Source organism: Rhipicephalus microplus, chromosome 1 (assembly GCF_043290135.1).
Source record: "Rhipicephalus microplus isolate Deutch F79 chromosome 1, USDA_Rmic, whole genome shotgun sequence".
NCBI classification, from domain to species: Eukaryota; Metazoa; Arthropoda; class Arachnida; order Ixodida; family Ixodidae; genus Rhipicephalus; species Rhipicephalus microplus.
The window spans coordinates 116,840,580-116,970,605 of NC_134700.1; the positions used below are offsets into that span (position 1 = coordinate 116,840,580).

The following is a 130,026-nucleotide window of genomic DNA, read 5'->3' on the forward strand; positions in this document are numbered from 1 at the left end:
GCTATGCTACAAGTAAAGGGACATGGATGCTGACTGATTTCATAATCGTAGAAACATCCTGAGAAATATGTCTATCATTACAAGCTCCAGAAATTTATATACATGCTCTAATGTACTAGTATCGGCCTTAAATGAAACTTGAACAGCGGCAAACATTCCTGGTGGTATAGTACGCACCATCCAGTTATCGCCATGGACAGGCACGCATATAGGCTCAGTCCTGCTGAGGCAGGTAACTGTGATAACTGGACGGCATGCAGTACACCACTGCATATGCTTGACGCTGTTTGGATTTCATTCGACACCAATAGTACATGCATGCATATCAATGAAATTCCACATCATTTAGAACGAATGGTAATCAAGACAGATTGCTGGAGAATGTCTCGGGAATTCGGCTTGCAGATCAGGTTGTGCTCTTCAGCAATGCCGGCAACAAATCGCAGACATTGACTGACAACCTAAGCCAAGGCGCAATAAGTGTTAAACGTGCAGACCGGTAATTTTAGAAGTCCCGATGAAAGAACAAGAGTTCCCGGTCTGCAACTAGATCCTAGCATTCATAGAGGAGCACGCATGCTGCCCAAGTAATATGACTGACACAGGAGCCTGCCCCCCATGAAAAGGAAGTTCACGAGGGATTAAGAATGGGCTGCTGAAACAATTGCAGTCCCTAAACAGGAAAATGTACAGCTGCTCAAGTATTGAAACGAGACATCAAATTTTTTTAGCACAACACCGGTATGTGCAACTCGAGGCAACCATGCCATTCAGGAACAAATTTGGTCTACGAACACAATATTGGCTCTGATCTACGTGTTCAAGTTAAAGTTACCCAGATGTGAGCCGAACTGAAGGGGGTGAAAACAAAAGTACCGGTGTTATTTAGCTCCAGAGAGAGAGAGATTAAAATAAGGGAAAGGCAGGGAGGTTAACCAGAAATTGGAGCACCTGATTTGCTACCCTGCACTAAGGAAAGGGGGAATTGTGCAGTTTGAATCTGTCAGCAATCTATAACCACTTAATGCTGCCAGTAACAATATAATAGAGAGGAAACCTACAAAATAGTAAAGAAACTAAGAACCACTCAGTCTGCAGTCTGTGCTAAAGCAGAAAAATTCATGGAATAGTACAAGTGCCCTGCGACACTTTTTGAGTACGATCTGAAAATGCTGCCGGTCAGTAGTTCAGGCTCCTTGAACATGAGCCAAGTGCTACAGTGCAGCAGGTAACAGGCAATTCACAATTCCTTCACAGAGACCGTGAAAATAGACCCGTTTGGCAATTGTGAAGCTGACTTTTCTGCGATGTAGTTATCGCAACATCGGATGGCTGGTCACTTTAGCAATCAGTGTGTTCTAGCGCAGCTCACTTGAACTATGATGTGAAAAATGTTAACTAGGCTCTCTTGACATTCACTCGCATGATAGACGTGCACCAGCCCGTGCAACTAGGTCGTCATCTCCACTTGGAAGCGCAAAATTATTTGGGTGAGTGCGCAGCCCAGGGAAGTTCACTTGCAGATTATGAAAAGGGTGTATACATATCACGCATTCATGTATTGGCAAATTATGTAATCGATGAGGAGGACATGACCGTGCCCCGCCGCTGTGGCCTAGTGGCTAAGGTACTCGGCTGCTGACCCGCAGGGCGCGGGTTCGAATCCCGGCTGTGGCGGCTGCATTTCCGATGGAGCCGGAAATGTTGTAGGCCCGTGTGCTCAGATTTGGGCGCACGTTAAAGAACCCCAGGTGGTCTAAATTTCCGGAGCCCTCCACTACGGCGTCTCTGATAATCATATAGTGGTTTTGGGACGTTAAACCCCACATATTATCATCATCATCATCGAGGACATGACCGTGGGCCGATTCGAGTATTCTTGCGCTGCATGTCAGAGCAGAGCTCTTTTACAGTGCTCTAAAATTACGTGATCTTATCAAAAGTGAGCCAATGCTCTCAAACAAGCAAGGAGAAAGTTCTCAAGGTGACCATGCACTTGCATCACCCTTCCCCCTGCATAGTTTTCATCGCGATTGTTGAGACATGCTTCAGCAGCGAGTTCATGCACCTTGATGGCTCACTTTATTTATTTATTTATTTATTTATTTCAGACATACTGCCAATCCCGAACGGGGATTTTCGCAGGAAGGGCATACGCAAAATAAAAATATACATGAGTGTTCAATTTACAGATAACAATATGGTGAGTTGACAAGAAAATTGCATGTAAAATTTAACAAACAAACCTGGAAAGTAAAAAAAAAACATTCATCAAAGGTTGCTAAGATGCGACATGAAAAAGAAGTCATAATCATAAAGGAAGGGTATACATAAGTAATGTGTGAGTTGCTCATTACAGGATGAAAATGATATCACATAAAGCAATATAGTAAGGTTAGTACTATACAAAGAGTTCACGTTTGAGAAACACATAAGTGGTTTTCAATAAGTGACAGGAAGTTATCTTTGTTATTACAGGTAGTTATGTATGTAGGCGGACTATTCTGTAATTTGATGGCTTGTGCAAAAAACAAGAATTCAATACAGTCAGTTTTGAACAAGTATTCTTCAAGAAATTGGAGGTGCTTATGATGAGAGGGCCTAGTTTCTGGGTGAGATAGGTATTTTTTCCTATCAATACGAAGCTTATTTTTAAAAATCTGGAACAGCATTTTTTGGGGGGCAATTTCGGCATGGTAACTGAGCGTCAGTATTCCTGATTCTTGCATTAATGCAGATGAGGAGTGAGATGTACGGTATTTATTGAAAATAAACCTGATTGGCTTTCCTTTTCACATTTTCTAGTTTATTAAGTTTTTCATAGATGGGAACCAAACGAGGTTAGAGTACTCAAGCACTGGTCTAACAAAATGTTATAGGCAGGTAGCTTCGTAGCGTGCGGTACTGAATTAAGGCGCCTCTCCTGAAAAAAAAATTCTTTTTATTGCAGATGATGTTGCATGGTTTATGTGTGCCTCCCATTTCAGGTCATTAGATATGATTAATCCAAGATACCTGTGTTCCGTAACATGAGTTAGGTGAGTGTCCCCGATAGTATAGGAAAATTCAGATTTAATGTTTTCCTGCTTATTCGGAGCAAAGCTGATTTATCCAAGTTTAATGTCATCTGCCATTTCATACGCCATCGGGATACTGATTTTTAGATCATTTTCAAGGGTCACGTGGTCGCCAGAACAGTTAATTTCTTTATATATTATACAGTCATTGGCAAAAAGCCGTATGTTTGTATTGAAAGATGCAGGTAGGTAATTTATAAATATGAGAAATAAAATGGGGGCCAAGACACTGTCCTGAGGTATGTGGGATGTAACTTCGGTTATTTAAGATTTTCGGTGATTAATTTCAACAAATTGTGTTCGATTTGATAGTTAAGTACTGATCTAGTTATTAACTGCCCCTTTATGTAATACTGCTTCGACTTTTATTGTTAGTTTTTTATGTGACCCCTGGTCAAATGCCTTTGAGAAGTCGAGGAGTATGAGATCTGTCTGTTTTTGATTGTCAACGGCTTGTGCTATTTCGTGTACTAATTCAGTTAACTGAGTTACTGTAGAAAGGTCTTCGCTAAAACTATGTTGGAATGGTGATAAAGTGTTTTTCTTCGACATAAGTAGTAATGTGTTTAAGGGTGATGTGTCCAAGCAACTTGCATGTTGTGCTGGTCAGCGAAACAGGACGCAAGTTGGAAGCATCAATTTTGTTACCTCCTTTGAAAACAGGCATTACTTTAGCAGTTTTCCATTTGCTTGGAAGAGCACAAGTTGTTAATGATTTCCCAAATATTAGGAATAAATATTTTGCCATCCATTCAGCATACCGTCTTAAAATTCATTAGGTATGTCATCAGGTCTGGCTTTCTTTTTACAGTCCAATTTCAACAATGAATTAAGGATTCCTGTTTTGTTTAAGGAAATGTCATCTATTCTATCCGAATTGTGGGAGTAAATATGGCGAGGGATCCCATCGTCATCAGTGAAAATTGACTTAAAGTAGTTGTTCATTAAGTTGGCTTTTTCTTTAATTCCTTATTGAGACATGGAATCCTCTTCTTGGCTTTTAGGGCTAAGATAATTCCAAAACATTTAGGGTGAATTTTTAGAAAGTTCGTTAGGGTATTAGAGAGATAAAACGATTTTCCGGCCTTTATTTTCGATTTCACAAAAGTGATAGCTGAAGTGAGCGATAAGCGAGTTTCATGGTTTGGTTTCTTTTTTAACATTTTTCTGAGTCGTTTTGCTTTGCATTTGGCGTGTATAGTTTCATGGTTTATTCAAGGGTTGTGCTTTTTTGTTTCTTTTTATTTTACTAGGTATGAAATTATTTATAAAAAAGAATACAATAGTTTTGAATCTCTGTCATAGTAATTTTATGTCTAATCCAGGATTATTAGCTATCTCTTCAAAAGAATAATATTCGCAGGAAATATAAGTGACTATTCTAGAATCATCGGTGCCCCTCCGCTGTGGTCTAGTGGCTAAGGTACTCGGCAGCTGCATTTCCGATGGAGGCGGAAATGTTGTAGGCCCGTATGCTCAGATTTGGGTGCACGTTAAAGAACCCCAGGTGGTCAAATTTTCTGGAGCCCTCCACTACGGCGTCTCTCATAATCATATGGTGGTTTTGGGACATTAAACCCCACATATAAATCAATGGAATCATCGGCATTTTTGAAATCAAGATAAGTGACAAGCGACTTGGAAGGTGTTACAGGTCCATGAACTGGGATCGAACAAGCCACTACATGGTAATTTTGTCACGTCGCTATATATGGCAATATGATATACCATCTAGTAGTTCGACATGGACTATATCTGGAGGAACATGATACGTCAAGAAAACTAGGTCAAGTATGTTTACAGAATTGCTTGTACACGAGTAGCTTGTTTCACGATTTGATGCGTATTGAGGGCCAACATGATGTCAAAAGTTATATCAGACGAGGTGCAGTGATGTTGCAATGTGTGCCAGTTGATATCTGGTAGATAATTGCCTACCAAGATTAGTCTGGTTCCAATAGCAAAGCGGCAAAGGTAGGTGCATAATGATGTTAAAACTTCACTGCTTGATGAAAGACTTCAATACACGCAGCCGACAACGACATGGCAGGATACAAAGTGTATTTTGCAAAAGATAGCTTCAACCCCTTCAACATCCGGAAGGGGCGTGAAAGGGATATCTTTGTTTATTAGGATAGCTACGCCTCTGCCATGTGTATTTCCATCTTTGCGTAAAAGTGCGCAGTTTGGCGGCGTTATCTCGAAGTCTTTAAGATCACTCGTTAGCCATGTTTCTGTTAAGGCGACAAAGTCTGGTTTAAAACTAAGTAAAAAGGATTCCAACCAGTTTAGTTTTTGTTGGATGCTGCGCGCATGTATATTAGCAAACTTTATTTCTTGCCTGGGGGTGTTGTTACGAGGATGCATGGTCCACATTTCTGCTTCGGCGTTTTTTTTTTTATGGGAACTGCAGAAAGCCGGTTGAATGCAATTCGAATCCTCATCCCAGCTAAATAAATCATTGTTGATTTTTAGTTTGTCAAATACCAGAGAAACCTTATCGCCAGTTGCTCTTTTTATTTTAGCTGCATTCCATATATGTCGCCCGATTTCGCGAACCCGAGGTAAAAAGTCCTGTCCAATCGCAAACGACGATTCCTTAAGTTTGGAGCAATTTTGCAGAATTTTATTTTTGTCACGGAAATCTAGGAGTTTCAATATCACAGGTCGCATCTTGTTTGTGGCTGTTTTACCTAATCTATGAATTCATTCTATGGCCACCGGCTCCAGTTTAGGACCGTTTTAAAGGATTTTTTTGTTGATTTCAGCATCAAAATCTTTTTGATTGCCTTCGCCGTCCTCTGGGAATCCGTAGACAATTAAGTTTGACCATCTAGAAAGGCTGTCTAACTCGTCTAACTTGCGTTCCATAGCTGTAATAGATTCTTGCAGTCTACTGAAAAGGTTCGTACAACAGGCAATTTTTCCTTCAAGAACTGTCACTTGATCTAGTTTATCTTCAATGAAAGCGAGTCGGGGATTTTTTTATTTCTTTAATGTCTTCACCGAGCTGCTGGATTTGCTTCGAAAGCTGGGATAAGTCAGGTCTCGGGTTAGTTTCTACATCCCTAGAATGCAATAACAACCTTGACAGGAAAGACGACTTTTCACAGATTATTTCACACAATAGCCATGGGCACGGCAGCAGGATCAAGCAAGGGTTCTTTGAGCGGATACATGTATCGTAACGTTTGCTTACCTGAACGGTGAAGACAGATTAGTATGCTTCATATCGACACAGCTGCTATGCCCTATGACCCATGGAAAATGGCATCTGCTTTTTAGGATCCACAGGAAGGTTTCCTGCAGCGCCGCCAGTGATCTTTGTTATTTGTCATTCTGTTCTCACACAGGCTGGCAGTCCTTTTTATTGATTCACGATGCATTCATTTTCCAACTTGTTTCTTTTTGTTGCCTTTCTTTTATTATGAACTATGCATGCTGTTCGATGCATCACGCCAGCTATGTTGCGTTTCCCGTTATGCATGAGGGGTCACCAAAAATTAACTGAAATAGCAGTGTGCTGGGTAGTGCCGTCATAGCGCATATTTTTCTAGTTGGGTGAGCGCTGCACAACTCTCGTCGAGTTGACAGCATCCAGAGGCTCCTACCGGGGAGGTTTTCTCTGGGCACAGTGTTTCTTTGGGGAAATCAGTTTCACATGCACCACATTTCTGTCACGGCCGACTGAAGCGAAAAACTCGTGGCCCTTACTGTGTTTCTTGCTCTGAACAGTTGCCTCACAAAGTGCTCAAATGTCAAGCACCGCTCACGAGGATGTTGCTATGGGAAAAACTCCCGGGTATGTGCACTTTTCTCGTTATAGAAAAAGCAAGAAATGTCCACACATAGCAAGTCTAGTTTTGGGTGCCCGTCAATTTAACGAATGAACAAAAATGTTGGGAAAATTTTGCGCACATCAGCTTGAGAGCAGTGGATAGACCACTGAAGAGCTTCAAAATTACGTGGTATATCTCGTAGCTCAGTTCAGTGAATTTTCATAGAAGATCTGAGGATGAAAAGAGAATTATTTGCCCTTAATTGCAAGGAACGAACAAAAATATCGCCGAGTTAAAAGCATGCTCCGTCTTGAAAGAATCGCTCCAGAGCGAGTGAATCTTTCTTTCCAGGGTTGTCAGAAGTGATGAGGCATAGCGCTACTTTTACGATGCCAAAAAGAAATAACAGCCACGCACTATTCAAGTGAATCTGCCACTACGAAAAAGAAATGCATGAAACTGATTTCACGAAAAGAGAATATCACTGTATCTAGGGGAAACGTTCCCAAAAGAAGAGCTATTACAGTAATGCAATTAAGCCACTTTAACAGTAAACAATATTATATATGTATTTTTTATATACCATTATAATAATTATGAGCATGATCACTATGTGGAAATTTGACAGCATATAAAAAGCATTAATTTATGTACATTCATGCACAGACATTGCTTGTGACACATACAAAAAGATAAAAAACACAAAAATTAAGCACACCACAAAATCTGCATCAAAGGAACTTTATTCAGCAGTAAATATAATTGCAGACCAAAGGCTTACATCGCTTTAAAGACTACACCCGTGCGTGCCATCCTTCACACTTGTAAATGATGTTGCCATTTTCACGAGTAGTCAAATGTAAATTTCATAAAACCTAGATAATTCAATAAGAAAAGATAGCTTTATACAATCAAAAAAGAAATAAAACTAGCTTGTCAATTATAACTGAAAATGACAAAATGTGGAGCTTTGCTCAAATTTTGAGGCAAATAAGGTGGTGTCACCAGAACTCGGTGCATAACATAGACCGGGATACCTTCTGCTGTGAAAACTTGACAACGCAACAAACACAACAAACAAATAATTCCACATTTTTGGCCCGCTGATATAGCAGCTGTTGTCAATGAAAGTGAAATTGTTGAAACGGTTTTAGCCACAGTCTTCGGAAAATTCCTGCACATACTACGATGAAACATTTCACGTACAGAGAAAATGTCTGTTTCTGATTGCTTTGGATGACTGACATTTCGTTTCAGTACAATATTGTGTGCACGTAAGCGATTCAGCTATGAGCAGTTCAATATTATGTATGCTTGGGCACTCGATCATACTAATTATTGTGTAAAGACACGTTATCTACAAACCAGCGAGTTCCAAGCTGATACGCAATAAACACTAGATAACTATAATAAGGTATGTGTTGTACTGTTTGGTGTATAAGTTCTGCAATTCACACTAATAAGTCCCTTTCAATGACACAGTTAACTGTATCGCTCCTTTTTAGCAGTTCCTCTGTGACTAGAAGTAATACTACTTCTGCATCACGCTGCAACGAGAGACGGCCTAGGTAACCAGCTGCAGCAGCACATTTTTGATGAAATACGATGTAAAATGAACTATTTAGACAGAATATTGTATTTCCAGTTCCCAAAGCTGTGACTCTAAACTAATCTCTGTCACAAAGAAAAAAATGTGTGTAAAATTAAATGTCTGCAGTCAACTCAAGAAGCTCATTCTGGGTGATTCTTTCAGACAAATGACTAGCTTGAATGGGGATCTCTGAATGCTGCGACAGGGGTGTTCATTCACGACGCTGGACAGGCCTGCTGGGATAGTAATACATCTGCTGGGCGGGCGTCAGCTGCCACTCCGAACCGTGCAGCTCGATCACTTCAAGCAGGATCCCGCGCACGCGCACCGTCGTTCCATCTTCGAGGAAGGCGTCGCGCACGCGAGTCATCAGCTTGTACATCAGGTGTGGGTGCATGCGCTGAATGGCTTTGCCAGCGGCTGCCATGCCCAATCTCAGACACTCCATCTGTGGGTGGCAGTAGGAATGAACTAAATAAACATGGAAAGGGTTCCAAGCACAAAGACACACGTGGCAATATCGGGACGAAGCAAGAACTGAGCTGCAAATCGCTTTTTATGGAGATGAGAATTCATTAGAGCTTTATTTTTTTTAACATTATTGTGTGGAAACACTACAGTTGCAATAAACATAAAGTTAGTAGGGAAAAAATACCGAAAAAACATCTTTTTTTAATTTTAAAATGCATGATCATGCCCCAAAAGCAGCTAGATTTGATTAAGTCAGTTAAATCAGAACTTAGTTTTGCTATAGACCCTTTCATAGGAAAAAAAGAACGCCGCCATGCTGGGATGTGCACAGGAGTACAAAAACGTATGTCACAACCTGGGCAGTGCTTTTTTTTTTTTGGAGGGGGGCACACTTCTTTAGAGCAGCCCAGAAAGAACTATGGCGGCAGGTCTGTGAAACGGTGTATACTGATACCATGATATGAGAAAAATAATTTAGGAGTTCACACTCTCCACCCACAAAGAGAATTAAAATTGAGGACAATGCGGCGAGCGATTGAAAGAAAATTGATAGGTGTAACCTTAAAGAGACAGGAAGAGAGCAGGATGGGTCCAGTAAGAAACGGGGCTTAAGGATATAATAGTTGAAAAAATCAAGAAGAGCAAATGGACATGGACCAGGCATGTAGTGCGTAGGCAGGATCACTGTGGGTAATTAAGGGTAACTTACTGGATTCCAAGAGAAGGCAAACATGCATAGGGGAGGCAGTAGGCAGATAACATTAAGAAGTTCACAGCTATAACGTGGCAGCAGAAAGCACAGGACCGGGTTGATTGGCGGAATATGGGAAAGGTTATTGCCCTGCTGTGGACTTAGTTAGGCTGATGATAATAATGACTTTCCACCCAACACGACGAAGAATGCGTTCTACCACAGTAAATGCACCGACTGCAGCCTGTGATGTGGGGGTCTTTAGGAGCCGAGTGCAACAAGGCAGATGCAGATTTTTAGTACCCCAGATTGGGCCAATTGGTGCATTATGGTGCATTACGAAGAAAAGGGGCAACACAGGCAACAGAATGAGAGCTCATTCTGTTCCCCATCTTTGCTGTCGTCGCTTTTCTTCATGCTCAAACTGAGCCGTGGGGCGGAGTGTCAAAAACTAAACGATTTTTCTCACTCTGTGATAGAAACCCAACCTTCAGCAACATATACAGTGTTTCTTTCAAGAAATCCAGATTTTCCCTTCAAAAACTACAATAGTCGGGCACTTTGCCGTCTTCGAAGAAAATTTCTAGGCTGAGGCAGAAAGAGTTTGCCACTGATTATATCACTCAAAAATGAATAATAAAGAAAAATATCTCAAATAACTTTTTTATTATCAATACAGTGATAGAAGTCCCTTTTTACTTTTGGACAACAGATTGGAGCAGAAAAAGTACTGTTTTGGAGCAGCCTTTGGTGTTTTTGGAGCAGAAAAAAAATGCTAGTATATAGCAACTATTCTCGTTTTAGGGAGCAGATAATAAATTTGCCATACATTAATTGAAGTTCAGAGCATTGTCAAAGCACCTCACAAATATTAATATCTCTTATGAAATGTATTCAGTAGACAACAATCAATATAAATTTCCTGTAGCAATGAATGACAGGTTGTCACAAATATGCTGCGGAATGAGCTACAATTTAAAGTACTAGCATTTGTGGCATATACCGAATCAAAACGAAAAATTTGAGCGCCGCATTTTAGATGTAACCACAGTTTCATATAAATGTTGCCAAATAAGCAGTAAATAATCGGTATGAGATAAAAGTAATCCTCACATTTTCACATTTCACCACATCACCCTGCGTGTCTAGCCGATAAAAAAAAAAGTAAAAACCAGCCAAATGAGCTATATGCTTAATATGTTAATTTTTGTCCCACAAATGAGATGACAGCCGATAATGCTGTACACAAGTAACACACTGGGATGATACGCAGATTCTTTTCGGTTTCTTTAGGAGTTATGAGCTGGTTAAACAGCAAAAGCTTGTCGTTCTCATTCTTTCAGTACCATTTCTGAGTGAGTTTGAAGCAATTACTAACAAAAATTACTGTTTGGAGCAGCATGGAGCTACAATTTTCTTTTGGAGCAGTTAGGAGCAATTGCAGCAGCACTTCCATCACTGTCAATACTAAGGTGGTTGTTTATATGGCTAATTTGTCCTACATCACCAGTTATGGCTAGCCCAGTTTCTGAATATCAGAAGTATTGCGCGTAGTTTCAGGGATCCATCGTCGAATTTCCAGACTGTGATGAGGGAGAAACCTAGGCTGAACGCACCGGGTGTTCATGTGTAACCGGAATGATGACGCATCGTGAGAAAAACATTGTGTCATTCTAGCAGAGCATGCTGACCAATAGTCCTTCGCGCATGATGTGCACCAGTTATCTGATTATTCAAAATTTGAATTCCCGAAAGGTGCAACACTCGAATATTAGGGCTTTTCATATCTCATACTCGCGATGGCCGGTTCCCGGTATTCTAGCATGGTACCAGCTGTGGTGTATACCCCTCACGCGAGAAGATAAATTAGCTTTATGAGCGCTGGAATGTAGATGACATCTGCGCGATGGTCAAAGTGCATAAGTACAAGTTCACACGAAACAGAGCCAGATTGCCTTCACGTCTCGCTGCTGTTACCCTAAGGGAAGTTAGCCATAAGGAGCACAAGGACTGCCTTCGGCGCACCCGGTGCGTTCAGTTTCAGTTTACTTTGCATTGCGGTCTAGAAATTCGATAATGGATCTCTGAAACTATGCTCAATATTTTTGATTTCAAAAAACTGAGCTGGCCATAACTTGTAATGTAGAATAACAGAGTGGTTAACTCAATGAATGCGAATAGTAAATATAATTGAAAATGAATTAAAATTGAAACTATTTGAATAACTTTCAAATAGTAATGCAGCCATTTTTAAAACGTAGAATTGAAAAATATTTTATTTGGAACAAACACTACCAAAAATCATTACAATTAACATTAACCGACAAAAAACATTACAGTTATGTAAACTAAGTTAAGCTTATATAAGCAATGACACCCTACGAAATATTTTGCTATGGCACAATGAAATACAGCGGTTACTTCAGAATTCGAGATGGTCTTTTGTCACTACATTTTGAATTAAACTGAGACATAAAAATTCAACTGTTTCTGATGAACTAATGTCACGAATCTCATGACAAGCATGTTGCAGATTGAAAATGCCTTCACTTTAAAATGACACTGGAGCTTCTAGAAGAATCACCTTCATCTGTATTAGTACAGCATCAATAGTCTTGTAAGAGCTTATGCTGCATGTTTCTTGGTAGTTCAATAATTTAAACAAGAAATATGTGCTCCTTCAATTTTGCAATATAATGTTTTTTAGGAGTCTCTCCATAAGCGTTGATAATCTGAAATGTATTAAGTATTGGGTACTTCGAATACCATAGAATGCAGAGTGAGTGGCCTCTCTATTTTTGGTGTACTTAAAATATGCAACAATAACTTTGGCAAACGGCCTCGTTCTCCTGCCATTTTCAATGAGTCATTCAATGGTTTGATTCGCCAGATGAGGGTAAGTATCAACAATGAACGCATGTCTATTCAATATAGCAATTCACTAGAACCATATGTGTGTAATCTCTATATTTAGTGGCTCTTCTTTCCCCTACATTGAATTTTGATATGTGGCCAAACTAGGGCCTTCCTCCGAATCTTGCAAGATTACCTTTCACTGTAGGGAAGAGGGGGGACACTTGCTTCAAATTTTACACAATTTTTAAAATATTCAAGCACAGAATTAAATAGAAGCTACTGTAAAATCTCCTGAATTTGACCATATTAATTTAGAATTTTGGTTAATTTGGCCACGGCGTCTGGTTCCAATTAATATGTACATTGTTCTACGACTGAAAACTAATTCGGACAGATTAAGCCATGCTCCGGTTCATTCGAACTCCCGACCGCAGTCGGACGAGAAGCAACAGTGGATTTTGCCGGCCAAATCGCCAGTGCGCCTAAACAACTTCGTGATCGGACTTTAGCCTCCGAAATTCGTAACTTCCTTCATGGGTAGGAGTTAGCTATGCATCTCAGAGGCACCCCCCCCTCAAAAAAAAAAAAATCCCAAATGGCGCTGGTTTACAACCAAAATGAAAGGCAGTGCATCACTGCTGTCATCAGCAACAGGCAACCGACGGATTTGCCTCTCCTTTTTTCTTGTGCATCTAACACGTGTGAGTGATGGCTGAGTGGGATTGTTCACCTGTACTGTGTCGTTGCTTTTAAACGATATATCTTTGTGCGTGATCAGTGCCATCTGCAGCCTTATTGTTTGTTTGTTTTGAAAAGTTTGTGGGCTTTCTTTATTTCATTTTTGTCACTGTGCTTTCACTGTTTTTTATCACCAAGCTCGTTCTTTACTTCGTGTGCACATGCATCACCACTGCCCAAGCAACACCAGGATGGCTCCCCTGCGCCTCCTGCGACCCTAGTCGCACCAGTTCCTGCAGCGAAAAGGGGGAAGTACGAAGCAATAGATTTGGCTGCGAAGGTGAAAATACTGAAGGCATTGCAAGTGGGAACATCTTGAAAAGAAGTCATGGAGAAGTTTAACGTGAATAAAAGCAGGCTGAGCAGTTACGTTGAAAACAAAGACCAAATTATGCAAGTGTATGATGGCAAAGATAAGAGGAAGAGGCTTCGAATGGCAGCACACCCCAAGCTAGAAGAAGCGCTGTTGCGCTGGATTGCCGTTTTGCGCTATGCGCGTTTGCCTTTCAGCAGCCCCCTTATCTGCGCACAAGCAAAGAAGTTTGGACTGACCGTGAACATTGAATTTTTCAATGTGTCAAAAGGGTGGTTCGATCGCTTCAAAAAGCGACGCGGACTGGTGTTCCACAACGTGTGTAGTGAAAGAGGTGCCGTTGACGAAAGTGTTGTGCAGGACTAAGGAACTTGACTATACACGCGCCTTTCTATGTACGAACCGTCCAACATTTTCAAAGCTAATAAGACAGCACCATTCTTTAAGGCTCTGTCTGACAAGACAATCGCTCTTAAGGGGGACCAGTGTGTCGGCACAAATGTAACTAAAGAGCGTGTGACGATTCTCCTCGCTGCTAACATAACCGGCACAGAGGAGCTGCCGCTGCTGGTCATAGGCAAGGCTGCGAAGATGAGATGTTTTTATAATATTAAGCTGCTGCCTGTTGGCTACCGGTTTAATAGAAAGGCTTGGATGACTGCCAAACTTTTTTCAAACCTGGCTGCTTCAACTCGACTTCCGCTTTGCGGCCAAGGCTCGGAAGGTGTTCTTTGTACTGGACAATTGTAGAGCGCACATGAAGGTGTTCGGTCTCAACAACATTGAACTGCTATTCCTGCCTCCGAACACAACCGCTTTCCTACAGCCGATGGGTCAAGGAATCATTTGTGAAAAGCCGCTATTGACGGAAGGTACTCGCGCGGATGTCTCTCTGCATGGAGACAGGGAAGCAGTATGAAGTAAGCCTACTAAACGCAATCCACATGCTCACATACGTGTGGAACAACACACCACCTCAAGTAGTCGCCAACCGGTTTAGGCATAGCGGCTTCGTGCATTACGCTGCTGACCCAGGTGTGGTGGCCGACGAAGAAACAGGCTAAACACAAGACGGCCGCTATGTAAGCATCATGCCAGCTGATGTGCTCTTCGAAGATTACGTCGCAATTGACAGCAGTGTTGCCGTGGCCGGCACAGTGACTAACATCGATATCATCGTCGAAGTCTTGTATGGCGAACGGGAATTGGCTGATGAAGATTCAAGTGATGCAGACGAGCATACACGCCACACAATATCGGAGGTTGCGTATGTGTTGGTCGTTTTAGAGGACATATATATGGTTTCCTCAGACAGTAAGTGCGGACAAAGCCACCTGCAGGAACTTCGCAAAATTGTGACTACTTCGCACATTGCCTCCGTGAAGCAAACCGCAATCACAGACTTTTTTAAAATAAAAGTTGGACGATGTGATGGACAGTTTTTAATTAATTTGTTTATACTCACGATAGTTCGCACCCTTGGTTAATTCGGACATTCTCGTTGGTCTTGCGCAGTCCAAATCAACAGGGCTTTGCTGTATGCCATTCGTTAATAGAAATTTTTGGATACAGTTAAACCTGCTTAGGACGAACCTCCATATAGGGAATTCCTAAATATAAACAAGTTTTTCGTTTCCCCCTTGCTACTCCATATAAGCACATGTATTTGTAACCTCTATGTAACAAAGTAAGATGAGGAGACATCTTCGATAAAACAAGTTCTCGCCACGGACAATCTAACATTTTGTCACCTTGGCACAAGCATCTTCTGCACTTGTACAGCTGCTGACGAAGCATGACGTGGCGGCAGTGCGCTCATGGCTCCGGCAATTCGCAGGCGAAAGCGAGCACTCAGTATTGCGCACAGGTGTGCGCGAGATGGGCAGGCAGGCCTGTACCTTCACAAGCCGGCGTTGCCGCCGTTTTCGCTGCCGCGGCGCATGTGTGGATGTGCCTACCCTCCTCCTCCTTTACAAAAATAAAAGAAAGAAAGAAAACTACTTTTGCATTGGCAGTGCCACGCTTTTGGTAAGCGTAACGTACACATGTGGGACCACGCTGTTTATGGAGGGCGCTTTACCGAATAGTTTTCCACGGTATCCGCGTCGTTCGCTCTCCGTTTTCAATGCCGTGCGTGGTTGCATGGTGTGGCCACCGACGAAGTTCACCTTTGCTCCTTTTTAAGATTGTTCTTTAATGTAGACAACCATGTCCTTACTACTGAGGAGATGTCAGATTAGGCGGTTATCGAAACCCTTTCAGACCACACTGATAACAGCAGACCTTTAGAGGTCGACTTGTCACGCGCTTCCATCTTGCACCGCGTTGCAAGTTCGCAACAGCGTAGCCATCGTTATTAGCTGATTAGCTCAGACAACATCATGACGGTGTATTGAATAAAATGCCATCAATGCAATAGCAATAAATTGTAATGTTATACGAAGTAAGGCTGGCATCCTACTCTTTTGAATCCGCTATCGCGGAACTCCAAGACGTTAGAGTGAGCTACTACAGCCGCTCCAGAGAAAAGTGCTTTTTTCACAGTCTCTTCGCGTTGAAAGCACACTGATGCTTGCCGAGATAACACGCGTGCCAGCAATTGCGCCCTTAAAATCAAAGTTCGCCGCTGCTACTCGCCCCCTCAGCGCGTTCTTTTGTTTGTTCAAGACATCTAGTTTCCTTTCTGTTTGAGCATTCGACGGCAGTTCTAACACATGGGGGATGTTATCATGTGCCCTCCAGGCGAAAGAAATGGGCCACCTCATTTGATCTCTGCTGTGATTCCAGGAATTAGTAACCATCTTGCTGTTGTTGCTCAAATCCAAAAAGGAAAAGTGTGTGGGAAGTTACCTATGAGCAGGAGGATCTACTTTTACGAAAAGGGCAACTACGATGCTATTTCTGTAAAACTTCGTAATTTGTTCCCTGTTTTCGAGTGCCTTCTTTAGAAGGGTAATGTGCATAATACGTGGTACGAATTGAAGACTATATTATTTCAGTTAACAAATGCATATATCTCTAATTTTGATTCTTCACAGCTAAAAAAGCACAAACAGCCATGAATAACAGCACCCATATTAAAACTTATCAACAAAAGGTAGAGGGCGCTTTGCACTTATCAAGAAAAGGAAATCAGTAACTCACTTAGAAAAACTAAAGTCGATCATCCACGTATATAAGCTAAAGATAGAAAAAGCTAAAGATGATTACTTCACTGAGCTGGGCAGCGAAATGAAATCAAATCCTAAAATGTTTTGAAAGTACTTAAAACAGTGTGGTTCAGGGTACTTTGGAATACAGGAGTTGAATTATAATGGCGAGCCAATTACGGATGACGGAGATAAAGCTACATGTCTAAACAACTTCTTCCACTTGGTATTCTTACCCAAACACAGCTGTGATTATCAACCAACGATTATGAGCATTCCGTTTATGCTTCCTATTAAGCTTAGTGTTAATGGAATTGAATTGTTGCAGGACATTGATGAGAGTAAATATAGAGGTTCAGATGGAATTTCTACGTGCGTACTCAAGCGTTGTGCGAGGCCAATTTCTATGTACTTTTTTGCAACTTTTGGAAAATCTTTAGAGACAGCAGGTAGCCTACCACAAGACTGGAAAACTGCGCACGTGGTATCGATACATAAGGGTGGTTAAAAAAAATTGTTGGTAACTATAGACCAATTTCGCTTACGTCTATTCCGTGTAAAATACTCAAACATATTTTATACAAAGAAATAAATCATTTGAACAAGCATAAGGTTCTAATCAACGAGCAGCACAGATTTCACAAAGGGCTGTCTTGCACAACACAATTGGTAGAATTTTATAAAGATGTAATATTGGGTGTAGATACTGTAGGACAAGTTGACGGTGTGTTCCTGGATTTTCGGAAAGCCTTCGACGCGGTGTCACATTCACTCCTACTGTTTAAACTTGCCACTCTGAACATTGATAAGACTGTTAAAATGCATCGAATGATATCTTTCTCAAAGAAGACAAACCGTACTATTATGGAAAATGCTCCGAGTATGCAGATGTTACCTCAGGGGTCCCACAGGGCTTTGTTTTGGGTCCGCTATTGTTTTTAATTTATGTCAACAATATCTCTGCAGGAATTTCATCTTCTATACGGTTGTTTGCAGATGACTGTGTTGTGTAGAAGAAAATTTTCGATCCCGGTGATGTAACAGAACTTTAGAAAGACTTATCACTGATTCATAGCTGGTGTATGAAATGGAAAATGAATTTGAATATAACAAAGTGTGTACATATTTCATTGACTAAAAGATGAAACCATTTCAGTCGTGGTATCATCTCAACAATGTACAGTTGAAACAAGATTGTACATATAAGTATCTAGGTGTGCTACTATCATCTGAGTGTTCATGGAGGCCCCAGGTGGGCACTCTCGTAGTGAAAGCTGGTAAGGCCTTAATTTTATTCAAAGAAACCTACAATGTTTGCATGTGAATTTGAAATGCATGGCATACACTACTTGTATTAGACCTATCTTGGAATACCATTGTATCGTGTGAGACCCCCCTGAGGTAACCTTCATTGAACAAATTCAGAATCGTGGTGCTAGGTTCGTCAAGGGACGATACGGAAGGTGGAAGAGCTGCACTGCAATGAAGTCTGAGCTAGGATGGGAATGTCTTTCTGACCGCCGCCATGAACAGAGATTGAAATATCTTTATTTGATTCACAATAATAAAACTGGAACTAATAGAGACATTTAAATACTCAAACCTCATTACATATCAAAACCTTTTGATCATAGTTGCAAGATTCTGGAATACCAAGCTAAAACGAACATGTATGCCAATTCATTTTTTCTAGAACAATTAAACAGGGAATAAGCTAACTGTAAAACAAGCACATAGTGCGAATAAAGATGTGTTTTATTCAATGCTGTGTGCTATAATCCCATGCTGTAAGCTGAATGAAGATGTATTCATGTGTGAAAATAACTGTATTACATGTGTGAACGAAGGTGTATTCAGTTATTGATGTATTTTGTGTGCGTACAATGATGTACGTCATTGATTGATGTAACCCCCCTCCGCTATAATGCCCTCAGGTGCTGCGAGGTATTTCATGAATAAATAATAAAGAATAACTAGCACACGCGTGCTTTTGTAAAACTTACGATGCACAGGGGCATGTAATCTCTTCGGACTTGTTACAGAACATGGCGGCGACGGCAAAAATCCACCAAGAGTGTCCGTGTAATTGCTGTCGCAATGATAGCACAGTTTCTTAACACTAAATAAGTGCTTTAGGTTAGCTCTGCCTTCATTTCCGCTTGTGTTTAATTTGTGCTTTTATATTTCGAATTTTCTTACAGAACCTGAATATAACAAAATGCTCCTTATAACGAATTTTTATGGGAATCAGTCAATCTCGTTATATCCAGGTTAAACTGTATTCACACAATGCTCTCTACAACCTCAACTTGCCTCAGCGATGCTTCCCAGTGATGGAGGGCGCAAGATGATCTGGAAGCAGCTGCTAAGCAGACAGGCCAGCCGGCATACCGCATCCCTCCCGGATTTGTGAAGCATCTTGTTATCACCAGTAACGATGGCATCGGCGGCTTCGGCGCCAGAAGTTTCAAATGCTTGCAGGAGCTTGGCCACAAAGGTGACGTAGGGTGCCCATCGCATTGGCATGTGCTCCGCATCCAGGGGGCCCATCAGCTCTGACCGAGAGCCAAATAGCTCGTTGCAGGAGCTCAGCAGGCTCTCGATGAAGAACCTACTCTCCACCATCTTCTGCAGGTATCATATGAAGGGGCACAAGGTTGGGCGAGCCGGTAACAAAACAGCACAAATGACAACGACCAAGTGTGCCTCGATGCGCTCGTTTGCACTCTAGTGCCCACTCACTCACTTTGCGCTCTCAGACGGCACTAACCGATTACAGCTTTGTTTATGGCACATTGTTGCTACGCACGATGTCTTGTCAAGGCATTGTTGATTTGTCTGCCAGGTAGGTTCCTACCTTCTAACTTTTTCATAAGCTGGCATAGTGGAAAAGTGCTTTGCACTGTTTTGTAACTCTGGTTACAAGACTTGCAAAGAAAAGTGCTTGCTTTTTAAATACCTGGCACAGAAAGCTGTGCTTGCACCTACTTATCAATAGCTCAAACTGACAACAGCGCAGTATTCTTCACTTCATCATAACCGATATTTTGTTATATGAAGGTTCATTATATCAAGGTATGAGTATAAATGCTTTCATTTTTTGATCCCCTGAGGGTGTATTTAAGAATTCTCGGCAACATTTCTTCGCTGATTCGCAAGTGTTTAAGGTTGTCATTATTTTTTTTTTTTTCAAGTTTGTGGCATAAATTTAGCTATGGTACCACGGATTAAGCCCACTGGTCACACAGAGAACTGCAGAGCTGTACGTAAAAAGAAAGGGATGTCCAAGATCCCCACTCCCTCATCGAAGTTTACGAAGGAGCTGGAGTTGCTGCCTGCAAATGGTAGAACAAGGCAATTACCAAAGAAATCTCTTTGCAGAAAGTTACCGCCCGCTCTGCATTCTCGAAGCTTCTCGATGCTGCTTGGCAGATGAGACACGCGAGCCCCTGAATTTTCTTCTCACTGAGTGCGTTGGGGTCTGTGCAAGAGGGAAAAAAAACCAGGTCAGAAATCGAGTCACTGCAACAGTTCTCTGAGAAGAAATATCATGCATACAAAGGCCTGCCTAAAAAGTTATTTACAGTACAAGAATACTGTAGTATTGGCTATATTGGTACGGTATGATAATGAGTGCAATTCAGCACAACCGACAAAAGGGTACAGAAGAGAGGACACCGAGCGCTGAACTTCAGCGCTCAGTGTCTTTTCTTCTGGCCCCTCCTGTCGGTTGCGCTGGTTTTCACTTATTACAGCACAATTCTTGCACAATGCACTATGTTGCTTATGCTTGCAGCGAGGCTCTTAAATAGTGCTACAAGAAAAAAAATAAACGAAAAACATGGTTGATCCTTCTATCATAGGAATCGGTAAAACATGAAAGCAAAATGTGTCCTTATAGAAGTAGTTCAATATGTACTGTACATTATTATAAGAGAGCTTGTGCAATGTCTATTGGTGTTTGACAGCTACGGCACCACATAACGTGGATGCATCTACATTGACGCTTAGTAAAACAAATACATCCCGATGACTAAGGTACCCTTGTGGTCATAGATGTTTATGGTAGCTATAGTAGTTAACGGTGAGAGCGGAACCAGAAAAAAGCGACATGACAGCCAGAACAGGGTGACTGATTGCACACCAAACTTGGGCTAAGATAGCCCACTCACGGCATGTTAGAGTTAATGAACACCACTGCATGACCAGAGGGAAATGCAACGCGCGTCAGGTCTTCTCTCTGGCCGGCAGTGATTATTCGTTGGACGAGCATAAGTGCATAATGCAGAGCTACATCCAGGGTTTACAGGTGCATTCCGGAAGTGGCAGAGCTATGTTTCGTATGAGTGGATGCTATGAGCGACGTTGACACTTGAGATAGGAAGCACCTGGGGGTTTGTTAAGGTATTGACCAAACTGCACTTCTATCGAAAATGCGTCAAATGGAAAAGATCCTTAAAAACGACAGATTGAAGGAACTAATCATGGATTCCATGGTCATGATGCGTTGCTGCATTGTACCATGAACACTGCGAGAGGATACTGGTAGATATAAAATGTGTACTTTTCAAAGCGTGCAAAGTATGTGACTGTGGCGCAGTGGATAGCGTGATAGGTTCAACTTCCAATGACGGAACTTTTTAAGACAAATGTGTTTCATGCCAGATTTTACCACAGCTCCGCTGACATACTTCTGTCATGGAAGTGACGGTGAAAAGCACATACTAAGAGATTGCGAAGAAAAAAAACCAGATGGTAACCATCTGTCACGTGGAATTGAACCAGCAACCCTCGATTCTCAGCACGCAGTGCTAACCCCTACGCCACAGAGCGTACATTGTCTGGTATGTTAACGGCAAGCAATTTAAATACAACAATTGTTTGGCTGTCCTGAGAGCTTTAAACTTTAGCGCGTTTTCGTTTTCAGTGGCGTGATGAACTATCTTGTATAACTATCTTGTATAACTATCTTGTATAACTATCTTGTATATAGAACAATTGCTAAATGCGGTAAATTTACATTGAAAATACATAGCAAAAGTTACTGCGACAACAAAGGAAAACTGCAATGACAACCGATATATCAAACTCCATGTGCCTCAAAAGTGCCCCAGCAAGTTGGCTTTCCCTCGTGGTGACGGGAGAAACTGCCAGCGCCACCCCAGAAAAAGTGATTTAAGCCCAGCTGTGCACGGGCGGACACACCCTTGCAAAATATTGTGTTATGCTTACGGTGCTCACAGTCAACCAGAGGTCGTCGTGCTTTCTTCAAGGCGCGGATGCGGTACAAGTGAGCCCCCTTTTTTTTCTTTATATTTGTGTAACTGCTGCTGCCTCTTTTCCTCAAGTCCTCATCCAGGGGGGTCTGTGCTCTTGCCTGTTGGCGCTCTGTGAACTATTTAGGGGTGAAGCTCCAGAAGGCGTGGGTCTGTCCGTCCCTTGTATGTTTATATGTATGTATATATGTATGTATGTATGTACGTGACCGCCAGCCTACAGTTCCACATTTGCCAACTGCCCACTGCTTCGTCCTTGCATGCAAACATCCCACTATGCCCCATCGCTGATCCACCACTTCACCGACCATAAAACAATTACTGTTGAGAAGTAATCAATATGAAATGCAAGATGGTCGTGTACTTCTATCCAGGTGCATGTAAAAAAACCATAGATTGACCCACTGTCTCCATTGCTTGTTTTTACGTGACCGCCTATAGTTCCACCTTTGCAAACTGCCCACTACTTCGTCCTTGCAAACATTCCACTACGCCCCATGATCGATCCACCACTTCACCTACCATAAAACTGGTTTAATGAAGAGGGAATGGAAGCGACGTATAGCTACCACTTACAAATAATAAAATTTTTTTGCATAAATATATAGTGTTCCTCACATCTTTGACGAAGTAGTGGGCAATATTCGTGAATGGTTCACGGTTTAGCGATGAAGCCCTCCAGCGCTTCGCCCCACTCATTATCATTCACTTCGTGGATATGCTGCGATTTTTTGGTGCGCTTTCATTACTTGTGCAAAGAGGCAGAATTTGCCTTTTGCCGCGAAATTCGAAATCATAAATCGAGCGCAATGAGAAGTTGGACGTCGCCGCCGCGTACCAGATTTTAAGGAGCACCTCCAGTACTATTCTGAAGAACAGGGCAGACATCAGGGCCAAGTCGGACGAAAGGCCACGTGCCCGTGGTGCCCGACGTGTGCGCCCTGCTGTGTAAGAAAATGTGGAAATGGCCGTTTACAAGTGGTTTGTGGACGTTCGGTCGCAAAACATCCCGATATCTGGCTCTACAGTCGAACCTTGCTTTCTTGCTTGGCAGGAACCATTTCCTAGGCGGTTCCGGCTGGTTACAATGGTTCAAAGAATGGAATGACTTAGTTGGCAAAACAGTTATGCGTGAAAGCAGAGCTGTGGACCTGGACAGTGCAGAAAAATGGCTCGAGGAAAACTGGCGAGATATCATTTCCTTGTGACGACACCCTGATTTCTGATGACAGCACTGAAGACACCGCAGGTGTTTCCGCCGAAAATTCGAGTGAGCTGGCAAAGTTCCCGGGTGCTATCGAGGGATCGACATAGGACGAGTTTGTCAGTGCGCACGATGATGTCGCCATCATGGGCCAGCCACACAAAGAGGATTACGTTGCAAACGTTGTGCTGACCACGAGTCAACGCGACTGCAATGAGGAGATTGACGATGGCTTGTTGCCTACATCCTCCAAAGTGATTAGTGCATTTGCGTTGGTCCGGTGCTATTGTGTGAATATGGAAGGTTGCGACCTCAGCTGCTCCTACTCGTTGGACAACATGGAGGCATGTGCACTGCCTCAGGCAGCGAAGCCATTGAAACAGAAAAAAGTCCAGGGCTATTTTAATCCCAAAGTAGGGCACACGAATAAGCCTTCTCTTATTGGATGTGCCTTTGCATAATCAAATCCTATATCGGGCCTATATCTAATTATGCCATATATCGAACTACTAAACACTTTTTGGCGAGTTCGATATACGATGCTATGGCGAGTTCGATCATTATTATAAAGACTAATAGAACCTTTCTGGCAGAGGTCTCCTAATGTTGCAATGAAACATAAACTTGTTTGAGTGTGATGATAAACCATAGACTCTGCTTAACTCTGCTCACTCACCATGCAACGCCTCCTGAACGATGCTGTCCAACTCAGAGCTGCACTCTCGTGGAGTGGGCGAGAAACCCTGGACCTGTGAAAAAAAAAGTAACTTGCTAACGCAATAATTGACAAATAAAACAGAGGTGTGATGCTTCTCACCAATACACCTCACTGGCAGGCGATAACCAGAGCAAACAGGAAAAGAGAGAGTGTCTGTTCATAGTCAGGTTTTCTCTTGAATTCTGGATCAATTTTGATGAAACTCGGCAAGTTTCTATATAGTAATTTTCTGCTGATTTGAAATATACAATTACTTTTCTGGTATAATGTGTTGTTCATAAAATGCAAAAAATGTATTTCGTGGGCCTTATGGAAAGGAATATTTCTTTTTCTTTCCGACTGCGAGAGTTATAGAGTAAATCAAAGTGACGAAAATTTCGAATCAATACTTTATCCACTGCAAGTGCGACTGAAATGAATGTTTGAAACCCATAAAACGAAAAATTCTGAAATGTTGAAAATTCGTAGATGAAATCCCAGCCTAAAATTTACCCACTGGCAAATAAAATGTTCAATACACCGCAACTTTTGTTATAATGGGTTTACAACACCCATTTTTGTTGTACTACACACAGTTCTGATTCTTAATTGTAGTGACATGCTGTTTTACTCATTAACTCTCTTGGTTTAAAGAAAATCATGCTCCCCAAAAGGTCCATGAAATATTTCATAATTTAAAGGAGCACTGACATCAAATTTATTTATGCCAAGATTTTTGAGTCAGCGAGTAGCTATAGACCCCGTAGCAGCGATTCGCAACCTAAAATGCAACAGAGGGATGAATAACTATCACTTTTATTGATTTATATTACTGGGATCTAGCACTATTCAAAAACGGCCGGCAATCCCGCCATGTTTAGCGTTGGGAGCACCAGCAGTGGCGCTACCCCGCGCTCACCTCTAGATCACGCTACAGCTGACCACTTCTCTACAGAGAAGAGTGACGTCAGGCTCAGCTGCTCCGCAAACATTTCGTCTGCTAGGCGGACACATTCAGTCATGCCTTGTCACCTGCATTGCTGTCGTCGGCGTACAAATTGCCAACTCGGGTTCAATACAATAGTCTGGAGCTTGGAATCCCCGCGATTCTTGATGTCGTGAATTATTTTTGCTTCGACCGACCTTTTGAAGAACAGGGATTCCGAAATGGACACCGTTCCAAGCTGCACTGCAGAGGTGCCCGAAGATGCACGCTTCAGCCATGTTCGCTCGTGTGTCTCAGTTAACTATATTGGTGTGTTTTGGCATGCAAAGCATTCAGATATACGCAGAGGGGTCAATGTAATATAGCTATCACGAATGAGCATCAGCGGAGAAATAGAATACGTTTCCTGCTTGTCAAGTTCTTTTTTGCGCCTCCAAATGGCCCCACCTATGCAGCCTCTCACGGTTGACACGGTATTACCACTCTTACGTGGACTAAAAGTCTACAGATGAACTAAAATTCAACAATACCTGCATGTTACTTCTTAGCGATGATACCTCACTACACGCTCTTCCACTTTTGATAGCTTGTGGTCGTGTTGATGTGTAACACATACGTGATATGAAAAGACATCCTCATTGCACTTTTTCCGTGCTTCGAACTAGGCGACTGGAACTCGCGATTCCCCGACATGCTGACCGACAAGCACACGTTTAATCATGCTCTTTTCTTTCGCCATTCTTTTAAAGATGGTTTTCGTCTTGATAGTTTCACGAAATCATTCAAACCGGTGAGATGAAGATCAGAAGCGACGAGCCACAGCCGGGCTAGACTGCACCTGCGCGCGCCAGCCCGGCCCTAGCCCGGTTGCGGACAAGCGAGTGCGTTTCTGCACTTAGGAGCCAGTCGGCGCCATGATCAGAACACTCGGATCGTACACGTCATCGCTACTAGGGCATCGTCACTCAGTATGGTATTTGTGGAATGTATCACACCAAACACGTAGCAGGGCAGTCTATTTTTCATTTTTTCTCCTTAGCTCTTTTCTACGCTGTTTGAAATTAAATTAAAATAACTTCCACGCGATGGATGCCGTTCAAATTTGGCCAAGAAGACCTATGCATACCAAGCGATCGAATGATGGACACATCTCGATCTTGAAATTTGATGTCAGTGCTCCTTTAAAAACTACACACTGTACTGGAAAAAATAATTGCATAGTATTTGAAATTGGAACTGGCACACAATTGTACATAAGCTCACCATGTTTCATTTAATTTAATTAGGAATAAAAACCTTTATTAAGAGCAGTATCCCCCACAGCTTAGTTGCTTTTATGATTCCACCAATAGTGACTACATTCAAAAAGTTACTTCGGTAATAGGATTCACAGACATTATCTTTCAATTTCCCTTGTGTATACTGAAACTTTGAAATACAACCCCGTGAGGGGGCCCTTGGAGAGAACACATTGAAAAATCCAGCTACTTCACTGGTATTAGTAACTTATAAATTCTTTTAACAGCAGGAAAAAAGAACTACCTAATGCACCAGAAGAGGCTTGATGAGCCATATAACAAAGGGCAATGAGTGATCGCTACACTGCATAAAGAGAACTTGTTGTTGGGCTAGTTGGTAGAGCATTTCGAAAAGTTAATTAGAGCGCGAAAACTTGACACGTACACTCACACACGCACACACCCATGCAACCACACGAGATGACGTCACAACCACACGAGATGACATGCGCAACCAGGTGCGCATGTCATCTCGTGTGGTTGTGACGCACGATTTTCTGAAACGAGGATTCTGGGCAGAAGCGCAAGTAAAACTGCACGTGAAGTGTTAGAAGCCTTTTTCATTAGAAAAAAATAAAGATCACTGTGTAAGCGCCCCTTCAATTTCGTTGTTATCAAGCAAACTTCAGTTTATCGCTCTAAGGCTATGACATTGATTAACTGTACGTTTTGATAATGTATGCTGTTTAGCCTTTTTTGGTGTGTGTGTGCACAATGGGTCCTGTATATATTCAAACCTTCGAGCTATGAATAAATCAGTTGGAAGTGAGCGCTGTGTGTTTGATGCATGGGTGTGTGCATGTGTGAGTGTACGTGTCAAGTTTTTGCGCTCTAATTAACTTTTCGAAACACTGCATAAAGATTGCCAAACTAGCTCAATATGATGTCCTATGGTCTCTATGACCAGAACACAGCAGCTTGGGCTACCAGTACCTCTTTTACGTGGGTTATTAAGTGCATTCAAATGAGTGCATTCTGCAGCCATTGTCACATGCCGCTGCAGCGGAGGAAGATTTAATGATGCTTGCGGCATAATGCGCTCACCAGCAAATGTATTCAAGAAACTCGCTCCACTGTGTGAGAGAGTGGGGCTTCAGCGGCGTAATACAGCCGACGGCACTGACAGCCTCGAGTTGGTCGTATTTCCGAAGCATCATTTTTATTATTAGGAATAATGTTATGTATGAAAGGGTACCTCAACCAGCTTCGATTTAGAGCACGGTTTCTCAAAGTGCGTTCTGTAGACTCCTTCTTTGGTATTTATGTGAACCGCTGATAAGTTTTTCCTGTATTCACTGTTTCTGCCATCTCTGTGCTGTCTCTGCCTTCTCAGTTTTGCATTTTTCGACGTTTTAGTGGGCTTCCTGGAGTTTAAGCATGCATCGACTTGCCCAATGAGCGACACTCTTGAAATTTTGCCCTGTTCTTCACTCGCTCGGTCACTCGGCGAACCCAGGGTGCAATCAGATTGAGGAACCTCTATAAGGGTGCCCGAGTGCTAATTGGCCCATCTCAGTTAAGTCAGTGTATAACAGAAACAGCTTGTAACCAGCCAGACTCCGAAAACAGGCCGTGTGATTAAGCTATGGCACTCGAAGGGGCCTTATATTACCCCCATGCGCATTCCTCCTGTCTAAAAATAGGTGGTGAAAATGAGACAAGGGGCATGCTGCAACTATTTGCAACATTGTATGCTTGTGATCAGGCATTTGCAACGCTATTCTATCTGAAAAATAAGCGCAGGAATCTGCCGAATTCAGCAGCCAACATGCGGCTGTCCTAGTGTAACTGAGCCTCATATCTATTTGTCAATGCAGTGAAAACTAGTCAAGTGGCACGTCAGTGCGTGAATCTTTCAATACCCTTGCCTTCAAATGTATTGCAAATGAATGTAGTGTGAACCGAATAAAAATTGTTACATGAAAGAGAAAGAGGGGTGGAGGTTTCTTGGTATTTAATGGAGATTAGCAGGCCTTCCTACAAACAACATGCTCTAGAACCCCTGATTTGAGAATAAACAAGTTCACAGTGTCATCACAATCAACAATGCCAAAACGTGTCAGCACTGCATGCCACCTACATGCACAAAACCAAAAAAAAAAAACAATTTGGAGCTTTCTAGTGGCAGTCCAACTAGTTCAAGATTCAACGTAGATTTAGGAGCAGAAAGGAGAGAGCTCTTTTGGAACAGACAGAATAGTGTTTGGGATCGCTTGGAGCCACACATCGATGAGTCTGCAACTTTCAGCAGCATTTATTCTGCTAATGCGTAGATGTACTAAGCTCAATGCGTGAACGATAGCCGCAAGTGGCAGGCTTTAGAGTGCCATGCCCTTCTAGATCTCAAAATGGTTAGGTTCAGTAGTCCCTACAAATCACTTCACTCCTCAAGTCCTCGTCCATCAATATCACTTCACAGGATGCAGCGGTGCCAGGGGGCTCACAAACAGGGTTCCGCACAAGGGACAGTGCTTAAAATTAATTTGACTATATACCGTTTCTTTCCCGTGAATTTACAGAGTCTACTGTTTTAAGGAAAGATTTTTGCGTTGCACATTGCATTCACCAAAGCCACCGTAAGTGGCATCAGCAATTTGGTATTCTGTGAACAGCAAAGCAACTCGTGAGACTGCGGCGCTCTAGACTAGCGGTGCGCACGTGGTGGTTGTGCCCTATATGCTTGAAAGTGCAGTTAGCACATGGGTGAGAACCGAACCAACATTTAAGGCTGGCAGCCACTTTTGTGGACTTATTGTGGCAGCTGACAGAGATAGTTTCGGTTAAAACAGTGTTTTATAGCACGAGATGTTAGTGAAGTCGTACGTTTCGTGCAACTCGCAGCACGTCGGTGTCTGTACGGCTCAATTTCTGTGCACGCTGGTTCAGCAGCATGTTTTTTTTTCTACGCCACAACAAAAACCCACGATGAATGCTTCGATGCACACGAGCAGCAGTGCCACTATTTCGTATCTAATAAGTCCAAGGTTTCTCTGCTTTAAGCAGCGAAACCTAAATGCCTTGGCATCCCTTCTTGTGCTTTGGAGAATCTATTTGAATGTACGAAGGGTACTTCAACAGAAACTACTGAGGGGAGTATTTTTGGTTTTCCGCCCACGGTGCTAACCGTTGACAAGAACTGGAATGGTCTGACCATGCTAAAAAGCTTCGCAGAGCCATGTTGGCCTCGCCATAGTTTTCTTTGTTTTCAGCTGACTAGCAGAGCGAGCGGTAGGCTTTACCCGATTTCGGTGGCACATGCCTGTTTAAGATGGTTTCGTAATACAAGATACAAGAAACCATTCGCTAAACAGCGTCTGTTTGAAAACTCATTGTGGATAGTTTTTCAGTAGTCACACCGTAAACAGATGTAAGGAAGGAAACTTGCTTGTCTCATTAATTTCCTCACATATTTCTATGTTTTGTGCGCACCGAGAAACTTTTCATAATGAATTCCTACTAACTCGCCCAATTTTCTATACCTTTACACAAAAAAAGAGACGATTCCCGAAATTGCAAGAGCTGCACAACCAACCTCGCAGTGGTTCGGTCCTGTCTTCGGGTCAGGCACGGGGTCGCAGGCGGCAGTTGCGTCGTTCGTGGGCCGCCTGTCGACATCATCAGTGCTGGGGGGACTAAACTGCTGTTGGCGCTCCATCTCTGAAAAGCAACGGCACATGAAAACAGCTATTAGCACCTCTGTTTTAGCTACGACTTACGTCCAATACAAACCCATACGTGTTTCCCAAGCATTGCCATAAAAATCAAATGAAGGAAAATTAAGGCAGCTTTGCACAAGGGGTGGCAAGCCTGAAGTGCGGACCCTGCCAGCCTTCTTTGTGTCTCTTGTATTTTCTCTTTCTTTCCTCCTACCTCTTTTTTTCTTTATTTCTTTTGCAGTTTTTAGTATTTATTTTTCTTTCTGTACTTTTATTTTAATTCCTATTCCCCCCTTTATATATCTACTTCTGGCCCTTGCTTTCTACTTGTTTTCATTTTCATGTTTATACATGGTTTTGTCTGCATTATACCAAGCGATGATGACAGCATGCGACAACTCGAGACCCTAAAGAGCTCCCTGCTTCATGTCCTCATTGAGGTGCTTGCAAAACAAGACACAGAAGGCTTCTCTTTGGCGCAAGCCCGTGCAAACTTACTACATATGACCAATTTCGGTGAAACGAGCTCTTTAATGCTATTGCGTAAAAAATTCAAAGCACACATCAGTGCCTGCGACAGAGACATCAGCCATACCAACTGATGTTTGTTAGGGTGACGGCTCAAGAAAGGATAGAGCAAAAGACTGTACAAAACTTGCACAAGCTGTAAAAGTGCAAAAAATTAATTTTCGTTATTAATGCAACATGAGCACGAGAAGATAATTTTTTGCGCTGCATGTTGACGCCAGTAGTGCTGGATGAAGCCAGTCAATTTTCATGTTTGAGGAGATGTCTAAGGCTTTCACAAGCTTAAAAATAATAAAAGCAGTAAAGAAGGACAGGGAAAACGCAGCATAAGTAAGCTACATAGCAGAGTAAACTGGAAAACTGCACGGGCTTTCACAAGCTTAAGAAATAAAAACAGTAAAGAAGGACAGGGAAAACGCAGCATAAGTAAGCTACATAGCAGAGTAAACTGAAAAACTGCACTGGATGACCAATTAAACTTTAAACATGCTACAGCACCGTAGTGATAAATAAATACATAAATAAATGAAATCCATTAAAACCAGGCAAAATCTACATGAAGCATTGCTTGATGCTCCTCATTTGAAAAATAGCCTAGTATTTATTGAACCAGCTGTCTGTTGGTTCAACTGGCTGTTAGTTCAATTTTAAGATATATGTATTTATATAGAAACAGTAATGTATATATAGCCCGAAAGATTGGATATGCACTGACAAAAGTTGCAACCACTGCACTTCCACGACACGTTAAAATCCACCAGAGTTTTCGAATAACTCTGGATTGTCCACAGATTTTCACTAGATGTTTCAAGAAAAAAAAGGCATGCTTTCATAGTGGTAGCAAATCTTAGAATGGAAGCAGCATGTGCTAGTTACTGTCAAATTTCTGGCTTAAAGGCTTCATTTGATGCAACATTTTACTGTATTAGAGTTTTCCCAAACTTCCTTGAAGGTAACATCACTCTGAAGATGTAACTAATCTTCACGGGTACATTTACACTTCACAGTTCCGGCGAGTGCCGCACGATTGCAGCGCCAGGGCTCCTCCGGCAAATCCGCACGGGTGAGGGCATCCGTAGTGGTTGCTCCTGCCTCGATATCAAACTTTCGCCGTAGCTTCATGACCAGTAAAAGTACAGAAGGACTCTGCTTTTGCTAAGAGCAGCATGTATGAGAGAATTCATCTGTTTTATTATCATGGGCAGGAACCTTGCAGCAATAGAAGTGAGTTTCGCAGCACATTTCTACTTCCGTACCACAGCTAACTTACTGGAGCTGAACCAGAAAGGTACTTACCAGCAATCCTAGCACCTGTGAGCAGCAATACAACAGGCAGACCAAGCGTGGAGGTTGGCCGCAGCCATGGAAAGAATAAAACACAAAAGAAACGGCCTAAATAGCTGCAATACGCATAATAGTCCTCATTTCTTTATTCGTGTTTCTTAATGCTAAGACTAAAAAAAATCACAGCATATCCATACAGTGAATTATGATGAGGGGGGTGAAGCGCTGGAGGGTTTAATTGCTAAACCGTGAACCATCCGCGAATATTGCCCACTACATCATCAAAGATGAGACAAACACTGTATATATTTATACAAGAAATTTTATTATTCGTAAGTGGCAGCTATACGTCGCTTTCGTTCCCCCTTCGTTATAATGACTTTATGGTCGGTGAAGTGATGGATCAGTGATGGGGCATAGTGGGATGTTTGGAAGGACAAAGTAGTGGCAGTTTGCAAAGGTGGAACTGTTGGCGGTCACGTATACAATCAAGGGATGGACACAGTGAGACAATCTATGGTTCTTCAACATGCACCCGGATACAAGTACATGACCATATTCCATTTCATATTGGCTACTTCTCAACAGTATTTCCTTTATGATCGATAAAGTGGTGGATTGGGGATGGGACATAGTGGGATGTTTGCAAGGGTGAAGTTGTGGGCAGTTGGCAAAGGTGGAAGTTTGGGCAGTTATGTACATACCTTCAAGAGATGGACAAACCCGCATCTTTAGGAGCTTGGCCCCTAAACATTAACATATCTCACGTACCATAGAAATCAATGTTACGCGAAGCATGCGGATGAAAGGCGAACGGCGTAATTTTTCGGGGCAAAGCTCCTAAAGGCATGGGTTCCTCCATCCCTCATATGTATGTACCTGACCGCCTATAGTTCCACCTTTGCAAACTGCCCACTACTTCGTCCTTGCAAACATCCCACTATGCCCCATCCACCACTTCACCGACCATAAAGTTTTTATAATGAAGGGAGAACGGAAGCAACGTATAGCTACCACTTACAAATAATGAAATTTTTTGCATAAATATATACAGTGTTTGTCACGTCTTTGATTATCTTGTGGGCGATATTCATGGATGGTTCATGATTTATCCGTGAGACCCCCAGCGCTTTGCCCCACTCAACATCATTCACTTCGTGGATATGGTGTGATTTTGTGTGTGTGTGTGTGTTAAACGACACATTACAAAATAATGCTAAAGATGCGCACACATGCATGTTCAGCAGTTGAGTATGTTTGAACGAGTTGTTCACAGTCGTATAACGGTGCTAATAGCAACATAGTTATTAAAAGCACCAGAATCAGTAGGTTGATATGTCACGCTTGTGCTAGTGAGGAGAGTAGCCCTGGTTAATGCGGCATTGATCAATTTCGGTGGATGGCATTAAAACGATAAGAAGGGGGGAACACGGCAATGAAAATCATTGTAATTATTTATGGAGGTGAAATGATGAAATTCAGCACACTGATGAGATTTGTTGCGCTGATATTATAACCTAAAGTGGCTTTGATGTCTAATGTAGCTTCTGAGTTACAACACTTTGTAGGCTCTCATCGTCATCCCGAAGTTATTCATTGAGATTTTTGCATAACGATATTCACAAAGGCCCATTCTGTGCTGTAATGCTATTGGTTCATTGTTCATTAGTGTAAGTGCAGAAAACGGAACTGCTACATCTGCACTGACAGCAGCTGCTCAACAAATGAAAGCTGAGAAAATGAACCTAAACGCTGAGAAAATGAAACTCAGAAAGAAGCTCGCTTTATTTTTCACTGAAGAAGCGCAGCACTGAGGCTATCTTGAGCTGTGATCTGTCCTCTTTACAATGATGCCAATAAGATGGCACTTTGCTAAGAGAAAGCTGCAGATTTGGATGTTATCATGCTCAATATTGTCATAGTTTTGTGATGACAGCACAATTGTAAAATGCTCCTTTTCTTAACTTGTACTGTTTATATTGGACTAATATTTCACCATGGTGTGAAACATAGTCTCAGGATTGTGTAAAAAAAAATAGGATGAAAAATTTAACATTTTGATCGAATTTATCATTTTCATTGCCATTAGCCTGATGTCGGACCTGCATCAGAGGAGTACATTTGTAATATTTGTAAAATTAAATATCCAGCACAGCAACTGCAATTTATGTTTCACCAACCTTCCGCCTACATTAGGATCTTTTTCCAAAGCACTTTTAGGACGTGGCACGGCTGCTTGGCAGAATACTTGATTGCCAGGCAGAATGCTCGTGTTGGATTTCCGCTGGGACACTGATATTTATCTTTTGCATTTGTTGGGTCAGTGCTGCCAATGGCAGTTTTTCTAAAGAGGCCCTGCAACACGTTTTGCGCATCGTCAGAAAACGCGGATCAGTAGCCGAGCCTCCCAAGAACACTTTAGTCAAGTATTATATCACAGCATGTGGCCTGTAATTCACAATAAGTTTTCAAAATCAGCTAAATTCAATCTCTCCTCTCTCAACAAACGACACCACAGGCTCAAAAATCCCAACATGGTATGATTTGAGCATGGCGCACTGAGTGGTTACTGGGGCTGCCACGGGAGCGGACGACTTGTCTCCGTGTGCATGCGCTATCGCACTGAAAAATTGCCCATTCCAAGAAAAAAGAAAACAAAGAGGGTTCAAGGAGACTTGATGCACGTGACGTATTTTCTTTCCCTGTGCCTTCTCTCCCTACTTAGCTTCCAGTGCTTTCATTGGGAAGAGAGAATGCAATTGCAGTGTGCTATTGAATCTATGTAACTCTGCTTGTACTGGATGGATTCTAAAAGTTTTCGCGGCAGTGAATTCGTCAGGCAATAAGATCCTTTAATGAAACTATTCAACGGCTATCTGAAAAAGTGTTGCAGAGCCCCTTCGATGCTCTCGCATTTAAATTATCAATATGTGTTCTCACTGTTTCTGGGTAGTTACGAACTGTCAATCACTTACCCCACATAACCACACATTATGGCCCATGGGATAAGGGATATGTGCCATATGTTGGGAGCAGAGGGTTCGATGATGTATGGGACAGGATTTTCACAATTATTCATGTCATGACAATACAGTTATATTCTTTAAACCCACTTACCCTCCAGTACCAATTTTTGTCCATACCACAATAAGGAGCTGATCACAAAAGCACCCAGATGTAGGTGGCTAGATGAGATTGATAGATACGTAGATCATCATCATCATCATCAGCCTGACTAAGTCCACTGCAGGACAAAGGCCTCTCCCATGTTCCGCCAGTTAACCCGGTCCTGTGCTTGCTGCTGCCAATTTATACCCGCAAACTTCTTAATCTCATCTGCCCACCTAACCTTCTGTCTCCCCCTAACCCGCTTGCCTTCTCTGGGAATCCAGTTAGTTACCCTTAGCGACCAGCGGTTATCCTGTCTACGCGCTACATGCCCGGCCCATGTCCATTTCTTCTTCTTGATTTCAGCTATGATATCCTTGAGCCCCGTTTGTTCCCTAATCCAATCTGCTCTCTTCTTGTCTCTTAAGGTTACACCTACCATTTTTCTTTCCATTGCTCGCTGCGTCGCCCTCAATTTAAGCTGAACCCTCTTTGTAAGTCTCCAGGTTTCTGCTTCGTAGCTAAGTACCGGCAAGATACAGCTGTTATATACCTTTCTCTTGAGGGATAGTGGCAATCTACCTGTCATAATTTGAGAGTGCTTGCCAAATGTGCTCCACCCCATTTTTATTCTTCTAGTTACTTCAATCTCGTGGTTCGGCTCCACGGTTATTACCTGCCCTAAGTAGACATAGTCTTTTAGAACTTGAAGTGCACTATTACCTATCTCGAAGCGCTGCTCCTTTCCGAGGTTGTTGTACATTACTTTCGTTTTCTGCAGATTCATTTTAAGACCCACCTTTCTGCTCTCCTTGTCTAACTCCGTAATCATGAGTTGCAATTCGTCCCCTGAGTTACTCAGCAATGCAATGTCATCGGCGAAGCGCAGGTTACTAAAGTACTCTCCATTAACTCTTATCCCCAACTGTTCCCGTTCTAGGCTTGTGAAAACCTCCTGTAAGCACGCGGTAAATAGGATTGGGGAGATTGTGTCCCCCTGCCTTACACCCTTCTTGATTGGTATTCTGTTGCTTTCTTTATGAAGCACTATGGTAGCAGTTGATCCCCTGTAGATTTCTTCCAGGATGTTTATATATACTTCATCGACGCCATGATTCCGCAGTGTCTGCATGACGGCTGATATTTCTACTGAAACAAACGCCTTCTCGTAATCTATGAAGGCTATATAGAGTGGTTGGTTATATTCTGAGCATTTATCTATTACCTGATTGATAGTATGAATGTGGTCGATTGTTGAGTAGCCTGTTCGAAATCCTGCTTGTTCCTTTGGTTGATTGAATTCTAATGTTTTCTTTAGTCTGTTAGCAATTACCTTTGTAAATAGCTTGTATACTACAGAGAGCAAGCTAATCGGCCTGTAATTCTTCAAGTCCTTGTCATCTCCTTTCTTATGTATTAAGATGATGTTCGCGTTCTTCCAAGACTCTGGTACTCTTCCCGTCAGGAGACACCTCGTAAACAGGGTGGCTAGTTTTTCTAACACAATCTGTCCTCCATCTTTCAGCAGATCTGATGTTACCTGATCCTCACCAGCAGCTTTGCCTCTCTGCATGCTCTCCAAAGCTTTTCTGGCTTCTTCTATCATTACTGGTGGGGTGTCATCTGGGTTACTGCTAGTTCTTATAGTATTAAAGTCGTGATTGTCCTTTCTACTGTACAGATCTCTGTAAAACTCCTCCGCTACTTTAACTATCCTATTCATATCGGTAGTTATTTTGCCTTCTTTGTCCCTTAGTGCATACATCCGATTTTTGCCAATCCCAAGTTTCCTCTTCACTGCTTTGATGCTTCCTCCGTAGATGGAAGCACTCAAAAATGCTGCAGTTTGCTAACAAATGCTTCAAATTTGAAATACGGTATAAAGAATGAGGAATAATGACACAACCCCAAGTACGTGATCCCAACAGTATGCCTGCGAGCACTAAATTAAAGACAACATAAGTGCATTTGAAGGTATGTTATTTCAATGCAATCAATCCACAGCAGTGTAAATTGCAATTAAAAGTGAGAAACAAGTCGCATAGTAACCATGTATTGAGGAGGAGACACTGCTTGATGAAATCAATGTGCTGAAAGAGTTACAAGATCGAAAAGCTACCTTTCACACGTGCATATGAAAGGATGTACACTCAAGAGCAAAAGTTTGCGACACACAATATTGCCACCATTGATGAACGAGCCGCTGTGGCTCATACTCGTTTTGGGCTGCGAATAAGAAGAGAACATTTTCGTTGCTCTGGTTCAGGTGAACTCCTGGCTGTAGGTCTTGTTTTGCTCGTGACAATATGATGGATAAATCTAATTTCCCGCTTTTTCTGGAAATGCAATCTCTGAATGAATGTTCAATACTGCATTTAGCATTCCGGACTATGCAGTCACCAGCTTGATTACAAGCATTAATAACTGATATAGCAGGAATCTGCATTAGTCGATGTTCCGCAAGCTTTTCCTGTTGACTGTACATGTACACACAGCTAGAGTACTGCACCAGTGCTTTGCGCGAAAAAGAAAACACGTATGCTTACTCTGCCAGTTGCCTTAGTCAGCTAACCAGTATGAGACAAGCCAAGAATGCAGAAAAAGATGAGCGGGTGTGCCATTTTGGTCTTGCGTTGCTTGCTGTTTTAAGAGCGACTCGCTAGGCTGTTCAAAATTTTGCCAAGTAAACTGAAATTTGTCAAGCGTTCCACCCATTCGTGAAACTAGATTTGATCCGATGAGGGCACGATTAGACAAGAGCACTTTTTGTGGTGGCATTACCTATTCTTCAGTTCACTAGCTTTACAGTGGGCCAATAAGGTAGTCGCCATGAGGAGCACCCTCATCATATCGGGTACCGCACCCCTGAAGTGTCTTAAGTGGTCAAAACCTACAGGCCAGTCCAATGCCGCAGACATCTCAAGCAAGGTAATTAGGCATTGCAGACATCTCAAACAACTGCGAGCACAGAAGCCATTCTTAAGAGTTGGTGCCAGCTTGAACAGCTTCTCAACCGTTCATGAGTATAGTCTTCATAAGATTTTCCTACAATATGACCGATAACGACCTGTACTTGTCACCAGCAGGAAGTGGTCCTGCAAGAAAAGAATTTAGATGATACTCGTCATACATGCGTTTCTGGATGCTTGATGTCACTCTAGTCCATGTTGGGGCACTTTCGTCTCTGTTTTCTTTGTATTGTCATATATTTATTGTATTGTCATGCAGTGAAGCCGCCTTCTCGAGATCTCTTCCTTTATGCATAGTGAAATTAATGGACGCCAGCGAATGGAAATAATGGTACAATTATAATATTAAAAAAGGCTTCAAATTGATAGGAGTAAAGTTTTATTGACTGAGGCACATTGTTCTTCTTTTCTTTTGGTTGCGAAAGGGTTTACCTTTTGCAGGTCAAAGGTGCGCAAATACATGATTCGCCAACAACCACAAGACAGTCACAGGTGTACATTTAGGTCACTGCATGATTACAGCGCACACTTTTTTCTATAACTTTTCTTAATTGGTGTGTGCTGCCACATTTTGGGAATACATCAAATTTGTCTAGTACTGATGCCTCTCCCTGCTTCTTTTATGCTTTACTACAGCAGTGTATTGGCTGGTTTTGATTTTGTCTTTCAGCCAGTCTCCGCCTATTGCACCTGCGTAACAGGTGGCTTTCTGGTTTGGAGTCCTTCGAAAAGCGAACGAGTTATTATTCTCTCGTTTATCTCTCCCCAGTACCCAGTAAGTGATTACGCTCGTTTGCATGCAGGTGCCGACTCGCACAAATGATGTCGCGCTGTGGTTTTAATTCCTGTTCTGGGGACTCACAAAAACCGCTCCGTCTCTTTGCTGACAAGAAGAATATATATTATGGCTTTCGGAGTTGTTCTCGCTTTCTGGAAGCGCTCGCAAATTAGCAGTTTTGTTCAGTGCTCTCATGCGCACAGTCTGCTTGTGCCATGGAAGCGCGCACCAGTTTCTCTGCTGCAAGTGTGTTGAGAGGGGATTCCTTCGAATTATCGCTTGACCGCTGAATCGGAATATGATTCACGAAATGTCAGCCCAACGTATCAAGAGTTACTAATGAGTTGAGGCTCGGATGTTGATGAGCAAGTAACACCTCAAAAGCGCCCGAGGCGAGACAAAAGCTGGCCAGATCAAAAGTGGCTTTTCTCCCTCCATGTTTACAGCGCCACTTCGTCCACTTACATTTGTACATCGGTGAACTGCCCGAACAGTTATTGGAACTTAATTTTTTTAACAGTCATATAATTTTTTCTCCAATTTGTCTTGCTGTTACTCATAGATAAACCATGTGTATGCATAAATCCAAATGATTATTCGTCACCATAAGGTCGCCCTAAAAATTACGACATTTTTCTCAAATAGATTCACCTGGAGAATTCGAATAAGCAACGAAAATAATCGATTCTCAAAGTGTGAATGTTGTGATGCTTATCCCTTGAGTGTGCACTTTTTTTTTTTCCTTAGTAGGGTCCTCCTGGTCTAGATGGGCCCATTTTGTGCAAATACACCTGTGCCCAGCTTTGCGCTCTGCCGCTGGCTAAATATTACAGGCATGTCTCAGAAAAGTCATGGCAAAGCATTTACATAAGAGGCCGTGGAATGCGAGACTACCATGGCTGGCAACACTGCAAATGATGAAACATGAAGATAGGACCACACTTTGGCACCAATGCTCACTCGCACACAGAAGCTATACTGGCCTTAGAACAATACGAGCAGACATTGCACATGAAATGCCCACGTGCATGCGAAACAAGTGAATATCTTCTGACATGCCATCTGTGAAAGCTCGTGGTGGACACCGGTACACAGTAATAGTGCGGCAACCAGAACAGTCAACAGGGTTGAATGAACTCACCAGGCGGCCTGTATATTGGCATCGTCGGCTTGGTCGACCTTTGGGGGCTAACCGACTGGAGTTCTTTACTAGGCCCAGCAGCATTCTTTAATGCGAGCTACGCGAGGCAAACAAGATTGTCCAGTTTAGCAAGAAGTCTTGTAAAGCTAGCTATATCGCCTGAATTTGAAGTAAACTGGAATATGCATGTATTGTTTGGGATCCGTATACTAAAACTAATATCAACAACCTTGAGAGAGTGCTGCAAAAGGCAGTTATATTTAGATTTTTTTTACAAAACCTAAAGATTGGATTCGCCCTCAGAAATTATGAAAGCTATACATATTGAACCACGGAGACAAGGACACAGAATCTGAAAGAGGAATTTCTTAAACTGCTTTCCACGAACTACTCCCCCAGATATATCTATCGCCCCTCTTAACCAGAACGACACGTCACTGTAGACAAGATGCATTAACACCTTACTGTGCTAGAACAAACATATTTAGGAATTCTCTTTATTTCATACTATAACTGAATGGAATTTAATAATCGAATCAACATTGAAATCATGATTATTATTGATTTATTTTATAGTGTTTTACCAAACATATTGACCTCATTTATGTAGTATTGTTTCTATTTTCTTTCGTTTTCCAAGTGTTTTTTTTTCAAGCGTGCTCTTGCTTGTACCATTTATATTGCCCTCTCTGTTTGGAAAACATGTTTGAAGAATTCAGTAAAAAAGATACTAAACAAAAAGGCACTTGCCAAAAAGTAAAATATGTCACTATCTATCTTTTCACGTTTTGGCGAGCGTTCGCTTCTGTTATCACTGTGTTCTTACCTCACCAAATGAGTTCCCTTCGAACTCTTTATTATCGGCTCAAAAGAGTAAACGTGGTGTCATATAACAACAATAAGACATCCGAAAGCAGGTCTGTCTGCAAATACAGCTCTGCAGAAGGCTACCTGTAATTCTGTGACAAGAAACAAACGGCTTGCGCTAGCACCCGCAAGAGATACCACAATGAAGTGTTAGATTCTCTTGCATTTGTCATATTTGAATACACGTGGTAGAATTAGTGCTCGGTTTGATGATTCGCGCCACAGAGTTTCGTATAATTAAACTAGAGGGATAACTGTGGTGTTAGTGGCTACGAGAGATGCAACGCACGGCACTTCAGCCAGTGTGAAAAGGGGTAGTTCTTTCACCTTGGCTTCACGTGGCTGGGGGCCAGTTTGCTGTGAGATGGCAATTAAGAAATGTTCAGCACTTGCACTTCACCACCGTCATCTTTTAGGGCTCAGCAATTGAAATCGGGTCACGATGTTTGCAATGGTCTGTTCTTTTATTCGAAACTAAACCAAAATGCAGCAATAAACAAAGCCACAAGTGCGCTCGAAGCATGCACGTACAAAGAGTAGGCACATTCGTGCACTACCCATCATTTCCACGGTGGCTCGACGACCGCAGCGCCACATTACCCTCTACCTCTACGGTTCCGACCGCGCCAACCCGAGGAAATGCACCGACCAATATTGCCACCGCAGCACTTCTACGCACCTGTCGCCGTTGCTCCATTTGCATCTGCTGGATCTTTTTCATGAAACCGTGGTTCATGTTGAGCCCCGGTGACGACCGCTGTCCGACAGAAGTGTTCTGCCGGCTTAGTTTTTCGAGAGCGGCCTGCATGACTGGTGTGTTGTTCAGCTAAATTCAAACAACTGCACAAACAGAAGAAAGCACCGAGTCAACGAAGCGATCAAACAAGGTGAGTGGGTAAACTTGCTATAACTTTTTTCGTATGATACGTGCACGGTGACACAGATGAGCGCGATGCAGAGTGGATGATGCAAGGGCTTGTATTGTCCAATGCTTGTATATCGGTAAAATACTGTGAAATACTGCACATACACGACAAAAAAGGGAAAGCGCAGTTAAAAAAAAAATGTGTATATGGAGTATTTTGTCCCCAATTACCATGTTAGTGAGCAAGCTTAGGCTAAGAAGAAACAAATAAAAAATGTGGGCATCAAGAACATCCATCAAAATAAAGTTAACAATGAGCACACAGCCTGTGCAACACACTGGCAGTTGGATCACATTTGAATATGGTCCCATGTTGAACCAAGTTTTCAAGCATCTCAAGCACTTCAACATGAACCTCAACAGTAATCCGGTTGAGATTTTTTCATGTCCCAAAATCATATGAAAGATGCCGTAGTGGAGGACTAAGAATCCTTTAACACCTGGAGTTTTTTGGGGTGCCCCAAAGGCCAAGTTTATGACCCTACAGCATTCTGCCTTCCTTAAAGTGCTACCTCCCAAGAAGGACTAGACCCCATGACATTTCGGTCAGCAAAGAAGCTGACTGGGCATACTTAAAGTTCAACAGTGCGGAAAAAAAAAAGAAAAAAAGCTCTTGTCCAGTGTGTTTCCAGTATATAGCAGCGTTTTTTTACACTGTTGAACCTTGGGTTAACAGTCAAACATCATATGCACCTGATTCAGGATTGTGAATGTATGTATACAAGCTACAAGCACCCCAGCTATTGCTATATAACAGTAAAGGCACACATGTATTATTATCGTGTCACTTAATAAACTGAGGTAATACTAAAGAGTGCCAGAGAAGTGTGCCACAAGTTTTTCAATGCCTCGCTTTGCTTACAAGATATGAGGTCGCACACAAGACAGCAGACATACAAAGCTATAGGGAAGACAATTGAACATTTGGAGGGCCACTTATCTACCCTACATGCTACAAAACAGCCAAATGTTGCAGTTGTGCCCGACAGGTGGAATACACCAAAAAATTAACCACAACTAATAAGATGCAATGATGCTCCAGAAAGCTTGTGTAAAGCTAAAGAGAGGCAGGCACCTATTTTCAATATTCTGATCTCTAAGTCGTACTAATTGGATTCAAAAGTTCATTCGTAGAGTAGCAATGAGAAAAGTACAGAACGATCATACAGAACATCCTAATATGTAGTTCGCACTGCTGAGAAAAATCGAACTGTCATGCTTATGCAAAAAGTGAATCATAATACAGGCAAATTACGTGTCGCAGTGGGATAATAAGTGGAGTACTTCCACTGGTATAACGGCGTTCATCAGGTAACCCGACTGAACATTTAAAGGGACACTGATCTATCTACCTTGCATGTTGGAAAACAGACCACACTCTGGAGGTAGAAGATAGCACTGCAAAAATGTCAGCCAAATGTTGCTGTTCCAGGTGGAGTACACCAACAGAGTGCAGATCACTATTTTTTTTTTACATGAACAAATATGCGAGTGATTTGACTATTTGAACAAATGTTTAATTATAGCATTTGAATTTGCTTTGATGCAACTTTAAATTTTCGAAGTGCTTGAAACAAATGAATAGACTTGTAGTTTCCTACGTGTAACCTCCCTGAAAAGGTGGTTTCACTGCAGAATGGGGTTCCTATTAGGGCATCAACATTAAACCGGTTTTGTAGCAAACCCTTTAACCGGTTATTCAATTTCAAAAAGCGAATTGATCGGATATTCATTTGTTTATTCAGTTAACAATACAGTGATATTTGGATAATCGAATAACCGGATTTTTATTTTGTAATGCTAGAATAAATTCGTTTTTCTAGAAATATTCGTTTTTCTTGGATTCTTGTGTTTGTAGGAAACGTTCCAACCATTTGTACAAGTCTGATATGTACTCTTATTGACCTCCTCACATCATTGCAATGTGGGGACATTACGTGAGTCACTTGTGATAACGCCTCTTGAAAGGTGGCTAGTGATTATGCATTCACAAATATTCTGTTATCTGCAGGGTGTGAGAGTGCATGCGCAGTTGAGAAACCGGAAGTTTTAGCATGGGCCATTAGTGCTTACATCAGTAATGAATTAATGAGCTGTGCATGTTGTGTCAGCGCACATGCAATAGCACTTAAATTTTGAATAAGCTCTTAGTGAGACTAAATATTTATTTCCGAATATTCGGATAACCGGGTGCACGTTCATTCAAACCGGACAAGCAGAATTCCCGTTTCTTGAAATTCGAATAACCAGCTTTCAAGGCCGGATTCTTTTTTCTCCGGTTTAACCGAATAGCCGGTTTCGTGGATACTTGCAAGCACTATTTTCTACCCCATGTAACTGTCTATCTAGAGAAAATCAGTACTGCTGTGAGGCCACAATTCAAGTTCAAATGCACATGGGTAGTCAAAAGTTCCCAGGCCAAGTTGTCATAAAATACAGAATAGTGGCCCGGGAACTTCCAACGACCCCCGGTCGTTCCACCTAATGTGTATATATAATGACTAGTAAAAACGAAGGTCTCAGTCTCATGTTTTAATTTCGCTCCGAAATATCGACACCCGAATTTCAATGCGACATCATATTTCAGTCATTTTTAGATGCGGAACAGCTTAACGCAGGGCCTGTGTATGTCCCTCACTCCCTCCCGCGGCGTCTACCACCTACTGCGCGCGCGCGTCCCCTCCCCCCCCCCCCCCTTTTTTTTTTTGAGTAGGCGGCAAAGGCAACGGAACGCTTTCTTCGTAGTGGTGGTAGTGGTTAGAAGAAAGAGGAAAAGGGCACCTAATTTCTGTCTGCCTTCAGGCGACACGGTGCAGTGTCTTATAGGGGTGGGGGGAAGGAGGGATAAAAAGAATAGAAGGAAAATAGACGAAGAAGTAGACAGGCAAGCGACGGAAAAAAGAAGGAGATAGGAAAGTGGGGATCCGGTCGAAGCAGTCCAAGGGCGGGGCGCCACAATGCGAGAGCTGCACGGCGTCAGGAGACCGCGGAGGGCGAACCAGTCGGCGGGAGCTACGCTGGCGTCGGAGATCGCGAGGGCACAACCGTCCAGCTTGAAATCCTGCTTGAAATAGTGCGGCGTCCACACCCCCATTGCGCATCAGCTTCCTCTCTCTCTCCTACGATTCCTCCTCTCTCTCCCCAGTCAACGGCCAAGGCAACAAAACACTCCCGCAGCACACACGCTCACTTCGTAGTAGCGCCAGGATTTGTCTAGGGGGGGGGGGGGGGGAGGGGCACCCATTAGTGAGTTCGTCCAGAGGGGCAGGAAGGCGCGAAACTGACGTATTATGTTTTTTCATTTTGCCCGCTCAAGGGGGGGGGGGCATAGGGGGCAGGCAAAAAACTCTGAGTAAAAAGCTCCCACCCCACCCGTACCCCGCCCTAGCTGCTTCTCGGTCCACTCCTAAAGGCACTGCGCCGTGCTCCCGACCGCGTTGCAGAAATTAGGTGCCTTTTTCTCATCTTCTAACCACTACCACCACCACCACTCCTAAATCGTTCCGCAAGGAAAGCCGAAGTGCGGACGCCCGCCGGCCGCTATATCCATACATGCGGCGCGACAAAAAGAGCGCCCTTACAAGTACGACCCCGGGGATTTTAGCCGGCCGTTGGCTCGCTTCAAAAGAGAAACTGCAAGACCTTCGGTCAAGCGGGTAACCGCGAAGGTGTACTGCAATGTTCTGTCTGTTCTTTTCAGTGTTCCTCCCAAGACTGAAAAAAAAAAAAAGCTATCTGACCGGTAACTTTGATAAAGCGGTCACGAGGTGTACGTACACATATGAACATATGTTGACATTGTGTCACAGATTTAGTATTTTCGTGAACAGCTAATCTTAAAAACGGCTCCCTGGGCGCCACCATACTCCTCTCTGAGCTGGGCAAACTGGCGTGACCCCTAAAAAAAAAAGCACTGCCGAGGCTGCGCCTTAAGCCTTTGTTTTCCAGCGCGGACTGCAGCATGGCGGCGTTTTTTCCCTCTGTGATAAAGCGTATACCTTATAATAAATAATGACAAAAACTTACGAGAAAGTGAGTGATAAAAACCAATATTAGCGCTCGACTTTCCATCTTGACAGATTTTTCTATGCAACGTTCACTGATTTTTTACACATGGTCATCTTGATGCAAACGCGTCAGCTACAGCTAGGCATCAGCGTGGCTTCATAGCGTAGTAGCCCGAGAGGCAGCTCGCATCGCAAACTCGCGACAGAAATGTTCGTAGCACTAGGTTAGTTCTTTATCGAGGGAGTAATGAAGCGTCGCAATCGTTAAAGGGGCCTCGCATTCGTTACATCGAGAATAGCTTGAATATCAAAAATATCCCTCACCATTCCAGACCTTATGCTACATCCATCGCAACAACGGCGAGAGAAATCGCATTGACGAACTCTTAGCACTCAGCCCTCTGGCCTATGGCTTCTCACATCTTTCCCACATCCAAGGGGCTACACCACATTAGCTCACCTCCGACACCTTCTCGACGAACGGTCGGCCGACGTGGAACGCCGATGTGGACAAAGCTTGTTGCCAACACGATGGCTTGCACCCACCGCGGGTAATAATGCAGCGATGAATGTGGGGGCCCCTCATTTTAGAGATAAAGATGTTTTGCGAGCCGAATACGTTTAAAATGAATAGTTTAAAACCGAACACATTGGTAAAACAAGGATTAAAAATATAATAATTAAAGGAAAGCGGCAAAAAGTGTCCCCACCTCTCCGAAGGTAATCTCGAAGAAATGCAAATGCATTGCGTAGCGTCCATAAAAGCGTTTCGCACGTGGGAGCCCAGTGTTATAAGAAAGTTTTTTTTTGTTTTTTACACCGCGCAGCCAATAACGCACGTGGCGTTTTTCTGTCACGAGAAAGGCGGTATGCGTTTCCAGCTCTAGTAGCTACACTCGGTGACAACTTGGCACTGAAGGGAAAGCTATGGAGGCGGAGCTGCTGCACTTGTAGCACTAAGCAAAAATAGTCCGTTTAGGCGCGCGTCTCGTAACGCTCAAGGGACGGGGGCGCACCATCAGCGTTTCGTATCGACGCAGATGCCCGCTTAGCGTTTGAGGGGCACGTAAAAACGCGGGACTTCCTCGCGCGTTCAGAAACGCAAAATCACAACGAATAATTTAAAGTAAATACGACTGACCTAAAGGCGGGACTTGAGTTCAGTTTCAAATGGCTCCACGTAGAAAAGAAAAGGGGAAATTCTATTTCTATTCGGGCGCTCTTGTGAAACTACACTCACTGGCGGTAGGATGCCCTTGGATTGGCTCTGTAGCCTTCGCTCCAAACGCCAAGAAAAGTTCTCGCCGAGTATCGACCTTTTCACTCAAGGCGCCCTAAGCGCCGCCATAGTCCTGTCCGGGCTCTTATTAGTGCGCGTGCCCCACCTAAAAATGCACTGCCGAGGCTGTGACGTCGGCTTTTGTACTCTCGTGCAACAGCCCAGAAAGGGGGAACTCCTACTCTTCATAAAAAACTAGAGGAGACGCTGCGAGCGCCGACGAGTGCAGACGCGCTTCACGTCGGCTCCTGCTTTTATGAACAACTTCGCAGAGAAAATCACCACGTGCATTTCTCAGAGTGATATCAGAGGATTCGCCTCGTCATCCAGATTCTCAGGATACCAAACACAAGGTGGGCCAACCATTTTTCGTCTTTTTACGGCCTTTTCTCGGTGCACACCACACGAGACGCTGTTAAGCCTCGCGAAACAGGCCGGTTTCCTCAGGGAGCCGGCACTGTAAACCCAATGGAATCAACCGCGTCGGCAAGCGACGCGCAAGACACTGATGCTGATTCGAGGACGATGGACGTACAGCACGATGATGATGAATCGCCAGCCACTACCGAGAGTTAAGAAGGCTGGCACACCGTCTACTACGGGCGTCGTCGAAAGCCCAGACATGAATCGGTCAGGGACGCTGACAGCGTCCATGGTGCTAACAGGGTGGAACCCAGCTTTGGTAACACGCAAGCCAAAACGCAGGAAAGACGGATGAGCCGCATCGAAAAAGCGAGCAGAATGCCCAAGCTGCCGGTGGGAGACTACAAAATTGTCATCCGACCGAAAGGAGGCTTACGCGTAGCCGCACTCGGCCCAACCGATATAACCACTGGCATACATGAAGCCGCGGCTATACCATCAGAAGTCCGGCACTTCGACGTGATATGATCCAACAAGACACAGTAGTAGTAATAGACTTTTATTCAGCCAAATTTACAGGCCGAGCATTTCGACCGCCTGTGCGATCAGTCGACGCTGTTCTTCTTCCCCTTCGGCGCCGATCCAGTCAAGCCAGGAGGTGATGGAAATGGATGGGGGAGGGTAATAGCTGGATTGCTGAGCAGTTGGGCAGACACAGAACATCATGATAGTGAGCACACCAGACCCCGACCGAGCTGACCAGTACAGAAAAATCAAGAAAATACTTATACGAGACAAAGAATTTGAAGTGGCAGCGTATGAAACAGCACGAGAAGATACAGCCAAGAGTACCATTAAAGGATACCCACTGGAAGAAACTCCTGGTAGGATTAGGGCGGCCCTTGTCACTGAAAGAAACCACAGCATCATCACGGCGAAACGACTGCGGGGGAATACTACAACGGTCATTGCGCTCTTCAGTGGAAACAAGGTACCCTCCAGTGTGTGCTATGATGAAGTAATAATACCGTGCACGCTATACCGCAAGCAAATTGACTACTGCAAGCAGTGCAACAGACTGGGACATAGAAGTGACATATGCCCCAACCCCCAAGATAGACTTTGTGCTGGTTGCGGCATTCACAACCCCAAGGACGACCACAGATGCGACCCTAGTTGTCAAATCTGTGGAAAAGATCGCGTTACAGCCGATAAAAGATGCACGGCCAGGTTCAAGAAACCTTACGTTGTAAAACAGAGACAACGGGCCAGGCTACTAGAACTTCAAAGGCAAAGCTCATCTCCACCAAGAGGACGTCCACGAGAGCGCTCGACATCGAGACACGGAAAACTACAGCAAACAAGATCCCGCTCCGGTTCAAGGAACCACAGCCCTGCAAGCTCCCACCCCAGTTCCAGGTCGGGATCTGCATCTAAGGGACCAACAAACAAGGTGGGCTGGGCAGATAGAGTACGCGGCTTGCGACCGGAAGGACCTCAGGAGGTCAAAAATAATAACGGTAGCAATAACAACAGCAGTCAAGAGTTGGAGCGGCTTAAAGATGAAAACAGACGAATGAAAGAAATGATAGAAAAGATGCAAGCTCAAATAGAACTCACTATGGAACGCGAATGCGGCAAACCCAAAGGCCTTAGCATAACTAATACTGTAATGCAGGAAGAAACACACATAGCCGACGATCGCATGGAGATAAGTAACCCTCCGTTAAAACGAAAGGCCAAAACGCAGAAAACTACAGATCCCCCAAGCACTAAACAAGAAAACTTCTCGCAACAAACAAAGTTGGATAACATTGAGAAAAAAGTAGACAAGCTATTAACCGCGTTCCAATCTATCCTGGAAACCACCACTAAGACGTCTGTTGATCTGATGGCACAAGCAGCCAGGGTAGCAACGCTGGAACGAGGATGCAACCAACAAACATCCGCAGACATTCAAAGTGCAGTCGCGAACGTTCACCAACAACCGCAGGCACCATATCCCCTGCAGGCAGCTGCCACAAAACCACCAACCCCTTTCACCCACCCACCTATTTTCACGCCCCCCACACAAAAAACGAACAGCGATGGTGAGGCGTGGTAAGGGACAACTCCACATATGGCAATGGAACTATAGAGGATTCAGGGCTAAGAAATCTGTCATCCAGCAGTACATCCGACAAGGCAACAAGCCGGATGTTATTTTACTTCAAGAAACGCTTGGCCTCGCCACACTACCAGGATACCAGACAGTAAGGGCCAAACCTCATAAGCGCGAAAATGCACGCGACAGCGACGAGCGACGCTATGAGCGACGAAACAGGGCGTTCGCGCGACGTGTCACGTGCTCATTTTCGCGCGATCGCTCGGTTCTCCAGATTTGGAAACCGTCGCTCATCGCCCAGAAGTGCTGGGCTCAAGCAGCCATAGCGAAATACCGGAAGAGACAAAGACATCATAGGTGCACGCGACCCTGCCCGAGTCACGTATGCGCAACAAGAAATAACGCAATGTTTATTACGCATGTGCATATAAAAAAGTGCTGCAAGGCAATAATAAACACTCTCCGTTTCATTACACAACAATATATCTTAATTTTAAATTGCATACCGCTCGCTACGCGGTTTTCTTGGTGCGAGTAGACGGCCTCATGCCAGCAACAGTGGAATTCACTCGCCGAAGCCGTCGCGTGAATGAGGTTTGCCTGCGCTAGCGACTGATCGCGCGAAGACGATCTACGTCGCGTCGCTTGTCGCTGTCGCGTGCATTTTCGCGCTTATGAGGTTCGGCCTCAAGTCCCAAGCGTGAAGAGGGAAATAAAACTCTCACTACACTAGTAAGAAGAGAGATTACGGTCAGAACCCATAATCTAGAAGGTGGATACAACCATATAATGACAGAACTTCTATCTAGGAAAACAAAAGGGAGCAGCACATTTATTCTTAACGTATATAGCAGTCCGTCAAATCACAGACAGCAATTTCACTCTGTATTTAGGCAGGCCATGATATTAGCTCGCAGTGCCCCACTCATCATAGCAGGGGACTTCAACGCCGCACACGAGGCATGGGGGTATGGTTACACCACCCCCAAAGGGAAAAGGTTATGGCAGAGCATACAAGACGAACAGCTTACTCTGATAACAGACCCGCATGCACACACACGCATAGGTACAAGCACCCAGCGAGACACAACACCGGATCTTACAATAACCAAGAATGCCCTGGGGGCTACATGGCACAACACATTCGATGATTTAGGAAGTGACCATCGCATACTCGAAACACACGTACCATTCACCGATAGCGACAGGATTACGACCATGTGTAACACGAGACGTCTAGTTGACTGGAATAAATTTCGGGATATCATAAAAACGATTACCGAAGATCTTGACGATATCCAGCAATGGTGCGAGAGCATAATGGACACCTTCAGGAAAGCCACACAGGAAGTAGAAACAGATATCCCAGTTGAGCGCATCAATAACAGATTAATCCACCTGTGGCGAACTAAAGAAGCGTTACAACACAAATGGCGGAGGCAAAGACACAACAGAACAGTCCGGAAAAAGATAGCACAGCTCAACAAAGACATTGAAAGTCACTGCAAGCTGCTTTGTGAGCAACAATCGGCGTAGATATGTGAGGACATGGGCACCCGTATTGGAACATCACAAACGTGGAAGTTGCTAAGGTTTCTTTTAGATCCCACCAATACTAAAACTGAACAGAGACACACTATCCATCATCTCACACGCGAATACGAAGGAAACGAGGAACAGCTAATGACAGATCTACAAAACATCTACATGCCCAAATCGCCGCCACTACAACATAAAAACTATACAGGCGAAGCCAACCACAACATGCACAAAAACTTTGAGGTAGCAGAGGTTAGAGCGGTGCTCCACAAATTAAATGTAAAATCAGCACCGGGACCCGATGGAGTCGCAAACCGAGCATTGCGTAACCTGGACGATGAATAAATAGAATTTTTAACTGGATATATAAACAAATGTTGGACAGAAGGGGCAAAACCGGACGCGTGGAAAGAGGCTAGAACAATCCTTATACCAAAACCTGGAAAGCCAATCAACAAAGTAAATCTCCGACCCATCTCATTAACGTCATGCATAGCAAAAGTAATGAAACATGCATTTCTAAACAGAGCTTGAGGATGCTGATTACTACCCACACACGATGATAGGCTTCCGTCGTCACCTAGCCACCCAAGACGCCATGCTACACATTAAACACCAAATCATAGACTACCCCACAAGATCCACACGAGCCATACTCGGTCTGGATCTCAAGAAAGAATTTGACAATGCAGCTCATGAAACAATTATCAGCCGCATATCAAGCTTAAACACGGGTGAGCGAGCCTATAATTACGTCAGAAACTTCTTGACCAACAGGAAAACAAGGCTCAGCTTAGAAGGCCTTACATCTGATCTCGAAGACTTGGGCTGCAGAGGTACTCTGCAGGGCTCCGTAATATCGCCAATGCTCTTTAATCTAATCATGATTGGACTACCAAAAAAGGTAAATAAAATCCCGTGAATATATCACTCTATCTACGCGGATGACATCGCAATATGGGTCAGTGATGGCAGCGACGGCTACAAAGAACAGAGACTCCAAGAAGCAATAGAAACAGTTGAGCGATACTTGGAAGGCACAGGACTCACATGCTCGCCGGAGAAATCAGAACTTCTTCTCTACATGCCAGCAATCAGAGGTAGACCACCAAAGTCCGAGGAAAACAAGTGGCAATATGAGGAAATTAGGATTCATGCACATGAGGGCACAACTATACCGACAGTTCCAAAAATACGGGTACTGGGATTAGTCATCGAGGCTATTTATTTATTTATTTATTAGAATACCCTCAGGGCCCGTAGGGCATTACAGAGGGGGTGGGTACAACATATATAACACACAAGAATAAAAGACAAAATAAAGAAACAAGTATCAGATGCGCAAATCAGGAAGGCAACATAAGTCAACTAAAAATGTATAAGAATTCAAGCACATACAAGACAAAGATAGATAATGGAAACTGCGTATAGTTACAAGCATTGCTGAGAAATTGCAGTCTTGAATAACAAAGGGTCTGTTATTGATACAACGGAAGAGGGAAGGTGGTTCCAATCGGCGGCTGTTTTCGGAAAGAAGGCTGCTGAAAAGAATTTGGTGCGGCAAAACGGAATGGCAACCTTATGCTGATGATCAATGCGCGATGAGTGGTATGACGGTTGTGAAATGAGGTCTCGCTTCATTGATGGATTGTGAAAAAATATCTTATGAAAAAAAATGCAGTCGCGCCAGTTTCCTCCGGATGCCCCGCCGCGGTGGTCTAGTGGCTAAGGCACTCGGCTGCTGACCCGCATGGCGCGGGTTCGAATCCCGGCTGCGGCGGCTGCATTTCCGATGGAGGCGGAAATGTTGTAGGCCCGTGTGCTCAGATTTGGGTGCACGTTAAAGAACCCCAGGTGGTCTAAATTTCCGGAGCCCTCCACTACGGCGTCTCTCATAATCATGAAGTGGTTTTGGGACGTTAAACCCCACATATCAATCAATCAATCAATCAATCAATCAGTTTCCTCCGGACAGTTAAATTGGGTAGGTCAAGGTTAGATTTCATTTCTGATATGCTAGCAGTACGGGAATAATTAGAACAAATGAACCGAACTGAGCGGTTCTGAACAGATTCTAACGCGTTAATTAAATTTTGCTGCACGGGATCCCATATAGCGGACGCGTACTCAAGCTTTGGGCGAATTAGTGATCGGTATAATGGAATTTTGAGGGACAGCGGAGCGCGAGAAAAGTTGCGGCGTAAGTATCCTAGCGTTCGGTTAGCGTTATTACAGATGTAGGTAACATGCGTGTGCCAAGATAGATTGTTGGTAATGTAAACGCCGAGGTACTTATATGAAGAGACATGCTGGAGGGGAACGGCGTTAATTCTGTAGGTACAGGGGGGAGAAATAGATCGCCGGGTTATTGACATGCATTTAGATTTGTTAGAGTTGAGAGTCATAAGCCATTTATTGCACCAGGTTGAGACAGTGTCAAGGTCTGACTGTAGAAATTGGTTATCATATTCATTGTTTATTTCGCGGTAAATTACACAATCATCTGCAAATAACCTTATAGCGGAGTTAATGCTGTCTGGGAGATCATTAATATATATAAGAAAGAGTAAAGGGCCTAATACGGAACCTTGAGGTACGCCAGATGTTACTTTAGAAAGAGGTGAGTTATAGCCATTAGTTGTTACAAACTGAGTGCGATTAGTCAGAAAGCATTCAATCCATTTAAGAATGGCTAACGGTGCCGATGGCGAGACTATACGCAGACTAAACGCCAAAGTCACGAATGCATTGAGACTGATTCCCAGGGTCACGAATAAACACCGAGGTATGAAAGAAGTCCACGTAATTTGTCTAATCCAGGCCTTCGTCATAAGTAACATAACCTATGTAGCAGCATACCACAACTGGCAAAAAGCTGAAACTAACAAAATAAATGCACTCATCCGGAAGGTCTACAAACAAGCGATAGGAATGCCTGAGTATGCTAGCACAGACCTTTTTCTTCAGCTAGGACTACACAATACGCTTGAAGATATTATAGAAGCTCAGCGGATATCCCAGCTTGAAAGGCTCACTATAACAAAAACGGGAAGAAATATAATGAGTAGATTATAAATCATGTACCATGCACAACATGGTGTCAAACATGACATTCCCAATACAATCAGAGCTAAGATCGTCTCTAAACCGATACTCAAAAACATGAACCCCATTATCAACACGGACCGCAGAAAACACCAAGAAAAAGCACTGCTCAAAGCACACGGCACGAACTGTAAATCTCTTTTTGTAGATGCTAGCCCGTACCCTGAATGAAAAGCTCACACTGCTGTTGTGATTGACACGTCCGGCATTTGTATTAATGCGTGCTCTGTAATAACAAACAATATAGAGGAGGCTGAGGAGGTAGCCATAGCCATGGCTATCACCTCCAACAGTCACTCATTCATACTGAGCGATTCGCAAATAGCAATCAGAAATTTTACGCAAGAACGTATTTCACAGCAAGCCCTCAGAATCCTCTTTAATAACCAAGAACTACACAAAGTAAATGAACCCAAATACCTCATATGGTTCCCGGCGCACATAGAGACTGATACACCATATCCTAACGAGCTGGCTCATGAGTTGTCGCGAGAATTAACCCGCCGCGCAACCCGACCCCACCGCTCGGTGATCATCTCTGGCGCCGCCGACGTACCACACAAAGACCGATTTACAAGATACACAGAATACATGCAACACTACAGAGAAGCAAGGCGCGTCTTTTCCGCACCTCATCCGAGTCTAAACAGGCAAAAAGCATCGGAATACCGACAGCTACAGACGAACAGCTACCCGAACCCTGTGCACCTCCACAGGAGCTACCCACACTTATACCCGGACAACAAATATAAGCTATGCGTAACAGAAAAGGCGTCTTACAAACATATATTATGGGAATGCCCCAACTTATCAACAAGTTCTCCAGAGGTCCTCCGGAAGCAGTCGAGGCTTGTGCTGCTCAGCTCGGAGGTTCAAGACCAAAAATGGGCTATCCAGCAGGCTAGGGAGGCTGTACAGAGACAAGGTCTCCCGGTACCTCCTTGTGCGGTCTAGCCCGGACCACAAACATGCCGGATATGAAAATAAATTATATTCATCATCGTAAAAATACTATGAAGTGAACAAAACAAACAGCGTTCTCGGCTCGACGTTTCACAGCGGCGTCTCGAGCACACATTTTCGGATGTTCTTGAGAGGCACCCAGCCAGCGAACAGCAAGCGGATGGCAAAGTGGGGCGCAGGGAGAAGAAAGAGCAAACGGCGAAGCACTGCACCTACCCTCTCCAACACTCTCTCGCACCACATGCTCTAGTTGCTGGGGGCGAGGATAACAACGCACGCCCGTAGCTGTTGCTATGGGAGAGGGAGTGAGAGCGGCACCAAGGACAACGCTGGATGCCTGGCAAAGCCTAAAAAATACATTTGCATTCAAAAGAGGAACAAACAAATAGGCGAAGAACGGGGATGTAAAGAGAAACCCCATCAAGTCAACGGGGTTGAAAACGAAGTGGATTTATGCCTAAGCTATCCGTTTCGTTTCTCTTAGGACATCGCATACGGCTTTGCAAACGTTCCTGTAGCCAAAGCCCATTTCAGTTGCTGGAAGAACCGCACGAAGGAATAAACTTAAAGCCATCCTGCGGACTGGTTCTAGGAATTCTTTATGGCGCAAAAATAGTTTAGGCAGACTGAAACAAACCAACAAAAAAAAAGCACTAGGCCTGCGCGGAACGTGCAGTTCAGTCGCAACTAAAGCTGGAAGAGCGGCCTTTCTAGAGTATTTGGAACCACTCTTTGGGTAACAGCTATATACAAGCACGCACGCGGTACCCAATACGACACGGATCCTAATTTTTGCGTAGTAGAGAGGCATCCACTATGCCATTCTTCGTCATTATTCGGAGGATAAGCGTGGTACCCAATACACACTTGCAAGGAATTTTTCGTTTTTTTTTTCTGCTGACGATGGAAAATTACGCCCGAGTTATTTGTAATGGGCTGGTGGATTCGATGACCTATCAGTGACGCAATTCGCAATGTGTGACACCATGTTATCTCTTTGTTGCTCTAGAAACGCTGTACTACGCATATATTAACACGATTCCTTTCCCGGCGTGAAGCATGCCTAGGGACAGTTTGCAACGCAAATTCAAACACCGGTGTGGCTCAGCGGTAGAATACTGGAGTGAAACGGAGGGGGCCTTGGTTCCAATACCAATGTCTCTTTGGTGTTTTTATCGCTTATTTCGCGTGATAGGCGCTGTACGGACACCGGCGGCGCCGGAAAACTACGGCACCACAAAAAACGGCCTTTGTTGTGATCTCAAACAGCTTTCGCTGTAAAAAAAAAAGAAATTAGAGAAAGAAACAAGGCCAGTAGTAGTCCGTTTACCTTTCTTTACTGATGAGTGGAAGACGGAGATGGCATGGAAAAACGAAATAAAAGGACAGGTAAGAAGTATGCTCTGTCCGCGCACTGAAGTATATATATATATATATATATATATATATATATATATATATATATATATATATATATATATATATATATATATATATATATATATATAAATTGGCTTGAGCGGACAAACGTGCGAAACCTTTTATTGCTCCTACGTTTCGGCCGGGGTCCGGCCTTCGTCAGGGAATACATTGCAAATGTCAACGTGCTGCTTATATACATTGGGGGCCCCCAACACGTGTCTATTTAATATCAAATATCACATATATGACAGTGGCACACAAATCAACATGGGAAAGAGCACGATGTGATAATGACAAGACTATATCACGAAATGATAACATACGGTGAAGTCTGCGCAGCAAAAAAAGGGCGTTTTTCACAGTCACGGAAAGGATCAACATAACAAGGGTGATAATGTACCACGAATGCATTTAACAATATTGCGTTAAAACAACTCGATGAACTAACAAGAAACATAGGTAAACAACCAGCAACAATGCGCTAAAAGAATTAACAAAAAACAGATGTAAAGCAACGAGAACAGCAATATGTGGCGATGGTGATTAAAAAAAAAAACTTTGGTAAAAGTGAGATACATGGCATTTATGAGAACGAAATATAACAGAATTGTATGTAACAGGCTGAAAACTGATGAAAGCTGCAGACATGTGATAGGGAATTTAGCCTTGTCCGTGACATAGTGATCCCGTTGCTGAACGTGCGCCCAGGAACGTGAGCTTTCCTGCGCTTTCCTTAATGCCGAATGACAGTGCTTTAAATTTGTAGATGAGAAATGATTCGCGTGCTTCCCGTTCGTGGTGAGACTTAAAACCAGATTCTAATATGGTTGCTGTTAGGTTATCGAGTGAATGTCCTGTCGCATTCAGGTGCTTAGATAGGGGTAGGTTAGGAAAAGTTGGGACATGCGCCTTGTGGTTATTAAACCGCAGTCTGAATGGTGTCGCTGTGTGGCCTAAGTACTGAAGCTTACAGACTGAGCACTCAAGTAGGTACACACAGTTACTTGTATCGCAATCGTAATCACCATTAATTTTCATTGTGAAATTCGACGCCGAACTGTGGGCTGAAATAGAGGTGGTCATGTGTACGCAAACCTTGCAACGTGGTTTGCCACAAGGGTGGCAACCTGAATAGGCAGGATGAGTTAGTACAGATGAAGTCAGCATATTGTGCAAGTTTCTCGACCGGCGATAGACTACACGTGGCGATTCCGAAAATATGTTTTTGAGACGGTCGCTCTGCATAAGAATGTTGTGGTGCCTTCGTAGGATGTGGTTAACGTTTGGTGCTGATGCGGAATACGTTAATATGAGGTTTGTAGATGGTCGCTGTTGATCAGGCTTGTTGGAGTGGAGGAGCACGCTCCTGTCCACTTCATTAGCACGTTTAATGGCATCGTCAATTATCTGAGGCGGGTACTTTTGTCTTCTTAGTGCATCACTGAGCTTGTCACAATTATCCCTGAAGTCAGATTGTGCGGAGCACAACCTTTTAAAACGGAGCGCCTGGCTGTATGGTATGCTTGTCTTGTTGTGTCTTACGTGGCTACTTTCAAAATGAAGGTAGCGGTGTCTATCAGTCGACTTTCTGTAAAGCTTTGTCGTTAGTTTTTCACCTGATATGCATACCGTGACGTCCAGAAAGTTTATGTTTGATGCTGAGTAGGCGAGCGAGAAGGAGATTGATGGATGAAAATTGTTAAAGCTTTCCACAAAAGACAAAAGTTCAGTTTCCCCGTGATGCCATATCAAAAAGATATCGTCAATAAAGCGCTTATAGTATAACGGTTTTAGGGCGCACGTGGCAAGAAACCTGTCCTCCAATGTGCCCATGAATATATTGGCGTAATATATTGGCGTAATTGACCTCCGTCACATCAACGCACTAGCCAGGCTTTCGCCAGCACACCGAGTCCACAAAGACCTTCTACCGAAGCCAGTTTGCCACCTCAACCACAGAGGCACCCCCGCAACGCAACTAAAAGGTCTGAAATTGATTCTTCATGTTCCCATCCATATTCTTTGAGAAGTGCTAATCGCTCTACAACGGTGAATACTTCCCGTGATTGACTCGCAAATGCCCCCACCAGTGTAACTGTACACTCCAGTAATTTCCTAAAGATTAGGAAAGTTATTGAAAAACGTGTTCGATGTGAAATGCATGAGTTTGCATTGTCATCATACGTGGCTTCCCAAAAAGTACCAAAAGGCCTTCAGCTTTCCTTCAAACCAGCTACATCAGAAATGTCTAGCCATAATTTAGAACGTTGGAATGACACGCTGGGGAAAGCGTCTTTGGACCTTACCTGCATTGTAATCAAACACTACAGCTCATTGGCAAAGAACTTAAGCAACCAAGAACGACAGTTACGAAGCGCCCATTCAATTAGTTCCGACGAACGCATTTTGCTTCAAGATTACGAACAAAGGAAGCGATTAGAAATCCAAGCAAGGAAATCTGCAAAGATGGTTCGCGATAACGTTCTACCTTCACCGCTACCAGCACTCTCGTCCACCGGCGCTTCAAATATATCCGGTCAGGCTATTGATAATGAGAACCAGTTTACTAACATTATCAATATTTCGAACATCAAACTTACAAACCCTGAAATGTCTCTTCTTTCTCGTGGTCTCAACTTCTGTCCGGCAACTGGCAGGTACAATGAATTTCAGCTCGTAAAGGACCTTGACGACTTCACGCGGAACATGAGACTACGTGAATTTTTTCATGAACGATCCTCATCCAACAGCGTGTCATCCAGTAAACATTGGACACCACCGGTACAACGTGACAAGTGCCTTGATATGTACATTTCAGCTGTCCAACACGATATTCTTGAAGCATATAACCAGAAAAATTCTTTCAAACACAACTTGACCTCAAATGAAAGGAAAGCCATTAGGACATTGCAGAACCGTTCAGACATTGTTATCAAGCCCGCTGACAAAGGCGGTGCAGTAGTGGTAATGAATACCTCCGACTATATCACTGAAGCATTAAGACAGTTAGGTGACACTGCATACTATAGGCAGCTCAGTCACGACCCAACTGAGGACTTCAAACGTATTATTGCCGAGGCCCTTGGGGAACTTTTACAAAAAGGGTGCATCAGTAAAAAGACGATGGAATCACTAATACCGCTTAGTCCTGTTGCAGGAAGGTTTTATTTATTACCGAAGGTGCACAAACCAAATAACCCCGGTCGTCCAATAGCTTCGGCTATTGGTACGGTTACTGAACCTCTTTCCGGCTACATTGACGCTCTTATCAGAGTAATTCCCGCCTCCTTTCCCTCGTATCTTCGAGACACTAACCATTTCTTGAGTGACATTGCTGATCTTGACGTCCCCGACAAAGCGCTACTAGTCACTCTAGACGTAGCTTCTCTATACACGAATATCCCGCATGACGACGGCATTCAGTCCGTAATACGTGCATATGATGAATCTTCGCTAGACAAACCTATTGACAGCTCAACTCTAGCCTCTCTTTTAAAACTAATTCTGCAACTAAATAACTTCGAATTTAATCAAACTCACTATGTACAGACGAGTGGCACCTCGATGGGCACGAAGATAGGACCGAATTACGCCAATATATTCATGGGCACATTGGAGGACAGGTTTCTTGCCACGTGCGCCCTAAAACCGTTATACTATAAGCGCTTTATTGACGATATCTTTTTGATATGGCATCACGATGAAACTGAACTTTTTGTCTTTTGTGGAAAGCTTTAACAATTTTCATCCATCAATCTCCTTCTCGCTCGCCTACTCAGCATCAAACATAAACTTTCTGGACGTCACGGTATGCATATCAGGTGAAAAACTAACGACAAAGCTTTACAGAAAGTCGACTGATAGACACCGCTACCTTCATTTTGAAAGTAGCCACGTAAGACACAACAAGACAAGCATACCATACAGCCAGGCGCTCCGTTTTAAAAGGTTGTGCTCCGCACAATCTGACTTCAGGGATAATTGTGACAAGCTCAGTGATGCACTAAGAAGACAAAAGTACCCGCCTCAGATAATTGACGATGCCATTAAACGTGCTAATGAAGTGGACAGGAGCGTGCTCCTCCACTCCAACAAGCCTGCTCAACAGCGACCATCTACAAACCTCATATTAACGTATTCCGCATCAGCACCAAACGTTAACCACATCCTACGAAGGCACCACAACATTCTTATGCAGAGCGACCGTCTCAAAAACATATTTTCGGAATCGCCACGTGTAGTCTATCGCCGGTCGAGAAACTTGCACAATATGCTGACTTCATCTGTACTAACTCATCCTGCCTATTCAGGTTGCCACCCTTGTGGCAAACCACGTTGCAAGGTTTGCGTACACATGACCACCTCTATTTCAGCCCACAGTTCGGCGTCGAATTTCACAATGAAAATTAATGGTGATTACGATTGCGATACAAGTAACTGTGTGTACCTACTTGAGTGCTCAGTCTGTAAGCTTCAGTACTTAGGCCACACAGCGACACCATTCAGACTGCGGTTTAATAACCACAAGGCGCATGTCACAACTTTTCCTAACCTACCCCTATCTAAGCACCTGAATGCGACAGGACATTCACTCGATAACCTAACAGCAACCATATTAGAATCTGGTTTTAAGTCTCACCACGAACGGGAAGCACGCGAATCATTTCTCATCTACAAATTTAAAGCACTGTCATTCGGCATTAAGGAAAGCGCAGGAAAGCTCACGTTCCTGGGCGCACGTTCAGCAACGGGATCACTATGTCACGGACAAGGCTAAATTCCCTATCACATGTCTGCAGCTTTCATCAGTTTTCAGCCTGTTACATACAATTCTGTTATATTTCGTTCTCATAAATGCCATGTATCTCACTTTTACCAAAGTTTTTTTTTTTAATCACCATCGCCACATATTGCTGTTCTCGTTGCTTTACATCTGTTTTTTGTTAATTCTTTTAGCGCATTGTTGCTGGTTGTTTACCTATGTTTCTTGTTAGTTCATCGAGTTGTTTTAACGCAATATTGTTAAATGCATTCGTGGTACATTATCACCCTTGTTATGTTGATCCTTTCCGTGACTGTGAAAAACGCCCTTTTTTTGCTGCGCAGACTTCACCGTATGTTATCATTTCGTGATATAGTCTTGTCATTATCACATCGTGCTCTTTCCCATGTTGATTTGTGTGCCACTGTCATATATGTGATATTTGATATTAAATAGACACGTGTTGGGGGCCCCCAACGTATATAAGCAGCACGTTGACATTTGCAATGTATTCCCTGACGAAGGCCGGACCCCGGCCGAAACGTAGGAGCAATAAAAGTTTTCGCACGTTTGTCCGCTCAAGCCAATTTCTATTCATCACTGGATTCACAGAAGACACTCGCTGGATATATATATATATATATATATATATATATATATATATATATATATATATATATATATACAGAGAGAGAGAGCGCTAGCGTGACCTTGAGTGACACTGCAGCGGTGCATGCTAAGCGGCAAACTGTGCACTCGCAGTAAAGAGAAAAATAATATAAGAGGCGGCAGATGACGCACGTTTTTTAGGATGTAGAAGAAGGTGCTTTAATGAGTCTTGTTTCGCGTTCTATTACAGCTAAAACTGCACCTAACAACACCTGATTTAAACAAATTGCCGATCTAACGAAGAAATCTCATATGTTCGGCAAATACTATGGGATACAGCGTTGTCATCAACGCGAATTGACGAAATTGGCACTGCACCTCACGCGATTTGGGTAACCATGATCATGCTGAAGTAAATAGGCAAAAAGCGGCGATTTATTCTTTCCATAACTTTAACAAAGGCATGTTTTACTTCGAGCGTGTGCTCTAACACTATCGCGTCGAAACATCGAACCGCCACAGATTCAAAATAGAATCTAATTTTTACGAAGCTGCACGCCGGGCTTATGCAGTAACAATCGGACGGAGCTAAGAGCGAAGGTGGTTCAATGCAACTGCAAGTGCTCCCAGTGAAACACCCAGAGGTGTATCCAAAGGGAGAAGGGGGGTAGGTGTGATCGCCCCCCCCCCCCCTGTATAGTGGCTGGATCCGCCTTTGAGAACACTAGTGTCGTTCTTTCGTCATTTCGCGGTTTATGCGGCAGACGGCACTGATCGTCTCCGCGCAATGTTTTTCCTCGGCCTGCTGGCGCGACAAGCGCACGCATTCAATCTATCCGTCTTTTCATGCGCGCAACCTGCCGCATAGCTTCACATAGTTTATTTACATTGCAATGGAAGGCCCGTATTGGAGTTACTGTACATTCTACCTTTTTTAAGTGGCAGACTTGCGCATGCGTCCAAGAAAAAAAAAAACATAGTCGCGGTGCTAAGCCGCAGTCTGCTTTTTTTTTTTTCTTCAGACGGCGTGGTGACGATTGAAGAGTTTCGCCAGGTAACTGTGTGAACGCCTTCTGCACCCACTGAACCACGAATAACGGAGTAGTATTATTGTATAAAACTATGAGCAACAGCCCCCCTGGAGACCACCCCCGAGGAAAAGGATGCAAAGCCATGACCTTCCAGTACCGGCGTGGGCGCGGCCAGCAACTGCGACGGACCGCCCCCCCCCCTCCCTTCAGCAGGTGTCGAGTTCACTTCACCTTCACTATAGTGCCTAGAATGTATTTACTTGTAAGTATATTCTAGAATATACTTACTTGTATGTATATTCTAGGCACTATACCTTCACTACCCAGCGGTTCCTTTCTATATGTGGCGTTACACAAAAATTAGCACAATCCGCGTCCGATCTCAACGTACTGCGCATGTCCGCAGAAGCTTAATCAAATCGTCGTCAGTTCTGCAGGGACAACGAAAGCGTGGTACGTATTGGCTTGGATGATCGCGGGGTGAGTTGACCTGCGCAGAAACGTCACCAATGACGTCATAAGTAGAGTGGCACGTCACCGTCGATTGTTTTAGGGGCGAGAAAACTCCTTACGCCGTGGGCTGCGCGTCCCGTGTATGTAGTAGCCACCTCTCGGTTAGTCCTTAGAATGTCCGCCGGATGGCGGTACTTGTATACGATGAATATAGCGTGAAAAATGTGCGAATACGCACGGACAGACAGACGGACGGACAGAAAGAGGCACGGACGGACGCACGCACGGACAGAATCACGGACGGACTGAAGCACGCCACGCCCCACTTATCACCATTCACTCCGTGGATATGCTGTCATTATATTTTTTTTCAGTAGTGATGCTGTAAATATAGTGAAAATCACGATGCGGGATTCAAGGTGCAAGTTACCGGCTTTTCTGTCACACGAGCCAACCACCTACATTGGCAAAAACTGCGATATTTTGCATATGCCAAAGCTACCCAGCAGCTTTCCTATCCATCTAATTTGTGGCGATGACATGGCGTCAGACGTGAAGTTCGTTTTCACGTCATGTGTTTCTGAGCTGTAAGGCGTAAAAGAGTGTTGCGAGACGCAACTTAGCAAACAGGCGATAACTCATCCCAAAACAAGCCTTAAAGAGGCGGAAACAACATGACGTTTTCCACACTTCTAAGAAATATTCCTAATTACAATTTAAATATTATCACTCAAACACGAAACGCCCAATTTGTTCTAAAGCGAAATTATGCACGAAAGTACACAGCTATCTTTTAATTTTGCCTCCAGGACATCCTCCATTCGAATGAATGCACGCGTATTCAAGTGCACGATTAACGTTGCTTGTTCATTCACCCAACGTATGTTTCACTTCAGCCCTCAATCATAGGCGTGCGTACAGGGGAGGAGGATCAATGGGGTAGGGGGCGCAAAATGTGCCCCGTACACTAGCTTAGTAGGATGGGGGAGGGGGTTGCGATGCCTGGAGAACACGCCTGCACTCAACTTCTCGAAGTCGTCGACAAACGCGCATTGGTGAACGTGATGACCAATAAGACATTAAAAAAAAAACAGGAAAGGGACTAGAAAATTCCACAAGCGACTCGGCCGAAGAAGCCGAAATCCGTTCACCATAAGCGAAACTAACCACTCTGTCTGCAAGTAAGACACTTTCATTTGAAGGCTTCATGGCGAAATTGTGGCAGTTGGCAAGTTGCTCATGCGTTTTAGTAAATGAGTATTAAGAGTGAGCGTAGAAGCACAACAACAAAATAACTAGAAAAAAACACACGAATGATTAACGCCTGCAACTAGGAATTCTATATGTCACGAGTGCACCCAATGTGCCACCCCCCTGCCAATATGCAAGCTATATAATTAACTCTTGGACGAGATCCATATCTCCCGTAAGTTACGCCTCAGCGTCAGAAAAACGCACCACCTGCAAGTAAGAATTGTCGAAAATGAAGAACAGGTAGTGCTTACGCAGCTATAATTATTGCACTGAAGTATCCGGAAGAAATATTTATTGAAACCATGAGCGATCACCGTGGTTGAGTTTTAAAACGCGGTGGAGTTTTTAGCTACCAAATTTAGAGTAGGTCAAATGTTACATTTAATTTTAGTTCCTAATCAGCGGGCTACAACGACGCTATTCGGTGGCAAGACGCACCAGACGACATTTACTAATTCTGCGCATACTTATTTCGCTTGGTCAGGCACTTCACAGTTCTGCTTGCATACGAGAACAGCTGACCGTGAACACGGCGCGGCACGCCAGGATTTGTCAACAAACGACGACTTTAGAACTGCTATATGATGAAACAGAGGTCCAAAAGATGGCAGCGCAAGCAAACGTGCACATGTATACAACTGCCGCGTTCGCAGCGCTACAAGGGACATGAAAACAACTGTAGCACTGGAACGCTACAAAAGATAACACTTGTGCGCCGTCGAACACACGTACAATCGCGATCAACGTAAGCCCCTATCATCGTTACGAAGTTGCGTGCATTAAAAGCGTTCATGAATTCAATAAGCACCTTGAATATCTTCAGATCAGTAAATCCTTCAGAGCGCCATCGAGCTTCGAAACACCAGCCCGTGTAGTTACGCAGGTCGACGGTCTGATTCGCACAACAGCACGGCACACGATAGTACGAACGCCTTCGCATTTGAAATGGTTGAAATCCAACGCAGCCCCGCTATCCGCGATGTATTAAATACGCATGAGGTGCACAACTCAACGGTTGCAATCGCCACACGATAGCACCACAGAATACCCGAAATTCCGATAACTTACAGTAAGAGAAACACCACTCGCACGTGTACGGCAAAGAAGTAAACAGGGCAAAACGTCAAGATTAACAATGGTTACTAACCTGCCGACGCGTCAAGGAAGCAACGGTGACAATGATCACGGCGACAACAACAACGTTACCAGAAACGCGGCAGGCGCTGCACCATGCTCCCTAGCAGACGGCAGAAATTAGGCACCTTTCTCGATGCAACGCTACAGTGGCTAGAATACTAGAAGTATGATCACCGCCAAGCACGGTATTCTTCCACCGTGCCGCCAAGCCAACGGTTCTAGACTAGGTAAGTTGGAAAACTCCCCGTGTCAGACTACTCGGCACACGGCACCGGGACAGCTTCTGGTTTGGTGGCGCTGGCGGCGCAAAAGCTTCCGCTAGCAGACGAAAACGCGTAGTCGTCATGGCAAGACGCCGTGGCGGCCGTTCTAAAAGAGCTTACCAACAGTATATTATCGAGATTTGCTGTACTGCCGCAGAAACTTAATACTGCGTAATATTTAGTGGTGTAAGGCAAATACAGTATAATTATGGTTTTCTGAACTGCCCACAATAAACAATGCTTGATATATTTATAGCATAACATAGGAGTCTGTCGGTTAGTTGCTAGTTGGTGTACGTTCGCAACATATTTTTAGACGCGAGAAACCCAAATACAATGTCGGGCATCCTCTTTTGTGGCTGCGTTTTTCGGGCTTGAAAATAAATTACAACAATGTGGCGCAATCTTGTGGCTTTTGTCTGGTTATGTAGTCAGCTTTTTTTTTTTCATGTCAGTCACATTCTTCAGCAACTTAGACCACCAAAAAGCTACGCGTGCGGACATTTTCTTGAGCATGTCTTCCCTCTGCTTCTTCTGGAGTTCCTCTAATGAAACCTGTTAACACAGCTGCAGCCAAAGCTTCGAGCAGAGACCGCACTTCGGGGTATCGGTGAGCACTTCGTAGTAATTACTCACGAGTCTGCCTGCTGGCGCATTGGGACAACATGCCCGCCGCGATGGTCTAGTGGCTAAGGTACTCGGCTGCTGACCCGCAGGTCGCGGGATTGAATCCCGTCTGCAGCAGCTGCATTTCCGATGGAGGTGGAAATGCTGTAGGCCCGTGTGCTCAGATTTGGGTGCACGTTGAAGAACCCCAAATGGTCAAAATTTCCGGAGCTCTCCACTACGGTGTCTCTCAAAATCATATGGTGGTTTTGGGACGTTAAACCCCACATATCAATCAATTGGGACAACATGAACACACTTGCAGCTTTTCTATGTCCTCCAGAAGTTCGGCCCATTGGGTGATGGTATCTGCATTACCAGGCGACTTGGCTAAGTGATGGTGACAGCTGCTAATGGTGACTATCATGTCTTCTGCGACGACAACGCATTTCTCCACAAATAGCGCTCTTTTTTTTCTTTGGGCCCTAGAAACACCACAAGACGTCTTGTCTCGCCATTCTCAACAACTTTCTGCCAGCATGCAAAATAACGTTTTCTATGTCTTGAAGCGAAATGACGCCACTAGTTGACGGCATGTCGAGACTTATTTCACTGTATTCGAGCTCAGTGCTCGGAGATAGTCTATTCTTTTTCGCCGATGATATTCCGGAAAATACCCCACTCCTATCGGGCAGCTTTCGCTTCTTTGTCGCGGGCCCCGCGACAAAGGTAAGCGGGCGAATTCAGAAATATTCGTGGAACACATCCTTCGACGCGGTCCCACTTTTCTCTTGCGATTTCTACCGTTTTACCATATGACGTGAGTGAAAGTCTTCAGGATGTCCTCATGAAAGTGCATATCACACACACGTGAGGTGCTGAGGCAGTTTCTTATCTGCACGAGGAATAGCGTTGTCCCATACCTCTCGCTGCTCAGGTACACGTGGGCACAAAAGAAATGTCGTGGTGTCTCTTATTTCCTGTAGCTACTCTACAGCCGAGAACGCAACATCCGGGCATGATGAAAACACGCAACACATACAAAGCAGAACAGGGTGTTCTGAAGCACAAAAATTTTAACGCAGAAAGAAGCCTCCACAGATATCGACGCACTGCAACGTGCACAGCTATAGAGGTTACGGGAGTGACACGAGCGAGCTAGGTGTTCTGTGAGCGAGCATGCAGTGAGTGAATCTGGATGCGACAGCAGCGCCAAATTTGTCGCTGGCAGCGGCGGCGCCGCGCAACATCGCTCAGTTTTGCAACTTACCTAGTCTACAGGTTTTCCCACTCAATCTAATCCAAGCGCCAGCCAAATTAATCTAGGCGCCAGTTAATTTAATCCAGCCACCACTGAAATTATTCCAGGTGCCATTCATTTTAATCCAAGTGCCACTGAAATTAATCCAACCGCCAGCCGATTTAATCCGGATGCCAGTGAATTTAATCCTGATGACATTGTGACTTCATAACGACCCAGAATTTTCGGGAATGCGTGGAGTGAATAGCTTTGGAGTGAATTTAACAGGGAAAAACCATGAATGAGTCACTAGTGACACAATGTGACTCGCGCAACTTTATCACGCCTATCATCCGCGTAAGCACTATTCACACCTTAGACATGCATATCAAAGGCAACGCCGTCCACACAGTAATAACTTGATACTTATTAACCAGGCCAATGATCTCATCACGAGTGACTTAGGTGACGTCCTCACGCATATCACCCACGCACACACTGTCTTAACCTTCCGTCATGCATATCAAATGAAACGTCTTTGAAAGGGCGGGATCTTGATACCTAAAACTCGGCCAAGTCACCGGATCACCAGTGACTCAGGGGACGTCATCACAAATATCACCCGCGCACGTTATTTACTCGCCTGCCGGCATGCATGCCAAACGAAACGTCCTTGAGAGAGCAATAACGTGGTACCTATGACTCGGCCAACTGACTTGATCACTTGTGATTTAGGTGACGTCATCACGCCTATCACCCACGCACGCAATGTCTAACCTGCCATCATGTATACCAAACGAAACGTCTTCGAGAGGCTAATAAATTGAACGCTGTCCATCGGCCTAGTGACGTGATCACTAGTGACTCGTGTGACGTCATCGGGCCTGAAACCCACGCACGCAGCGTCTAACCTGAGTTCATATATATCAAACGAAACGTCTTTGAGAGAGTAATAACTTGAACGCTGTCGCAAGGCCCAGTGACGTCATCACTAGTGACTAGCGTGACGTCATCTCGCCTAAGCCTCACGCAAGCACTCTCTAATGTGCCTTCATGCATATCAAACAAAACGTCTTTGAAAGGGTAATAACTTGAATGCTAGCACTAGGCCGAGTGACGTCATCACTAGTGACATGCGTGGCGTCATCTCACCTAAAAATCATGCAAGCACTCTCTAATGTGCCTTCATGCATATCAAACAAAACGTCTTTGAAAGAGTAATACCTTGAACGATGTTACTAGGCCTAGTGACGGCATCACTAGTGACTTAAGTGACGTAGTCATGCCTATCACACACGCACGTGGTGTCCTAACTTGTCTTCATGCATATCAAACGAAACGTCTTTGAGAGAGTAATAACTCGAACGCAGTCACTTGGCCTAGTGACGTGATCACTAGTGACTCGCATGACGCCATCACGCCTGACACCCACGCAAGCACTCTGCAACCTGCCTTCATGTATATCAAATGAAACGTCTTTGAGAGAGTAATAAGTTGAATGCTCTCACTAGGCCTAGCGACGTGATTACTAGTGACTCATGTGACGTCATCTCGTGTATCACACAGGAGGAACGCCGCTTGCTAGACGCGAGCCGGACGCGCTCGCATCGGCTCCTGCTTTTTTTAAATGTTTTTGACCGCAAATTTGCCGATCGACCTCGGTTTTTCGACTCATCTGATCCAGTTTCTTTCAAGGATCGAGTGGATACCCGACTTTTGCGGGTAGGTCAAGCTTTCGAACTTTTATTTGGGTGTTTCACCCTGTGCCACGTTGGCGCTCAGCTCGGCCTGCCGAGCGAGACGCTTCGAGGATGCCGCTCGAGGAGATGGTCTTTGGCGAAGAAATCTCCAGGCAGGAGGATGAAGCCTCCGGATGGATTGTTGCCCACTCTCGGAAGAAGCAGCGTCAGGATTTTACGCCCGGCGACAGCCCTGGCCCCAGTGCCGGTCATCGTGCCGCCCGTCCAGCGCACCCGAAGGGGCCGATAAACAAGCTCATCGCCGCGTCGCGCCTGCCGCGATTGCCTAAAGATCACTACCGGGTTGTCGTACGTCCCAAGGGAGGCATGGATGTGCGCAAGGTCAGTGGAATCAAGGTTACCCAAGCTTTGGTGATGGCTGCTTGTCTCGGCCCGCCGCAGGCTGAGGAAGATATTGTTTGTGTCAATGAAATGCAGAACATTTTTGTGATCAGCACGCCACACGCTAGGAACGCAGAAACCTACGCTAAAGTGAAGCAAATTCGAGTGGGAGAAACGCTCCATGAAGTCTCTAATTACGTGACGCCACCCGGGGATACGTGCAGAGGAGTTGTTCGTGGTATCGACCCTGAGCTCTCTGATGACCGGCTAGGTGAGCTCTTCGTGCACGCAAGAAATCCGAAGGTTCTTGGAGTACGGCGCATCAAGAAAACGCCCACGGTGATCGTCCTGTTTGACGGTATGAAAGTTCCAAACTACGTTATGTGTGGGACGAACCTGATCCGGTGCACGCTCTACCGACGACAAATCGACGCCTGTCGAACCTGCGGAAAGCTGGGACATCGCTCGGACGTTTGTCCCACTGCTACAGTCATCACCTGCCCGGACTGTGGGATCTCATCGCCCCCTGAGAATCATACGTGCCAGCCGAAGTGCTCCATCTGTGGAGGAGCGCATCCGACGGCGGATCGGGCCTGCAAAAGCAGGTACCAGGTTCCCTACATCGTTCGGCGTAGAAGGCGACGACGGAGAAAAAGCAAACAAGCAGCGCGCGGAGTTCGTGCCACAGCAAGCTCCCGGGCTTGGGTTCAACCAGGGGGGTGGCCTTGATAACCCTGGGCGGGGTGCGGGTCACCGCTCTCGCTCGAGGGATAGGTCTGCCTCCTGTGCCCGGATTCAGCAGGAACCTACCTGGGCTGAACGAGTGGGCCCAAAACGTGAGTCTCGCACTATCGTGCAGCGCCAGTTGCCAGAGCAAGCTACGGCTAGAATACAGCAACTAGAGCGTGAGAATGCAACTCTGAGGAGTGAGCTTCAGGAGATTAAAGCATTAGTTGAGGAGCTTAGGCAGCGCGAACGCACGCCGGAAGGGGCGGTGAAAGTGCAGCAGGCCGAGGCACAACCTAGAGGCGGTAAGCGAAAAGCCGCTGACCCTCCGGTAGATATCGAGAAGGAGTTCAGTGACTTTAAACAGGAAATTATGGGGGTGGTCCATGAAATTAAGGAGGCCATCGCTGGTGTCAGCTCTGTCATCCAGTCCCTTTCTGCAAGGGTGGTGGTGGTGGAGCAAAACCTAAGTAGCAATCATGGCGAAGCTAAATAAAACATTTGTCATTTGGCAATGGAATTGCGCGAGCTTCCACAGGAAGAAGGCAGTCTTGCAGCAGTTCGTCAGCTCACAGGAGAATAAGCCAGCCGTAATACTCCTCCAGGAGACCCTTAAAGGAGAGGTGGCCCTCCGGGGTTATCGCTCCGTGGCCTGCTGGGGGGAAGGAAAACGCGGGGTCGCCACCCTCATATCCAAAGAGTTCTCCTTTGAGGTTCGCGATGTACGTCCCGACCTAAAGGTGGAACACATACTCATTGAGTTAATCCCAAACTCTCGGCTTAAGGAGCACCTATTCATTCTCAACGTTTATAGCTCACCATCTGATACTCGGGAGACTTTTAATGCGCTTCTCTGCAAAGCCTCCAAAATCGCGGGCTCGGCTCCGTTGACAGTTGCTGGCGACTTCAATGCGCAACATCAGACATGGGGCTATATCAATAATACGGCTAAGGGGCGGGCGCTTCTGCAGCATACTACCAATCTTAATATGTTACTAGTTACTGATCACAACTTTCCCACACGTCTCGGCAACTCTGTAGCAAGGGACACCACGCCGGACCTGGCTTTTGTCAGGAACGTCGAGTGCCCTTTCTGGCAGAACTTGCATGAGAACTTGGGGAGCGACCATTTCATCGCGTCTATCTCCCTCGATGTTAAAGCATCGCCGCCGCGGGTCTTCAAAATAGTTGATTGGGATGCCTTTCGGGAACTCAGACAAAATGATGAAAAAGAGTACGATGACCTTGGCCAGCTACTTGAGCGTCTTAAGGCAGATGTTAAAGCTGCCACTAAGGTGGTGGAGACGGATCTTAAAACGGAACGCATGGACAGCCGCCTAGCGAGGCTCCTTGAAGCCAAAAACTCCTTACTTAACAGATGGCGTACGCAGCGACTCAACAGGCGGCTCAGAAAGAAAATTGCTCTGCTCAAACAGGAGATTGAATCGTACAGCCAAACCCTGGCCAGACAACAATGGGATGAGGTCTGTAACGATGTCGATGGGCAGATGCGGTCAGGGGCGAAATGGAACATTCTCAAGCACCTCCTGGGAGATAAGCAAACTAAAGCTAATCAGAAACACACTGTTGATCGGCTCATTCACAAGGAGAGGTCTGCTGGGCTCTCCGATGATCAAATCTTACAACAGCTGGCGGATAGGTACCTCCCCCTGGGGGCTACCACGGATGCAGACTACCCGGATTTCTCTGGTCTGGAGGATGTGGAGCTGGACTCCCCCTTCAACACGGCAGAGATCAGGGCGGTCCTTTTTGATCTCAATGGAAAATCGGCTCCCGGGCCGGATGGTATCACTAACAGGCTACTTAAAAATCTGGACGATAGATCCATTGAGCTACTAACTGACGAGGTCAACCGGGTTTGGGAGTCGGGGCAGGTGCCGAAGGAGTGGCGAACGGCCTCTGTCGTCCTCATTCCCAAGCCTGGTAAACCTCTCGGACTCGGCACGCTCCGACCGATCTCGCTCACGTCTTGCGTGGGTAAGGTCGCGGAGCATGCAATCCTTAACCGAATCTCCCATCACATTGAACAAAACGAGCTCTTCCCTTTCAATCTCATTGGCTTTCGTCCCGCGCTCTCTACGCAGGACGTTATGAAAATGATTATACATCAAATTCTCGACATAGACACCAGAGATGTCCGAGGGATTCTTGCACTCGATCTGGAGAAAGCTTTCGATAATATCTCACATCCTCACATACTGGATTCGATCTCTGAGTTGGGATTGGGGGCCCGCTTTTACTGGTTCGTCCGCTCTTTTCTCAGGGATCGCGTTGCCACCATTCGGCTCGGGGACCTCTGCTCCAAGGAATTTCACCTTGGACCTAGGGGAACCCCTCAAGGATCGGTCATTTCGCCGCTAATCTTTAATATCGCGATGAGGAAACTCTCGCTCGAACTCTCTCGGATCGACCGCATCGGACATGCGCTGTATGCGGACGATATTACTATATGGTGCACTGGGGGTAGGGACGGAGACGTTGAGGAGTCCCTCCAGCAGGCCCTCAGGTGCACGGAGGAGTTTTTGGATAGCACGGGGCTGCACTTGTCGACCGCCAAGTCGGAGCTCCTCCTGTACACACAGCCGGAGAAACGCAAGTTCACCACTATTCCATTTCCGCCGGAAGAGATTAGGATCGAAATTCACACACGGTCAGGGCAGGCCATCCCCCGTGTCGATAAAATTCGGATATTAGGCATGTTCCTGGAGGAGCACGGAAGTAACTCTCATACTCTGACTCGTATTGCGGCAAAGGCGGAGAGCATGGTCAAGCTTATACTTCGTGTGTCTAACAGGCGTGGAGGGCTTTGTGAGGCTAACCTCATGAGGCTTTTCCATGCCTTTCTTATGAGTCACATTAACTACATTGCCGCAGCGCATAGGTGGGAAAGGAAAGAACAAGGGAAACTGGATGCGATTATTCGAAAGTGCATTAAGAGGGTCTTGGGCCTTCCAAACAACACAAATGAGGAAAAGCTCAAGGCTCTTGGTATGCATAATACATTTAGTGAGATTGCAGAAGCGCAACAAACAGCACAAGCTGCACGACTGTCCTCTTCCAAAGCTGGGAGACGCATCCTGGAGTTTCTGGGCTGCGAACCAACTATGGTAGCAGACAAAAAGATACAGCTTCCACCCAAATTGAGGGAGCAGATTACAGTCTCACAAATTCCTAGAAATGTTCACCCTCTCTACAATGTCGGCCGCCGGGCCGCTAGGGCTAGGTCACTCCTCAGTTCCGCCGCTGCCACCCCTGAACTTGTGGCGTTCGTTGACGCAGCACAGTATCCCGGTACATCCAATTTCGTGGCTGTGGTCACTGACCTTCACGGTAAAATCCTCACAGCAGCATCTCTTCGAGATACCACGCCGGCTAGGGCAGAGCAGGCTGCTATAGCAATGGCCGTGGCGATTCCCATGCGCACGCGCATTTTCACTGATTCTCGAGCTGCTGCACGAGCGTTCATGACCGGATCAGTCTGTGAGCAGGCGGCCCATCTTCTTACCAAAAGACCACATTGCACGGAAATCGACGGCCACATCACCTGGTTTCCTGCCCACATGGGCAAGCATGTCCACCCTGTTATCCCCAATGCCAATGAGCTTGCCCATGCCCGAGCACGCGAACTGTCCCACCGTGACGGGCAATCGGCATCTAATTTTGGGGATGGCATCCGGCAGCTTGATTCGCTCCTCACCTTTAACGAAATTTGCAAAAATTATCAATTGGCCAGGCGTAGCTTTCCGCTCCCGCACCCGCAACTCTCTAGGGCCCAGTCAGTCACTTTAAGAATGCTGCAAACGGGTACTTACCCGTCGCCTTTAGTGTACAGCAAGTTTATCGACAGCATAAAGCCGCAATGCCCTCATTGCGAAGAGAGACGTTGCACGTTATCCCACATGCTCTGGCAATGCGCGGCACTGCGCGATGGCGAGCCTCTCAGCACAGAAGCTGCCTGGAGGACGGCAATTACCAGCTCGGACCGAGAGGTCCAAATCCGGGCTGTCCAGAGGGCCCGCAACTTGGCGGAAGGGCTCGCTCTTCCTGTCCCCACGTGGGTGCGGCCCGCAGCCGACCCTCCTTCTTGAGGGGAATCGGCTCCTCAGGACAATTTGTAAATAAAGTTCATTGACTGACTGACTGACTGTATCACACACGCACGCGCTGTCCTAACCTGTCTTCATGCATATCGAACGAAACGTCTGTGAGAGAGCAATAATGTTATACTGATGACTCGGCCAACCGACTTGATCACTAGTGACTTACGTGACGTCATCACGACTAACAGTCATGCAAGCACTCTCTAACGTGCTTTCATGAATATCAAACGAAACGTCATTGAGAGAACATTAACTTGAAGGCCGTTGCAGGCAGCGTCTGCTAGTAAAAAACTGACTTCTCGCGCTGCACAGCCGTTCACCAGCTAACGGGTATACGGAGGCACCAGATCGCGTGTTTCGAATTCAGTCAAAGGCGTCTTTACATGGCTTTTGTTTGACTTGACGCTTTTCTTGACTCGAGTAGATGCGATGGAAGCAACAGTACCTTCAAGCAGCAGTGGGGTACAACCCAACATCAGCGTCCCACCACTCGTTGAGGGCAACGCTTCTCCTTCATTCAATAAATATGAATAATAAAGGCGAAATGACAGTTAAGCATTTTCCAAACCATACTCAATTACGCAACATTAAACCGATACCCTGATCTCTCTGCGACGCATTTACTCCAGCTCGTCGTGTGGGTAGATGTAGGCGTCTTTTTTGTTGCTTCTCGTGTATCGTAGAATGCCTTGAAAATGCGGGCAGCCAGGCCGCAATACTGTTAGCGGACAAGCGTTCTACACTAAACAGGCACGCTTATTCCAAGCACACTAACCTATAAGAAACGGCGTGGCGTAGAATGTAGAAAGGAAGGCACAAGTCAGGCACAGCATTGAATGGCGCATCAGCAAATGGTCATTTGCAAATAGCATGTATCTCAAGTATGGGGACTGCCCTCTATTACAACGGATTTGTTTCACAGGATAACCAGATGAAATAATAGTTGAGCCGAAGGAGTGGTAGACAAGTCTTTTTGTAGCAAGCTTTGGAGCAGGCAGACCGTGCGTCTTATGCTTGATTAAGCATATAGTTTTATGACTATAGCCGGATTATATGCAAATGCCTGTTTCGTTTCTTGTGCTCCTAACGTGTCATTTTGACACATGCGCACAAATTAGAGGGCAAGGAGAGCTTTTATAGTGCTTTTATAGTGCCTATATATGCCTACTTCGGATGTTGTAGCCTCAATTCGTATAGGTGCCTGTAAATGTCTGTTTTCAAAATCGATGCCTATATAAACGCTATTTAACCTGAAATTTTGCTTTCAAGTACCACTGGAGCCCGGTATTCATGTTACCCGGCATAATATAGATTTCGGGACACTGTGGGGTGCAAACTACTTTTTATTTCACGAGTTACGTTTATAACTGTGAAACCCAGAAGGCATTTTAGCCAAGAGGAAGGTAGATTAGCCTCTACACATGTATACCATCCATGTCGCGTCGTCTGCTCAGCCTCTTTCCAGTGTTCGCTCAGATGTGTAGGGAGCAGGAGGTACCTCTGTGCAGCGGCAGGAAGATGAAGAATGAATGCGAAACTGTGGAGAATCATCAGGGGAAGTAAGGAAGTAAAGTGCAGATAAAAAAGCGATATTCATGTAGTTTTTGTTTTTTGTTATTCATTTACATGTGGTGCTTCACTGGATCACCTGAAAATATTTATTTAGGCAGTGGAAAGTGTTGCCTGCCCAATGAAAAGGTTTGTATCACTAGAAATTTTAATTTGATCATTAGAAGCTGCGAAAGCATAATCTCAGGAGGTGAGCTTGAAACCTTCGCCACTAACTCTAAGTAGACTTCGTAAGTCCAGTTCCTTCCCCGCTATTGATATCAAATTCACTCGGAGCTGGAGCATCACACGACGTGCATGAGCACGTCATGCGCGCGTAAACTACACTCGCATGAGATGCCCATGTCAGCCCGTGCGTGCAAGCGGTGTTCTGCCGTCTCGATGTTCTTTCGTAATGTACTGCGAGTTTTTGTGGGATGGATCCCTATCATCGCGCACGTTTGGAGAGGCTGGCTTGTATAACGTACCCTTACCCCGATACACAGCGTCACACCGCTGCAACTTCTTTTAGGGACGATACACCAAAACCACGCCCAGCGTTGTGAATGCTGGCCCCGACACAATGCGCCAACTGCGAGAACACCAACGCAAACAAAATGGAGGCACCTTAGTCTCGCATCTCTCTCGATATGAAATTAAATAAATAAAACGAATAGATTTCGCTGCTTTGCCTCTATAATAATAAATTTTGTTTCTCGCGGACTTGCCCCAGTTCTCTTTCATCACCCATTTCATAACCAATTTAACGAGCTTGACGTTATTAGAAGAACAATTTTTTTCTTGAGGTACGGTGGATGTTTTAAACAGGCGTCATCTTTGCTTCGGCGTTGCGAAAACATCTCAGGTAGGTGGTAACTATAGAGGCCAGCTCTATAGACACTAAAAAACCGTGATTTAGGCACCAAAAATAGGTGGCCAAAACACTGTTTCAGGCTTCCAAAATTGTGAATATAGGCAGAATAACCTTTGACAAAACTCAAATTTTCCAATAAACAGGTGTGGGATCTGTCTCTACGACATGAAAGCAAGCAAAAATGTTCTAGTTTATAATGGTACAAATGCGTAATGGTTTAGCATGAACATGCGTTTTTCCGCGGGGTTCGCAGAATACGGTCTCTCCATTTCTAGTTCAGCATGGTCAGTTAAGTGTGCACCATCGAAGAAACATGCTTCTGGGTCTTTTTCTGTGTGCCATGGCTAAGAAGGGCTATACATGCGCAAATAGTCAGAGTGCCAGGCGCCAGAAGGATTTTTTTTTTTTGCGGCCCATTAACTTGGCCTAACCACACAGCCTCAATTTTTCTTCTGTCTGTGAACACCTTAAGAGTCGTTACACAAATTTAAGAGTTTCGAGAAGCGAAAAGAAATGAATGCCCTGGGCGCTCAAGATCTCATTTACCAAGATTTCCAGTACCACGCGTAGCATAAAGAGGTGATAGGCCAAACTGAACACGGCTTGACCTTCATCTCATGGGCGTGCGCCCCAACATGGTGAAGGTGATAGAATGGTCCTGCATATGTCAAAGTAGTACGTGACACTGCGAGAACTATTTGAGACAACGTGTGTAATTTGTACAAACGGTTGCCTAAATAGAAGCAACAAAGTTGACAAAAATGTTAGAACACACAGGCGAAATCTATTCGCTTTATTTATTTAATTTCATATCGAGAGAGATGCGAGACTAAGGTGCCTCCATTTTGTTTGCGTTGGTGTTCTCGCAGTTGGCACATTGTGTCGGGGCCAGCATTCACAACGCTGGGCGTGGTTTTGGTGTATCGTCCCTAACAGAAGTTGCAGCGGTGTGACGCTGTGTATCGGGGTAAGGGTACGTTATACAAGCCAGCCTCTCCAAACGTGCGCGATGATAGGGATCCATCCCACAAAAACTCGCAGTACATTACGAAAGAACATCGAGACGGCAGAACACCGCTTGCACGCACGGGCTGACATGGGCATCTCATGCGAGTGTAGTTTACGCGCGCATGACGTGCTCATGCACGTCGTGTGATGCTCCAGCTCCGAGTGAATTTGATATCAATAGCGGGGAAGGAACTGGACTTACGAAGTCTACTTAGAGTTAGTGGCGAAGGTTTCAAGCTCACCTCCTGAGATTATGCTTTCGCAGCTTCTAATGATCAAATTAAAATTTCTAGTGATACAAACCTTTTCATTGGGCAGGCAACACTTTCCACTGCCTAAATAAATATTTTCAGGTGATCCAGTGAAGCACCACATGTAAATGAATAACAAAAAACAAAAACTACATGAATATCGCTTTTTTATCTGCACTTTACTTCCTTACTTCCCCTGATGATTCTCCACAGTTTCGCATTCATTCTTCATCTTCCTGCCGCTGCACAGAGGCACCTCCTGCTCCCTACACATCTGAGCGAACACTGGAAAGAGGCTGAGCAGACGACGCGACATGGATGGTATACATGTGTAGAGGCTAATCTACCTTCCTCTTGGCTAAAATGCCTTCTGGGTTTCACAGTTATAAACGTAACTCGTGAAATAAAAAGTAGTTTGCACCCCACAGTGTCCCGAAATCTATATTTTGCCGGGTAACATGAATACCGGGCTCCAGTGGTACTTGAAAGCAAAATTTCAGGTTAAATAGCGTTTATATAGGCATCGATTTTGAAAACAGACATTTACAGGCACCTATACGAATTGAGGCTACAACATCCGAAGTAGGCATATATAGGCACTATCAAAGCACTATAAAAGCTCTGCTTGCCCTCTAATTTGTGCTCATGTGTCAAAATGACACGATAGGAGCACAAGAAATGAAACAGGCATTTGCGTATAATCCGGCTATAGTCATAACACTGTATATCCTTAATCAAGCATAAGACGCACGGTCTGCCTGCTCCAAAGCTTGCTACAAAAAGATTTGTCTACCACTCCTTCGGCTCAACTATTATTTCATCTTGTTATCCTGCGAAACAAATCCGTTGTAATAGAGGGCAGTCCCCATACTTGAGATACATACTATTGCTATTTGCAAATGACCATTTGCTGATGCGCCATTCAATGCTGTGCCTGACTCGTGCCTTCCTTTCTACATTCTACGCCACGCCGTTTCTTATAGGTTAGTGTGCTTGGAATAAGCGTGCCTGTTTAGTGTAGAACGCTTGTCCGCTAACAGTATTGCGGCCTGGCTGCCCGCATTTTCAAGGCATTCTACGATACACGAGAAGCAACAAAAAAGACGCCTACATCTACCCACACGACGAGCTGGAGTAAATGCGTCGCAGAGAGGTCAGGGTATCGGTTTAATGTTGCGTAATTGAGTATGGTTTGGAAAATGCTTAACTGTCATTTCGCCTTTATTATTCATATTTATTGAATGAAGGAGAAGCGTTGCCCTCAACGAGTGGTGGGACGCTGATGTTGGGTTGTACCCCACTGCTGCTTGAAGGTACTGTTGCTTCCATCGCATCTACTCGAGTCAAGAAAAGCGTCAAGTCAAACAAAAGCCATGTAAAGACGCCTTTGACTGAATTCGAAACACGCGATCTGGTGCCTCCGTATACCCGTTAGCTGGTGAACGGCTGTGCAGCGCGAGAAGTCAGTTTTTTACTAGCAGACGCTGCCTGCAACGGCCTTCAGGTTAATGTTCTCTCAATGACGTTTCGTTTGATATTCATGAAAGCACGTTAGAGAGTGCTTGCATGACTGTTAGTCGTGATGACGTCACGTAAGTCACTAGTGATCAAGTCGGTTGGCCGAGTCATCAGTATAACATTATTGCTCTCTCACAGACGTTTCGTTCGATATGCATGAAGACAGGTTAGGACAGCGCGTGCGTGTGTGATACACGAGATGACGTCACATGAGTCACTAGTAATCACGTCGCTAGGCCTAGTGAGAGCATTCAAGTTATTACTCTCTCAAAGACGTTTCATTTGATATACATGAAGGCAGGTTGCAGAGTGCTTGCGTGGGTGTCAGGCGTGATGGCGTCACGCGAGTCACTAGTGATCACGTCACTAGGCCAAGTGACTGCGTTCGAGTTATTACTCTCTCAAAGACGTTTCGTTTGATATGCATGAAGACGAGTTAGGACACCACGTGCGTGTGTGATAGGCATGACTACGTCACTTGAGTCACTAGTGATGACGTCACTCGGCCTAGTGCCAGCATTTAAGTTATTACCCTTTCAAAGACGTTTTGTTTGATATGCGTGAAGGCACATTAGAGAGTGCTTGCGTGAGGCTTAGAAGAGATGACGTCACGCCAGTCACTAGTAATGACGTCACTGGGCCTTGCGACAGCGTTCAAGTTATTACTCTCTCAAAGACGTTTCGTTTGATATATATGAACTCAGGTTAGACGCTGCGTGCGTGGGTGTCAGGCCCGATGACGTCACACGAGTCACTAGTGATCACGTCACTAGGCCGATGGACAGCGTTCAATTTATTAGCCTCTCGAAGACGTTTCGTTTGGTATACATAATGGCAGGTTAGACATTGCGTGCGTGGGTGATGCGTGATGACGTCACCTAAATCACAAGTGATCAAGTCAGTTGGCCGAGTCATAGGTACCACGTTATTGCTCTCTCAAGGACGTTTCGTTTGGCATGCATGCCGGCAGGCGAGTAAATAACGTGCGCGGGTGATATTTGTGATGACGTACCCTGAGTCACTGGTGATCCGGTGACTTGGCCGAGTTTTAGGTATCAAGATCCCGCCCTTTTAAAGACGTTTCATTTGATATGCATGACGGAAGGTTAAGACAGTGTGTGCGTGGGTGATATGCGTGAGGACGTCACCTAAGTCACTCGTGATGAGATCATTGGCCTGGTTAATAAGTATCAAGTTATTACTGTGTGGACGGCGTTGCCTTTGATATGCATGTCTAAGGTGTGAATAGTGCTTACGCGGATGATAGGCGTGACAAAGTTGCGCGAGTCACATTATGTCACTAGTGACTCATTCATGGTTTTTCCCTGTTAAATTCACTCCAAAGCTATTCACTCCACGCATTCCCGAAAATTCTGGGTCGTTTTGAAGTCACAATGTCATCAGGATTAAATTCACTGGCGTCCGGATTAAATCGGCTGGCGGTTGGATTAATTTCAGTGGCACTTGGATTAAAATGATTGGCACCTGGATTAATTTCAGTGGTGGCTGGATTAAATTGACTGGCGCCTAGATTAATTTGGCTGGCGCTTGGGTTAAATTGAGTGGGAAAACCTGTATAAACGTTGCGCCAGGCGGCTGCAATGGGAGGTAGTGATGCCGCTTTGCAATGTTTCCGCTAGGTGGCGCGCATTGTCGTATACACGTCAGGCTCTCAGGCTGCGCACGTTGTTCAACGCTGCAACTCGCCGCCGAACGTGATTCTTTTGCCTGTTTAAGCTGTTCGTTCGTGGTGCATTTGCTGTTCGGACAGCCTTCTCGTGTCTACGTTATGTCTTTTGCGGAGTGTGCACCATGAGCAGACGTCAGAGCCACTGTTTTGTGCCCAGATGCTCAACTGGGTACAAATCGTGCAAGCAGAAGCTTTCATTGTTTGGAGTCCTGAAAGACGACCATTTGTTCCAGCAGTGGCAGCGTAATATACCAAGAGCAGACAAGCCTTTGGAAAAAAACGTTGCCGTTTGCGAGCTCCACTTCGATCAGCAGTTCATCTCGCGCCACTTCAAGCACGTTATCAACGGTGAGGTAGTGCGTTTGGACAGAGCTAGGCCTGAACTTTTGCCGCATGCCGTCCCAACGATCTTTCCAAATGCTCTTTCTACCTCTCGAAACGTGTGGCGCCAAAAAGAAACACCAAGGAGAGATCACACCCACCGTTTGTGATTCCTCAGAAAAGACGTCGGAAGGACGACGACCGGGAGCCGCAAGAGGAGCCGCAGGATGAACCGGAGCCACCCGACCTTCTGTGGTGGTGGTAGTGGTTAGAATGAAGAGGAAAAAGGCACCTAATTTCTGTCTGTCTTCAGGCGACACGGCGCGGTGCCTTATAGGGTTGGGGGGAAGGAGGGATAAAAAGAATAGAAGGAAAATAGACGGAGAAGAAGACAGCCAACGAGAGGAAAAAAGAAGGAGATAGGAAAGTGGGGATCCGGTCGAAGCAGTCCAAGGGCGGGGTGCCACAATGCGAGAGCTGCACGGCGTCAGGAGACCGCGGAGGGCGAACCAGTCGGCGGGAACTACGCTGAAGTCGGAGATCGCGAGGGCACAACCGTCCAGCTTGAAATCCTGCGAGCGAAGCCCGACCTTCTGTCACAAAACGAGCGCTCAAAAAAGGGCGCGCCGCCAAATTCTCGCGACGAAGCCAGGCCCCGGAAACTCTCAAGTTCAAGTGCTCACCTGTAGGGGGCGAAAAAATCAACCGTGGCGCGCAAGGAGGTTATACTATAACCTCCTTGGTGGCGCGTTTCTGCTTCAAACACCCAGAGTGGATCTACTGACCTCTCTCGCCACTCGCGCTATTGCACTTTCTTGTAGAGACGCCTTCGTCGGGGCCAAGTTTTATTTAAAATGATCAAATACTACATGTTTCCGTACCGCTACACATAAAAAACATTTTGTTTTTCCAGCAAGTAGTTTTTCGTAAACATGTGTTGCGTCATCAACTTTTTGTAATAGTTTTTGCTCCAGCTGACTCGATGTTAGGGGCAGCCTATCGACATCATTATCCACATTTCAAAGTTTGCGGCGGCCAACAGTTGCGACGGCAGGTAACGGCTCGCGGTACGTTCGGACATGTCTCGGACTGTTTCGTTTCGCTGTAGATATTTCGAGCCTCTGCCGACCGACACATTCTTTCTCATTCTGTTTATTTTGACTCGATCAAATGCTTTCGCGAAGGGAATTCGAGTGACTTTCGGGGAACGAAGCGACCGTTGAAGCTTTCATCGGATGAACACCCGTTGCAAGCCCGGGCCGGTGAGTAGAAACCACTTCAGTTTTTTAAGGATAGTTGCTTGCGGGGCTAGTTGGTTCATTTCAACATATGTAGCTTTTTTTTTTGCCAATGACTGCGTAGGCGTCACACGGTGGCAGCGCAGCGCAGTATTAAAATTTAAAATTGTTGAACGTCTCAATATGTAACCGGAAAAACGTGCGTTACTTGCGGCGTGCATGGTTTCACGTGGGAACGAGTCGCTGAGTCAATAGTTAATTCTGAAATTCTATCACCAGGTAACACCAACGAGGCCGTTGCGTTAAATGAAGGCAGATAAATCATTGTCGCCTGGCTTGTGTCTTCTTAGCTAGCCCATATATTAGTGCAAAAAACCTACTAGTTAATAGTTTACTGCAGTCGCGTTTGAAAAACATCACATAATTATGGGTTTGGTTTTGCTATAGTGTGACAAAGGAAGCGTGACATAATTGAGAAATACTTCTTTTTCTGCCACAGCCTCCTGGCACACCTGACATGGAAGCAAATGTGTACAATGGGCAAGGAACCGGCTACATGACATGCCTTGTGAAGAAGCAGCCCTGAGTGATATACGTGTTATGAGGTACCACTACATAAACGTATAAAATACTGCTGTTTACTAATTACCTGAGTTTATTTGTTTACTTAGGCAAATTTCATGCATTTATAATGCATTGATTTCATGCATTGATATCTGGTGATGTTACTTGTTTTTTTTTTCAGACTGCCATGCAATGACAGGATGACTACCCCGCATGTACACTCTGCAAGCACGTTGAAACATCTGAATGTCCACTACAACAGGTCATCTCTAACCTCACACACGTAATGCTGTATTTGTGAATGTTTTGCCGCGCATATCGTGGAGAGGTGCTTTAGATTGGCTACAAGCATTGCCTGCCTACTGTGGCATGGAATCTACACTTCAATAATGTTGAAACTGTAACACTATTAGTTAGATTGTGTGGCGCTGCTGAGCTCAACAACACACTGTTTGATCCCAGCCACTGTAGCCATATTTCGATGGGGGGTGAAACGCTAAGACGCTTGTGTGCTTAAGGGTTTGTTCGATTCGCCTGCACCACATGATCCATTTTACAAAGTGCTGCACCTCGCCATTCGTTTCAGTGGCGCAGCAATGGCATCTTCTGAATCTTGTCATTCATTTCAAAAAGCGCAGGAGAGGTACAGCACAAAAACTATTTCATGACTGCGCTGGTTTGGTTCAGCCGCTCGCACAGCTTAACAAACAACATAGCATTAGACGTAGGTGCTGTACCCACCCCTACAAATGCGGCGTGTTTTGCCAAGATGTTTGCACCTCGTTATATTAAGCGAACAAAAATAAGAATTCCACCTTCTCGGCACCTTGTCATTCACTTGTGATGCCGCAGCACTGAACTCCTGCCGCACAAGTTCTGCACAGCTGTGAACCAGTTCGGATTGGTGCAGGTGAACTAAACTAACCCTTAAAAGATGGAAGCTTGAAAATATGAAAAATATGTTAACATAAGGGGTCAAAGCAAATGTTTCGACAAGCAGTCTTGTCTCCTGTGAGGGTACAATGTCATTTGTTTGAACCCCTGGAGGCCAGAATAAATCTAAATTTGCCCAATACTGTACGACTCACGATCACTTCATAGTTGGCATGTGATTCGTCGTAAATTATTATTTGCACTACATAATGAACACACCCACAGTGATGGGCACCGACAGGCTTTCTGACATTTAGTTGTGCCTTGTGACAGTTTACCAATAACACCTAGAACTGTTTTGTCTTAACTTTGTTTAGCTCATACAAGTTTACAAAAAGATGCACCAAAGCTCATAAGACTGCACTCAATTGCTTTAGCTTTGCATATATGTTCAATGGGCTCCTAAAATAATAAATCATAAAGGTGATGAGCAGTTGCAGCACAGCTTCCTCAAAGACGTGAATGCTGTCATGAAGAGCAAGATTGTGTTCATTGCATGTGGTACTGTTTTTTTTTTTTTGGCAGAAAAACGTTCCAGATTTCTTTGTGCACATCTGCTTCTGTTTAAATTAAGTTGTCATAACTATAGTGTCTTCCTTTACGAAGTGAAATTCTGTGCACTAAGGTCATGAAAAAAATCTAGGAAATCGCACAGGTAGTTGAAACATACATGATCTTCACCTATCTACAGCCACACTGCAAGATAGTACGTATTTCAAGTCCTAACCTCTAAAAGTAGAAGGAAGAAAACAACTTCATTTTCAAGCACAAGTATACTGAAAAAGTAAACACAATAACAAGTGTGTAATAAATGTGACCTTTATTGATCCAGTATTCGGACAGATTCACATCATGTACCACCAATTGATTTCAGGAGTGCTTGCTTGCAAGAGAGTACTCAAGTTCTATGGATATGTCTATGCAAAAAAAAAGAGATTGTACTCAGGGCTGAGCAGATAGTGTGATGTAAGAGTACCAACAAAGATGTACAGACAACAAAATTGTACAATGCATACCTGAAGCTTATTTTCTTAGAATTGGGCATTTTCGATCTGTATGCACACACCTCATAAGTGTCCCTTTAGCATACATGTTCGCTGCATACTCAGCAGACTGGTCATTACCTGCGACGAGAAATTCTAGCTGTGGTAACTGTCTAATTTAACTGTAACAATAAATGTAGCAAGCCTGAAATATATTAGCCCCATCCCCTAAATACATAATACCTATGATATGGGCTCACGGGTGAGTATTAATACTAGTGCCTACCCTCTTGACACAACGCGACATTGCGGAATTGTGAAGTACTCAATGTAGCATTGCAGAGCGAGAAAGATTCAGAAAAGCACGCATCCGCAATTGCTTATTTCACAAATTTAGCAAAACTACATTGCACTAACTTCGCGAGCTATCTATCGGCAATGTGCAAGTTTCCTTCCCGATTCCACATCATGCATTCGCTTCAAGATCAACACTACGGGGCAAGCGCCGCAGCTAACGACAGAATCGGACCCTTGTCCTGAAGCCACGCTATTGAACTCGAGCGCCGCAACACAATTAGAGCGACGTTCATTCAGTGATTTCAATGTTCAGTTATATGCATATGCTTGTTAGCTTTCAAGAGTCTTTACACATTAGTTGAACGCTTCCGATATGTATGAGTGACTTGTTTTGTTCGGACCCAACCGTATACATTGATCGTACCGGCTTGGACACTCCCGATAAACGATGCAAACCTTACTTAATTGACGTTGTTTTTGCCATTCAAGGCCAGCTAGGTCCCCTGGCGATAAGTACAGACGCGAAACGTGATTGGGCAACGAAAGAAAAAAAAACCAGAGGAAGCGAGCAGCGCGAACCAGCCGTGGACCCCCCCTCCACCTGACACCAAAAAAATGCGTCTGTTTATTGATGATGATAGTACTACTAGCGCCATCTTGCCTCGCGGTATTGGAGTTCAGTACGCCACTGCTACGTATTTGCATGTTATTTTGATACAACTGCTCAAAGCTACAGTTTCCGTTCTCTAAACTGGTAGGTGTTCTGTGACGAAGCGCAGAGAGGTCAATGATAACAAAAAAAAAGAAAACAAGCATCCAAAGACTCTCCGGGCGTGCGTCCCTCTCCCCTCGGAAGCGTAGGTTCGCCAACGAACCTCCTCGCATCGGCGGCCGAGCAAGCCCTAGAGAGTTCTCGATGGAAAGGGGCGTGGCGATGCAGGGTTGCGTCATCCGCCGCGGACAGCCCTCGTACCGTCTCGCGCTTTCCCCCAGCCTTCGCTTCGCATCGCGCCGACGACGTGATGAGAATTTTCTGGAATCTCGCGCGGAAGGTATTTAACCGAGCAGCAGAGATGGGAGATCGGGAGAAGAAGGAATTTCGCGCCGGAGTGCGTAGGGTATCTCGCCGCGTCAGTTGGTGAAGGTTTTGTCCTTAGTGACAAAGCAGGAGAAGAAGAAAGTATGCGCTAGAGTGCGTAGGGTGTTCCGCCTTGTGGGCGAAGCCTTTTGTCTTCCGTGACAAAGGAAGAGAAGAAGAGGATTTCCACCAGAGGGGTGAAGGCTCGAGCTACAGGCAAGAGTGTGTGTCTACCGCTATCGAGTGAAGACGCGTGGCAACAGCTGCGTGTGTGAAGCCGACGTGTTTCCGGCGAAGAAGTTTGAAGCTTGGAAAGTGGCCAATTGAAGACGCGAGGTTTCCTGGAAGAGAAGCTTCGGGGGCAGCCGAACGACAACAACGCTGAACTTTGAGTGAGTGATTCTCGGAAGAGTATCATCCAGACTTTTGGTCCAAGAACTTTGGACTAAATAAGTTTTCTAACTCTTTAGTCTTTAAGTGTCTTGGTTGTTCGATACATGTGACTGCATCGTAGCGCGTATTGTTGTCTGTGTCCGTTGTTTCGAGTGTGGCTGATTGTACTGTGTAGTACATTGTTTGATTGGTGACATATTGTATTCAACGATTGTCGAGTGTGCATACTTGTGTATCGTTTTGATCTGCCATAACTGAGAATATCATTTTGTTTTGTTTATCAACTCTCGGCTCTGACTTGTTCTTTGGGCCACAGCCGGCGTCCACTAGCATGCCAAATAGGACCACTTCTAAATTGTCCATGCTTTCGTGGTGTGGTTCGGGGGGCCGATACTTCGGCCCTTGGAATTAGCCCGGCGATCGCCTCCCTAATTAACGGTATCCGTGACACCTTCCAACTGCGCTCGTTTACGACTACAAGCACGTTCCACTTCCTTCAAATCGGTGGGGAAGGCACGTATTCAGTGAGGAACCGCTAAATGTCACCTACAGCATGTGCACGCCTAGCTAGGACCTGAGCCTTCTACACGCAGAGAAACTTGTTAAATTTTGTGCTAGTGGAAGTGCCATAACACATGAAGTATTTGTTCGTGGTGTGAAGATTTCGATGAATGGGCCACATGAACCAGCGTCTCTTCTGGAGACTGTTGATGTCATGCCAGTGTGTGCAGGGGCAAGCTTGTTGTGCGAGGTTCCTTTTGCATCATCTGGTAAAAACTTGAAGGTCTAGAATGGGAAGCTCTACCATCACAAGTGTAAAAGTACCTCAAGTCAAGATGAAAGACGCTGCATGAGTTGCAAGTACTTGAGAAAGCTCCTTGTCAATCAGAGATACCGGAAAAAGAAAACAGCAGGCAAACTGACCCATGCAACAAAGCTTAAAGCTAAAGCTCAAACAGTACGCCGCTTTAGAAACAAGGTGAAGACTCTCGACCAGACCATTGCACAGCTAAAACTAGAGAATGAAGAAATCGAAGAAAGCGCACTCTTGAGCAAAATAGACAAGCTGCCACCCAAACAGAAAAACGCTATAATGCAGTGTTTTGAAGCTGCAAGGCGCAAGTCCCGAAATGGCATGCGCTACAACCCGGAGTGGATGTTGGAGTGTGTCATCATGCACATGAAGAGTTCACGACTTTAGGAGCATGTGCGTAGGGAGAAAATTCTTGTGCTACCCAGTGGTACATGCCTCAGAGCATTTATGAAGAAGTACGACACAGGCTTTGGTTTTAGTAAATGTATCCTCTCGGGCATTTCTAAGGAGAGTGCTAATATGGGAGACTTTGAACGTCATGGTGGACTGATCGTTGACGAAATGAAACTTGCAGAAAACTTTGGTGTTCAGCGGGGAAGTGGAAAAGTTGATGGATTTGTAGACCTTGGTTCTTTCACTCCTGAGGCTGACAAAAGTGTTCTATGTGATCATGGTCTTGTGATATTGTTTCAACCTTTGTCAGGTTCATGGCTCCAAATCTTGGGTGTATTTGCATCTAGAGGCAATGTGAAAGCCCCACTGCTTTCGAAAATCATTTTAGAAGCAGTTATACTAGCATAGAATACTGGCCTCAGGGTAGACTTTGTGACATCAGATGGAGCATCCTGGAACCGTGCAATGTGGCATCGATTTGGCATATCTGGTTCGGCATCAGCTACCAAGCCATCAGCACCTCACCCAACTGGCGTCAAGATGCGGCTTTTCTTTCTACCTGACTTTCCGCATTTAGTAAAGTGCATCAGGAACGGCTTCATCAAAAATGGCTATAAAACACCAGATGGGCACGTTGATGTTAAGCCAATCAGGATAGCTCACGACTTGGCAAAGTGTGCTACAACGTTGAAAGCTATGCCGAAGATTACAGAAGTGCACTTGAACCCCAACAACTTCGAAAAAATGAAAGTTAATTATGCATTTCATCTCTTCAGCCTTGAGGTTACACGCGGGATTTTCTTATACAAAGAAGCAAGAAGCAATCTCAAAGTCATGTTCATATAGAGAAGCGACAGAACAATTTGTTCGCTTCAGGGAAAAGCTAATTGTTGTGATGAGATCCAGAGTGCCTTCAACGGCTCCGAGAAAAAAATATGAACAGGAAAGAGTACTGCAGGGTGTTCTAGCATACTTAGACCGTTGGGAAGCCTGCACCGGACCTACGAAGGCAGGCTTTTTGTCTGCAAGCACTGCAGAAGGTCTAAAAGTAACTCTGCAAGGCACTTTGGAACTTTAAACATACCTGTCAGAGGAATTGCAGTACAACTATTTGTTGACTTCACGCCTCAGCCAAGATCCAATCGAAAAGCTATTTTGGATAATTCGTCAGTTAACCGGATGCAACGATCATCCCACATCGACCCAGTTCCTTACTGCCGTGAATTCCCTTAGCTTTTAAAATTTGGTAAAAGCACCTGACACGGGCAACTGTGCAGGTGACACACTTACGTCATTAGTTGGAACTGATGATGTGACCAACCATGTCGACAATTTACTGGACACTGGAAACCTGGACGAAGCTTCAAGTGTACTACAGGCATCGACTGTCCTTTCTGACCATGTGTATCCTGTGCAAATCAGTGACGCAAGACTGGTGTACTATTTGGCTGGCTATGTGGCGCGGAGGAAAGTTATGGCAACGAAATGCCGGGACTGTTTTGATCAGCTGCTCACATCCCTCGAAAACGCAGATAAGAATTTTGCGTCATTCGCAGCATTCTGTGATGTTGGAGGGCTCTTGTACCTGTCACCTGAGCTATCTTCATTTGTGGAGGCACTAGAGGACATATTTACATCGTGTTTCAGTTATAATGAGCTCCAAAGAGACACTATAGTTGAACTTTTAATTGAATGCAGACGGTACCATCCGTAGGGTGTGACTCACACAAGCAAGATCTGACGAGCAACATAATCAAGTTTTATGTTGTCACACGGCTTCACTTCTTCACGAAATCTCTAAACAAACAGAGAAGTTCTGCAAGAGAAGGATCAAAGCACCTCAAGCTTCGAAGAACAATGTGATGTGCATCATACTGTAGTGTGCTAGCTTTGTTCTCTAATATGATGCCCCCAACTTTAAATAAAATTTTAAAGAAAAGTAAAACGCTGTCCAATTTTCTGTGCAGTTTTAACCGAAAAATATTTCCACGGTGAATACGCAAGAATTATTAAGTCCTTAAAACTATCTCATGCAAAATGTTAAGTATTAGAACATAAAAGAAATTGATATCAATGTCACAGTAGCATTTTGTGCTTCTTGAGCTTGCTTATAACCTTGCGAAATGGCAATCCCCTCAAAATGTTAATCGGTTACATTTCTTAGCATCAAGGAATGATCGCTAGCAGTGGCAAGCTTAGCTGGCCGCGATGTTGGCGATTGATGTAAAGCTTCACTTATGATGCTATGGGTATGGTCACACCATACGGTGATAATGTTTGATAATATCTGCTGCACTTACGCCCTGCAATATAGTAGAGGCACATAAAATTTACGGTACAAACAAAACCATATCAGCCACAAATCAACCTTGACATGGCTTCTTCGCTGCAGCGAGCTGCCGAGCGAGCGACGTGTAAGCTACAACTAGCGCCACCTAGACCACGCCGGTCGAGGCATCAATGGAGAGCGTCAGCGCAGGCGGCGCACTTCCCCTATTCTAGCCACTGTAGCAACGCCTGCACGGTGGAGCAATATTTCTTCTCCACCGTGAAGGAATATTCCTCCACCGTGAATGCCTCCTAGAAAAACTACGCCTGGAACGTCACTCTCTTTTCAATTGGGAGCTTTTTGCCAGCACGAAATCTTGGAGGCAATGCCTTTTGCTGCGTGTTGCGACCGTCTGCCGCGTGGAGCCGCTTGCCTCCACACTGCACTAAGGTCCCTAGATGAAACAAGGTAGCGTCACTCATTGTTATCGAGCCGTCCTCCTCACTCTCTCAATTACTCCTCTTTCTTTGCCATCCGCGTCTGTAATTGGTGCATTACTTGCACGTGATCTTGCAAATGGCTGGTGGTGTTATTTATTATTATGCAAAAGGTCCAAAACAAGTACGCATGCGCATATGGCTCCAGCCGGATTCTCGCATTGACCAAAGACAAAATCGTAGCCAGAACATAAACTGAAGAGGAGGAGCGTTTCGGTGTGCGCTAAGTCGACCAAGACTGTTTCGCCATGCTCGTTCAATGCAACATCTGCGTTTTTCAGCAACGCTGCGTTGCCATAAACAACAGAAAATAGTTTCGCTCTCTTCAACTTACCTCGTGCTTTCCGAGATGAAGCGCACCATGAAGTGCAACTATGAACCATTTCACGCGAATGCTTTCGTACAACTCCGTCAACGTATGTCGACGCGGATCTGCGAAGCGAGTTCACTTGTCGGTTTTTATTGAAACGCCAGGCGCGCGTCTAATGCGTGTTTAGTGCATGCCAGTTGGTACAAATACATGTGGGTATGCACGTATACAGAACAGCTGTAGGTTGCAATCAACGCACCTTCAGAAACATTTCACTCTTGACCAGTTCCCGCTTGAGCCGAAACGCGCTGCTTCGAGACACCTCACCAGTAGAACTCTCACTTTTCAGGAAGTTCCCAGCACCGCATCAGAATCACTTGGCATCACGATTGTCCAAATGGGCACATTTAAAAAAAAACGTCATCGCAGTGCTGCTGGACGAGTGTTCGTACCAGTCTGGTCGTAGTTTTTTTTTTTCTTGCGTGTGCACAAGCCGGTTGTAATCAATCGTCACAACGTCACGCCCTGTGGCCACTAACAGGATCCAGCAAGAAGCACGTTCACTGTGTCACAGCACGAACAAAACACAATCGAAGAAGTGGACTAGTTAGAACTGGACGAAGTACCGCGGCCGTGGAACTAAAATGTACTACGCGAGACGCCATGGCTAGTGGTGTAAAGTATAGAACTGCACAACGTTGCCGGTTGAGTAACGCACATCCCGCTTGCTCTTGTGTTGTGCCGTTTATGTTCATAAAGGTAACTGTTTATTCTACGTCTTATTTCGTTCCATTTTGTTTCATTTACATCTATTCACCGTAGCAACGGAACCCAAACATTCGCTTTTGGATGAAAGTTTTAAACCTTCTAGGGGGCGCTTCAGGAACATAGGTGAAGAGGAAAGGGAAAGGTGTCGCTACCTTGGAAACTTGTTTCATCTAGGACCTTACACTGCACATCCCAGCTGCTCAGAGGCAACTGTGATAGCAGAAGGTGACCGCCAAAGGCGTTCGCCTTCGTATCGGAGGAAAAGGGTAAAATCCAAGGGTAGGGCGGCGCGTTCGCGGCTCACGTTCTAGGCATAATTCTTCTAGGAGGGATTGCTCGATGCCTTCCTTCTCTTTTAACTACTACCGCCACTACGCAAGTTACAGGCAATTCAAGACTCTAGAATTGCTGTGAGAGGCTTTTTCTAATTGGTCGATTAAGTGTCACGAGACGTTGCGGTGTTCTGAAACAAATACGCGCCAGTCACAACTTCGCAATTTAGAGAAAGAGTGAAAAGCTGTTATTGCTCTTCCGTATCCAGCTTTCAACTCAGTGCTCTGCTGGTTGTGTCCGGTTTTGCTGCTCGCTCGCTGCTCGGCGTTCGGGCGTTCTATTTCTGAGGGTGAAACTGTATACAATCGCCATTTTATAATGTGTTTAAGATAACAAATTTTGCGTAGAGTTTATGACTTGGAGGTACACGCGTTCCTTCTGCTCGGACTCCTGGTATAATAACCACTCTGAGCTTCCATAAATGAAGCAAAGTAAGCGCAAAAGCAAGTAGTTAACACAACATAACATTTCAGAAAGCGTTGATTACTATTTTTCACAAAACTGGCATGATAAAACTGATCGAGTCACCGAAATTAATGTTGTGACAACGTTACTTACACTCGGGTTTCTCATCAAACAATCGAGCGCATGTGGACTTATAGTAGGAACAGTGCTCTGGGTATCGAAGAGACTGCCGATAAAACGAGTGTGTGATTTAACGCAGTCCTGAGTTTTGATACTTCTCATTTCTTTGTAGTTCACCAGTAGACACTTATGATCTAGCGCAACTCAAAGCACAGCTTGAGTGAGGAGCTAGGAAGATCCGTGCGAATTCTGATTGTACATGTGTGCGGGTTTTTTTTTTGTAGGGGGAGTGGTCGGCAGGTTTTTCAAACAGTGAATGTTTCAACGCAATTTCGGCGTGACTGCACATTCCCTCATGCGCCATGGCACGTATTAAGTGTACATACACTACTAAATCCTCAAAAACGCAATAAATTAACGCGCTGAAAACGAGCGATTACACGCTGTCGCAGGCTATGGAGCGCGCACTCCAGGTGCAGACGCTCCCGAGATCTCCAGTACCATGCGACTACAGCGCCGCCGCTACTGTCACCCGCCGGAGAATCAGTCGAGATGCGGCGCGGCCGCTTCGTTCATTCCACTGCCTTCTAGTACACTGTAACAAGGAAATAGATGGTTGGAAATCTCGTGTTTCAGCCATGATGAGTCTCAGCCACGCGTACGGTGTGGTCATGCTTGATACATAGGATACAGCGGGCTGGTTGAAAGCATCGACGTGGCGCTGATTAAATGGGGCATTTATGTGACTTCGTAGTATTTTATACTTCGGTTACGTAGGTGAATGCGCAGGGGTCAGGTTTCTTTGCTACGCACGCTATCTTCGAAAAATGACGTGCGCACGGCGTTTAACGTGTCCGGCTTGCGTTGCCATTTCACCTGCTTGAACAAGAGTGAGCCTAAAACAGGGTATCGGCTGCTTTTTCTTCTGCCTTTATATTTTTCTCTCCAACTTCACTTGCAATAATGGACCCCACCAATGGAGGTAGCATTTAGGCACTGCGCCGTGGGTGACTGAAAACTCTAGCCTGGTAAATTTCGCCGTTATCGGTATGGCTCTGTGTCTTCGGATAAATCCGAGAAAATCCGATGAACACTCGCCGGTATCCTGGCGCAACCCACCATGGGGGATCCACCATGAAACAAATGGTGCCTTGCTATTTAAAAGAAAATGTTCATAATTTCGAAATATTAAGCATTAGATAGTTTTGAATTCATTTGTAAGACCACTTCACAAAAAACAAAAAAATGAAAAAACAAAAACAACTAATGTTTTTAATCGATATGTTTGATTTTGATAACTTTTTTCTCTTTTTTGTTTTGCTTTTTCCTATCGATGAACTCAGCATTCAATTCTTCTCGTTCCCCGAAGAAAATCGCAAACGGCCTCGCAAATGCTCCTGTGGGTAAAACCCAGCACGGTAGCCGCCAAGGAAAGAAGGACCGGAAGGGATAAATTCGCACGTGTTCTGGCGCACGGGTTCTGGCGCACGGCTTCTGGCGGGTAATCATAGGGGTAGTCGTGTAGTATACTGAAGCTGTCGAGAGCGTCTCTATTTCGCGCGCGTGAGTCGTAGCCTACGAAAGCGCGTTTTGAGTGCTTGTAACACAATACTGAGATTCTAAACGATGTCTCAGCGTCTCCCACGCGTCTTGGCACACAAATGAATGTGCAGATGCGCCGTAATTGCGCTGAGTCATTGCCTGTTTGTGGAACCTACCGACCCTTAAAGAAAGCGACAATTGTTCAGTTCGATTGTTTATTTAGTGACCTAAGTACACGTAACGCTACCTCAATGTTAATATTCATCATCGGCCTGACAACGTCCACTGCAGGACAAAGGCCTCTCCCATGATTCGCCACTCAACTTGGTCCTTAGCTTGCTGCTGCCATTTTGTACCCGGGAACTTGCTAATCTCATCTGCCCACCTAACTTACTATCTTCCCCTAACCCGTTTGCTTTATCTGGAAATCCGGTCAGTTATGCTTAATGACCAGCTGTTATCCTGCCTACGCGCTACAAGCCCGACCCATGTCTATTCTTCTTGATTTCAACTACGATATCCTTAACCCCGGTTTGTTCCCTGATCCACTCTGCTCTCTTCTTGACTCTTAAGGTTACAACTGCTATTTTCCTTTCCATCGCTCTCTGCATCGCCCTCAATTTAAGCTGAACCCTTTTTGTAAGCCTCCAGGTTTCTGCTCAGTAGGTAAGTACCGGCAAGATGCAGCTGTTGTATACCTTCGTCTTGAGGAGATGGTGACAATCTACCAGCCATGAGCTGAGAATGCTTGCCGAATCTTCTCCACCCCACTCTTCTTCTTTTAGTTACTTCAGTCTCGTGGCTCGGCTCCGCAAGTACTACCTGTCCTAAGTAGACGTATATACCTTTTCCAACTTCAAGTGCACTGCCACCTATCTCGAAGCGCTGTTTTCTTTCGAGGTTGTTGTTGATTACTTTCGTTTTCTGCCGGTTAGTTTGTAGATTCCAAGAGAAGAAAAGCGAGATAAAGGGAGACAAAGTTTGGTAGGCAGATGAGATTAGGAAGTTTGCGGGTATGAAGTGGCAACAGCAAGCAAAGGACCGAGTTGACAGCCGGAACAGGGGAGAGGCCTTTGTCCTGCTGTGATGATGATGAGTATGCGAATGTAAAAGTACGTAAGTGAGTGCGCCTGAGTATGGGTAGGCGTAAGTATGAAGGTGAATTCTTATGTGAGTGTGGAGGTGAGTGAGGGCTTATGATCTTGAGCAGGTGTGAGTATGAAGGTGAGTGAGTAACTATGAGTCTTAATTGAGGTGCACGAAAAATTGAAGTACAAAAAGGAGACACCTGGACACGGCGCGCTGTCTCGAGGTGTCTTCCTTTTGTACTTCAATTTTTCACGCACCTCAGTTAATATGAATTACCAACTCGCCCAGCGGTCCGTGTTTCTCTAAGAGTGTGAGTAGTCGTGAGTATGAACGTGAGTGACTGTGAGTAGGCGTGAGTATGAACATGAGTGAGTACTCATCAGTGTGAGTAGTCGTGAGTATGAACGTGAGTGAGGGCCTATGAGTGCTAGCTGGCGTGAGTGTGAACGTGAGTGAGTACTCACAAGTGTGAGTAGTCGTGAGTATGAAATGAGTGAGTACTCACAAGTGTGAGTAGTCGTGAGTATGAACGTGAATGAGGGCCTAGAGTGTGAGTTGGCGTAAGTTTGAACGTGAGTGAGTACTCATGAGTATGAGTAAGAGTGAGTATGAACGTGAATGAGTACTTTCAGTGTGAGTAGAAGTGAGTTTGAACGTGAGTGAGTACTCATGAGTGTGAGCAGGAGTGAGTATGAACGTGAGTGAGTACTCTGAGTGTGACAAGGAGTGAGTATGAACGTGAGTCAGTAGTTTGAGTGTGAGAAAGAGTGAGTATGAACGTGAGTCAGTAGGAGTGAGTGTGAGTAGGCATGAGTATGAACGTGAGTAAGTACTTTGAGTGTGAGAAGGAGTAAGCATGAACATTAGTGAGTACTCATGAGTGCGAGTAGTCGTGAGTATGAACGTGAGTAAGTACTTTGAGTGTGAGAAGGAGTGAGTATGAACATTAGTGAGTACTCATGAGTGTGAGTAAGCGTGAGTATGAACGTGAGTGAGGGCCTATGAGTGGGAGTAGACGTGATTATGAACTTGAGTGAGGGTGAAGGCTGAAAAAATTGTCGTGAGTGAGTATAAGTGAGTAGTCTCTCTAAGTGCCGACCTATGCAGGTGACAGAAGATAAGGACACCCGAGTAACTGCAAAATGCATTTTTCGGGTCCATGGCTATACCGTTTACGACGTATATGCCTCGAGGTAAGCCTCGTTCAGTGTCCACTTGAAGCCGCGTACGCTATCGATGTGCTACATTGACGTTTGTAAAAAACATATATTTGTTGTTTTGACGTAGTTTCTAGCAGTAGCAGCCGTATACTGTCATGTGCAAACGTATGCAGTGTGCTAAAAATAAAGAAAAGTAAAACGTCAGCCCAGTGAGAAAGGCGCAGCACAGTCACAGCGAAAGCTAGAGAGAGAGAGAGAGAGAGAGAGAGAGAGAGAGAAACAACATTTATCCACGCATCCGGCGTGCGGTAAGTCACCGGCCACGCAGGGCGCGGGTATTCCCTATCTGAAGACTATGGCTAATAGTCCTATAGTCCCAGGCCCTAGATCTTGAGGACGTTGTGCTCCGGCTAGGCGTTGGATACTCGGGCTCCTCTGCTCCCGTTGTCCGGGGCGTCGGCTCCCTTTCTTTGCCAGGGCCTCCTCAAGCCGCTGGATGGCCCTTCGTTGCGTGGTTGAGTCTTGGGAGTGTATCTAAGCTCCCACCTCTTCGGGATACGTGGTGTCCTGGCACTGCCCATAGAAGAGCGGCCTTTCAGAGCCTTTTCTAGACATTCATTGGTTAACTGCTGCTGCAAGTACGCTTGCTTGATGCCCACTACGGCATACATATTGAAAATTTTAGGGTAGTAGGCCGGCATTCGCTATGCTATTTTTCGTCATTCCTCTGAGAAGCGTGGTGTCCGCTAAACTATTGCGAGGAATTTTGTGCCAACTGTTTATGCAGTGGCTGACGACGATGAGGAATTCTGCCTGAAGAGGGTATGCGCCACAGTTAATAGCAAAACAAAAACAAGCTTCTGTAATGGGTTGGTACATTAGACGACCCACTCGCTACACTATTCGCATTGTGCGACGACTGCTTGTTATTTTGCTGTTTTAAGTCCGAGAAGTTTTAGTCGTGTCCTCCGTGTCGCGGGACCCGCTGACTTCGCCGCGAGGCAGCAAGCTGTGCTTTAACTACAGCATGCGACACAAGTGTCATGCTTGGTATATTTTTCGCGAACGCGTCTCAGTTGGAGCATTGGCATGACCGGCCGGGGAACAGATACAGCTTTACATGTGGATAGCGTTCCTTGGTGTAGTCTGCATTGTTGTGGCAGCCCACAACACAACACTAGTTTGAATCTCGCCGATGCTCCCATGGGATGGCTTTTTCCATCGCGGAAAGGCAACTTCTCACTTCGAGCGTCTCGTTTTGGCGCGCCAAGTTGACGGCACGGTGCCGAAGTTCTCCGCGCCGACTGCAGCGGAACGCGTTCTACGCGTGGCGCACGCGCTGAATGGGTGCATGGATGAATCCGGCTGTGCCCTTCAGATAGGGCGGTGGCTCACGCCACCTAGCCGTAAAGTTAAGTGATATCACTGTGTGTTTAGGGATTGAATTTCACTCTCACCTTGATTGTAGCTACCAATCAGCTAGCCTCCTCCTGGTTATTTCGACCCGTTTAAAGTCTATTTTGCCTTCACTGTCCCTAAACCCCAATGCTTTGAAAAATTCCGCGCCATTATCTTGGACTATAGGGTAGAGCCCTTTACAGAACATGATCAAATCTTGTGCTCTTCCTCTCCACATGCACTGTATACCGTGCCTGTGCCTTCGTATTTGGCTCGGTACTTCTTTGTCCGCAATACTCCATTCTGGCCTCGAACAGCTGATAACTACCCCGAGAATTATCGTAGATCTTTTCTTTTGCGATTTCATGCTTGAAAGTTTGGTAGGTCTTCATAGATGATTTCGTAAGCATACAAATCTTCCATATGTCTCTCTTTGTTTCATTCAACTTCTTCTTAACCGATGTCTCCTTTCGGGTTGGTATTCTGCTGTTGTCTAAATACTTGCTTGACAATTTTAGAGTTGGCTTCCTCCATTTAGTATCAACATTATTCATGTACAAGTAGCTGAAAACTTTCCTAGCCACAAGCCCCTCTCCCATTTTTCTCAATCGCTCCTCAAATTCAATCTTGGTGCAAGCTTCCCTGCAATAAAACGATGTCCATCTCATGTCACCTTGTACCGCCTGATTTGGGTATTCCCTTGTGCTCCCAAAGCAAGTCTATCTATGCCACGTTGTTTAATTTCCGATCTTGCTTGAGCCTCTGATTTCATCCACAAGACCGCATTGCCGAACGTCAAACCCGGGACCATGACACCTTTCCAAATCCCTCTCACAACGTCATGCCAATTGTAGTTTCACATTGCCCCATTATTTATTACTGCTGCATTCCTGTGACCCTTAATCATTACGTATCTTTCGTGCTCCCTTAGGTTCTGAGCCCCGTTATTTATCCACACGCCCGAATATTTGTATTTATCCACTATATCTAGCGTGAATTTCCGTATCTTAAGCTCACTGCCTTTGCGATTATTAAAAAATATGATTGCCGATTTCCCCTCCAAATTTACTCCATCTCCATGATTACCACAGATGTCTTTCAATTCCTGCAAATCTTCCTTGTTGTCGGCTATTAATACTATATCGTAAGCATAGATCAATGCTGGTAATTACTGCTCAATGTGTTCTTTCTTGCTTGGCAAAAGAGAGGCTGAAGCCGAGTCGACTCCCCTCTCATTTGGCTTCTAGTCCCTGTAGGTACAGTATAAATAACAAAGGTGACAAGGGACATTCCTGTCGAAGCCCGTGTTGTATCTCATAGGTTCAGATACCTGTTCGTCCCATTTTATACCTACGTGGTTACTTTTATAGATATCCTTTAGAAGATTAGTTATTCCATCTTCCATATCTAGTGTGTCCAGTATTCCCCACAAGCCTTCTTGAATCACGCTATCGTAAGCTCCCTTGATATCTAGAAATGCCAACCTCAGGGGCCTGTGTTCATTTCTTGCTATTTCAATACACTGATTTAACGAAAACAGATTGTCTTCCAACCTCCTTCGTTCACGGAATCCATTTTGTAGCTCTCCCAGCACCCCCTCGTTCTCCACTCATGTCTGTAATCTTTCCTTTACTATCTGCATCACCAGCCTGTAAACTACTGATGTCACTGTCATAAGACGGTAGTTGTTTATTTCGGCTTTGTGCCCCTTTTCTTTACAGATTATGCTCATCCTGCTTAGTTTCCACCCATTGGGGCTTCACCATCCATTGCTTGAATGCGTTTCTCGCCGCCTCTCTTAATGTTTTCTTAGAGTTTGGCCCTAGTTTCTTAATTAGCATAATTGGGATGCCGTCAGGTCTTTTTGATGTGCTATTAAGAACCCTTTTCTCCGCCATTTTCCACACCCGTTGTCCCAGTGGAGCCACTGCATTAATTGGTCCATCCTCATCTGGTACGGCGCATGCAGTGCTTTCTTGGTGTTTAAATTTTTCTGTAATCATTGTTTTTTTATATTCCATTGCTTCATCCCCTTCTAGTCTGGCTTCTTGAAAAGTAGTTATAAACATTTGCTTCATGATTGTCTTATTTCTCAGGGAATCGAGATGGTTCCAAAACTTCGCAGCGGCCTTTCTATCCTTTTTGTTTTCTTCTGCCATCCATTGGGTCCCCTTTCTTCTAATCATTTCACTGATCACATTGGAAGCTTCTCTTCTGCAGCTCAAAAAGTTATCCCATTTTCTTGCGACATCATTTTCCGGTTCACCCCTTTGTTTAGCCTACCTGTGTTCTCTGGAGGCTTCCTGACGTCTTATTATGGCTCTCTTAGCTTCCTCATCCCACCAGATTTTGGGTTTGTGCCTCCTTTTTCCGGTTAATTTGACTCGTACCTTAGCAGCTCCAACTCAAAAATCGAGTTTGATTTGTGTACGTCCACTCTGTTTTAGTATCCTCGGTAATTATTTTCTCAATATCTTTAGTTACAATTTCTGTTTGTCTTTCTGAATAAATGTAACCGTGTGGTTGCTCATAATGCCTCCTTTTCATTTTCATTTTTTTTTCCAAAACTCAGCTTCATACGTTTGTGATCACTACCTAAGCTTCTGGACCAATATTCATCACCCTTAGCTGATCATACATCTTATGCAACCCCATCGCGTAATTTATCGTCGACTGCAGCCTTCCCACCCCCCCATGTTATCTGCCCTTCACATTTCTCGGTGCTGTTACAAATAATTAAATCATGCCTTTCACACATATCTATAAGCATTCTGCCCGTTGGGCCAGTATATCCATCCATATCTTCTATGTGTGCATTCATATCTCCTAATATAATTACCTCGCACTGTTCTCCTAGTTCGTCATTGTCATTTCCTATGCACTGCACCATTTCTTGGTTTTCCTCTCTGGCTTTTGCCCCTGTCCACAAGTACACACAACTCTGGAGCGTCGTCTGCCCTGCCATTTTCCCTTTTAGCCGTAGATGTTCCCTGCACTCCTTCTTGACCCTTTGCCGCTCTGTACTTAGGAATGAATGCCCCAATACCCCCCCCCCCCTTCTCCTGCCTTCTGTTCTATTACAATATTCCCATGCGTAGTCCGGATTTCAAGGTGGTTGGTCTACATCCCTAACATGTGTTTCTACAAACTCATATGTCATCAGCTTTTCCTCCCTTAGCTGTTCTTCTATCTCTTCCCACTTCAACCTATTCCTGCCACCCTGCATGTTAATATGCCCTACGTCTGAATTGACTCTTCGGTCCTCGTGGCTACGTCGATTTGTGCCCCAGACTCTACTTGTCTCAGATATTGGTGCTACTTTGGAATCGTATCTGTCTATACCACCTGTCAAAGAGTCGTCTTCGTTGTTTTCCTCGTTACTAGGTATCTTGGAGCCCCAAGGGCCTGCGTGACCACAAAAAAGCTACTCTGCGTCCTGCAAGTCACCACCCCACCTCATGATCAAGCCTCCCATCGAAGCGAATTCTGTCTCGTTGAAAACCACCCCACCTATGCAATTCTCTGTTTAATTCCACTCGCGAAGCGCTCCCGCTTCTGCGAACGCCCTCTACCATGCTTATCCTAAAATTTCCCGGAGCTTGCTGCCAAAGACAGGCGCGGCGTGGTTAGAGTGTACTAGAAGCATATAGTTTCATACAATAATACCTGGAGGGGATCTGGCGCTTGTGTTTACGCGGGCTCCTTCAGTGTCGCTTGTACCTCCATGCATAGATTTTCCTAAAATTAACTAGAGGGTACCCTGGCTCTGCCATCGTTCAGCGACCATGGGATTGATAGGTAGTACACACATTTGCCTAGTCTTCGTACTTGCGGGCGGCGAATCGTACTTCCGGCTTCGTTTATTGCTGTGTTTCGGTGTTGTTTTAAAAGAAAGATTCAACCCTTTTGAAATTAGTTACCAGATTTGGAAAGGTAAGTCTTAAAAAATAAGGTGGTGAAGCGCAATCACTAAACATTTGCTAATATTTGTTTCATAAGAAAACAGCTTCAAGTCACACGAACACACATGGAGTCAGAAGCAGGCCAGAACTACGGAGATTAGACAAATGTGTGTACTACCCATCATTCCCATGCTCGCTGAAGCGCCGTGCATTGCAGCTCCCGTAGACATTAGCGCCAGAGTTCCCTCTAATGTACATTGGGAAACTCTAGGCCTCCATGGGATTTATGGGAAGTACAGGCTTCGGATCTGCTTCGGATGGATCACGTTCTTGAGATTCGCGACGCTTGTTTGCTGAGCTTAAAACAAAGTGATATGAAGTTATGTCTAATTGAAACTTGCTTCATTTTTTGCATGCAAATTTTATTGCAAAAGTTTTTGTGACTAGGTGATAGAAGTGAAACCTGCACAAATTTAACCACCAGGATATGCATTGCTCTGTCATTGCGTTCTATATTTAGCATCAAGGTGTAATGAATAATTTTCAAGAACATTTCAAAACACATTCTTGTTTTGCCCTCAAAAGTACGCAATGTCTATTTATAGAAATAGCAGCACAGTTTTTAAGTGAGAAACACTTAACGTTTCATCTGCTGCGATGCTAGCTGCGTCTGTTCAAGTGGTCTGCTCCCGACGCACCTCTCGTTTTGTTGCGAAGACAAGTCAGAAGAGTGTGGTGGTGCGTCTACTTCACGTCACCGTCGTTTTGCAGTTGATTTCAACAATTTTTGGCAAGACGCACTAACAACAAACATGAACTCGATGTGATATCCTGCACTGGCATGGGACGCTACATCATTGCGCAGTGGTGAGTGGACGACGCTTCGCTTATGCCCCTGACACACGGGCACCCTGAAGTCCTTTAGACAAGGGGACATCTTTCGGAAAAGCGTTCGGGCGCAGTGACACACGACAAAGGAGTAACTCCTTTCCGGCAAAGATCCTTTTCGCAAAAGCAGATCGCGCGCATCTACTTTTCTGACAGGAAGGGAGTACTCTCGCATACAGTGTGCATAATTTATGAATAGAAGAAAACGTGTCGCAACACTGCGGTGCCCTGTCAGTATTTTTTCGCGCTGAAAAAATGTTTTCATTTTCAGCAGCAGTGCGATTTGTTGAAAAGTGAAGGCCTATAGGCTGTCCATAATCTCAAACGCCTGCATTACGTCACTAGCGCGATCATGTTAGGGTTCACAGCGGCAGTTGCTGTGTCGGCGACGTAGTATCTTGTAAGAATGGAGTCGGCTCAGTCGGTGAAGAAAAAGATTGCCCGCAGCTTCCCTCGGGGGAACACTGAGGAGGATGCGGAGCATATAATTGGTTAACGGGGTGTTAAAGTGCGACTTACTTGGGTCGATGGCTAAATTGGTTAACGTGGTTGTGAAATGGGGTGTTAAATTGCGACTTACTTGGGTCGATGGCTAAATTGGTTAACGTGGTTGTAGGAGGGGGTGTTAAATGAGTGAACACGTACACACGTATGCGAAAGGGCGGCGCTGGTCGAAGGGACGTCGATCATTGTGTTTGTGGATTCGTTGGCATTCATTTCACCGCGACCTTGGACGTCGACGCGCCGTACAAACCAACCGACGAGCGGCAACTGAGCGAGCGAGCGCCGACCTTGAGTATATATACAGCGCGACGGCGCATGCACTGTCAGCTGTTGAATGTTCTCGAAGCGCGACGGCGCGTGCGCGTCCACTTGAGAATCAGGAGAATTGTAGAATGTTCTCGATGGGGAGAAGCGCGCGCGGCACAGATGGTGGGTGACGGTGCATGCGCACGTCAGCTGTCGAATGTTCGAGAAGGGGGAGAAGCGCAACGGCGCATGCGCGCGCGTCAGCTGCCGATGTTCTCGAAGCGCGACGGCGCATGCGCGCGCGTCAGCTGCCGATGTTCTCGAAGCGTGACGGCGCATGCGCGCTACATTATACACCTAGCGAATGTTCGTGAAGAGGAGAAGCGCACGCGGTGTGTAGAGGAGGAAGGGTGCACAGATGGTGGAGGAGTTAAGCGCGCGCGGCGTGTAGAGGAGGAAGGGATGCACAGATGGTGGAAGGAGGAGGAGGAAGCTTGCGGACGGCGCCGCACTACAAGCCTCGAGTATTAGATGATTAGGCACTGCGCCGTGCTCCCGACCGGGTTGCAGAAATTAGGTGCCTTTTCTCATCTTCTAACCACTACCACCACCACCTATTAGATGCTCCGCATCTAAAAACCGCGCGTCCAGTGGACTGAAAAGGAGACCTCAGCGCTGATAAAGCTATGGGAGGACCATTTGGACGCCGTGCAAGGGCAAAAGCACAACGGTGGAGTGTACCAGCAACGCTGACTAAATTTCAAGGCCGAAAGGCTGCCGCAGTGACGTCAGAGGGTGGGGGCCCAGTTACGCCGCGAACGCGGCGGAAAGCCTGTGTTTCGTTCACGTTTTAGGAGAACTAACGCTCCCGCTCTCGCAGCTGCTGCGGCTAGATTGGGCCGAATAAAAGATGTGGAAAAAAAAAGTCTTACTGAGCATGCTCAGTTGGGCAACTGGGCCCGCAACCTCTGACGTCACTGCGGCAGCCTTTCGGCCTTGAAATTTAGTCGGCGTTGGTACCAGGCGATTGCCGAGAGCCTCACCGACGCCGGTATTCACCGTACACGGGCGCAAGTTCAACTTCGATGGAGCCGAGGGCGACAAGTGTCAGGCCCACCTCAACTGTTGTTTTATCTCTGTCTCTGCGCTGAGGCATCGCAGGACCACGATCAAACGCGGCACGTCGTCACTGACCCAGCTGGACGCAGCCATGTAAAAAACACGACAAAAACAAAAACAGCAAAACACCGACTGTTCATAGTTGCCAGACGAACTTAAGTTGCTGCTAAAAACGCCAAAAAGCGAAAGAAAATTACAGGTATGCGCATTATAAGCCACCAGACAATAAAAAAAAGGGTTTTATGCTCCAGCGTCGCTGAATGTGATGTACATGCGCAGATTCTTTTTAATACTTCCAATCTTGCTGCTTCCACAAACAGCGCCATTTTTTCTGCAGCGTTCTTCTGAGGCATCGCCTAAGGCAGTAGTCTGGTGCCATGTGTCATCAGCGCCACTCCTTTCTGCAAATGGTCCCCTTAGGCGACAAAAGGGGTTTACTTCAAAGTACTTTACTTTTGCCCGTGTGTCAAGGGTATTAAACTGTCAACCACGACTTATACAGCTCCAGCGTTGCATTGAAATGAGAGGCATAGCAGTTTTCAGCTGCTTTGAACAACTAAGGCGTAGCTTCAGTCCCTTACACCTACCCCACTACCTATTCTACGCAAAGAACGAAACTGAAACTGTTGAAAAAGATTCGTATGCAGTTCGCTGGCCAACGCGATACAATCGGAAGCCCATAATTCGCATGAGAGTACACGACCGCAGCGCTAGATTCTTCTCTAGGTATTATTGTACGAAACTGCATGACTAAAAGGGTTGAGTGCACGCGTGAGCGCACCTCGCCGCCTGATTGACGTCAGACTCTGCCCAGGTGGCGCTGCGAAAAATGCCGCACCGGCCATAAATGGGTAGTGCACAGAGAACCCTCCGCAAGCGAAAGTGCATAGGCCCTCCACTTTTGTTAATATTTAGGCGCGGTTTCCTGAAAATGAAGAACATGGCAAGCTTCTTATTCTTTCAATCCAACCTCGCTTCAAAGAAGTAGGAAGCTAATCAAAACGAAATGCGGAAAAGATGTTTGTTTATTTCGGTGCTTTGTAACTGGCAATTTAAGTGCAAACGAACATCGCATGACATCGAGTTATAGAGACAAGCACTCCGACGTGCGTTCTGTACACTCTTAATCAGGTCCTGGTTAAATTCTGGCTATATATAGGAAACTATAGATGAGAAATGTCCCGTTTCTTGACTATATCTAGCACTTTAAGCGGGACCTGATTAAGAGTACAACGCCTAAATGTGTTAAACTTGCGCATACACATTATGTCGAAGCGATGAAGTGCATGAACAAGCAATCTATGAGAGCAGTGGTACGAAGTTCACTTTACCGGCATGAATCACCCCGGTGATTCTCGCTTTGCAGTTGCATTCTCCATCGATTTCTCGCTTAATTCCTGTACATTAAACTGTTTTATTATGCATGCTCGAATACTTTGTTGACAGTTGTCTTCAAATGAGGATACATGCTTGTGCACTTTCTGAGTGTACAACGAAAGGCAAAACCGACGATCTCCGAGATAGATCCGGTAACCGTAGAGACCAACGGCAAAAAAAAAAAAAAAAAAAAAACTTAATCGTGGTCGCGATCATTTTGCGATTTACCTGTACGACGCACGTGTTCGCATTTCCAAGTTAAAGCCGGGACCTATAGAGCCTCCAAAGCGCTACGTGCGTAATGATGCGTGGTGGCGACAACTTCAGATTATCGGTGGTCGCTGCGTGTGCGATGTTTATCGTGGGCGTCACTTGTCTACTATTGCACGTCACGCACCGCGGTATGAGGGTCTGTCAAGCTTCATAATCAAAGTCACCACGTTTCTTCATCAAAGCTACTCAAAACAATAAGAGACCTACACTATCACACTTGCTCATGCGAACGGCTGTGGAGAACGCAAGTAATTCGCTCATCCAACACGTTCGCAACGGCCCAGCGCTCTCGCCGTTCTGCTTCGCGACAGCTGCGGAAAACAGTAAAACTAAAGTCAATTACGTCCATAGCAATTCACAATGCCACATTATCGACTGGGGTCTTTTTACGTAGAGCAAGGAACAGTTGCGTCTGCTCATGTTTTCGCTGTCGTTCTGGCGACTGCACCAGCAAGCACTTCACGGTGATTCGGTGACGCGTCTGACTAGCGGGGAAAACTTCGTAGCTATTTTTCTAAGAGTTAAATGCGCAAATACACCTAATATTTAGCTAAACTGTTGTTTCGTACGCTGTAATTGCCCCTTGTTGCGCAGCAAACTGTGCAAGAGAGTCGGGCTTTGCATTACCCAAAACTGCATCGACAGGGGGCGCTGCGTGTCCGCAAAACTCCAGAGTTTGACGTCCGTGCGCTTCGGCTCCTCCATCGCGCTTTCTTGATGCAGATCTTTGCGTACCTGCCCATCATTCATGTCTTGCACATGATGACATAGCCTTTGAAGTATGACACGCCAATCCACCGACTTTGAGCTCCGTAAAAGCCCTTGAGAGATATCGAAAATAATTCAGAAAGAACGTGTCTTATACTTATTTCTTCTGTCTTAAATCTTTCTTCGTTGGTTAGGTGTCTACAATATTTAGAGCAACAGAGCCGTTCTTTTTTTTTTTTTGGAAGTTAGCTGTGCTCAGAAAGCTCTGAGATTTAAAAAAAAGCTACCGTTTTAAACGCATGGAGAACCAGGAGGCCGTAAGTAGAGAGGGGAGAGGAAGGGAATCTGAACCCCTACACTACGAAATTTTTTCCTAATTTAACTTTTGAGGGTATACTAAAATATATACACGCATTAGCGACCACCCATTACTAAAGTTAGTCGTTCTGCTGCACCCCCTCCCCCTCAAAAAAAAAAAAAAATCCTGGGTAGCCCTGCGCCGAACGTTTACATTTGGCGAAGATGAATATAGCGTGCCTCTGTACAAACGCGCACTGTAAATTGCACTTTTTCGACAGTTTGACGTCTTAAAACTAGTTTAGGTCTAACGTAGTTGGACGAGAAATGGCGCCGCCTAAAAATAACAGCTGTGCTAAGGGGCATTGCATGAATATGGTAATTGGGCGGTAACGTGTGAGACTTCAATGCGTGTTCTTGTGAATATATATATATATATATATATATATATATATATATATATATATATATATATATATATATATATATATATATATATATATATATATATATATATATATATATATATATATATATATATATATATATATATATATATATAGAAAATTAGTGTATACTTACGGGCTCGTTCTTCTGCTTTTTGACACAATATTAGTGAAATCTAACAGACAATGGTGCCAAGGAGAGCATAAAGGAGGTTATTGGAACGAATCGTAAGGTAAATGTGAAGAAATAAAAGTGCGTGAAAAGATAACTTGCCCTCGGCAGAAACCGAACCTGCCACCTTTAAATAACGCGTACGATGCTCTACCACTGAGCTACCAGGGCGGCTATCCTCCCAGCCACTTTATTGGGTATATATATGAATTTAAACTTGGGAGTGTCAGTCAGCGCCACTAGTAGCCATGGCGGCAAGTGTGGCAGACTCTTTATGAGCCTGTTTGGCGTCACGCAGCACGTGAACTTATTACTAACTGGCAGCTGACCAATAGTCCCTCGTTTACAACCTAGGGCACCAAGTCTGCCAGTACGACACCCTCGTTAATAGATGAAGGAAAGAAGTTCATACTTGATGGCTCGTTTTCCGTGTTTTGACACACTAATAATGAAATCTAACACACAATAATGCCAAAAAAAGTACAGGGGAGGTTATCAGACTGAATCGTAAGGTAAATGTGAAGAAAGAAAAGTGGCTGAAAAGGTAGCTTGTCGTGGGCAGGAACACAAGTGTTCGCAAAACTTCATTTGAAAAGGCAAATTATTAGATTTTCGGATGCAATAGCGCTGTATATATTGAAACGCGCTAGCGAAGATTCGACGAAGAGGAGGAAGAGACTCGACTGGCTCGCGAGTGACGCTGTGGATCCTTCGCTGAGCTACACCTCTGCGTTACCCATCTTGTAAATAAACGCGTTCCATCGTCACAATTGTGGTGGAAGGTGCTGGGTAAGCTAGCTACTACCAAGTGATACTGGAGAGGCACCGTCCCCTAACGACGGAACCGCTACACGAGCTTCGCCGCAGCCGTCGACTAGCGGGCTTGGCACCATTACCTCAAGAAATGAGCTCGGACGGAGACAACCAGCAACCAGCCGCAAGGACGTCGCCCTACCACTACAGGGAGCCGCGAACATTCACAGGGAAACCCGGCGATGACGTGGACGAATGGCTAAGCCAATATCAGCGGGTGAGCCGTTCGAACGGTTGGAATGCGGCTAGCCAGCTGTCTCACGTGGGGCTCTTCCTCGATTTCACGGCGCTGGTATGGTTTGAGAACCATGAAGACACATTGACAACCTGGGACCAGTTTGTGGAGGAAATTAAGAAATGCTTTGGAGACCCAGCAACGAAGAAGAAACGTGCCGAGCAGACGTTGTCGCAGAGGGCTCAAGTCACCGGTGAGACATGTCGAACCTACATTGAAGAGATTCTGAAGTTGTGCAAGTCGGTGGATGCCCACATGACGGAAGAAGACAAAGTGGGCCATATACTCAAGGGCATCGCCGATGACGTCTACCACTTCCTCATTGGCAAGGAGAGCCTGGAATGCGTGGCCGACGTGATTAACCACTGCCGAACCTTCGAGGCTCTTAAAACTCGTCGCATCACATCGAAGTTCGGACGTCTGACCAACGTCACGACTGTTGCCACCGTCGATGTCTGCCAGAATTCTCTACCTGCCGACCTTTCCTCTATCATTCGTCAGATTGTACGGGAGGAACTGCGTCGCCATGTCTCTGTTCCCATGCAAGCTGGAGACCCGCAGTGTGATACACTATCCCCAAGCATCAATGCTGCGAGTTTCGACGAGCGCAGTTACTCCACCCGCAGTCCACGGCTGAGGACTCCGCCACCACAGGCTACTTACGTCGAGTCTTCTTATGCGCCCCGCAGCAGTTATAGCTACGACAGCCAACCGCCTCCGTTTGTGTCCAAGTGGCAACAGTTCCCTGAGCATCCTCTCCACACCACAGCCTTCAATGTGCCTCGGGAACGCTGCGTGTGCTACCAGTGCGGTGTTCGCGGACATATCGCCCGGTTTTGCCCATCGCGACGTCGCCCACGCACGACGTTTTCTGACCGACCAGCGATGCTTACACGGCGAAGCCAACAGCCCGATTACGCCTACTGGCCTTCGGATTCAACCGCCCAGAAGCACGGGCACCGGCCGAACATCCGCAGTGACTCGCCTGCATCTGTGAGGAGCTTGACGCCACCACTACGCGCCAGGAACGGTCCCCATCTCCCCGTCCCCGGCCGCGGCTTTCCTCTCCGCCACCGGGAAACTAGCCGGCGCGGCCGATGGAGGCGAGGTCACTGGACGTACCGCTTTGCACACAAGTATGCCTCCATTAGTTCACATGCTGCACAACAAGGTTCATGCATTCATTGACGATGTTTCCACGATGGCTCTGGTAGACACCGGTGCAACAGTTTCTGTAATGAGTTTAGTTTTCAAGGAAAGACTTGGCCGCAAGGTTATGTTTTATTGGGATAAATCTTCTACTTTTTGAGCAGTCAGCGGCACGGCTTCGTGTCCAGTAGGTGTGTGCACTGTGTCTGTTCGTGTTGCTGGTAAAGCGTTCAAGGCAGAATTCGCAGTGCTCGCTCATTCCAGGCATGACGTTATCCTTGGAATTGACTTCTTGCAAGAGTGCCGTGCGACTGTCGACTGCGGGGCAGGCGAGGTTCTGTTGTCCGCCCTCGCCCAGCAGCCTCAGCGTAGCGGAGACGACAACCTCGTTGTAGTTAAAGACACTATTCTACCGGCATGGTCTACTGCCAGCGTGCCCGTTGCTGCTTCGAATGCCGACTCGAGTTTCAGTTCTCCTGATATTGTGATTGAGCCGTTGCCTTTGCCTTGCATGAAGAAAAACATCTTTCTGCCGCGCTGCGTTGTGTCTCTCACCGAGGGAAAAACTAAATTATGGGTAGTTAACTGCTCATCCGAGTCTGTTGTACTACCAGAGGGAATGCGCCTTGCCATGTTTGAAGGGCAGTGCAGTATCTGCATAGGAGCTCTCAGCAATGCTGCAAATTCGGACTATGCTGATGTATCCGGCACGGAATACAAATTTTATAAGATGGTTAGCAAGTATATTCCCTCGCATAAGCGCAAAGTGTTGGTTACACTGCTGGCCAGGCACGCTAAAGTATTTGATTTTGCACGGAAGTCACATAGACCTCAGACGCCCACCACACGCACTCGTCACAAGATCGACACCGGATCTGCGCACCCCCTCAGACAGAAACCTTATCGAGTTTCCGCGTCAGAGCGCAAGGTAATTTCAGAGCAAGTCAGCGAGATGCTAACGTCTGGCGTAATTCAAGAATCGTCAAGTCCCTGGGCCGCGCCTGTTATCTTGGTCAAGAAAAAAAATGGGTCCTAGAGGTTCTGCGTTGACTACCGACGTCTCAACTCTATAACTAAGAAGGACGCGTACCCGCTTCCTCGCATCAATGATGTCATCGACTGCCTGCATTCAGCGTCCTATTTTTCATCGGTGGACTTGCGATCCGAGTATTGGCAGATCCCCATGGATCCGGCTGACAAAGAAAAGACGGCCTTTGTTACACCCGACGGTCTGTTTGATGCCATTCGGCTTGTGTAATGCCCCCGCCACATTTGAAAGATATATGGACACCGTTTTACGGGACCTCAAATGGGAAATTCGCCTGTGTTACCTGGACGATGTGGTGATTTTTGGCCGAACATTTGAAGAACATAATCATCGCCTTGACCTCGTTCTAACCTGTCTCGAGGAAGCTGCGCTTACACTGAACTCAAAAAAATGTCGCTTTGGAGAACGTGAAACCTTGGTTCTGGGACACCTGGTGGATAAAAATGGCGTGAGACCGGACCAACAGAAAGTCGCCGCCGTCAGCAACTTCAAGCAGCCGCAGTCCCCCAGGGAGTTGCGTAGCTTCCTGGGCCTGTGTTCTTACTTTCGTCGATTTGTTCCGAATTTCGCTGATAAAGCACAACCACTGACTGACTTGCTGCAAAAGGATGTCCCTTTCCACTGGACAGCGGATTGCGAAGCAGCCTTTAAGCAGCTTCGGTTCATAGTGACTTCAGGACCGGTACTACGCCATTTCGATCCTTCTACTGAAACGGAAATTCACACAGATGCCAGTGGAATCGGCCTTGGTGCAGTGCTCGTTCAGCGTTATGACAATGCTGAACACGTGGTTGCTTACGCGAGTCGTTCGTTGAGCAAGGCAGAACGAAATTACACAGTCACAGAACAGGAGTGCTTCGCAGTCGTTTTCGCCGTGCACAAGTTTCGCCCATACATCTACGGCCGTCGCTTCTCGGTAATCACCGACCATCATTCTCTATGCTAGTTGGTAGGCCTCCGAGACCCATCTGGACGACTGGCGCGATGGGCTTTGCGCTTACAGGAGTTCGACTTCGCAGTACGCTACAAGAGCGGTAACCGGCACGCAGACGCCGACTGCCTATCGCGCCTTCCTCTACCGACGACGGAGTGCGACGCTGACAACTGCGACCAGTATATCGGCGCTATTGCCTCTGAGTTCCCTGATCTCGTGACTTTCCGGACAGCCCAACAAGAGGACCGCTCCTTAGATTCTCTGTTCGCCTCCGCAAATGAACCCGAAAACCCAAGCTCTTTTGTGGTTCATGACGGCGTCCCTTACAAGAAGAATTATTCCGGACAAGGCGCCCGTCAGCTTCATGTTGTTCCACGCACTTTACGGGCTCACGTCTTTCGGTCCTTACACGACGACGCAACTTGCGGCCACATGGGCTTCGCCAGAACGCTTCAACGAATCCAGCAAAGGTTCTATTGGCCCAAGATGCGCCACGACACGGAAAAATACGTTGCTGGATGCGAACAATGCCAACGACACAAACGTCCCACGGCTACGCCGCCAGGACTTCTCCATCCTGTTCCACCTCCTAACTCTCCCTCCGAGACTGTTGGTGTCGATCTGCTCGGTCCATTTCCATGATCGAGCAGTAACAATCGATGGGTCGTCGTCTGTGTTGACCACCTAACGCGCTACGCAGAAACTGCTGCAATACCTGCTGCAACGGCTATGCACGTGTCGCAGTTTATGCTTCGCTGTATAATTCTCCGCCATGGTCCTCCACGCGTTGTCATTAGCGACCACGGACGTCAGTTCGTTGCCGACGTCGTTGAAGAGATCCTGCGTCTGTCTGCCTGCCATTTCCGCCATGCCACACCATATCACCCGCATACCAATGGTCTCGTAGAGCGCACGAACCGGACTTTCACGAACATGCTGTCTATTTATGTCGATTCTAAGCACAAAAACTGGGATGAAGTGCTGCCTTACATCACGTACGCGTACAATACCGCGAAGCATGAGACTACAGGTTACTCTCCATTTTACCTGCTGTACGCTCGCTCCCCACGATTTTGTCTCGACACTATACTACCTTTTACACTAGACGTGGAAACCTCGACAGCCGAGACGCTCTGCCGCGCAGAAAAAGCCCGTCGCATCGCACGCCTCCGAACCTTGGCATCCCAGCAGCGTTCTAAGAAACGTTACGACGCCTGCCATCGCTCCGTATCTTATAGTAAGGGCGATCTTGTGTGGTTATGGACACCAGTCCGCAAACGTGGTTTGTGCCAGAAGTTCTTGGCTCACTATTCCGGTCCATCTGTCATTCTTGACCGCCTCAGCGACGTCACGTACGTAATCTCGAGCGTCACAAGCAATGGTCGCCGCTCTAGCAAAACACAACTGACACACGTTGCGCGGCTTAAACCGTGCCACCATCAACCATCTGGGTGACTCGCCCAGAGGGCATCGTCTGCGAACCGGGAAGTGAAACGCGCTAGCGAAGATTCGACGAAGAGGAGGAAGAGACTCGACTGGCTCGCGAGCGACGCTGTGGATCCTTCGCTGAGCTACACCTCTGCGTTACCCATCTTGTAAGTAAACGCGTTCCATCGTCACAATATATATATATATATATATATATATATATATATATATATATATATATATATATATATATATATATATATATATATATATATATATATATATATATATGTGTGTGTGTGTGTGTGTGTGGGTGTGTGTTAGATTGTGCCACCCGTTGCAATATATATATTTGTTGTGTGGTGTGTGTTTACTGTGTACATATACACGTTAAATTTCTGAAAACAAGATGCACCACTGCCTACCTACACTTTTGACACTTAATAATAGAGCTACACTTATAATACAAAACATCGTCATAAATTTTCTGGCTTGAAATGGCGTTACGCCAATAGAGTATTTGGAAAGCAGCACTATTTAGGCTGTCGATACAAAATGAGAACTGGTTGCAATGAATTTACGCAGATTGACAGACGGCCTGCATATACAATGGGAACTTTTTAATACGTTTGTGTGTTGTTTTTAATATGTTTGATATGTTATAAGCCTTTAAGAAAGCAATAATTATCTTCCGCAAAACTGACATGATCAAACTGAGTCGTCAAATATAAATGTTGTAACAACGTTGCTTGTACTAGAGTTTCTCATGAAACAATTGAGCGCATGTGAACACATACGGGGAACAATGCTCTGGATATCGTAGAGACAGCCGACAAAACAACTGCATGATTTAATCGCGGTTTTGATACTGCTTCTCTCTTTGTAGTTCGCTAGTAGCCACTTATTATGTAGCGCAGCTCAAAGCGCTGCTTGAGTGATAAGCTAGGCGGATCTGTGCAAATTCCGATTGTACATGTTTCTGTTTTTTGTTTTTTTTTTGTGAGTTCGCAGGATCTTGAAACAGTCAATGTATCGACGCAATATCGGCGTGCGTGCATATTCAGTCGTGCACCATGGCACATAGCAGGTGCGCAGACAGTGATAAAGGCTCAGAAACACATTAAACGCGCTAAAAACGAGCAAGTACACGCTTTCGCAGTTTACGGCGAGCGCGATCTCACAATGCAGACGCTCCCGAGATCTTCAGTACGGCCGCCTCGTTCATTCCACTGCAAGTACACTGTTGCTTTGTCGCCACTCTGCAAGTTGAACCTCGGTTCCCTATATTGCTGCGCACGCTCGTTCCGTGCACTCTCGTAGCAGCGCTGGGTGTTCGCTTTGTGGCACACCCACGGTAATACACCCAAATGAGAGAGAGAGAGAGGAAGGATAACATAAGTGGTGCACAACATATACACAACTCCAAACACCATTAAAACATACACGAAATCAACTAATGAAAACACAAGTGAACACCAGCTTTGCATCACGTCCCCACATGGTTCCCTTTTGTGGGGGATGGTGTACTTTTTTTTTAATAAGTTCGCTCGTTCAGCCACCCATGACAGGTCTCAACCACTTTTGTGGTCAGACATGGCCTGGTGTCACCATGTGTTGATACATAACCATAAAACAAAACTATTTCTGCATTGGCGTCGACAATTTTGGACATAGGTACTGATATACTTCGGGAATAATGACGCCATATGCTTTTAGTAGTGACTCATAGACGAGATATGGGAAAGATCTTCGAAATTGCAATGTCAGCTCACATGGCTGCACAACTTACCCAGCCCCCCCCCCCCCTCTCCCCCCCTCTGTGCTTTATCTTTTTCGTTTTTTGACCTTTCAGTAAGAAAACTTTCGTTATGGTCGCCCGTCAGTTCAGGTGAGTTTCAGACCCCTGATCTACAAGAACACATTGCAACAACTGATAATGCAAAATTAAACACCGAATTTCGGAGAACTGCAGATTTGCAAGAAATCAACTACAATAAACGCGTTATTTCCTCAAAAATGTGTGATAAACACAGAAAAACAACCTTCAAATTTCAAGAAAAGTAAACTCTGAAAACACGGAGCTTCAAATATTGGGCAACAGATGAAAAATATCAATGGATATATCACTTTAAATTCCCCGCCTAAATCTCAGCTGTTCATGTAACAAATATTTCAAAGTATCTATCTCGTAACATGGCCACTTTGCCTTGAGATCACCACACCGTTCACGTGCGCGCCGTAGTCGTCCGCCGCAGCCGCTGACTGTAACCACTATCACAACAAATAAGAAAAAAAAACTCAGGAAATAGAAAACACCAAGGACACAATGAGATTCGAACCCGGGTCCCCTGCGTGCTGGCCCAGCATTCTACCACTGAGTCACGCCGGTGCTTTTTTTTTCTTTAATGCATGAAAATAATGCAATAAAATGTGAGATGTAGCTAAACAATCAATCGTTTCAAAATTGTGCTCACGTGCACAGATGCACAAGACACAATTTCATAGAGTCTAACAAACCTTCCAAAATCCGGTAAACAAACACACATGTCCGGAAGTCCAAGCCACTACGGAACAGGGTCGAAAGTCCCTACAACACTACGCACATTGGCTGCCTCTTCTCGGAAAACAGACTTGTCGAGTGAGGTGGTACAGGATGTCTGTAAATCGTGCGGCTCCTCCATAATGCATGAAGGCCCAATAACATAACTAAATCGTGTGGCGCATTATTGTTAAAAGTCTTTTGGAACGGTAGGAACCTAACACCAGAGCTGTAACAGGAAATTCTGTTTGATGGTTTTCTTATGAATATCCCAGAAATTACACGCATCACATCATTGAGTAAAACAATGCTCAATTGTTTCAGGCTCGTCGCACTCTCTGCAATTTAGAGACCAAGGCGCGTATATACCTTTTTTCATGAAGCCACGTGTTTGCAGGTAATGTGGAGGTGTGTAGCTAAAAGAAAAACGTTTTCGCTGCTGGCGATATACACATTTTATGCACACGGTAGAACACATCATGACCAGTTCGAGATAAATACGGCTGTCGGTAAACAGGTTCAAGAAAAAGGGTGCTCACAAGTGCAGCAGTGAGTGTCGTTCTGTCTACACCGTGTAGGTTGTATTCACCTCCGAGCAACCCTGTGCTCCTGCAGCCTGCGCTTCGGCTATCCGCACAACGTGCAGGAAATGCGGAGAAGGCACTACTTCTGGCCGCCATGACTACGGTCATGTACACATGTGTGTGCTTCTGCGTGATACTAAATTTGAGCCCGTTTTCTGCGCCCACCATCCGTTATCACGTTTGCTTGTGCCGTATTCGGGTGCAGCCAATTGCGAAAAATGGAAGGGTGACGAGCCTGAAGACGCAAGATTGGTTCAGTTTTATTCTCTGCCGAACGTTTTTTGCGGTCACGTAGCCGTACACTGCAGGTTGCGGTGACGCGTCGTGGCGAGTGATTCAGCCACCTTCACCAGGATGATTTTAACGAGGCTTTCGGGTGACTGATTGAGAGTGGTTCACCTGTGAATGGAAACTCAGGTGAGTTCAGATTATGACAGCTTTGAGTAATTCATATGCGAACGAAACGCGAAAATAAAGAAATCACAATAACACGGTAAATGCAGTCAGTCTTAATGCTTTGGCTGAGACGTTTGCGAAACGCACAACACAGCGGAGCACTCAACGTTGGACTATTCATATTAAAACATGTGCGGTACACTGCGAGCTTAAATGAGAGGCACACGCTTTTGTTTTTCTCGCTAAAGCGACTTGGCTCAGCACACTTGCGTGAAAGCACAGGTGGCTTGTAACCTTGCTCTAGTGAATAATGTAATGCTTCTGATACTATTCACTCGATTGATGAAATCTGTGGTGAGCCAACCCCGTTGAAATTTCAGCCTCGTGTGCCCTTCACCACATTATAGTTTACCCCATGTAAGGGTGTTTTTACGTGCAAGCTCCTAAGCGCTGTTAAACCCGTCGCTTCAACTAAATTGGTGAAACATTGCACTAGTATCGAATTCATAGATAAATTCAACTTTAACGCTTACAGATAGACTATAGCTTCACATTATGTTACCTTTGCGCCCACAGTGACGCAGTCACCCTGACTTCCCAGCGAAGGTTCGTGGAGAAACCCACTTGTCATGCATCCAACAATTTCTTGGCCTTGAGTCGTTCGTGAGTCACAAAACTTGTCGTATATGCACCAAGCAGTCCTCTATGTTTCAGAGTTCCACCTTCGAAACAAGTATGGAGGGAATTGCGGCCTCCTCACTCGTCAGAATGAGTGGGACAACGCATATTGCAGAGAGCCACTTTGTCCGTGTATCGCTGTTCAGCATCGGCGTCCAATTTCCCGACGTACACACTCAAGCGAGCCCAGCACGCAGCATCCGTGGCTACAGCAGCTTTACAAATGGTAAATCTCGTACCGTACAAATAAAATAAAACAAGAGCAACGTGCCCGCAGTAACTTCTGTGCACCTGTTGGAACATGTGGACTCGACTGCCACTATGCCGCCGGCCGCCAGATTGTAGCCTTCAAAATGGTGATAGGGTGGCTAGAATAGGAAGGTATGCGGAGCAGCCTTTTAAGGTTGCTCCGCACACATTAAAGGGTTGCATGCAGCGCAACCTTTTAAGGAGCTATTTATTTCGCGCTGATAACAAATGTATGTGTTTATATTTAAAATTTAGTGGTCCCCAAGCGATAGTGTCATCTTCAATCTTCTATGCAGGAAATTCGTTATGTTGATTCAGCAAATATATTGTTAATTTGTATGCCTCAATTTTATTCAAAAAGAGGCAAAAAATACCCCCGTGAATTCTAGATAACCCGCTGTATTTCAGCGAACAATTAAATATTTTTCATTGCCTGTCACTGTCTATACGGGTTTACTCCAGTTAAGCTAATAATGGCGTTTTAATGATTAAAATAAGTAGTACCGATCCTTTTGTAAATATTTCTGACTGGTAATTCCACATTAAACATTGTTGAGTGAGTTCGCGCAGAGCAAGGTAGTTTTTACAAGAGCACTCTAGTAAAAATTGATAACGTTCGATAGCCTAAAACCACGATATAATTATGAGAGTCGCCGTAAGGGAGGACTCTGGAAATTTAGACCCCTGTCACACGGCAAATTTAATGTCGTTTACAACGTATGATCTTAAGTGGATCTAATGTCATTTGACCAGCGTGCTGTCGAACAAAAACACATGTCGTTTTAAAATGATGACCATGACCTTAGCCATAGCTTCTGAAAATTGTTCTTTTACGTTTTGAATAATATGCAATTTATATTTGATTCGTTGTCATTATGCATGCTATTTTATTCGTATTGAATCTGGTTCTTAAATTTTCTATTCGCAAAGCCCTACAAGTACAGGTCGTCGACAGATAAAGCATCTGTTCCGAGCACTGACGTGCAAAGAGCTGTTTGAGACGCGAGCTCATGTGATTCTAAGAGTTTACGCTGAATAACCTTTGTCTCTTACGTTGCGCGCTATTTGTGGCAGCGGAGCATCTTCTTTGCATCAACTGGAAACTATGCAAAGTAGCTTGCCCCAGCAGCGAAGAAAATGAGACTCCGATTCTGCCGGCGGGAGCACAGTAAGTGGTCTCCTTTACCTGTCAGGTGGGGTGTACGTGCCACTTAATTCAGTCACTTGACAACAAGCTGACCATTCTTAAATGCGGAGCATTCCCTAGTCGCACGATGTCGTGGATCCAGCGTCAGTGGTGCCGTCCACAACCCCACTGTCTGTGCTCGCGTATCATGCCGGCCCAGGAAGACACCCGCAAAACTGTCGCTACCCCCCCCCCCCCCACACACACACAACCGTTCACTGGCCACCCGGTATATGTCAGCACTGCAGATCGCGCATTTGGAATTCAGTCAAGGGCGTCTTTACTTGGCTTCCGCTTGACTTGACGCATTGCTTGACTCGAGTAGATGCGATGGAAACAACAGTGGCAACAGTACCTTCAACCACTAGTGGGGCACAACCCAACATCACCGTCCTCCAACTCGTTGAAGGCAACGCTTCTCCTTTGTTTAATAAATTAGAATAACAAACGCAAAATAAGAATTAAGCATTCTTTAACCATAACAAATTACGCAACATTCACGCAATACCCCCATCGCTCTGTAACGCATTTACTCGATCTCCCCCCCCCCCCCCGCCCTTGAGAAAATGCGGGCAGGTTTTTTTTTTTTTGGACGGCTTCGTACACACAGTTTGTTGCAGACGTGTCGTGAAAGATTGGGAGAATGTTACAGGTCGATTTCTCTGAACATGTCATTATGTTAACCTGATCACTTACACGCTTGTATTGCTTAGCTCGCTGCATTCATTTATTAACGAGGTCAACCAAAAGGAGCAACAAGAGAAAGCCACGTGGGTTCAGCCCTGGGTTCTGTAGACTGCTTGTTATTGCACAGACCAAAATAGCTTGCTTCGCAAACGAATGTGTTTTTTTTTTCTGCCGATAAAACGTGCGCACGACGCTTTTACCAGCAGCCAGGGGATAGAAACAGGTTCAAAAAAACAGAGAAGTTTATAACAATCTAAATAGGCGTTAAATATGGCTTTAATAATTTTCAGTGATACATAATTGTAATTAGCAAAATGGAGGACAGAAGCAAAAAAGTAATAGACACGGTGCTTAAATTTAACGACATGCCTCGAACGATATTACTAGCGCGCGCTACTACTCCGTATGCAGCCTGCAGCATGATAATGCATGTGAACGCTGTTTTTCAAAGAAGGACACGAAGTCAATTTTTTAATATTGTACACGCTGAGAAAAAGCGATTAGCGTTCGAAAGTGCGCCACGCAAAAAATAGTGCAAGCCAAGTTCTTCGAGCACAAGCAAGACTGCGCTGTACGTCGTCTGCTCAACGCCACGCGCCCTAGAGTTGATTTGATTGATTGATATGTGGGGTTTAACGTCCCAAAACCACTGATGATTATGAGAGACGCCGTAGTGGAGGGCTCCGGAAATTTCAACCACCTGGGGTTCTTTAACGTGCACCCAAATCTGAGTACACGGGCCTACAACATTTCCGCCTCCATCGGAAATGCAGCCGGGATCCAAACCCGCGACCTGCGGGTCAGCAGCCGAGTACCAAACCACTACACCACCGCGTCGGGGCACGCGCCCTAGAGTTACTGTATATGCTACCTTTAGGTAGAGGTAGCATATACAGTAACTCTAGCGCAACTCTGCTACCTAAAGGTAGCATATACAGTAATTCTAACACGCCCTTGCGTACAGCGCCCCTTGCGGCATCGATGCACTTTGGGGACCGGTTTCCGCAGGCGCTTTTCACACCTCCCCATTCTAGACACCCTAATGGTGACCACGTCGGGAAAAGAATCGCGTTAATATGAGTAATTTTAAAGCGTTTTAGAACACCAAATGAACAACTAGGTGTTGTTTAATTCGAATTGCGCAACGACTGGGTCGTCGAATGCTCCAACCCTTTAAAAAAGATTGATCTTATTCATAAAATAACTGCAGCGCATACCCACTGTGGTGTATTGTGAGGATTACCAAATCTACTGGCATAATTGTTCATCGAAGTCAGCCACAGCAAAAAAAAAAAAAAGAACATTGCACAGTTTGTTGGAAATGTGCAGCAGGTACCACACTTCTCCGAAGAATGACGAACGATGGCGTATTGAATGCATGCATATTACACAATGATTTAGGCGTAGCGGGTACCTTGCAATTGTTATTGCAGCAGCTTACAAAAAAGTGTTTAGAAAAGGCTCTGAAAGGCCGCTCGTCCAACTTTTGCTGTGACCGTGCTGCGCGTTCCGCACAGGCCTGACGGTTTTCTGGTGTGAGAGCGATAAACGTCGCTGTTGTCATATCATCTTTCACTGCATTAACATAACGCATTAAAAAACAACCAGTCGAGAAACCAAGTATAAAGTTCGGTGTTGCCGCAGTGTAAACCGACACAAACACCATGGATCCGCGCGCATAACAAGATACGTTTATTGCACAGGTGATGGTAATGTACAAGCACTTAAATGTACTTACAAGGTCTCACACACACACATGAAAGCAAACACGCCTCAAGTTGTAGGGCATTGATCATGCAGGTAGGCGATATACAGTAATAAAGAAATAAATAATGCAAGCCTGCACCTTAATACCTCCGAAGGGCTCACAATAACACTTAGGGCATTTAAATCTGAAAACATGAAACAAATTCCGCTTAAGCTCAAATAAACTTTTGCATTTCTATTGCCTGCATGCATTTGACAAAGACACCTGAACATCTGTCGCAAAAAATTGGTGTGCGGAAGCGGCATAAGTTGCTAAGTTGCAAACGATGATGTGCTAAGAGGATATACTAATTTCCCAAGAGTGGCTCTTTACGGAAATTATCTCTGACCATCATCGGCAGTACAACGTCGGAGAATGTTGTTGACACCTTGAAAAATATCACAGACAAACGAAAGCATATTTTTCATGTCTTCGCTTAGAAATTGCAGGATTACTCACAAAAAATTTTCATAACAAAACGTCATCATCCAGGACATTTGTGCTTTTTCAATTTCTTTGGCACGTACATATAATGCAACAATGTTAATCTGTTGCTGAAAATAATGCAGACAGAGCACAATTTGTTAAATATATGGCGTACAACTAGAAATTAAAATAAAATTGCATTTTTGTGCCTTTTATAAAAGATTTACGGAATATTATCGAAAGACGTACATCGTGCAATAACAACTACACTTTGAAATATATCACAGACAAAATTAAGTACTTGTCTCTCGGGATATGAAAGGACGGCACCTCAGTAACGGTTTCTGGGCCGGACCAGTCCAATAAACGTAGACACGCTGCAGAGGCGGCCAAGGCAGGGGCTGTCGTCCAGGAAGACGCCTTCCGACGATCTCCACTTTGCGATGGTCGGCACCGTGTTGTCGGGCCTCCACTGACGCAACCAAGTCCGAACCTGAATCGTTCCACGCACGTCCAGGTAGTGCGCGTGAAGCGACCGCAGGTGCGGCAAGGAGCCTTCCAGGATCATAAAGAAGTCTTCAGCCGCGCTCTCGGGGGTCCGGGTCGCGGTCAGCACGCACAAGTGAAGCAGGCTGCGTACCGCACTCAAATTTTCGGCAAATCGCTGTCCCAGGATCTCCCTTCCAGAAATGAGCGTCAACGAAGTCAGTAGCGGGTTGAAGCTGAGGAGATCACCAAGGCTCGACTTACAGTCACGCAGTTTGGCGGCGTCCTCACAGTCCAAGTGTAGGCGTAGTTCTATGACGCGGCACAGCTGAAGGAAGTTCAAGTCGGCGACCGTAGTCGTCTCGCCGATGCTGAGCCGGCGCAGCCGGGTGCTTTCGTGCAGCGTCCAGAAACGACGCGCTGTGAAGAGCAACGGACGATGGCAAGCCTCGCACGACCGGACGCCATCGCTTCCGACGTCCAGATGCTCGAGGAAGAGGCAGCCACAAGCGAGAGATTCGAGGGAGTATGCGTGGTTGACGCCGCATGGCGCGACCGCCAGGGAACGAAGATTGGGCAACGTCGAGGCGACCACCAGGCAGCAGTCAGCTTCTTCGGTGAAATGAAAGGCGGTCACGTTGAGTTCCACTAAATGGGAGACGCAGGCGTCGAAGAACTGCATCATCGGGTTCATGTAGCCTCGGTGCGCAGTCGGCATCGTCGGGACGTCGAATCCCCTGGGCGCCACTAGGCCTAGACACAGGCGTGTGACGTCCTTCCACGAATCGGCTTGCCCAGCGGCGTGTTCGAACAGGCAGGTCGATCTCGCGTCGCCTTCGACGACGACCACGGCTTGCTTGATGCCGCGCAGTATCACTTTCCTTTCGGCCACGTCCGCGAAGATGAACAGGTTGGTGGCGTTTTCGGGTTTGAACCGGCAGTGGATGTTGCCCCAGATCGCGTCTTCAGCACTGAAAGTACGACGTCGCTCGTCTCGCTCCATCAACCGGGCTCCCAGGTTCATTGGCGCAAGCAGCTCCTCGTGACTGTACTTGAAAGTCTCAAGATGTTGCTTTAGTTTCGTCAGCTTACGGCGGCAGGCTTCGGAGCTCGGCACAGCGAGCCCCTCCTTGCGGATAGCGTGCACATGCAGGTGCCGCAGTCGACGACACCGCGCCACGAAGTTTTTCAAGAAGTAAAGGGTTTCGCTTGTGACGGCTACCTCCACATACATGGTGTTCAACCTCGGGCCCTGCAACCTGGGAAAGGTACGAAGGTGGGTCACGGTGCGCTTGTCCAGCCAAGTTTTGTAGTGGCCGTCTTCGTGCAGTGACCACTCAAGCTTGGTGACACCGGTCAGCTGTAGGGCCAGGAGGTCGAAGAGAGCGTTTGGCTCAACGATGCAGTTGACGCAGCTCAACTCACGTAGGTTTCGGCAGTAGCGCGCGACGTCCAGAATCGACGATGAAGGGAAAGCCAGGCAATTGTTAAAGCGAAGCCGTCGGACGTACACAACGAGAGGCACGCCTTGTACCTGGTCGCCGTCGATGAGCTGCTCGCGTTTGGCCAGTACGAACTTTTTGACGATCCGCTCATCAGTTTCGGGGTCGAAAGTCAGTCTTCTCAGGACTTTCGAGCAGAACGCAAACCGCTTCAATTTTGGTGATGCCTCGGCCACAGCCAAGAGGGAGGCGGCGTCCAGGTATCTGATTATCTTCCTCCATAGGTCGAGTGGGAAAAGTCCGACGTAGTTCGGTGTTCGTCGTGGAGTTTCCGAAACGTTTGTTGCCGTAGAAGTCGATGCCATGGCTCATCGTACGCGAATTTAGGCGGTTAGACTGTACAGTTGCAACCCGAAAACCACAGCTACAAGCGAAGATATGTTCACGAGGTATAGAAGACTGTCGGTATCGAGGACGTTGATATAAAGAACCTAAGACTCGAAGTCTCCTGCAACGAAGGGCTGCACGCGAATGAATCTCGTAGCGAAACGATCATCGTAGTTTTCACGTTCCCCCTCTCTCTTACCTTACTGGGAGAGGTACCTTGAAAAAAAAAAGAAAGGATGCGAAGGAAAATGTTGCTTTGAGAAAGGATATGTTGAAGAAAAGATACGGGCAAACAGAACAAGATACCACTGTGTGGTCCTAGGCCAGCAGCTGGCGGGGGGAATACAGGAATTAGGACGACACGTTTTTGTTCCCAAACACCACTTGAAAAAGAAAGCATATCGAATTTCAGGTTCAGGCTGAGAGAAACTTGTCACCTCCCCTTAGCACAGTACTTGGAAACATTCCTTTGTTCCCCAAGGAAGGGTTTTGGAGAGAAATTTCCAAGCCTTCCTGTTCTGGATTGTTCGCTAGTGAGAGTGCATAGTGCCTCCCCACTCCCGCCATTTCAATCCTTCCTATCCAGTCCAGTCCCAATACCCAACCCTTGTCCCAGGCATCTGCATACGCATGTAGTGGTTTTCCCACCTTCCATGCTCATTTTGTTATTCCTCACTCCTCCTCCTATGATGTCCGCCGTTCATGTGCCAGGTGCCCGACCGCGACCGTTACGATTTCGTGCTGTTATTATTGTACTCTCTTTCGCCTAAAAGCAAGAAAAAAAAGGGGGGGGGGCGAAATTTGCATTTTTTAAATGTTTTCCGCGTTAAGCAAAGTACCAACTTCACATCGTGGTTATTCCTTGCTCTCACTAGCATCCTCACGGAAGGTTCATCTTTGACGAGGCACGCCTTTCAGAGACACGTGAAAGCAGTACACAGTGTGCATTGACGTCACCGTTGCCGGTATTTCCGGGTACCTCTGGTTGACAGGACACGTGCGCTCTCACTCGAAGGTGCGCAGCAAGAAACTGTGCCATCGGATTAGTGCCGATGCACCCCCTCCTCCTTTGTGTCCCTTTGTGTTCACCTTCGGCGCAGCTGGTGGACTGAAGAAAGGGGGGACCGAAGGACTGTGTTAGGCTGCCTAACTGCGTGTTCTCCCCTGCACTGACCCTCTTTGATGCCATAAGGAGTCACGTTGACCACCATGTCTGGGTAGCAAGAGCCGAAAACCCGTCTATCACATCCTGTCAACACCACCCCTTTGTCGAGGGTGAAAAGCTCTAGACCCCACATTCGTTCAGCCCTAGGTGGATAGAAAAAATCGTGTCTATGCAGAGTATTGTGGGCTACGGCACCCGTCTGCATCGACTTCCGGTTTGAGATGCCGTTCCACCGCACGGGCATTCTTGCCAGTGGCGTTGCTTTCTGCACGTCCCATCTATAGCACTCGCGGTGCCCTTTCCTCGAAAATTGCTGCATTGAATACTTTCTTTTGTAACCGCAATCAGTTTGTTATTGCTCATAATAATGACTTACCTTTAAATGAGGTTCGTTCCGGCGTGCCTCAGGGATCGGTACTAGGATCACTTGTTTTATTAATCTTTGTTTACAATCCACCATCCACGTTGACTTCTGACGTTCTCTTGCTTGCTGACAATTGCGCAAATTACCGTGAAATAACCATTACTCACGATTATAGTGCTCTTAAATTAGATCTGAACTACAGACATGAATAGTGCAATCAATGGAATGAATGAAAATAAATATTAGGAAATTTAAAATTTTGCTTGTTCTTAGAAATTCCACCACTCTTCCATTACAGCTATTGAATAATAACCCATTAGATCCTGTCGTATGTTCCCACAACTTGAAATCGATCTTATCTGTTCACAGTGAGTACATAATCAATAAAGCTAACAGCACGCTTGGTGGCTTACGTCACAACTTTTACAACGCCCCATCATTCTTAAAATCATTGCTTTAACAGTCATTACACCACCCAAAACTAGAGTATGACGCAGCAGTGGGGATCCACACAACTAAATCCTCATCTTTTCTCGGGGGATCGCTCAAAACAGTTCAGCACGATTAAATTATGCTAACTACAACAGCACTTCCAGCATATCTTTAAAGGGACTGTTTACAGTTCGGAAAACTTTTCTGATTGTGGCGCAAATGAAAAGATCGTTCATCACATCGGCAGCAGCGAGCATGCTTTCGTGCCAGAAAAAAGGAATTTTAATTTTAATTTGACGTTGAAACTCGATAAAAAGTGACCATGGCGTCACCCGACAGCGAATGTGGTCAATCTTGAAGATATACTGGTAGGACAAGAAATATTCGCAGGTAGACGTATTTTGCTTAAAAACAAACACTTTTGAATTAAAATTGTATTTTATTCACATGAGGCATAGGTAGCGCCAGGGACAAATTTTTGTTTGTTTATTTCTCACGCGTTCGAATAGGCGCCTGTTGGCGCTGCCGGTGGTGTGTTCGCTTGCCTGCATGCCAGGTGGAGCAATGTCGCACCTGTTGACTCAAGCTTCACACTGGAGGAGTGGAAGATGCTTCTACGCAGCCCCGCTCTCACTGCTCAGCTCACGGCTGTACAGCGGGCTCGCGAGGTGGCCGCCAGGCTCGACTTGCCGTTCCTACTTGGGACTAAGCCGGCTGTGCGACTCAGTCGTGTTCCGCAGGAGCACAATAAATTTATTTTCCTTCCTTCCTTTCTTGTTTTAGCTCTTAAGATGGTGAACCAGATTTAGTCTAGCTTCATAAAGCAAGCAATGTAATTTTTAACATTGCGTAGCAGATGTTTCTGTCGGTCTCGTAGCGGGAAGCCAGATGCGGCAGCCTACACTTATCAAGATGTACTTATCATAAGGAAACTGCAGTATGCAGCGCATTATTTCAAAATAAATGTTCCGTAGGAATAATGCATCCTTGTTCATGTATAGGAAGGATCATCCGTCAGAATGCGCAGTATTGCACTCTCATTGGACGATGAGTTAATTAAAATGGCTGCGACAACTACCGCTTTACTTGGTTTTGAAAATATGCGGTCAATTTCTCATAATTAGTTGTTATCTAAGAAATTTCCCATTGAGTCGGCTTTTTGATGTAGTCGACAAAGGGCACTTTTTTCGGTGATGTTAAAACTACCGACACTCCCATTGACAATGTTTTCGACAAAGATATACCGAAGGTTTCCAAATAAGGCAAACCGAGCTCTGTGCGGTCTCTGTCCCCCACCCAAAATTGCGTCCGAAGGCAAAAATGAATCAAAGTTGTTGTGGCACTTCTCAAAAAAGGAACGTACAGTTTCGTATTTTTTTAAACTTGTTTGCAAATCTGTTCACGGACCTATTGCTATAAAAATTTAGCTATCGGCTTCAACGAGGCATATCGAGCATTTAATTGTAAATAGTGAAGATTATATAGAAAAAGTTTAATAAATTATTTTCACAACTTCGGTTAAACAGCCTTCGCCGAATTTACGGATAGTACTGAGTGAATTGCAACATATAATGGGGAGCATCACTAGCCTTGCAGTAAACATTTAACAACTGTATGTTTTTTAAATTACATTTTGTATGCGGCGCCATGCAACGGATTTCAGGCGTTTATGTGGACAGCAACAGTTTTCAGTAAAACGTAGGAAATATAAATGCGGGAACAATGATACGGCCATTAGATATAGACGCCAGCTAGCGTAACACTTATTGTTTCGTTTTTCTTGTTGCAGATGATGACTTAAGAGGGCTCACCAGTGCGAGCGTTAATAGAGAACAGATGTGTACATTTTGACTAGCTCGTCGAAATTTGGTCAGACCTACATAAAATTTTCGGCACTGTGTTCTTTCTCAGTGTAAGGAGGAAATGTTGCAGACAAATTTTCTACTCAGGCTTTCATTTTTTTTTCAGAAAGCAAGGGTAAATATCCAGAAAAATACTTCGGTAGTCTCGCTCTTTTATGTTGTCTCCTCAAGACGATAACTCAAGTATTAAAATTATTTCTGTAACATTTCCTTGCTTTTTATTTTCTAATTGTTAGGGTTAATTTTTATGCAGGTGAGTCCAGTGGTTCACATTTCAGAGGCTCAAAAAGTGTTGTGTGTGCTGTCTGTGTATATTTAAAAATCGCGCCACATTCAAGAGGCGCGACGTGGCAGCACCTGGTGCCACCTATGCTCAGCAATACTACAGCCTGCCACCAACTACTAATGTGGAGGTGTTCGTGCGCCGCGGAGATAAGAAATCGACGCGCTGACTTCCCTTGAAACAGCTTTTTTGTGTGTGGGGGGGGAGGGAGAGGGCTATAATAGTTTATTCTCGTTTTTGTACCTTCATGGCAGGCTGTCGAGCGTGCGCCATGCGCCAATAAAGTGGAATGCTGTGAGTGTGCCCCAAACACAAAGCAGCATTTGGATGAACACTTTCTCAAAACAGGGTCACCCCAGCAGGTTGTCCAGGAATGCTCGGTGTTCAGAAACGATTGTTACCAAAGTAGTTATTCCCTGACCGTGTCTAATCGTGGCATTCAGTGGCCCAGGGACTTGCTGTGGTGGCGAAAATAACAGTGGTGGCTTCTGCAGCAAACAGACTTACTTGTCCACGGTTGCTCCCTTCAGGCGATCTGGGTGACACGCAGATTCAATGAGAAACGTGACATCAGGACTGTTTAGAAACCTATACACGGAAAAACGAGGCCTTAAGTATAAACTTCTTTCCCTTATATATATATATATATATATATATATATATATATATATATATATATATATATATATATATATATATATATATATATATATATACACTCAGGGTGCCCCATTTATCTTCAGCCAGAGTTAAAAAATATGCCAACACACGCAATTACGACGCGTCCAAATGCATATTGCTGACCGTTGTCTGGAGTTAGTCAAACTATTTTGTGTGCTAAAATAAATTTAGTTAGATCTGTTTAATTAGCTAACTTTTGAGGGGACCAAAAATAGATTAAAATTTCAATGAGAAAGTTGTAGATCAGTTTGCGAACCGTCCGATCAGACAGTTCCAACTTTATATTTGTTAAGCTCGTGTTAGAACGACCTACAGAGTAATTTCTAGCAAAATGATGGTTGTAAATGCTTATGAATTTTTGCTGAACTCGCTCAATGGCGTCACTGCCAGATTTAGCCATGCTATTCCTAATAATAATAATAATAATAATAATAATAATAATAATAATAATTATTATTATTATTATTATTATTATTATTATTATTATTATTATCATTATTATTATTATTATTATTATTATTATAACTGCACTGCATCTGAGAAGCGCTGAATAAAAGAGGTGTTTACTGCTTTAGAAGGCAAAAATTATATGAAATAATATGACATCATTTGAGCTAATACGCTAATTACAGTTCACTGATCTGTGTAGCTAACGACGTAGGACGCTAAAGGCTCACGAGATTAATACTTCG

The 130,026-nt window shown here is 45.1% G+C and overlaps 1 protein-coding gene across 1 annotated transcript; it reads right to left on the minus strand.

The window, feature by feature from the left end:
• Positions 1–7,581: 7,581 nt before the first annotated feature.
• LOC119177890 (MIF4G domain-containing protein) lies at positions 7,582–65,619 on the minus strand. Its single transcript, XM_075887313.1, has 9 exons — positions 65,381–65,619; positions 41,097–41,257; positions 39,551–39,647; positions 31,567–31,581; positions 29,619–29,743; positions 23,822–23,894; positions 20,028–20,146; positions 18,979–19,293; positions 7,582–8,895 (listed from the first exon to the last, which is right to left on the minus strand). The coding sequence occupies exons 2-9, from the start codon at positions 41,223–41,225 to the stop codon at positions 8,659–8,661; spliced, it is 1,110 nt and encodes a 369-aa protein (XP_075743428.1). The 5' UTR covers positions 41,226–41,257; positions 65,381–65,619; the 3' UTR covers positions 7,582–8,658.
• Between the last annotated feature and the right edge of the window lie 64,407 nt (positions 65,620–130,026).

Coding starts and splice junctions, on each gene's coding strand:
- LOC119177890 (XM_075887313.1), bottom strand. CDS start 41,225: ATGCAGGCCGCTCTCGAAAAACTAAGCCGGCAGAACACTTCTGTCGGA. Junction 39,648..41,096: donor AAATGGAGCAACGGCGACAG/GTGCGTAGAAGT, acceptor TGCCTCGCGTAG/CTCGCATTAAAGAATGCTGC. Junction 23,895..29,618: donor CAGGACCGAACCACTGCGAG/GTTGGTTGTGCA, acceptor TTTTTTTCACAG/GTCCAGGGTTTCTCGCCCAC.